The sequence below is a fragment of the Jaculus jaculus genome, chromosome 3 (assembly GCF_020740685.1).
Source record: "Jaculus jaculus isolate mJacJac1 chromosome 3, mJacJac1.mat.Y.cur, whole genome shotgun sequence".
In the NCBI taxonomy this organism is placed as follows: domain Eukaryota; kingdom Metazoa; phylum Chordata; class Mammalia; order Rodentia; family Dipodidae; genus Jaculus; species Jaculus jaculus.
The window spans coordinates 160,347,523-160,469,418 of record NC_059104.1 but is presented as its reverse complement, the minus strand read 5'-3'; the positions used below and the strand labels follow the sequence as shown (position 1 = coordinate 160,469,418).

Sequence of the window (121,896 nt, the reverse complement as noted above, 5' to 3'; positions counted from 1 at the left end):
AGAAAAAAAGAAAGCCTTTTCCCCCATATATTATTCGCTGGTGGCCAGTATCTATTTAATTGAGCATAAGGCAAAGTACTGCAATATAGAATCTGAGTTACCAGACAATCAGTGCCAATTCTCAGCCAATGCTTGGATCATCTCCACATTGTGTTTGCAATTTTTATATACACTTTGTTTGGCAGAGACTGGTATCTCAAGCAGGGAGAAACTTTGACTTTTTAGGCCATTCTCCCCACATGGATGGAACTTAATCTTTGGCTCTATAGACTCAATTCAGTGGGCTTCTTTTGACCTCTACAGAATGTCTTGATGTAACCTATCAATTGCAAGCCCCCTTCCTAAGTCCCACAAAAATCCTGCCAATGTTACTGAGCTAATTAAGCTTCAGTTTGTTCTTAATTTCAAAGAAGGGTTCACAGAGAAAGGCAGCTGTGACTCACATCAGTAATCCCAACACTCAGGAGACTGAGGCAGGAATCTTGCCATGAGTTCAAGGCCATCCTGGACTACACAGTAATTTCTAGGGCAGCATGAACCACAAATTTTAAGACCCTGTCTCAGAAAAAGAGAGAGCACAATGATAACATTTCATAGGACTTAGGAGGAAATGAAGTGCCATCTCCCTTGTCTAACATTACTACATTAATTAGTGGTCTGAAGGGATAATTTCCTAAATCAGTAAAAAGACATTACCAGTGAGTACAGGGAACGCAGCTTTCTTTCAAACGGAGAGTCATGCCATAGGAACAAAACCCAGAAAGAAGAAAACATATCCTTCCTTCAGCCCCAAATGAGTATCCATGTGGAATACCTTTTTTCTCAAAAAGATGAGATACAAATCACACCTATAAGAGCCATGGTTGAGGAAATAAAGTACACAGCTACAATTAAAGTAATAATTCTCAACAACCAAAATGGCAAAATCCTAAGAGCTCCTCCTGAGGCTAATGGGGAAGTGATCCCTAAATATTTATGACCATGAAATGCAGAATGCTTAGGATGATGAAACAGAAGTTGTTTCTATCTTTAAGGCCACTGGTATATATGAAAAAAAAGTTTTTCTGATTATAATGACATCTCATTCTACAGCTTCATTTATATTTTTAAGGATGTTTTAGTTAAATCAGACAGCCTGTTTAATATCATTTGCAACTGACTTTTTTTTTTTTTCAGGAGTCTAACTGAAAGTCAACACTAAGTATGGTGGAAGTATGGAAAATCTCAAAAGGGTAGATGATGCAAATCATGACCTAACACTAGGAGTAGCCAGGATCATTCCAAGGAATATATTCATGAACAGAAGAAAGACAGAGAATCTAGTCTGCTGAATCTTTTTCCCTCTATCAAGTCTAATTATTTTAATAATTCTATAATTGCTAAACCATCTCTCCAGCCCTGCTTTTAATAATTCCAATCCAAACATTCTGTTTTGGTTAGTGATTTCTATTTTCTTAACAAACTCTATATCAGAATCTAATATACTATCAAAGTCAATCTATCTGAGTTTCATTTTTATTGTCTTACTACTTACTCAGGGAGAGATACTAATATAAAAGTGATTAAAATACAGGGGAAAAGAAAAGCCAGAAAAAGCCAACAATTAAAATAATGCACAGACAAAACAACTAAAATTAAATACTGACATAATTCAATAGATCTAATTAAAAAAAAGGAACAAAAAGCTTTGCATAGGCCAAGGAAAGCACAGGGTTCTCTGAGGAAGCAGTCTATTCAAGTCATATCAAGACCAGCAAATAATGATTTTGCTGATCTTCCCCAGCCTGACTCCATAACTTAAATGTGTTTTCATTAAAAACTACAAAAAAAAAAAAAAAAGAATTGCCATATATTTAGTAATTTTGTCTTGCTCTACCGCAGGCTGACCTGGAATTCACTATGTAATCTTGCGCTGGCCTTGAACTCACAACAATCCTCCTAAGTAGCTAGCTCCCAAAGCTTATGCCACCACGTCCAGCAATAATTTTAGTTTTTAAAGGTTTGGGGTGATCAAACCAATCTTTTCTTTTTCTTTCTTTCTTTCTTTTCCTTTTGCTGGTATGTGTAGAGAGGGCACACATGCCACAACATGTGGGTCAGATGACAACTTTCAGGATGGTAGGTCTTGCCTTCTATCTCATCTGAGGCAGGCTCTCTCATTGTTCACTATTCCTTTTGCAAGTTCTGGAAAGTTTCCTGGGTCATCGTCCCTCTTGCCATAAACATGGGGATTACAGAAGTCCACCAGCACAGCTTCCAGCTCTTACATGGGGCCTTGGAATCTGAACTCAGATACCCAGACCTGAGTAGCAAGCAACTCTTTGTGCACTGAGCTAACTCCTAAGCTTTTAATCATTTTATTAAAAAGAGAAAAAAATCCTATAACAAATAAAAAACATAAATTCTGGTACTCTTACTTGTCAAGATGAGCCAAACTGAATTACAATAAAACAACTTTTGTATCCATCATTGAATTAGAATCTATTTTAAAAGGCTGATCTGAGCAAATATTGCCCTGACAATTAGAATTATTAAGCAAAGAAATGTCATGTTCTGGATTAAAAGGACTTCATTTAGTTAGCATCCTTTTCCAAGTTATCATTCAATTTTTAATTCCCATCCCCCTGGCACCAAATCATTTTATTCAGCTAACATTTATTGCACCTACAATATTGTCAGGGAATTGTTCTCAAACTTGAGAAGTGTTACTGGACAAATGTCCATAAGGCCGAATCTGAAATTCACAGAACTCTGGGAAAGAATAAAGCAAGCCCCACATTCTTACATGTCTGTGCTGATGGGCTAAGAGTTGGTGACGGTGAGATACGCAAATGCCAATGTCCTCCGAGTACCAGGAAGACAAGGACCTAGAGCAGAGCTCCCTAACTAATCTCCTTGTGAGTTTGGCCAAAGGTACAGAGAGGTACTAAGTCCTAGGGAATAAAAATTCCATCATAGAAGCCGGGCGTGGTGGCGCACGCCTTTAATCCCAGCACTCGGGAGGCAGAGGTAGGAGGATCGCCAAGAGTTCGAGGCCACCCTGAGACTCCATAGTGAATTCCAGGTCAGCCTGAGCTAAAGTGTGACCCTACCTCGAAAAACCAAAAAAAAAAAAAAAAAAAAAAAAAAAAAAATTCCATCATAGGAATGTGGCCCCAGAATCTGCTATTTTGGAATTAAATTAGCCTAACCTAACAAAGCCCTTGAAGTTCACAAAGAAACTTTATTTTTAACATGCTGCTGTGAGACCAAGTTGAGTCATCATATGCTGGGGAGATTAGAATTTTGCCAAAAAGAAGAGTCTAAATTTCAGGACATTATCTCACAGTATAAAAAGATAAGTTATTCTGCCACCTTGATCAATTTATTTTGTGAGAGATATCTTTAGTCACTGGCTAAGTGGGAATGATGGGGAAGGAAAGGTAATTATAAATAATTTTGCTTTTTGTGAAAGTGAATATTTTATAGAGACAAAGTTCAAAAGAAAGATAATTCTTCTAGGAACACTTTGTGTTTCTCACAGAACCAAGAAAAACAAGTGTAACCAATCACTTGCAGTATTAGTCACTACAAAGAGCATGCACAATCCCATGTGCAGGAGGCTGGTCAATCTGGGACCTGCTAGAGAACTGGTGGATGTGCTCTATCGGCATCCTGCTGTACATAACTCCTTTCTTTACAATTGAACAGCTTCCCAACAACTACATGTCAGAACTGAGATTGTCACCATCAAACACTGCAGCAAGATTCCATATCATATTCTCCTTCAGTGAGTCATCCCTCAGTTACATATGCAGTAAGCCACAGAAACACCTGACAGCATACAGGCTAAATTATCATCCTGATTTGCATTTATAGGAGTGAACAAATTGGAAGGTATCAAAATATGGCACTGAAGAAATAGGAACACATTCAGCAACACATCTTCCAGTTTGGGCCCTGTTTTAAAATTGGCTAAGTAAAGGCATATATACCTCCATTTGAATTGGAGATTTGCAGTAACACATGCATACCAGGATGGAAGGGAAAGAGAAAAGGAAGGCGGGAAAGGAGAGCTATAAAGGGAAATGGGGAAAAAGAAAAGATAAACAGAAAAAAAAAAGTCCAGTTATGAGTCCGGGAGGAACACTAATGTATGGACTTGATAAATGATGTTCATCCTGCTCCCACAAGTAGAACGTTGCTAAAGTTATTGAAGATACAAAAGTGCTTTGTGAGACTTTTCATGTTGCTATTCTCACTTATCATACTAAAAATATCTACAAAATCCTAAGCCTCTGTGTGTCCAAAGATAGTACCAGAAAGCAAAAGGTGTAACCTATTATCAAGGACTGTGCTCTGCTTGGAACCCTGCTCTGCAGTCCAGTAATCCACAGTATTTTGGTCATATCTGGGTGGCTTTCTCAGGCCACTTGAAATGTTTTAGAACTAATCTTTTATATTAGAATACCATCACCCATTTGTATTTTCCCCCATTTTTTCAAATTTACACTTACTTGAAGGGCATGAAAGATGGAATACTAGAAAAAAATTAAAGAAGAGATTTCAATGGGGAACATGAAAGAACAAGTATTCTCGTGTCCAACATACCCATCCTAGAGAAGGTAGTAATGAGACTTTGCAAAAGAGGGCTGACTCATGGGACATACCCTTGTTCTTATTTCTACATAACATGTTGAAGGGCATCACTGTACTAAAGTGTTTGGTCTGTGAAATAGCAGAATCATTAGCACCGAAAGGAGTCATGGAGCTTGTATGTATTATTAAAACAATAATTGTTACTGTTGGTCATGAGTAAAGTTTTCATTTCATTTTTACATCCCAAAGGTTTTGAAAGTGCCTGTGGATGAAAGAAATAACACTTTTCAAAATCTCCATGGGGTCATCAATAAGTACCACAGGGATAGTGCTTGACTTTTCCAGTTTTGGTTTACCTGGCAGAAAAGAAAACCAGGGGCACCAGATTACCACTGAAGCCCTACAGAACAGCCCCCATGCATACCCACTGGCACACAGGAGGGATGCCTGTAGCACATTCCCCTGGACCATGTTCAGTAATGCACGTTTACTTGCTTTTTTAAAAAGTAAAAGCAACATGCTCTGCAGGTCATGGAGCGCTTAGTGCAACTTTCTCCTTGCTCCAACTCCACACTGCAAAAGGGTGAAACCGGTATGTGTTCTGCCAATGCCGGCCAGTGGTTGAGGCCCTTGGCCTGCATGCTTTGTAAGCTCAGGAGCCCACAGGAGTCAGAAGGTCGGAGAGCAGGAGCCACAGTCATCGCCAGATTTCCCTAGCAACTCATGGCCCATCTGGGCAGCTACTGGATTCCCTTTGCTTCTCCGTGCCTCAGCCTTTAGTTGAAATTACAACAAGTCAAATAGCTGATGCTTTTCCCTTCTCCCGGTAAGGGTGAGGATACATTGTTCACCAGTGTGTTCTGTCTGGCTTCACTGATGAGGCGGCATGCTAAGTCAAGGAAGAGTTTCTCCACATTATCAGATTCCTTGGCTGAGGTCTCCAGATAATACATGTCCTGAGCTTCTGAGAATTCTTCAGCTCTCTGCTGGGAGACCTCTCTCCTTTCAGCCAAGTCAATCTTGTTGCCTGTCACGGGATTAAAAAAAAAAAAAAAAAAAAAATCAAAGAAAAGAATTGTCACTTGCCTTGGTACAAGCTGAGAAACACAAAAATTGAATTCCAGGTCTGAGGTGGATGAGTACATTAACAGATGGATGAGGAGAGCAAAGCCAATGTGACTGTGGTTATGAGAATGTTTATTTTAAAATACCAGTGCCATTTGTCATGGAAAAGAACTGGAAAACAACCCAAGTGCCCACCAGTACAGGAAGGGCTGCATACAATACATTCACACAATGATGTATTTGCCCCTGTAACAAAAGCAATGGGGAATGTTTCTATAGACTGCCATGAAGTGAGAGCACTAAAATACAAGGCTAAGCAGAAAACCACAGCAGAAGCACAATTTATAATCATCGAAGAAAAGGGGGAAATATGAAATACATTCCATACTTTATTTGCTTTTTTTTTTAAGGCAAGGTCTCACTCTAGCCCAGGCTGACCTGGTTCTCACTGTAGAGCTCCCGATGCTGGCCTCAAATTTACAGCAACCTTCTTACCTCAGCCTTTGGAGTGCTGGGATTATAGGCATGAGCCACCATGCCTAGCTATGTGTTTTTTTATTTTTTATCTTTTGGTTTTTCGAGGTAGGGTCACACTCTAGCCCAGGCTGACCTGGAATTCACTATGTAGTCTCAGAGTGGCCTCGAACTCATGGCAACCCTCCTACCTCTGACTCACATGTGCTGGGATTAAAGGTGTGCACCATCACGCCCAGCAATGTGCTTATTTTTATGGAAACAGTAACCTAAAATCATAAGTTAAAAAACCATGGTTACCCAGAGAGGAGCAGAGTGGTGAGGACAGGGAACAGACCTCTGTGAACATATTCCACTTTACAGATTTGACTTTAGAAACTTATGTTTTACATAAATAATTACAATTATATAATTGATACAGAAATCAAATTTTGTTTTGTTTTGCTTTAATTTGTTCTTTTTTCAAAGTAAGGTCTTATTCTAGCCCAGGCTGACCTGGCACTCACTCTGTAGTCCCAGGCTGGCCTTGAACTCACAGTGATCCTCCTACCTCTGACTCCTAAGTGCTGGGCTAGAGAGATGGCTCAGTGGTTAAAGGTACTTTAACCTACAAAGCCAGATTCAATTCCCCAGTACCCACATAAAGTGGTCCACATGCCAATTTTGTATGCAGAGGCAGGATGCCCCGACATACCTCTTCTCCCCCTCAATTAAATAAATAAATATATATATCTTAAGGGGGAGCTAGGGAGATGGCTCAGTGGATAAAGCACTTGCCACTTGAGATGTAGCACCCAAGTTCAATTCCCAGGCCCTACATTAAAAAAAAAAAGCCCATGCTAGAGATCACAGGCCCTAAGAGGGAACATAGTACTGATCTTTTGCTTGGGCATGGTGTCAAACTGCCTTCTGAAAAATTGTGTTTATACCCATAGGTCAGTGCTACTCTCAGTACTGGTCAGAGAAGCTTTAAAACAAGCTATTTTATTTATGTATTTGTGCACACACATGTGAACATGTGTGTGGCACACCAGGATCTCTTGCTGCTACAAACACACACCAGACACTTGCGTTACTTTTCGCATCCAGTTTACATGGGCACCTTTGAAACTGAATCTAGACCAGCAGGCTTTACAAGCAAGTGCCATTAACCACTGAGCCACCTTCCCAGCTGCAGAGAAGTTTCTTTTTGCACTGGGTGGCAGCTAATGCAGAGACTCATAACTGGTCAAAGTTCGGAAAATAATGACTGTTGAATACTCAGCTATAAAAATAGGACATTTATATCACCCCCCCCACACACACACACATACCCAACCAAGCCTCGGAGAACATCTTGGAAGAAGGGTAAGAGCTGGAAGATGGGGAAGAATGTTATGGAACACTGTCTTCTAGACATAACATGACCTTTATACTCATGAACTTACAGCAATGGCTACCTGCACAAGGACAGGCCCATCCACATTCCATCACAGAGGGCAGAAGGGCTCATAAGCCTCCACCCTCTCCCACATAACGAACTGTTAGGAGTTAACGGTTGCTGGGGAAAGAGAAGTCATTAGCTTCAGTGGTTCAGCCAGTGGTGTGTTGCCCATGTGACAATAAACAGTCCTCCACACATGTTCATGCAAACAACCCTAACTAAATTCAACAGAACACACACACACAGTGGGAAGAACATGGGGTTCCATGGGATAAAAGAGAACAATAGGGGTGGATGTGATCAAAGTACATTATTTTCATATATGAAATTGTCAATCAAAAGAGGGAAAAGAATTGAAGGGCAAAGTCCTAAGCTGTTTTGGGAATCACTTTGTTGATGGTAGTGCAAGTGTGATAAGGAGACTGCTTACGTGTATTAAGGGATGAGCCAAATCAGTAATTATGCTGGTATCATGTAGAATTGGGATTAAGGGTATGTAAAAGATGAAAAACAGATATAAGATTAATGAAGTTAAACACAATTTATGCAGCCTTAAATTATAAGTGCAAGAATTGGTATGAATAATTCACACTGTATTTTATCTTTAAAATTTTTTTCTACCCTTTCTCCAGAAAGCCTGACAAAAGTGGTACGTCAACTATGTTACCTGGCTATACAACTTAAGTGGCCCACCTGATGACTCTGGCCTGAGAATTTTACATATGAGTTATAAAGACCTAATGGAATTCCATAACTTTGGGTTTCCCTGACTGCTAATTTTTCACTTGTAAAGGTCCTGAAAGTTATCATGTTAAACTCCTCCTATGGGATGTTGAAGCTTCTAAGCCAGGGAAGATCTGCACTTGCCTAAAGTGAACTGTGTTTCCTGACACTTGCTTGAGTTGTTCTGGCTAAGTTAGGGTCCTGGGAAGCTACATGGACTACCTGGAGGACTGTGATCCCTGATGTTGACTTTCCATTGAGTCATATTTGCTGCCTGTAACTTTCTAAGTAAATGTGAGGTCAAGTGTGGCTTATGATAGTCTATGAGTCAGAACACTTTGTAGAGCCTAATAAACATCCTTCCTATGGGTACCACACAATTCATCATATGCATGCATACACACGAATTCTCAAGACCAAAAAGCCTGAAATCAATGAGCAACTCACAGGTAAGAAGGATCCCAGCATTAAGGTTGAGGCTTCTAGATATACATTGCCCACTAAAAAGAAACAGTAGGGCTGGAGAGATGGCTTAGCGGTTAAGCGCTTGCCTGTGAAGTCTAAGGACCCCAGTTCAAGGCTCAATTCCCCAGGACCCACGTTAGCCAGATGCACAAGGGGGTGCACACACGTCTGGAATTCGTTTGCAGTGGCTGGAAGCCCTGGCGCGCCCATTCTCTCTCTCTATCTGCCTCTTTCTCTCTCTGTCACTCTCAAGTAAATAAATAAAAATGAACATCAACAACAAAAAAGAAACAGTACCTCATAAAGAAATGGTGAATTGGATCAGATGTCATGGTGGCGCCTACCTTTAAATCCCAGCACTTGGGAGGCAGAGGTAGGAGGATCGCAATGAGTTTGAGGCCACCCTGAGACTACATAGTGAACTCCAGGTCAGCCTGAGCTAGAGACTACCTTGAAAAAACAAAAAAGAAATGGTGAATTGTAGATCTGGATCATGAAATGTGGAGTACTTGCCATGTCAGAAATCAAAATTCTTAAAGATTACTGAGGCAATGTTATTTTTTATAACTATTTAAAATTTTTATTTATTTACTTGAGAGAGAGAATGAGTCTACCAGAACCTCTAGTGGCTGCAAATGAACTCCAGACACATGTGCCACCTTGTGCATCTGGGTTACATGGGTCCTGAGGAACTGAACCTGGGTCCTTTGGCTTTGTAGGCAAGCATCTTAACCACTGAACCATCTCTCTAGTCCATGAGGTTATGTTATGAAGAAGTTTCCAATATCAAAGATGGAAAATTGAAGCATGAATCTCCATATTTGCATAGAATTAGAATATATTTAATGCACATTTAAGTCCATATTATATTAAAAATATGAATAAGGGCTGGAAGGATGGCTTAGCAGTTAAGGTGTTTGCCTGCAAAACCTGATGACCTGAGTTCTATTCCCCAGTACCCATATAAAGTCAAATGCACAAAGTTCATTTGCAGTGGTTGGAGGCCCTAGTATGCCTGTTCTCTCTGTGTGTCTCTTTTGTATCTCTCTCTGCTTGCAAATAAATAAAACAAAATATTTTTAAAAATTATATCAATATATATTGATATATTTTTTATAAAATTTAATATATATATATATTTATTTATTTATTTATGAATTTAAGCAACTATTCTTGAAAGATCATAAGAAAGCAACTCATTACCTTGGATGCTACTGAATTAGAAAAAAGAATAAAGCAAAGCCAGGTGTGGTGACGCACAAAGTAATCCCAGCACTAAGGAGGCAGAGGTAGGAGGATTACTGTAAATTGAAGCCAGTCTGGGACTACATACTGAATTCCAGGTCAGCCTGGGCTAGAGTGAGACCTTACCTTACCTCAAAAAAGCAAACAACAACAAAAAAAGCCGGGCGTGGTGGTGCTTACCTTTAATCCCAGCACTGGGGAGGTAGAGGTAGGAGGATTGCCATGAGTTCAAGGTCACCCCAAGACTACATAGTGAATTCCAGGTCAACCTGAGCTAGAGTGAGACCCTACCTCAAAAGTACAAAAAAAAAAAAAAATTCTTCTTGCTTATCTAATGAAAATTATACCTGAAATACCATATAAAGTATACTTTTGTTTTTAAAAAAAATCTCATGAAGCCTCTAGATTTATCACAAAATGTGACTCTGTGCAGAAGGCCTTGTCAAATGACATCCCACAGGGATAAAATATAGTTTATACTTGTAAACTTTATTTTTTTATACTTGTAACCTTTACAGGACAGAAAAGTACTTTAAGAATAAAATATAAGATATAAAAAAAATGGCCACATGAGGTAACACATGCCTGTAATCCCAGCATTTGACAGGATGAAATATCTCTGGGCTATATGGTGAGACCCCGACTAAAATAAAACACCCCCACCCCAAATAAAGAACATGGAACAGGAATCTATATACAGATAACCTACATAAATAAAAGGAAAATTATAAGACCTAACAAGTATAACATATAGACCTTATTTGAACCAGGTTTTGAACAAACTTAAAAATTTAATAGTAAATCATAAAAATTGGAACATTGCTTAAATTTTTATATATTCTTTAAAAATATTTTTACTTATTTGCAAGCAGCGAGCAGTAGAGAAAAGACAAACAGAAAATGAGCACACCAGTACTTCCAGTCACTGCATACAAACTCCAGATGAATGGACTACTTTGTGCATCTGGCGTATGTGGGTACTGGGAAACTGAACCTGGGTTGCTGGGCTTTGCAGGCAAGCACCTTAACCACAGAGTCATCTCTCCAGCCCCCATTATTTGAGGGTACAAAATAATTTTTGTTTTTGTTTTTCAAGGTAGGGTCTCACTCTAGTCCAGGCTGACCTAGAATTCACTGTGTAGTCTCAAGGTGGCCTTGAGCTCATGGCAATCTTCCTACCTCTGTCTCCCGAGTGCTGGGGTTAAAGGCATGTACCACAATGCCCGGCTCAAAATAATTTTTAATGCTTCAAAATAATTTGGATATGGAGGGTAGGAAGGACAGGAACAGATAAAATAAGACTGGCCATGAGTTAATTATTAACTGTTGAAACCTGCATATGGGGACTCTCTATACTGGTTGTTTTTTTTTTTTCCTACTTTGCTTGTATTTGAATTTTTCCATACTAAAAAGTTTTCTTTATAAAACCAATCTCTTTTAAAAAATATTTTAGTTTTAGCTGGGTGTGGTGGCACATGCCTTTAATCCCAGCACTTGGGAGGCAGAGGTAGGAGGATCACCATGAGTTCAAGGCCACCTGAGACTATATAGTGAATTCCAGGTAAGCCTCAGCTAGAGTGAGACCCTACCTCAAAAAACAAAGGAAATTATTTTTTTTTATTTATTTGCGAGAGACAGAAAATGGGCATGACAGGGCCTCCAGCCACTGAAATGAACTCGCCCCGCACATCTGGCTTAGTGGGTCCTTTGGCTTTGCAAGCAAATGCCTTAACCACTAAGCCATCACTCCAGCCCAAACCAATCTCTTTAAAAAAAGAGAAAAAAAGGGGGGGGGGGGTGGCGGCTCACACTTTTAATCCCAGAATTTGGGAGGCAGAGGTAGAAGGATTGCCATGAGGTCAAAGGCACCCTTAGACTACATGGTGATCCAGGTCAGCCTGGGTTAGTGTGAGACCCTACCTCAAAAAACTAAAAAACAAAAATCTCACCTTCTACTTGCTATTTAACTTCCTTACATAAGACCCCCAGCATTACTGCCTTGACTCAAGTTCTCAAGGACTTCCTTGGAACACAAAAAAGCCTAAATCCAGAGCTAGGGGCTTTCAAATGCTTCCCAGCCAAGGTGCCCCGCTGCACACAAGGGTGTTCAGGACTGAGCTACAGCACTCGCTCTAAAGAGACAGACACTTAACTGGAAGTCTGAAAGAAAAGTCCAGCAATACACTACAAAGCAGTATATTATAGGTGGGTCACCACAGCACGTAAGGACATCTGATCTCAAGAAAAATTTCCTCTCTCTCAGCAATGGTTTTCTCGTCTGTTAATTAGGAATTATGACATGTAAAGCTCCTGGCTATGATTTCTGGAAAATGCAAAGCAGTTATAATGCTTATTCTAAAATGTCTACTCAGCTTACTCTTGGCCATAATTTGTAACTTAGCAATGCTCCTGAGGTTATGTACCCATATTTCTAAGATGTGAGTCTTATTAGAATATACAGCAAATTCGTTCCTAGGAAGAAAATATTTAACAGCCAGAAAGTTAATACCACTCTTCCATCACAACTAGAGGACTCTGTAATGACCTGGTTCATTTTACTATAATTTCAGTTTTAATGGATACAGTTGTCACCACACAAACAGAGTTGAGGGTTCTTTGCTGCACCCCCTCCCCAACACATATACTATACAGTGATTCCATCCTCCTGCAAGACAAAGCCGACTGCAGTGTTTCCCATGGTGGGTTCTTTCTGAAACACAATGTCTTAAGTCAGCATAAATGGAAGAAGAGCAAAATTAGTCAGTTTGTCTTCTATACAAAATAAACAACTGCTTCAATAATTAATTCTCTCTCTCTCCTTTTTTCTCTAGGTAAGGTCTCACTCTGGCCTAGGCTGACCTGGAATTCACTATGTAGTGTCAGAGTGGCCTCGAACTCATGGTGATCTTCCTACTTCTGCCTTTTCATTTGTGTTTGAAGCAGGCTTCTTATGGTAGCCCAGGCTAGCCTTTATCTCATGGTGATTCATCTACCTCAGCTTCTCAAGTGCTGAGATTAATGAAATGTGCCAGGCTAGAAAGATGGCTCAGCAGTTAGAGGTACTTGCTTGCAAAGTCTGATGGCCCTCTTCAAGTCTTCACAGAAAGCCAGGTGAACCTGGGCCTATAAGCTATTCAAACACTCCTTTAAACACTGAGCAACCTCCCCAGCTCAGCCTTGTACTTTTTGTTTGTTTGAGAGCACCAGACAAAGAGAGAAAGAGGCAGGGAGAGAAAGAGAAAGAATGGGTGCGCCAGGGCCTCCAGCCACTGCAAACGAACTCCAGACGCATGTGTCCTCTTGTGCATCTGTCAGCCCTGTATTTTTAATGTTTATCTATCCAAATAACTTTCTTGACCATCTAACTTCTCCCTGCAGCCTACATTCACAGAAAAAAATAAAAAATCAATCAGCCAGGCATGGTGGTGCACGCCTTTAGTCCCAGCACTGGGGAGGCAGAGAGGATAGAGGATCGCTGTGAGTTCGAGGCCACCCTGAGACTACATAGTGAATTCCAGATCAGCCTGAGCTAGAATGAGACCCTACCTTGAAAAACCGAAAAAAAAAAAAAAAAAAGTCAATCAGTAGGTATTTCCTGCTATTTGTTCTAAATCATCGCATAGAAGGTGGAGAGATGGTTCAGTGGTTAAAGGTGCTTGGGTGCAAAGCCTGCCAATCTGGGATTAATTCCCCAGGACCCATGTGACCCAGAAGCACAAGGCAACACATGCATCTAGAGCTCATGTGCAGTCACTAGAGGCCCTGGCACACTCATTATCTATCTGTCCGTCTGTCTCTCAAAGAAATGAATAGATATATTTTTAAAAACCTCTTTAAAAATCATGACCCTAGGATAGAACTTCTTTCATCTTCTCTCAATTGCACAACTGAATGTTGACTGCATGATTTACCTTGCTATAGATTATATTAATTTTTCTAGACTCTATTCTTAGAAGGTACTAAGGCCCAGGCATTATGTGATCATAAACTTTCAAATGAATTTTCCTGCTCATTCACCCTTACTTACCCACTAACACAGTGATGACCTTATTGCTGGCATATTGTTCTATCTCCCGCAGCCACTCAGGAAGGCAGCGAAAGGACTCCTCACAGGTGATGTCATAGGTAAGGATCAAGGCATTGGCACTCCGGTAATAACTCTGGGTGATGGACCGAAATCTCTCTTGACCTGCAGTGTCCCAAATCTGTAGCTATAAAGGTATAAGAGAAGGATCGGCATGAGAATACAGAAACTAAAAGATTATCACTCTGCATTAGCTTGGAAATAGGAATATCTTCACCTGAACAATTTCATGGTTATTTTATGCCTGGAAAACATTTCTTTCTTTTTATTGGTAGATGTTTCTAGTTAGAGAAAAGAGCTTATTTTGTTTCTGTCTTTTTCTGTTTTGTTTGTTTGTTTTTTTTAGAGGTAAGATCCCACTCTAGCCCAGGTTGACTTTGAACTAACTCTGTAATCCCAAACTGACCTCAAACTCGCAGTGATCCTTCTACCTCTGCCTCCCAAGTGCTGGAATTAAAGGCATGTGGCAACACACCTGGCTGTTTCTTTCTTTTTTTTTTTTTTTTCCAAAAAAAATGGCTATTTAAGAGTTCCTTCTTCATTTTAGTGCACATACATTATAGTATAAACTCTCTTTTCGACCCACTTTATCTACATAGACTGCAATCCTCACAATAATACTATGAGGTAGGGACTATTGTGATACACACCTCCTACGCAAGGAAACGAAAGCACAGAGAGATTAACCTGCTCCACATCTCATTGGTAGTTCAGCACTCACTCTTCCAAGCTCTCAGCCATGGGCCATGTCACACAAGCTGCTATTGAGAGAAACAGGGAAACCAACCAACCTCCCTATATATTCCATTTGAATATTCTAATGAACATATTAAGCCAATATCATCATTGATGGAAACAGAGATGATAACATGGTAAAGTAAAAAAAAAAAAATCCCTTCACCAGTTTAAGCTCTGTGACCTTGGACTACACACTTAATCTCTTTGGACTTTAGTTTCTTTATAAAAAGGGCTTAAGGGCTGGAGAGATCCCTCAGCAGTTAAGACTTGCCTACAAAGCCTAAAGACCTGGGTTTGATTTTCCAGTACTCATGTAAGCCAGATGCACAAAGTAGTGCATGTGTTTGGAGTTTGTTTTCAGTGGCAAGAGGCTCTGACACATCTATTCTCTCCCCACCATTTCTCCCTCCCTCCCCCTTGCAAATAAATAAAAATAAAAATTTGAAAAAAAGGGATTAATACAACCTGCCTAAAGTTCACATTTTCTTTTTTTTTCTTTTTGCTTTTTTGAGGTAAGGTCTCACTCTAATCCAGGCTGACCTGGAACTAACTATGTAGTCTTAGGGTGGCCTTGAACTCATGGTGGTCCTCCTACCTCTCTGCCTCCCAAGTGCTGGGATTAAAGGCGTGCGCCACCACACCTGGCTAACTTCACATTTTCTAAGTGTGTCTGTCTGTCTGTCTGTCTGTCTGTCTGTCTGTCTTACCACTATAAACACACATGTACCACTTTTTGCATCTGGTTTTACATTGGTGCTAGGGAATCAAACCCAAGCCAGCAGCCTTTAACCAAATCTCTAGCCCCTAGTTCACATCTTCTGAAATAATTTATGAGTTCTAAAACTTAGCAAGCTGATGGTTGTAATAAGTAAAAAGGGAGCTGGGCATGGTGATACATGCCTATAATCTGAGCACTTAATAAACAGAGGTAGGAGGATCGCTGTGAGTTCAAGGCCAGTCTGGGATTACAGAATGAGTTCCACATCAGCCTGGGCTAAAGTGAGAACCTACCTTGGAAAAAAAAAAAATGAAGAAGGGCTGAAGGGATGGCTTAGCGGTTAAGGCATTTGCCTGCAAAGCCAAAGGACCCAGGTTTGATTCCCCAGGATTCACGTTAGCCAGATGCACAAGGGAATGCACGTATCTGGAGTTTGTGTGCAGTAGCTGAAGGCCCTGACATGCCATTCATTCTCTCTCTGCCTCTTTCTCTGTCAAATAAATAAAAATTTTTTTTTAAGAAATGAAGGGCCAGACGTGGTAGCGCATGCCTTTAATCCCAACACTCGGGAGGCAGAGGTAGGAGGATTGCCATGGGTTCAAGGCCACCCTGAGATGACATAGTGAATTCCAGATCAGCCCTACCTCAAAAACAACAACAACAAAAAAAAAGCAGCAGCAGCAAGAGAAACACTTCCACATCCCTCTCAACTTCTCTACACATGGCAGACAACAAATGAAAGACCTTTTCTCAGAGATAAAACTGAGTTATAGAGCAGAGCACGAGGTCTTGAGAAATATCCACACCAACAGTAGTTCCCCTCCTAAGTGTATAAATTCTTTAGGTCACAGATACATTAATTAGCCTCTTCAGCCAGAGCACCACTTCCTCAAAATAGGCCTTCTGGAGTCTTTCCCTACTGAGGTCTGTCCTGTAACATATCATGTCATTCTCCATAGCGCCTAACATTTAAATCATCTACTTGTAGTAATTTACTTAATATCTGACTCTCCCAATTGGTCTAAAGCTTCGTGACAGACAAAGCCACAATCTTGTCATACTGACCAAATGCAATACTTGGAATAAAGTGTAGGTGTTCAAATTTGGCTGATGGTCTCAGCTCCTAATGCCTCCATAGCAAGGTAAGCAAGTTGAATAGCTTTCTCCTGACCAGCTACCTACAAAGCTGAGAATCAAGTCATTTATACACAATTAAGAAACTGGCCTGGGGAGATGGCTCAGTAGTTAAGGCGTTTCCCTGCAAAGCCTGAGGATCTAGGCTTGATTCCCCAGTACCCACGTAAGCCATATGCACAAGGTGACACATACATCTGGAGTTCATTTACAATGGCAAGAGGCCCTGGTGTGCCCATTCATTCTCATTCTCTCGCCTTGCAAATAAATAAACAAAAAAAAAAATTAATAGAACTCATTCCAGACCACCATGTTGCCTGTGTCAATGCAGACTAATTTCAATATGCATCTAAATTCACAGAGAATGAGCCAGTTGGGGTCACCCTCTGCTCATATCGATTAAGCTAGAGGATGAACAGTGACCAGTAGCTCCTGCTACGAGGCAGCACACAGAGGCTCTCCTTTGATTCGAAGCTGCAGCCGCTCTTTGATGATATACACTAACGTCTGTGTGCACCCAATGCAAACATACAGATGACTGGAACAAAAAGCTATTTCTTTTCTCTGCTCAAAACTAGAACATCAGTTCCCTCTGCCAGGATGTGTCTTAGAATAACAGACTATTGTTTTAAAGCTCCACTGAGCCTGTAAAACACTTATGATTGGATTTAGATAACACCAATCATCAGGAAATACTGATTGTCTCATGACTAGAACATCTTGGGAACTGCTTTGAACATTAAAATATTTTCTAGAATAGCGATTGTGTGGCCTTGTCAAGATCTATGCTATTTTCTCATTTGGAACTGCCTGTTTATCACCTGAGAGTTGACTAGTAAGGACGTTCACTGTCTATCACTCAGCTTAGGTTCTTCACCACTCTCTGCTACCCACTTGTCTTTTTTCAGCTTTATAGGACACTAGTATATGCTGAGCATCATACTAGGCACAGGAAGGTACAACATGAGTAAACACAAGCATCGATCTGAAAGACCTCTAGAAAGAAACCAAATCTACAGCTGATTACTACAGTCTAGTGTGAGGTATTCTATCAAAGAGGTCCCAGAAGGACGGAGTATATCCTAATGGCAACATATTATTAGCATATATGCTATGGGTGGGGCTACTCCATTTGCTTAACGCCACCTTATTTGCACCCCTGTTTCTTCCCAGTTGTCTCATAATCACAATGATGTACTGTCATTGGTTTGTCAGACTGTCCTCCTACTTTGGCTGAGTTCTTTCAGGGCCACGATTGTCTGTCTGACCCATACCTTCAGTGCCTTCCTAACACAGTATGTGGTGGGCACACTGGTAATTAACTAAACATGTAGGTTTGGGAAATCACAAAAGAGGGCTAATTATCTTTAAGAGGTTAGTGGTGTGTAAAAGATTTCATAGATAAAATGGCATTAGAGCTACACAAAGTGTGGCTGAAGGGGAAAAAGATGCTTTACCTACCACAGTGCTCACACAGAGCACCTCGTTTGGTCTGAAATGTTAGTGTCTACCATATGGTCACCATGGACCAAGAACAAGGGTAAACAAATAGTTCTGTGTGTAAAGAACAGGCTTGGGCCTAGGGAGATGGCTCAGCGGTTATTAAAGGTGCTTTCTTGCAAAGAGTGCTGTCCCAGGTTCAATTCCCAGCCAGCCCCATAAATCTGGATGGGCATTTGTTTGCAGTGGCAAGAGACCCTGGTGCACACACACATACAAATAATAAATAAATGAATAAATAAATAAATAACATTTTTAAAAAGAATAGGCTTGTTTTCCTTTTCTGATTCTCTAGGCTTAGATATTACATTCATTATCCTTTGTGAAAATGATGATCTCATGTTTTGAAGAATCACACAAAAAAATTAATTATCCTTAAAAGACAGGCAAACAGTCAGATGAAGTTATACTTGTTTTTATGAATATTCCATTTAAGTATACATATGCTGATAAATAAATATAGTAATATTTCACTATAATTAATCTAATCTGAACTATTTTAGACTGAGCTTGGCGTGATACTTCTTAGTCATTTATGACAGATTGAAAAATCAATGGATAAGATAGTGTTTTTTATTTTTAATTGTGCTACAATACACATAGCAAAAATTATCACCTTAACCAGTTCTAAATGTACAGGCCCATGGTTACATATTTTAATTATACTCTCTACCCAGGGTCACCTTCATGTCTCAGATCCTTTTAAGAGATAGGTCTCCAATAATCTGACAGCCTTAGTAGGTAGCTACAAGAATCTGCCTGGCTTTCCTGACTTTCTTGGAGGCCATTCTAGAGACAACAGTACTTGTGTGGGGGTGGGGAGCTTGGAAAATATCAGGAAAGAGACTTTGGTTCTGGTACTACACTTGTGTTGCACAAATTCATCCTAAACTCTCTTTTCCCCTGGACTCACAGGGCTCTGAGAAAGCCTGAAAAGTACTAATAGAAAAGACACTTTTATCAAAAAGAGAGATTTGGATTGGAAGATGGCTTAGTGCTTAAGGCACTTGCCCACGAAGCCTAAGGACCCAGGTTCCATTCCCCAGTACCAATGTAAGTCAGATGTACAAGGTGATGCATGCATTCTTTTGCAGTGGCTGGAGGCCCTAGTGTGCCCTTTCTTTCTCTGTCTCTCTCTCTCTAAATAAATAAATAAAGATTTCCTAGCACTCGGGAGGCAGAGGTAAGAGGATCACTATGATTTTGAGGTCAGCCTGGGACTATATAGAGTGTTCCAGGTGAGCCTGAGCTAGAGTGAGACCCTACATCAAAAAAAATTATTTTTTAGAACAGATAGATAAAACAGTTGCAAACAGACTGATTAAGCAGATATCCTGCCTGTTACAAAATCAACCAGTTAAGCAAGAAGTATACACTTGTGAAATAGTGGCACACAACCAAAGTAGGCAACCAACTGCTCACAGATTGGACATAAGACCCACTCAGTGGGGGAAAACTCAGATCTGGATCTGGGAACCAAGCCAGATTCCCTACAGGAAACTGATAGGTTGCAGAGAGGACGTCCACTGCTCTGTAACTAAGAAGAGTGGACATACACATCACTATAGCTTTCCAATGACTAAGCTTCTCCCCTTTTGTTCAAACTGCTCTCACTTTTGGCTGGAGAATCGGTTCTATGTCACAGATGGAGGAGAAAATGGGGGAGAAGAAGAATACGTCAAGAAGAGAGAGAAAAAACTAAAAAAAGAAAAGAAAGCCAACTGTCTACCAGGAGATAGGTCATCTCCACCTTATCTGCCAGGGCCCAGAAATCATTACAGGGTAAGTCATTATAGGAGAATTGGTGACACAAATACTGTTCTCACAGCAAGTCTGAAAACCAGTTCCAGGGAAATGGTGACAGACACTCAAGTGATTACAACACAACCGTGGTTACTCAAACCTCAGAACAGCAGAGATCCAAAGTCTATAGAAAAAGCAACACTACCTCAGATCTCTATCTTGTCCACCAAGGCTCAGGAAGTATCACAGAACAGGGGGTGGAAAGATCGTAAGAGCCTCAGGGTAGGTGGGAACAGCCTGAGACACCATGTTTCTCCCTCCCTGCAGAGACTGGCTGAGGCCTCTTAGTCCCCACAATGAATACCAATAACCCCATCAAACACCCTAAGCAGAATTGGGGTCGGGGAGAGGGGATCTATATGTGCAGCCTTTTTTCTTAAAAAAAAAAAAAAAATCAACAAATTAAAAAAAAAAGGTGAGTAAGATAGAAACCCTGCTCTTGGGGAGACTGTGGTCTTGTGGTAGAGCAAATGCCAAAAAAGGTTAATTTTAGTCATATAATCAGCACTTAAAAATTAGGTCATGGTTTTCAAAAAGTAGAATAAATGGAATTCCTAAGCCTTGATATTCAGGAAAGAAAAACAAGCCTGTTCTTTTACTACATGACCATTTCTTACTTATCCTTGTTTATGTCCATGCTTGGCATATCGGAGATACTAACATGAATACACATGTGCTTATGTAAACAGGAGCCCAGATATCTGGAAACAAACCTACATCCCCTGGAACAAAAGAAAGCTACAGGAGGTTCTTCCTGCCAAAGTCTCTTGAGCCCACTCCAGTTTCCTTCCCGTCTCCATACCTGAGCTCCTTCTCCTATTCAAGCATACTATTGACTGCCCTTCTGGCTGGCCTTTATTCCCTGTTTTTATCTCCCAGTGTCCCCCAGCCCACCAGTGACTATTGTACTTGGTGTAGGTGTCTCTGTGGTCAGGCAGGGCAGAGACACCTGGCAGAGTCACTCCTGAGTGCAGACAGGAGCCTCGTGCAACGTTTCTTTGTGATGGTGAGCATCTATGGGCTCAAGAACACCACTGAACTTCCCTGACCTGCCCAAGACACTCAAGGAAGGCACTCAGGGGTGCTTGGGTGAAGGATACCAATCACGTGGACCGAACGTGGGATGCTAAGGCTTGCATTTAGCTAACATTCTGGTGCCAGTTTCCACCATGCTGCTGATAGCCAGATTTCTCCTGCTTTGCATGGGACTTGGCTCTGAAAGACTGGCATGGAGTTTCAATAACTGCATGACAGGTAGCACTCAGTCCAAAGATCAGTATCTTTACCCCCTTCCATGGAGTTCAGTCTCACTTCACATTTCTTTCCTTGCTGCAAGGTGACTGACTCCCTTCTTATCCCTAGCTGGACAGACTCCAAAGAGGTTCAAATCCTGTATTTCTAAACTTTCTGACGGCATAGTCATGATTATGTAGGTTAAGTAACCTCTCTAAAGCCTTTAACATAAGGACAATACCATCTACCTCACACTAGGGATTAAGGTAACTATGGCAACATGTGTGCTAGCTCCTAGCGGAGGCACTGACTCACGGGAGATACTCAGTACACACACAGCCCCCCTTTTCCTGTTACTTAGCGTAACATACTTCATCCAGATACTAAGTCATCTGGAAGTCCCGAGTGGGGGACAGAGTAGAGCTCATAGGTCTTCTGTTGGACGTCACATTTGCTATCTCCCTGTTACTATGGACAAGGATATGGCATAAAACAGGATAATTTTAACACACATTCGAGTGACTGAATAACCTGACATGAAATGCAGGAGTCAGGAGGCTTTCCTATGGGACTGCAAACTTGGGAAACCCAAAAAGAAACGCCTACCCTGGTTTTACATTACCTCTAACAAGCCAAAAAGCAGCTCTTCTTTCTCTATGTTCCTATCTATAAACACATCACCCCAAATCCCTTCCTGGTCCCACAAATGACTGGAAATAATGTTGGGGGAGAGTGTATTGCTTCTGATGTGGGTTTTAATGAGGAGATTTAATAAATGTTACGAAAACACAACTGCATTGCTTCCTCTAAACTCTCAGAAAGCATGCCAAAACCCTACAAGACATTCATTTAGTTCTTACCTTTACTTTTTCTCCATTAATCTCCACTGTCTTAATCATAAAATCAACTCCAATTGTGGCTCCTTGACCTGGGGGGAAAAGACCCTAAAAAAAAAAGAATGGCAAATAACATTTAAGCACATCTTTAAGTGAATTCTCCTCATCTCCCAACCCCATCCACTGCTCACCCTGTGACCAAGTTGACTGGTAGAATAGAGAGCTCTGGTTTGTGTCATGGGAGCCCTGTTTAATTTAACTTTGTTTTGAAGGGAAGGGAGAGGAGGGAGAAATACTAACAGAAGCAGATACAGAAAGACTATAGGAAAGCAAGCAGCTGACAAAGTGAAGGGAGAGAGATTATGAAAGGGCAGCAAGGTATGCTGACTTCACAGACAGAAAAATCAGACCCAAGAGTAAGCTGGAGGGCTGGAGAGATGGCACAGTGGTTAAGGCACTTGCCTGCGAAGCCTAAGGACTCATGTTCAACTTTCCAGGTCCCATGTGAGCCAGATTCGCAGTGACACAGGCATGTAAGGTCATACGTACGCACAAAGGAGCACACGCATCTGGGTCGGCTGCAGTGGCTGGAGCCCCTGGCACACCAATTCTATCTCTCTCTCTTTTACTCTCACATAAAAAGAAAAGAGTAAGCTGAGCAACCAAGAGCCACAGTAGTAAGATGAGGGGTGTTAGGATGGGGAAAGGATGGATGTTTTCCAGTGTGAAATCAAGGAAGCCTAATGTGGTTCTGTTCTGACCATGGACAGGTAATATGAAGAACCAAAGTAAAGTGATGTAACCCCAGAACTCAAGAGCCTGAGGTAACAGGATCACAAGTCCGGCATCAGTTTGGGCTATGAGATCTTGTCTCAAAAGTAAAACAAAATGGATGACAGGTGTAGCGGCAAGAGAAGAGAATCCATGGAGCTCACTGGTCAAAGTCTAGCCTAACTGGTGAGCTCCAGGCAATGATACCCTGCCTTAGAAAGAGTTGTACCAACCTGGAGAAAAGGCTTAGCAGTTAAGGTGCTTGTCTGCAAAGCCAAAGAACCCAGGTACGATTCCCCACAACCTATGTAAGCCACATGCACAAGATGGCACATGCATCTGGAGTTCGTTTGAGGTGGCTGGAGGCTCTGACATTCTCTCTGTTTCTATTTCTACCTGCCCCCCCTCCCTCTCTCTCTACCTTTCTGTCAAATAAACAAATAAATATAAATAATATAAATATAAATAAAAGAAGTGGCCAGGCTTAGTGGCATATGCCTTTAATCCCAGCACTCAGGAAGCAGAGGTAGGAGGATGGCTATGAGTTCAAGGCTAACCTGAGACTACGTAGTGAATTCCAGGTCAGCCTGGGCTAGAGTGAGACCCTACCTCAAAAAAAAAAAAAGGAAGTGTATCTGAGGGTGACACCCAAGGCTGTCGTCTGGCCTACACACACAGGCACATACATGCGTGTATGCACACACACACACACACACACACATACACATCTACGCATCCACATATACCATACACAGGCATAAAAATAAATAAATAAAACAAAATAGGAACTCAGTATAAAAATGTGATACTTCTGAACTTCACTCTGCCCTGAGGGTCTCAGTGAATCTTTCAGAGCACTGTCCCATACACACATAGCCACAAGAGCTCAGGGCAACGACAGGGAAAGCATCTGTTGCAATCAGGTTTACATTGCTGGTCGAAATTACCCAACCAAGAGCAGCTTGTGGGAAAAAAAGAGGTTTTTTTTTGGCTTACAGGCTCAAGGCGGAAGCTCCATGATGGCAGGGAAAACAATGGCATGAGCAGAGGGTGGACACCAGTCCCTGGCCAACATAAGGTGGACCACAGCAACAGGAGAGTGTGCCAAACACTGGCAAGGGAAAGGTGGCTGTAACACCCATAAGCCTGCCCCCAATAATACACTGCCATCAGCTGGGGAAACTAGCATTCAAAATGCCTACGTTTATGGGGGACACCTGAATCAAACCACCACATTCCTCCCCTGGCCCCCCAAAACTGACCAGCCATGATGTAAAATGCAATGCATTCAATATTACTTTACAAGACCCCACAGTTTTTATCAATCCTAATGATGTTTAAACATCCCCCATAACCCAAGGTCTTTTAACTGAGCCATAATACCAAAAAAAAAAACAAAAAAAAAAAACCCAAAACCCATAATGACACAGAATTAATATTCACACTGCAAAAGATGACATTTGGAGCCAGGCACGGTGGTGCATGCCTTTAATCTCAGCACTTGGGAAGCAGTGATAGGAGAATTGCCATGAATTTGAGGCCACCCTGAGACTACATAGTTAATTCCAGGTCAGCCTGGGCCAGAGTGAGACCCTACCTCGAAAAACAAATAAAACAAAACAAAAATAGCTCCAAGTCCAACAACTATAGCCAGTAACAAACCTCCAAGTCCAATAATTCTAACCAGCAACATGTCTCTGGAATTCCAATTCTGTCTCTCCAGCTAGGCTACTCGAAGTCCTGGGAAACTTCAATGGGGCTGGCAGCTTTCCTTAGCAGCCATCTCACTTGCATCTTCAGTGGGTCTCCACTGCAAGCCATGGTTCCTACTCACGGCTCCATGGGGTCTCCAAACAAGCAATCCTGCTTCACACTGCCCATGGCCATTTCCAAAACACAAGACTCAATGACCTTCTCTGTTCTGCATTTCTTATACTCTGTAATACCAGGGGTGCCAATTTTTAATCCAGGGGGGAATAAAACAGACTTTAAAGAACAGATACTCTTTGAGCACTCAAGCCCCTTCAAAAGAGTCTACCTTTTTCCTCTTGCCCCAATGCAGGTCAGCTGGCCCAATCTCAATGGTTGTAATGTCTCAATTGCAGCTGAACAGGCAGCAGTTTCAGCCTAAAGATTTCTTTCTGTGCCATATCCCTCTGCTTACACCAGTCCATTTCTACACAAAGCAACCCTGCACACATTCTTAGGACACAGGCATAGCAGCAAGCCTCTCACACAAACTGCTTCTACCCTGGTCCAGGCAAAGCTCTTTCTCACCCTCACAAGCCAAATCTCAAAGACTATAGTCCTTACTGCATTCAGGTCTTTCAACTCTGACCAGAATAGTCCATCAAGCTGTACTTACAGCACTACAAGGCATCTCTTAGGCCAAGGTTTCAAATCATTCCACATTCCTCTTGAAATTCATCTCCAAAAGGCCAAAGCTACACAGTCAGGTGTCTAGCAGCAACACCACTCCTAATATCAACAATAGTGTTGCAGCCGGGTTTGCATTGCTGGCAGAAATTACCTGACCAAGAGCAGCTTTTGGTGGAAAAGGTTTTATTTTGGCTTACAGGCTCGAGGGGAAGCTCCATGATGGCAGGGGAAAACAATGGCATGAGTAGAGGGTGGACATCACCTCCTGGCCAACATTGGGTGAACAACAGCAACAGGAGAGTGTGCCAAACACTGGTAAGGGGAAGCTGGCTATAACACCTGTAAGTCCGTCCCCAACAATACACTACCTCCAGGAAGCTTTAATTTCCAATTGCTATCAGCTAGGAATTCAGAACACCTGTTTATGGGGGACACCTGAATGAAACCGCCACAGCATCTAACACCATTAAGTCAACGGTAGGACAGTGGACTAGAGTCAGCAGGCTTAAGACACCTACGTGATCTCAGAAAAATGACACCCTTTCTTTTTTAATTTATTTATTTATTTATTTATTTTTGGTTTTTCTAGGTAGGGTCTCACTCTAGCCCAGGCTATCCTGGAAATCACTATGTAGTCTCAGACTGGCCTTTAAATCACAGTGATCCTCCTTCCTCTGCCTCCTGAGTGCTGGGATTAAAGGCGTGTGCCACCATATTCGGCTAACAACTTCCCTTCTTTAGACCCAAGTTCTATGAGTTTGAGGTTGATGTAAACATTCAAAAGGAAAGAAAAGCCTTTTTTTTTTATCTTAAATTGGAAACATAGCAGTTTTAAGGAAAAAAGGCATTCACAGACTTGCATGAACAATGTAGTTTACTTTTTCAAAGTATTTCCTGTAAGCTTAGGGAAGAGGTTGGAGGTAGCAAGGAATTCTACTAAGAAGCAAGTCATTACCTACTCTCTCTTCACTCAATTCCAGAAATAAAGTAAAGTGGATTGTATTAGCTCTTGCAATGAAGACTGAGGCACTTTAAAGTAAATCCATTCCCTAATTTCAGAGTTCCTTAATGCAAGTTTGAACTCAGAAGGCTGAGCTTCAAACCAACAGAAAATGCTTCCTTGCATGTCTGCAAAGAAAATGTAAATATAAACATTCATAACTTTACTTACAAATATTGAATCAATTTTCTTCTATTTTGGCTTGAGTCTGGGTTAGGGCTGCCAAGCCTCAAGTTTATAGCTTCAGCTGTGATGCAACCTAATAAATGCCAAAAAAATAAACCAAATCCTTCCCAATGGTTGCTCCTCCATTGTGTTCCCAAACCCTTCATGTCTCAAAAGCAGCTGAATCAAATTCATTTTAATGGCTTACTAAATAACAAAAACATACATAATCTTGTCTATGAAAAGTGAACTTGAGGGGGAGTTAAGAGGTTGAGGAAGGCAAAAGGTAGACAGAAAAGAAATATAAGAAAAAATATGTTTGCTGGTAAAAATCACTGCTCAAAAGTAGATTCATTTTCACCTTTAACAATAAAGTTTGTATTTTTAAAGACTAGTCTGAGAGGTTGGACCCTGCAGGAGATAGAAACTATAAGGCTGAGAGAACCAGGAAATCTGGTTCTGACCTTGTCCTGTTGTGAGGTCATAAGCATTTGTCAGTCAGTCCCTGTGGTCTGAATTTTCTCTCGGTAAAATGATAGGACTGAAGTGAATAATCTGTAGGTGACCTTTCAGTAATGAGATGTGGTTAAGCAAACTTTGATAAACTAAAAGCCACTATATCTACACAGGCTCATAAGTTTGTCCGTCTCACTAAAGCAGAGATGACTAATGTTAGGTGAATACAAAACCCTGGGGAGTTCCAGTACCTCTCCGTGATGGCTGACATTTTACCTTTTTTATTTTGTTTTGTTTTGTTGTTGTTGTTGTTTTGAGATAGGGTCTCACTTTAGCTCAGGCTGACCTGGAATTCACTATGTCGTCTCAGGGTGGCTTCAAACTCACTGCGATCCTTCCTCTGCCTCCCGAGTGCTGGGGTTAAAGGCGTGCTCCACCACGCCCAGCTCTGACACTTTACTTTTCATTTCATCAGACCAAAGCTTATTAAAAAGCATGGGTTCTCTTCTGTGGTTTCTTAACATGGGAAAAGGCCCTGACATTTCCAGTGGCTCTGGGCTCTAAAATTATTGGCGTTACCCAATCTGCCTCTCCAGTTTCCCTCAGATGTACAGACTGGTGGAGCCAAAGGGTCCTTGGAGCTCACCAGGCCCTTCTTGTGCAGGCAGAATATCTGACAGGGGCAGGTGACACGGCCAGGCTCGCAGGGCAAGCCAGCAGCAGGACCAGGACTGAGACCTGTGTCTGGGCTCTTGAGGCGGTGTTCTTCCCGTGGCATCTGGGTACACCTCAGAGGACCACGCCGCAACTTTCCCAAGGCATATGTTACAAAAACACAAGCTGTATGCATGACAGTCCAGAAAAGGGCACTGTTCATACTTTTCAGGGGAAAAGACAAAAGAAAGTAAACTTCGGGATGAATTATCAGTAATTTCTGTACAAAACAGATACGTAATCTTGGCCAGAGACTCTCAAGAGACCTGGAAGGGAAGTCGTACTTAGGCCACATACGGGTTCAGACGGGAAGGGACATTCAGCTCCACACGCCATCTTCGCTTTCTGCAGCTCCTCCTATTCACAGATTCGGAAAAGTCAGTATGCTTGGTTCTAGACAATTCACTCAATTTTCTAGGAGGATGAGAAGAGGTACGGGCAGGTAGTTTGAGGTCTGAGTTGTATTAGAGTGTGTGTGGCTGTTTTTTGTTTGTTTGTTGGTTGGTTGGTTGGTTGGTTGGTTTTTCGAGGGAGAGTCTCACTCTAGCCCAGGCTGACCTGGAACTCACTATGGAGTCTCAGGGTGGCCTCGAACTCACAGCGATCCTCCTATCTCTGCCTCCCGAGTGCTGGAATTAAAGGTGTGCACCACCATGCCCGGCTTGTTTGTTTCTTTAAGGTAGTGTCTCACTCTAGCCCAGGCTGGCCTCAAACTCACAGTGATCCTCCTACCTCTGCAGGTACCACGCCCGGACTTATAATTAGTATTTTTGTTTATTTGGTTGAGCTTTTTTCTGGTGGGGAGAGGGGGAATGTCGAGGTAGGGACTCACATTAGGCCAGAATGACCTATAATTCACTACATAGCTCAGGGTGATCTTGAACTTACCCCAATTCTCCTACCACTCCTCCCAAGTGCTGGGATTAAAGATGTGTGCTACCATGCCCAGCCTGTATTAATGTTTTAAAATATTTTTATTTATTTATTTGAGAGCGAGAAAGAGACAGAGACAGAGACAGAATGGGTGTGCCAGGGCCTCTAGCCACTGCAAACGAATTCCAGATGCATGTGCCACCTTGTGCGTCTGGCTTACAAGGGGACCTGGGGAATTGAACCAAGGTCCTTTGGCTTTGCAGGCAAGTGGCTTAACCACTAAGCCATCTCTCCAGCCCCTGTATTAGTGTTTTTAAAACATGAATATTTAAAATACTTAATTTAATTAATTTATTTATTTGACAGAGAGAGAGGGAGAGAGAACAGGCATGCCAGGGCCTTCAGACACTGCAAACAAACTCCAGATGCATAAGCCCCCCTGTGCAACTGGCTAACGTGGGTCCTGGGGAGTTGAACCTGGGTCCCTTGGCTTTGCAGCCAAATGCCTTAACCGCTAAGCCATCCCTCCATCCCTTAAAGCATGAGTATTTAATGCCCTGGTTTGTTTCCACTGATGTGCACCTGACTGTGAATTTAGCTATTTTTTGTTACTGAATAACCTATTTTTGATACTGCACACAGAAAGCAAAACCACCTGCCCCTCTCATAAGAGGTGTGGGGGATGCTCTCAGAACTGTGCTCCCTCAGGCAATGTAGAAAAACTCCAGGCTATAAACCTCGCATTGCTTCCAAAGCCTTTAAAAGTTGCAGCCAAGAGGCTGGCAAATTGGCCCAGTCACCTGTGAAGCTGATGGGTACCCTGAGGCAAACTGGGCAAATGAACCCAACTCCTGGGCGCCGCACTTCTCTTACCTGAGTGAATCGTCGGACTAGGCACGTCTTCCCCACGCCGGCGTTGCCAATTAAAACTATTTTGAAGAGGAAATCATAATCTTCCATACTCATTTACACGGCTGCAAGCAAACACAGGCAACAGTGAGAGAGTCCGTCAGGCTTTTCCTCAGAGCTCAAGCCACAGCTGCCCCTTCTCCACGGGAACAATGGGTCTGACTCACTTGAAGAGCAATTTAATGCCTCCCTCTGGTGACCCTGACAGCGAGAGGAACACAGGTGCCTGGTCACAGATGGACTTTATTCCTCAATGCCACAGAAAGTAAATGACACAGGTATCTTTTTACCCGGTGACCTTTATTCCTCCAAGTTGTCAGGCCACAGATTGTCAAGTGAAAGTAAGATCTATCTTCTTAGTGTATGGAAACGAGATTACCAGCCCAGCAAGGAGTACAGACAAGCAGAAACAAAGAATAGCCATCCAGAATTGGTTTATGGGCTGTGTGTGACTCTCAGCAGTGATAGTCACTAGGCAACAATGAAGGGGAGAAAATTACAAAGGGTCCTTCAGTGTCCAGCAAGTTTTGGGGTCTTGAAGATCATAGAAGTGGGAGTTACAGTCATCTTGCCCTTCTCCTACCACCCCATTCCTATATCCCTTCCTGCCAGCCATGCTGATGCTAAGTGACTTCCCAAAGTGCCTGTATGCTGGTCACAATGGGCTTTGGGTATGTCATTTCCTTGGCCCGGGAAGCTAGACTTGTCACCTTTTCTTCAAAGCCCAACTCTCTCAAAACCCAGTGCAAGCCTCTTTTGTCTCTCCTCAAATATGTCCTAGAACTTTACTTGCAATCAACAGTTACTCTTGAGGGAAGGAACAATGATTTTTAACTCCATTTTCCTAGCTTTGAGTTCCTTCTGTAGAAGGAAAGAATTATTTGATGGCCATATTGCATAGGGTAGGCTGTGGTTTGTCTAACTGTGCGGAAAGATTACTAGTGTTAAACCCAGCCGAAATAGCTCAGCTGGGAGAGCGTTAGACTGAAGAAGGCTAGCGTTGTCTACTTTCAAGGACTGTTTTGAAGATTTATAAAAACAAACACAACACACACACACTCCCAAAGAGCCTTGGTACCCACAAAGTCCCATCCTATGAATGCAATAGTTCCCACGGAGTACCTTTTATAATCTACAGACAATACTTGCCCCTAAGAATAACATGAAAAAAAGTTAGATAACAACAAAAACGTTCAACAACAATCCAAGCACTTGGGAGGCTAAGGGTGGAGGATCTTCAGGCCACAGTGGGCTGCACAGAATTCATCTTAAAAAAAAAAAAAAAAAAGTCAAAAAACAATTCCATGTAACAAACAGCTGAGCGCACTGTGTCCTAGGCAGGGCAGGGCCAGCCCAGTATAAGAAAAGAACAGTGAGCCTTAGGGAGAAGGGTGCTTGGGAGAGTCAGGGAAGCCTGAGGGTTACACTGACCACCAGGCCAGAGTCAGTGGTGGTGAAGAGCCCGGTGCCCTGTCAAGCAGCTAGGCGTGGTACGGCAATTAGTATGTGGAGGTCAACAGTTCTTGAGAGAGGCCTGACAACCACACCAACATGCAGGCAGCTGTCCAAGGGCTCTGCCTCAGGTCACCGGAACAGTGAAGGAAAAACAGTTCCCTATACAAGAATTTGTCCCATAAACAGTAGTCACACTGGCTATATGTCTTACATTGTACTTGTATTTTTATTGTATGTTTCCATTTGTTTTCAATAGTCTGTGAAGCTGGTATCTATTAATACTGTATATAATTTCAACAAATTGAGGCTTATGGGAAACCAAAGGTAGCCCAAAATCATAAAGTGAACAGCCAGACTTCAAATTCAAAAGTCATTTGAATTATCAAAAGAATTCTAACTTTGGAACCAGAGCAACCAAAGTTCACATCCTGGCTGTGGATTTTGTTAGGTATGTGCCTTTGGGAAAATGGTAATTTTTTCAGAAGTTCAACTTCCCCACTAACAAAATGGGACTAATAATCACAGAATTGTGATGCTTAAAGCAATCAGCAGAAGTCTCAAGAATTGCACTTGGGAGGCTGCAGAGATGGCTTAGTGGTTAAGGCACTTGGCTGAAAAGCCAAAGGACCCAGGTTTAATTCCCCAGTACCCACCTTAGCCAGATATACAAGGGGGCACACACATCTGGAGTTCATTTGCAGTGACTAGAGGCCCTGGTATGTACATTCTCTCTGTGTCTATCTCCTTTCTATCTTCTTTCCTTTTCTGCTTGGAAATAAATAAATAAATAAAATTTTTAAAACTTTAAATAAGAATAGCACCTGGCCCGTGTTATCCACACTCCTTAAGATCATTCACAGCTTTCTGCCTTTACTGCCCAGCTCATCTCTCACCACTCACTTACAACCCACACACAGCTCAATGGTTACACACCACAGGCTTGCTCTTCTCTTCAGACTTCTCCACTCCCCCCACCCCCAAGCCCAGCTAACTTTCACTTCTCCTTCAGATCACAGCTGGAGCATCGTATCTTTTTTCTTTTCTTTTTGGTATGCTTCTCTGACTTGAGAGGGGATCTCCCTGTTCTATGCTCTCACAATACCTTCTTCTACATAATTACCCACCATTCTTTACTGGAACTATTTATATCTATAGTACACCACCATCCCTCAGCACCTCGATGCTGCTTAAACAAACTCAAAACCGACTGCAGCATGAGGCTAAAGAAGTGTAATCTGCAACCCTTCCCATCGTGGGTTATTATCATCTCAATATGTTTAATCTCACAACACTCCTGTGGGGTTAGATACTGTTGGCATTTAATATGGGGGAAGAGAGAGAAAGAGAGAGAGAGGGAAGCTGGGTGTGGTGGTACATGCCTTTAATTCCAGCACTTGGGAGGCAGAGGTAGGAGGATCGCTGAGAGTTCGAGGCTACCCTGAGCCTATATAGCAAGTTCCAGGTGAGCCTGGACTAGCATGAGACCCTATCTCGAAAAACCAAGAAGAAATAAATTTAAAAAAAAAACAAACAAGGGGGCTGGAGAGATGTCTTGGTGGTTAAGCGCTTGCCTGCAAAGCCAAAGGACCCAGGTAAGCCAGATATACAAGGTGATGAGTGCATTTGGAGTCTGTCTGCAGGGCTAGAGGCACGGTGTGCCCATTCTCTCTACCTGCTTCTTTCTGTCTCTTTCTCTCTCAAATAAATAAATAAAATATTTTAAAAATATATAAAAATTAAAAAAAAAAAAAACAAGGCATTAAGGCCAGGTGTAGTGGTACATGCCTTTAATCCCAGCACTTGGGAGGCAGAGGTAGGAGGATCACCGTGAGTTTGAGGCTTGCCTGGAATTATGTAGTGAATTCCAGATTAGCATGGGCTAGAGTGAAACCCTACCTCAAGAAAAACAAAAACAAACAAACAAGAAAAAAAAAAAGAAGGGACTGGAGAGATGGCTCCGTGGTAAAAGGCACTTGCTTGCAAAACCTGATGGCCTGAGTTTGATTTCCAGGTAAAGCCAGATGCATAAAGTAGCACATGCATCTAGAGTTCCTATGCAGTGGCAAAGGGGCCCTACTGTTCCCATTATCATTCATAGTCTCATTCTCTCACTAAGGGTCAAACTCAGCCTGCCTCAGGTGCCTGTGTCCTTGAAATACTAACACCTTGTTCACAAGAATTCAAGAAAGATGTTAAGAATTGAATGGTGGAGGGTAGGCACTCAGTGCATGTGATTTCCTTTTTCTATTTTCCTCTGGCTTCAAATTCAAAACTCAAAAAAAAAAAAAAAAACTGTCTACTACATTACCTATAGAATTTAAGTTAAAAAAAAAAAAAAGACGAACTCGATAAATCTCACGGACATGGAATTTCAACTACTTCATGTCAAAAATGAAGGCCACCATGTCTGTAATCCCAATACTCAGGAGGCAGAAGCAGGAGGATTGCTGCAAATTTGAGGCCAGCCTGGTCTACCTAGTGAATTACAGACCAACTAGAGCTATACAGTGAGACTCTGCCTCCAAAAAGCTAAAACAAAAGCTAAACAGAAAGTAAACTGTAAAGAAAACTCAGGGTGTGCACAGGACAGCAAGAAGACCCAAAGCTGGAAGGACCAGACTCACAACACATTTTTATAAGAAACCAGGCCGGCATAGTGGCGCACGCCTTTAATGCGAGCACTCGGGAGGCAGAGGCAGAGCATTGCTGTGAGCACAAGGCCACCCTGAGACTACATAGTGAATTCCAGGTCAGCCCAGGATAGTGTGAAACTACCTCAAAACAACAACATGGTAAGACCCTATTGCTGAAGACTCCATACGCAGCTGACACGTAAAATGGAACAGCATGGCTGGAAGCCAGGAGAGAGTCAGTCCCCAGACAGTCAGTGTGTCTAATGCCAGAAGGTGCTACATGGGCGACTGGGGGAAATGACCAATATCTGTCCAAGCAACTCATGGTCTAACCTAATTAGCAACAAATAACCCGGTGTGATGCCCACACAAGTGCAATAGTGGCACACAGCCATGGTGGGGAACCAACTGCTCTTGATTTGGCTAACGGATCCCCTCAGTGGTACGAGACCCATAGCTGGAGCTGGGAAACAAGTCAGAACCATACCCAAACACAAGCCCACTCTCCAATATCAAGCTACCATCAATCATGGGCTACAAGAGGGCCTACACCTATCAAACTGTCTATCAAAAAAGTAAGTGTTATCTCAATTTTCCAGGTGCTAACTTACTCTCCGTTGGAGAATCTGCTTCTCTTTTTCAGATAGATACAGATCCTAAGGAGAGAGCCACCCCATCATACCTCAAAAGGGGCCCGACTGAAACTAAGGAAAATTGGCGAAACAAGCAAGGGTGCTGTTTTCCTGATGAACCAGATACCAGCACAAAGGGGAAGGAGACCAACGCAGAGAAAAATCAACTTCTACCAAATCAGAGAGCCAGAGCCCCAGAGGCCCCAACATCTCAGCACTGAAGCAGACCAAAAATGAACCCAACATGGCTCAGGGAAATTTTGCGGAAGAGGGGACGGAAAGAATGTCAGAGTCACATGTTGGGTCATAATATGCAGAGACATTTACAATACCAATAACTGTGGGCTAACTCCACAATGCATGACCCATTTACATCAACAAGGAGGGTCCATTGGGAGGGGGTAGATCATGGATGAGCCTAAACAATGGTACCAAACTGCCTGTATTTGCTGAAAAGAAAACTAATAAATTAAATTAAAAAAAAAACAACAACAACAAGACAACAGTGCTGAGCTGCATTCTTTTCCTATTCTTAGATTGTTTGACACACATTTATTTCTAATCTTTGTCAGATATAAAAACAAAAACAAACAAACAAAAAATCCCAAGGAGAATGTCCAAAAACAGAAATGGAAGAAAAAAAAACCCCTGAGAAAGAGGTATGAAAAAGGGGGGCCCATCACAGTCAACACTGACATGGTTACCCACTGGAGACCACAGAATAAAAGTTAGGACTGTCTATAAGAAACTTACTTTATGCTTTGTTAAATGTCTTTATTTTATGTATTTGTTTTGGTGCTAGAGATTAAACGAAGGGTCTCATGCTGACCTGGATCTAACACTTTAGTCCCAGGTTGGCCACAAACTCACAGCAATCCTCCTACCTCTGTCTCTCAAGTATTGGGATTAAAAGCGTGCACCACCATACCGGGCCAGCTCTCCATTTCTCATAGAAATGTATCACTGAATGAAAAGCTCCTAAGATTTTCTGGAACCTATCATGCTTTGAGGAAGCCCTTCTGTTTGGGCCATACTGTGAACAACCCAGGTATTACCAATCACTGTGTGATGAGATTGAATGCAAGAAAAGGAAACCTATTCAGAAAACTGACTTCTTACACACAGACATGGAGAGACAGCAAAGCCCTACATTGTCTGCAGAACAAACATGTTGCAACTGACCAAGCACTGTTTTATGAATTTTCTATTCTGTTACTATCAATAACAATAGCTGACAATTATTCATGCATACCAGGTATTCTACATGCATTTACTCATTTAATCCTCACACCAACCCTATGATATTACCATCTCTAATGTTCTGAAGAAGAAAATAAAACACATGGAGATGATGTCATATAGCTAGCCTTTCAAACTTAGATCTATCTAACTTCGAAACATGACTCATAAAAAAATACTTTAGTTAAAAAAAATTTTTTTAATTTTTTTCTCTGCCAGGCGTGGTGGTGCACACCCTTAATCCCAGCACTCAAGAGGCAGAGGTAGGAGGATCACCATGAATTTGAGGCCACTCTGGGACTACATAGTGAATTCCAGGTCAGCCTGAGCCTGAGCTAAAGTGAAATCCCCACAAAAAAAAAAAAACTTTATTTATTTATTATTAGTATTGTTTTGGTTTATTTACTTGTAAGGAGAGAGAGAATGGGTGCACCAGGGCCTCTAGCTGCTGCAAACAAACTCCTAACACATGCACCACTTTGCGCATCTGGCTTTACATGGGCACTGGGGAATCAAACCTGTGCTGTTAGGCTCTGCAGTCAAGTGCCTTAACCGCTGAGTCATCTCTCCTGCCCAAAACATGACTCTTGAAGCAGAATGCTGCTGCCTTCTGTCTTCAGACTGATAGCGTCAAGGCTAGAGGCTCAGATGAACAGGACCTCAATGCTCTACCTTTGGTGGTCTGTGCGTATGGCTCAGCGGGTAGACTGCCCAGCATGCACACAGTCCTGGGTTGGATTCCCAGTACCACATAAAGCAGGCTTGGTTTACACATCCACAATCCCAACCCTCAGGAAGTAGAGGCAGAGGATCTGGAAGTTCAGGCTCATCCTTGGCTACATAGGGAATTTTACACCAGCTTGAGCTATTTGTGACCTTCTCTCTCTCAAAATAAATGAATAGATAAATAATATTTTTTTAAAAGATCCCCCTTTGAACTGTGGCGTTCTAGAAACCCTTAGTTCTTAAAGCGCTGATGGGACCACACTGATCCCACATTGTACACTGCTGCTTCTCTTTGTACCGCACAACCCAGGCCTCTTTTGCAGTTAGGCTCTGACTTTCTTCAGCTGATACCAATCTGACAATCTGTTAATTGTTCATCCATATAACTAAGTACCAAACACAGAAGAATAAACAGGAACACTGGGAAACAAAGAAGTGAATCCCAAATACCATAATCACCATAATAGTTCTAAATAAACTGATGTACATATGAGGCTTAAAATGGAAAGATAATTGAAGAAAAGGAGAAAAGGGATCTTTGTAAGATACAGGGATACTTTTTTTTTTGAGGTAGGGTCTCGCTCTAGCACAGACTGACTTGGAATTCACTATGTAGAAATGAATTATTATTATTTTGTTGTTGTTTTGTTTTTTGAAGCAGGGTCTCACTCTGGTCCAGGATGACCTGGAATTAACTATATAGTCTCAGGGTGGCCTTGAACTCATGGGAATCCCCCTACCTTGGCCTCCAGAGTGCTGGGATTAAAGGCACCACCACGCCTGGCTAAATTATTTTTAATATTCTTTCTTTATGTTTTAGAGAAAATGAGATAGAGAGAAAGAGAAAAAGATGATAGGTGAGCCAGGGCTTCCAGCCACTGCAAATGAACTCCAGATGCATGCACCACCATGTGTCTCTGGCTTACCTGGGTTCTGGGGAATCAAATCTGGGTCCTTAGGCTTCATAGGCAAATGCCTTAACCATTAAGCCATCTCTCTCTCTATTTTACTTTTCTTTATTTATTTGAGAGAGAGAGAAATAGGCAGGGGGAAAGAGAGAGTGGGCATGCCAGGTCCTCCAGCCACTGCAAACGGAACTCCAAATGTGTGTGCCACCTTGTACATCTGGCTTACGTAGGTCCTACAGAATTGAACCTGGGTCCCTTGGCTTTGTAGGCAAGTGCTTTAACCACTAAGCCATTTCTTTTCTTTTTTTGTTTCTTTCAAGGTAGGATTTCACTCTAGCCCAGGCTGACCTGGAATTCACTATGGAGTCTCAGGGTGGCCTCGAACTCACAACAATCCTCTTACCTCTGCCTCCGGAGTGCTGGGATTAAAGGCATGTGTCATCATGCTCCACCCTATTAAACCATCTCTCATAATGAAGAAAGCTTTCTTTAATGATAGATTTACTCAACATGACTTCAGTTGAGAATTATTTTCTCATCTAACCCTTTTACCATCTTTTGCTACCATGAATGCTCCTGAAACATTAATCAACACTATTTTACACATTTAAATCAGGACTGCCCAGGCAGGGTTACTAGATATGAAAAAAAAAAAATAGAGATGGAAGAGGTAGGATATCACTAAAATCTCAATTTCAGATAGCAACAAATATAAGTTTTAATATTTTCACCTTGTATGAGACATGTGAATATGTGTGTGTGTGGTGGGGGGGCTAGAACTTGGTCCTGGACATCGAGGTAAGTGCTCTATCAGCTACATCTCCAGTCTGTCCATATGAATAATTTTCAGAATTATAGTGTAGCCCAAATATTACATGGAACATTCTTACACTAAAAAAAAAATCTGTTGTGTATCTCAAACTCAAAATTTATGGAGCACTCTCTACTACAGAACCCAGGGAAAGTTTGAATGGTTAAGTCATACTAAGAGGATGTAAGCAAAATGACTTCCCCACTCAGAAGCTGTGAAGGAAGGTGGGTAGGGCATGGCAAACAAGGTACCTCTGACAAATTCAGAGGAGTCACACAGGAATAACAAGGCTATAATCAAAATTCCAGGAAGGTATTACTAGATGGTAGTTCTTTAGAATCAGACTCTGCAGACAACGTTCCTCCTCCTGGGTAATCCCAGATACTGTGGATCTCTGTGAAACCACATCCTACACAGGTGTTCCTGGCTGAGGGGTCATGCTCTACACACCCATCGCTCTTCCATCCCAAAGCACAAGGGCTACACTTCAACAACACACTCATCTCTGCTCACCCCACCACTGTGTTCAATCAGCATACATTGAATTGAAAGCTTTTGATCCATCCTTCACTTTAACAAGGTTCTGTCCCAGGAAGCAAGCTCATTATTGCTTAATTACTAGGAGGCAATTACTAACCATTACTATAATCAACTGCTGCAAGCTCCCTTGCTTTACATCAGCTGCTAATTTCATGTTATTGTAAGTTAATTACACTCCTTGGCCACAGATGTCAAATACCCACCTGTACTGCGGCAGCCCCTCCTACATCAGGACATTTTTATATGGCCCTTTATAGTTTATGAAATACTTTCACACACAAAAGCCAGTCTGCCCCCCCAACAACTTCATATCTAGTGCTTATGGCTCATACAGGTGAGGTAATTGGGGGGTTAGGTAATGAAGTGACTCATCCTAAATCACACACTGGTGAGTCACAAGTAACTATCTTGGTGACCTAGAACTTACTTTTTATTTATTTTTATTTTTAACTTTTATTTTTTTGCCAGACGTGCCATGTTTTCCCAAGTTTCTTGGGATTTGGGTCATGATTTGAAAACTATGTCAGGCGTGGAGCCAACTGTTTTATCTTTTCAATAATCCACTAGGTAGGTATTATTATTCCCAATATAAGGAAATTAGGACTCAACAAGGCTAGTTTGTTTAAAATCATACAGAATTAAAAAGTGCCTGGTAAAATGTTCTTTTTAAAAAGGGCTGGATAGGCTGGAGGGCTTAGAGGTTCAGGCACTTGCCTGAAACGCCAAAGGACCAGGTTTGATTCCCCAGGACCCACATAAGACAGATGCACAGGTTGCACATGCATCCAGAGTTCATTTGCAGTGGCTGGAGGTCCTGGTGTGCCCATTATTTCTCTATTTGCCTCTATCTCTCTAGAATAAATAAATAAATATTTTTTTAAAACTAGGTATGAATAGATAGTTCATAAGAAAGGAAATAAAAGTAATATATATTTTCAAAAACAGTCTCATTCATAAGAGCAAATTCAAATTATAATAAATATATAATTATAATTAAAACTATAATGATTTGATGATGAGAGGCTATTTTAATATTTTATTTTATTTATTAATTAAGGAGAATGTGCACGCTAGGGCCTCTAGCCACTGAAATGAACTCCAGATGCATGTGCCCCTTGTGCATCTGGCTTATATGGATATGGATCCTTAAGCTCCTTAGGCAAATGCCTTAACCATTAGACCATCTATCCAGGGAGAGACAGAGAGAGAATGGGCATGCCAGGGCCTCCAGCCACTGCAAACGAATACCAGACACATATGCCACCTTGTGCATCTGGCTTACATGGGTACTGGGGAATTGAACCTGGGTCCTTAGGCTTCATAAGCAAGTGTTCTCTCTCCAGCTCAAGAGAGAGGCCTTTCTATTCTTTTTTTGGTGGTAGGGTCTTACTCTAGCCCAGGCTAACCTGGAATTCACTATGTAGTCTCAGGGTGGCCTTGAACTCATGGCGATCCTCCTACCTCTGCCTCCCTAGTGCTGAGAGTTAAAGGCGTGCACCACCACACCTGGTGAGAGGCCATTTTTTGACTGCAAGTGGTAGAGATCCTTCTGTGTTCCATAGAGTAGAGAGAAACAGGGCACTTTTATACTACAGGTAGAAGGTTAAGCAATGCCTTCATGGAGAACAAACACTGTTGACTTAAAACTGAAAAAAAAATCTTCGATTAAAAATCCTCTACCCCAGCACTTTCACTTCTAGGAATGTATCAAACCTTTATACTTACGCCCGTGTACACTGGCGCATTAGGACGTCCACTGCAGCAGCGCTTAGGTAGGCACACTAACGTCCATCTGCATGAAGTTGGTATATGGAGAATGACACAGTAATGGCCCACACGGCCTACCTGCAGGACGGATTAAGTGTAAGAAGTAGGGTCTCCACCTCCAATGGCGTGTATTGTATGAACAAGGAGTGGTGGAGGCACATCGCACTACATCTATATATGGGCAAAATGTTTCTGGAATGATGATATAAAAATTGGCATTGGAAGTTGGCCTGAAGAGGCTGTGAGATTTAGCTCTTTCTAGGAAAGAATATGCCTGCTAGCTCACATTCTTCTCCTCTCCCATTCAGGCTCTAGTAGTACAGGAAAAGCAGGACAGGTTTCCTAATATAATGAGAAAAGGACATTTTAAAAAATCGGTTTGAGGGGGCTGAGGAGACGGCTTAGCCATTAAGGTGCTTGCCTGCAAAACCTAAGGATCCAGCTTTGACTCTTCAGAACCCACGTAGGCCAGATCCACATGGTAGGTAGCACATGCATCTGGAATTCAATTGCAGGGGCTAGAGGCCTTGGTGTGCCCATTCTTACCCCCCCACACACACACATAAATACATATTAAAATAAAAAAGAAACACAGTTGTTTAAAAAGAATGTGTTTGAGGGCTGGAGATGTAGTTCAATTGGCAGGGTGCTTGGCTGGCATGCACCAAGCCTTGGGTTTGAGCTCCAGCACTGTGCAGTGTGGCTGAGATGCCACACAGTAATCACAGCACACGGGAGGTAGAAGCAAGAGGATCAGAAACTCAAGGCCATCCTGTGCTTCACAGGGAGCTGGAGGCCTGCCTGTCTGGAATACAGGAGACGCTGTCTCAGATCAAATCAGATCTGTCTGGTGTGCTGTTCTACCTGTATCTTTCTTAGTGTGTCAAGCTGTGTCCCTTCATGTGACTCTGGAGTGGCCTTTTCTCATTCACTGTGGGCACTGCTGCTTTCTCGGTTCAACAGTGCCAGAGCACAGCCTTCTCTAGAAGGGAGACTCACTCTTCCAGAGCAGCAGCATCCCTCAAAATCAGCTCAACACCAGTGGGTCAAATAATATTTGTGACACTAATAAAAGCAAAGCCCTCACTCATTTGTATAGCTTAGAACGGAATCTCACTGCCCTCTGACACAGCACCTTCATCAACAGTCATCTCTCTCCACTTTACAGAGGTGGTATTTGAAATCCAGGAAGTGGCTTGCCTCAGGCCCACAGGTCCCCTGACTAAATCAGAGCTGCCACCAGGACAAATAAGGTCTGCAAATACAACTCCCTACAGGGTAAGGCTGGAGGCAAAAGTCAGAGGATTGGTTGGCATGGGTCTGGGCCATGGATTGAGTGTGGAATGAGGAGGGGGGAGCTCAACCGCTGCCCTTAAAGTATTTTTCAAGACATGAAAAGTAGGGCCAGGGACGGCGTTCAGTTGGTGGAGTGCCGGCCTACACATATGAAACCCTGGATTTGATCCCAGCACATAGACAGGGGGCAGTGACACACACTGGTAATTTCAGCACTGAGAAGGTGGAGACAGGAAAATTAGAAGTTCAAAGGTGGTGGTGCATACCTTTAATCCCAGCACTCAGAAGGCTGAGGGAGGGGGATCACTGAGTTTGAGGACAGCCTGAGAGTACAGAGTGAGATCCAGGTCAGCCTGGTATAGAGCAAGACCCTACCTCAAAAAAACAAAAATAAAAAAGGAGGAGGAGGTTCGATTTCCCAGTACCCATGTAGAGCCAGATGCATAAGGTGGTGCTGGTGTCTGGAGTTCAACTGCAGTGACTAGAGGCCCTGGCACACCAATTATCTCTCTATCCGCTTCTTTCTCTCAAATAAATAAATAATATTTTATTTGTTTATAAATAAATTTTATTTGTTTATAAATATTATTTATTTATAAGTAATAAAATAAATTAATTGATATTTATTTTATTATTTATAAGAGAGAGAGAGAGAGAGAGAGAGAGACAAATAGACAGACAGAGAAAATGAGAATGGGTACACAGGGACTCTAGCCACTGCAAAAAAAAACTCCAGACACATGCATACCATGTACATCTGGCTTACATGAGTTCTGGGGAGTTAAACCTGGGTCCTTAGGCTTCACAGAAAAAAAGAAAAGAAAAGAAAAGAAGAAGAGAAGAGAGGGGAGGGGAGGGGAGGGGAGGGGAGGGGAGGGGAGGGGAGGGGAGGGGAGGGGAGGGGAGGGGAGGGGAGGGGAGGGGAGGAGAGGGGCGAGAAGAGAAGAGAAGAGAAGAGAAGAGAAGAGAAGAGAGAAGAGAAGAGAAGAGAAGAGAAGAGAAGAGAAGAGAAGAGAAGAGAAGAGAAGAGAAGAGAAGAGAAGAGAAGAGAAGAAAAAAGAAAAGGGATCCTGGTGTGGTAGCTCATGTCTTTAAATACCAGCATTCAGGAGGCTAATGTAAGAGGATCACCATGAGTTTGAGGCTAGCCTGGGCTACAAAGTAAGTTCCAGGTTATCCTGGGTTAGAGTGAGACCCTGCCTCAAAAAACCAAAAATATATGCCGGGCATGGCGGCACACATCTTTAATCCCAGCACTTGGGAGGCAGAGGTAGGAGGATTGCCATGAGTTGAGGCTAGCCTGAGACTACATGGTTAATTCCAGGTCAGCCTGGACCAGAGTGACACCCTACCTCAAAAAACAAAACACAACCAAAAACTTGGAAAGAAGCAGAGGTAGGAGGATCAGTGTGAGCTCAAAGCCAACCTGAGACTACATAGTGAATTCCAGGTTGGCCTGGGCTAGAGTGAGACCCTACCAGGAAAAAAAAAAAAAAGCTCCAAAACTCAAAAGCAAAGCAAAACAAAGGTCCTTCCAAAGCCAACTTGCTATTTCTGTCATTTGCAAAAGCAACCTCCCCCCCAACCCCCGTGTTGTCATCCTCCTTCCACAGTAAACACCACTGCAAAGAACTCCAGGTTTTGCCTCCTGACAGTATTCTCTACTTCAGGGCCTATGTCTAACCGTTCCTCTACAGAAGCCTTCTTGGGCCTGTCTGGCTGGACAGGAAGAGTTTAGTTACAGGCCTCTTCAAGCCTCCTCCCTTCCAGCGAAGCACACAATGCAGCCTAGCTGAGTAGCCAGAGGTCAAGGGCCACCAACCAGAAAGGGCTCAAGCATTTTCCTGAAAGTCCTCCAGTCCTCCAGCCCAGAGGGAGAGCTAACATGGTCTCCTCCCATGCTGGAAGACTGTTATGTCAGGTTAAACCCTTCCCTTAGCTGCTCAAACAGATTCCCTTCTCATTACAAACCAGAATCGAAGGAATTTAAGTGTCTATAAGCTCTGGAAACAAGATGGATTATGATAAAATACAGGAATTCTCAGTTTGTCTCTCAAGAATGACTTTTTTTAAGAGACCAAATACTTTATACATACTGTCTTATTCCCAAAACAGTCTTGCTGGGCAGGATTTCTTTTTAAAAAATATGTATTTATTTACTTGCAAGCAGAGAGAGAAGACACAGAAAGAATGGGCACACCAGAGCCTCAGCCACTGCAAATGGACTCCAGATGCATGTGCCACTTTGTGTATCTGGCTTTATGTAGGTACTGGGGAAATGAACTCATGTCATTAGGCTCTGAAAGCAAGAGCCTTAAGTGCTCAGCCATCTCTCCAGCCCAGGCAAGATTTTTTAAGTACCATCACTAGGCAGAATGCTTTTATATCTATAATAAATAAAGAACATACAATATATGCACAAAATAGCGAGTTTTATTTAATTTGAGAGAGAGAATGGGCACACCAGAGCCTTCAGCTGCTGCAAATGAACTCCAGACACATGGGCTCTCTTGTGTGCATTGTGACATTGTGCTTTGGGTCACTGTGCTTACATGCGACCTGGAGATTCAAACATGAGTTCTTAGACTTCACCTTAACTGTTAGGTCCATCTCTCCCATCTCTCCAACTCTTTCTTTTTTATTTGAAAGACAGAAAGAGGCAGAGAGTGAGAGACAGAGAACACAAAACAAAGTTTTATTTAACTATATAAAGAAGAAAGAGTATATGGTGGCACACAACTTTAATCACAGAATTTAGGAGGCTGAGGTAAGAGGATCACTGTGAGTTTAAGGCCAGCCTGAGACTACATAGTGAATACCAGGACAGCCTGGGCTACAGAGCAAGACCCTACCTCACAGAACCATAAAGAAGAAATTATGTCATTTGCAGGAGAATGAATAGAACTAGAGATCATCATACTGAACAAAATAAGCCAGACTCAGACAAGTAATCATGTTTTCTCACATATGCAAAACCTACATCAGGACTGAATAGATTGCTCAGCAGTTATGAGTACTTGTTTACAAGGCCTGATGGCCTGGGTTCAATTCCCCAGTACTCATATAAAGTCAGATGCCAAGTGTGGCCCATGTATCTGGAGTTTGGGTGCAGTGCTAGGAGGCCCTGGAGTGGCCATTTCTCTCATTCATTCATATTCTCTCTCTCTCCTCTGCTTGCAAATAAATAACAAAAATATTTTAACAAAACAGGGCTAGAGAGATGGCTCAGGGACTGAAGAGATGGTTCAGTGGTTAAGGTACTTGCCTGCAAAGTCCAGGGACCCAGGTTTGATTCCTCAGTACCCACGTAAAGCCAGATGCACACAGTGGCATTTGGAGTTCATTTGCAGTAGCTTTTGGCACACGCCTTGAATCCCAGCATTTGGAAAGCAGAGAAAGGAGGATCGCTGTGAGTTTGAGGCCAGCCTGAGACTACATAGAATTCCAGGGCAGCCTCGGCTAGAGTGAGACCCTACCTCAAAAACAAAAACATACATCACACCCACACACACACCATGAAAGAAGAAGAAGAGGGGTGATTTGGGAAGAAAAAAGAGCAGTGCGGAGGGGAGAAGGAGAAGGAAAAAGTAGGAGGTAAATATTATCAAAGTGTATGAAAGTTTCATCATGAAGTCCAACATTTCATACAATGAATATATAGCAATAATTTTTAAAAGAAATTTTTAATCTATAGAGCACGTTTAGGTGGCTAAGTACTTTCCTATGTACTAACTTATATGTATGCTGGCAAATTCCTATAAGAGAGGGCGCAAATTCTCCCCAACACACAAACAGAATGCCTAAACCTTTGGTCACCAAGGCTGTAAACTTTCAGCCAGAAATGTATATTGAACGTCCCCTCTGCTTAACCTTTGTCCTTCCCGCACCACTGTGGGGCTCAGATCCTCCCCAGCTCTCGCCTAGCAAGATTTCAAGATTTCTAGATTTCAAGTCAGGTTTCTGATGCCAATCTATTAAGTACCCCCTCCCAACACACATACCAAATGCCTACTAACTCTCAGCCTTAAGGATAAAGTTTAAACTACTTAGGTGAGTGTACTAAAGGTCTTATAATCTGACCCAAATTCATCTTTCCAATCCCCACTGAACTCAAGGCTCCATCACATAGATTTTTCCCTTTTCTCAATTTTGTTTTTTTCTCTGAGGTAGGGTTTCACTCTATCCCAGGCTGACCTGGGATTCACTCTGTAGTCTCAGGGTGGCCTTGAACTCACGGTGATCCTCCTACCACTGCCTCCCAAGTGCTGGGATTAAAGGTGTGCGCCACCATGCCCTGCCCTTTTCTCAAAATATTTTATGTCCTTTTAGACATTCACTCTTGTATATGTTCTTTTCCTCCTTAGCATGTTGTTTCTTTTGCTAAAGCATTCCTTCTCACCTTCCAAGAAGTTCAGATGCCCCTCTCCCAAGTCCCATGCATAGAATGTCTTCTTTCTCCATACTCCTCTAAGCTCTCTGTAAATAATGCTTCAACACCCATAATACTATATCCATATTTCCATATATAATAATCCATCTTCCTTAAACCTGTTCCTCAAACTAGAATTGGAAAAGCATTTACCAAAGAAATGGGTGAGAATGGGAGAAATTTTTAAAAACTTTTTATTGTTTATTTTATTTTATTTTATTTTTGAGGTAGGGTCTTGCTCTAGCCCAGGCTAACCTGGAATTTACTGTGTAGTCTCATGCTGGCTTTGAACTCATGTAATCCTACCTCTGCCTTCCAATTGCTGGGATTAAAGGTGTGCACCACCATACATGGCCTATAATGTATTTTGATAAGAACTCTCTCTCCTTCTTTTGTTCCTCCTCCCCCTTCCTCTGAGCCCCTTCTCCTTTCCAACCAGTCCCTCCTCGACTTTGATGGCTTTTTTCCCTCCTCTACCATACATGACGGAATGTTGATGGGCCTAATATTGTGCAGGTAACGACGGCTGCTGTGAGTTGCTGTCATGAATGTAATAACCATATCATGTCTGGAAGACAGTGTTCCACAACATTCCTCTCCACCCTCTCTCTGGCTGCTACACTCTTCCCACCCACTCTTCTACAATGTTCCCTGAGCCGTGGAGGGGTTGCATAGATGGCTCACTAAAAGGACTCCATAGTCCCTGATTCTCCATGCTTTGACAAGTTTTGAGTCTCAGAAGGGGGAAATTAAAGCTAAAATCAGCAGTGTCTTTCAAAGAGTTCTAAATTTCAGGAAGCCAAAGTCAAGCAAGCCGGGCATGGTGGCACATACTTTTAATCCCAGCACTTGGGAGGCAGAAGTAAGAGTATTGCAGTGAGTTCAAGGACACCCTGAGATTCCATCATAAATTTCAGGTCATCCTGGGCTACAGTGAAACCCTACCTCAGGAAAAAAAAAAAAAAAAAAGGTTGGACAGAAGGTGTGGATGGATAAAAATCACCAGCTGGTGGAATCTGAGGGAAATCCTAAATAAAAAAATTTCGAGCTGAGAGTGGTGGCATATGCCTTTAATCCCAACACTTGGGAGGCAGAGATGTAGGAGTCCTGTGAGTTGGAGGCCACCCTGAGACTACATAGTGAAAGCGTGAGACCCTACCTTGAAAAGCCAAAAAAAAGAAAAAAAAAAAATTCAAAGCCAGGCACGGTGGTGCATACCTTTAATCCCAGCACTCATTCGGAAGCAGAAATAGGAGCAGGAGCAGCACCATGAGTTCAAGTCCACCCTGAGACTACAAGGAAATTCCAGGTCAGCCTGGACTAGTGAGACCCTACTGTGAAATCAAAAAATAAAAAAAAATTTAAAAAAATTCTAGGATTTTTATCTCAGAACAACATGTCCAGGGAACAAAAGCAGATTTTGAAATCTTTTTTAAAAGATAAATGGAAAAATAAATAGCAACTTGTACTTAACCCAGAGGAGGCAGGAATGACAAATACACATCGACAAATGAGGCTAAAGAACTCAGCTTCCCTCAGCACCAGGTTTCCAGTATTCCTCCAAAACTTAACCAGATCCATGCTCCAACCCGGCAATGTTGCCTCTAGGAATTTACCCAAGCAATGATTCCAAGATGTGCATAAATATTTGCTGACAAGAAAGTGCATTCCAGTATTACTCAGTATCTCCTCCCTCAAGATGGAAGGAAGAGTAAAACTTTACCCAACAACAGAAAAGTGGTTACATTTTCATGGAGCCATATGATGTAACATTAGGAAATTGGGAAAATGGGAAAAAATACACATTTTAAAGCCTTACTTCTCAGTAGATGGATTAGAGATGACTTGTTTTCTTGATTACACATTTATCTTTCCTAAATTGTCTTCAACAACATATCTTACTCAATAAACAGGTCTTATTTAGAAGCAATGCACATTATTAAACTATCTCAGGAGCTCTATAATGGTAAATATATATATATATGGCAGATATACAAGTACAATGCTAGTGACTGTCCATGTTCAATGACTCATCTAGAAAGCAAGAACTAATCAGCAGCTATGGCAGAATTAAAATGTTTTGGGCTAGAGAGATAGCTTAGCAGTTAAGGTGCTTGCCTGCGAAGCCAAAGACTCAGGTTTGATTCCCCAGTACCCATGTAAACCAGATGCACAAGGTAGCACATGCATCTGGAGTTTACTTACAGTGGGTAAAAGACCTGGCACATCCATTCTCTCTCAAATAAATAAATAAAAATAAAATATTTAGCCAGGAGTGGTGGCACATGTCTTTAATCCCAGCACTTGGGAGGCAAAGGTAGGAGGATCACCATGAGTTCAAGGCCAGCCTGAGACTACATAGTGAGTTCCAGGTCAGCCTGGGCTAGAACAAGACCCTACCTCAAAAAAAAAAAAAAAAAAAAAGAACTAAAAAATAAAAATAAAACATTTTAAAAAAAAGTTTCTCTGGGCACACCTTTAATCCCAGCACTTGAGAGGCAGAGGTAGAAGGATTGCCAGCTTGAGACCACATAATGAATTCCAAGTCAACCTGGGCTAGGGCAAGACCCTACCTCGAAAAAAAAAAGTTTCATTCAGTGAATTCTCTACTGGGAATTCACATTAAGGAAAAAAAAAAAACTTAAGAAATGCAAAGTGCTAAGTGAACAAAAATGGTCATTACATCTTGTGGTGGTTTGATTCAAGTGTCCTCCATAACCTTATGAGTTCGGAATGCTAGGTCCCCAGCTGGTAGCAATTTGGGAATTGGAGCCTCCTGGAGGCGGTACATTGTTGAGGGGCAGGCTTATGGGTGTTATAGCAAGTGTTTGGCACAGTCTCCTGTTGCTGTTGTCCATGTGATATTGGCCAGGAGGTGATGTCCACCCTCTGCTCATGCCATCATTTTCCCTGCCATCATGGAGCTTCCCTTCAAGTCTGTTAGCCAAAATAAACCCTTTCCTCCCATAAATTGCTTTTTTTGGGTTCTCTGTGCAGCAACTCAAAGTTAACTGCAACACATCTTATCTGACACAGAATAGGAAACAATCCCAGTGTCTGAAAAGAGGCAGTTCAGCACCCATGCACACCACAGAACACAGGGCAGCCATCAGAAACGCCAGTTATGAAAACTATGTGGAAACAAGAAATTGTCAATGAGAGCCAAAAAAGCAAGCAAATACACAAAGCTACACTTGTCAGGACCATAGAAACCAACAATCAGCATGTATGTGAACAAGGTGACCTCAAAACTAAAAACAGGGCTGGAGAGATGGCTTATTGGTTAAGGCACTTGCCTGCAAAGCCTAAGGAGCTACGTTCCACTCTCCAGATCCCACTTAAGCCATATGTACAAAGGTGAGGCAAGCACAAGGTCACACATGCCCACTAGGTGGCTCAAACATCTGGAGTTCAATTACATTGGCTGAGGCCCTTGTGCACCAATTCTCTCTCACACTCTATCTAAAATAGTAATAATAAACTAAAAACATATGCCATTAGGACTATGGGCTGCCAGGGAGTATTTATGTTTTATGCCTCACCTTTTCTTTATAAACACATATCACATACACACTTTTTTATTCTTATGAAGCAGGAAAAAAATTACCAACAGGAATACAATTTCCAACAGCATATGGGTGTGTCCTCCATTTCCTTTCTCTGTGCTGGATGGCTTGGGATTTTTAAAATATACATATTTAGGGCTGGAGGGATGGCTTAGCCATTAAGGCACTTGCTTGCAAAGCCTAAGGACCTAGGTTCAATTCCCCAGTACCCACATACACCAGGTGCACAAAGTGGCACATGCATTTGGAGATCATTTGCAGTGGGTGAGGCCCTGGTATGTCCAGTCTCTCTCTCTCTCAAATACATAAAAGAATACCATAAGTCTTTTTTTAAAAAATTAAAAAATAAGAATATATACTTATTTATTTGACAAAGAAAGAGAATGAATATGGGCACAACAGAGCCTCCTGTCACTGCAAACCAACTCCATTCACATGTGCCATTTTGCACATCTGGCTTTACCTGGTATGAGGGTTAAGTTCTGTTGTCGACTTGATCTGATTAGGAATCCACACACATTTCTGTTGGGCAGCTCTTTGGGGTTGCTTCTAGAAAGGATTGACTGAAGGAGGAGGTCCTTCCACCAGAGTGAGCCCTTCCCCCACAGTAGGTTGCCTCCTGCGGTGGGCTTTATGTAAGGAATCCCTGAGAGGAAACCCCTTCCTCTCACATATTTCTTTTAAGCAAAGAATAAATACTATCCCACTGACAAAATACATGGAATGATCAAAATTCCTAATATTAAAGCCAGACATGGTGGAGCATGTCTTTAATCCCAGCACCCAGGAGGCAGAGGTAGGAGGATCACAGTGGGTTCGAGGCCACCCTGAGACTACATAATTAATTCCAGGTCAGCCTGAGCCAGAGTAAGACCCTACCTTGAAAATTAAAAATTAATTCCTAATATTTTGGATGACCCCTAAGGTCTATGTCAGGGCATAAGCCAAGAGCTTGGAAAGCGCTGTGTTCTTAAAGCTGAAACAGGGCTGGAGAGATGGTTTAGCAGTTAAGGCACTTGCCTGCACAGCCAAAGGACCCAGGTTTGATTCCCCAGGACCCACATAAGCCAGATACATAAGGTGGCACATGCATCTGGAGTTCATTTGTAGTGGCTAGAGGCCCTAGAGTGCATATCTGCCTCTCTTTCTCTCTCTTAAAGCTGAAGTAGCCAGGCGTGGTGGTGCACGCCTTCAATCCCAGCACTCGGGAGGCAGAGGTAGGAAGATTGCCATGAATTCAAGGCCACCCTGAGATATATAGTGAATTCTAGGTCAGTCTGGGGTAGAACAAGACCTGTGGTGGTTTGATTCAGGTGTCCCCCATAAGCTTAGGTGTTCTGAATGCTAGGTTGCCAGCCGATGGTGATTTGAGAATTAATGCCTCCTACAGGCAGTGTATTGTTGGGAGCCTGCTTATAGGTATGTTGCAGTCAGGTTTGATTGCTGGTAGAAATCATCCAACTAAGAGCAGCTTGTGGGAAAAAGAGGTTTATTTTGGCTTATAGGCTTGAGGGGAAGCTCCACGATGGCAGGGAAAATGATGGCATGAGCTGGGGTTGGACATCACCCCCTGGCCAACATCAGGTGGACAATAGCAACAGGAGAGTATGCCAAACACTGGCAAGGGGAAACTGGCTGTAACACCCATAAGCCCACCCCTAACAACACACTGCCTCTAGGAGGCATTAATTCCCAGATCTCCATCAGCTGGGAATCTAGCATTCAGAACAGCTAAGTTTGTGGGGGATGCCTGAATCAAACCACCACATGGTGTTATAGCCAGCTTCCCCTTGCCAGTGTTTAGTACACTCTCCTGTTGCTGTTGCCCATCTGATGTTGGACAAGAGGTGATGTCCACCCTCTGCTCAAGCCATCATTCTCCCCTGCCATCATGGAGCTTCCCCTCAAGTCTATAAACCAAAATAAACCCTTTTTTCCCCACAAGTAGGAGGATGGCCATAAGTTCAAGGCCACCCTGAGACTACATAGTGAATTCCCAGGTCAGCCTGAACTAGAGTGAAACCCTACCTCAAAAAAAAAAAAAAAAAGCCGGGCGTGGTGGTGCACACCTTTAATCCCAGCACTTGGGAGGAAGAGGTAGGAGGATCACTGTGAGTTCGAGGCCAACCTGAGACTACATAGTGAATTCCAGGTCAGCCTGGGCCAGAGTGAGACCCTACCTCAAACCACACCCCCCAAAAAATGCTGAAGTAGTTAGAAAGGAAAAGGACTTTTACTTGACTTTGAAAACAGAAAGATACAGTGATTTGCAAAGTTTTCAGATCAGAAAAAATTTGAAGGGAACAAAGAAATTGATCACCAATCCAACATGTCTAACTTCTTCCACATGGCTCAGGCCTTTGTTCTGCTATTCCCTGCTCTGACCTTCAGTGAGGCCAAATCTGCAGGCAGCAGCTCCCCCCCTCCCCCGCCTTTCCGCTTCCGGCTCACACGCAGTCCTCTGAGAGAGCGCCACAGCGCACACATGGGCCTAATTTGCAACTTCCATCACTGCTGCTATGAGGAGCACAGGGACACACATGTGCACCCACATACGTGCATACACACACATGCAACGTAATGCATGGGCTCTGCTGCCATGAAACAAGCAAGGCTTGGACCGAAGGGAGGGGACAGTGAGCAGAGCCTGCACAGAGGGGCACCGTGTTGGCCGGAGTGTAAACCTTTTGTGCTTTCAAACAATAAGTCTCCTCAACACGAACCCACCATTCACTCACTGCATGCCTGTCTGCCAGGGTGCTGCCCTCTGCTCCTATAGTCAGGGAAAGCTGTGGTGCGGGACTGGCTGAGGCATGCCTGTCTGTCACCAACAGAGCTCACGTCCCTTGGAGTCGAGGAGAAACAGAACTTGGCATGTGTTACTTTGATGCTTTTAGAAAAGAAAACCTGCGCTTGTAAAGATACAATGTGCAACCTTTCCAACAGACTAATCTGATCATGTCAGATCCCTGGCAAGTCATTTATAGAAGGAAATGCAGGGCCCTACTTATGAGGATGGACTTTTATTTTTTTAAGTATCTTATTTTTACTTATTTATTCGAGAGACAAAGAAGCAAAGAGAGAGAGAGAGAGAGAGAGAGAGAGAGAGAGAGAGAGGGAGAGAGAGAGAGAGATAGAGGGAGAATGGGTGCTCCAGGGCCTCCAGCCACTGCAAACAAACTCCAGATGCATGAGCCACCTTGTGTATCTAGTTTACAGAGGTCCTGGGGAATTGAACCTGAGCCCTTTGGCTTTGCAGACAAGTGCCTTAACTGCTAAGCCATCTCTCCAGTCCCTCTGGGCTCTTAGCTTTAAAGTGCTTGAGTCAAAGTCCTTCCCTGTTCTTTATGAGGTGGGTAACCTTGGGCAAGTCTCCTATCTTCTGGGTCCCTATGTTTCTTTATTTGAAAATAGAAATTATGACAATATCTACTTCCTACAGTTAATTACAGTTTAGAGAAATTAATACGATAAAGCACGAGAGAGAGAGAGAGAGAGCGAGCGAGCAAGCTGGATTTGAGAAGTACTGAATAAATGTTAGGTGTTGTGCTGTTAGCATTATGCTGGGGAAAGCTCAAGTTCCCCAGCAGGGCAGAGGAAGGCCCCCATGACCCAGCTCCTGCGCAGTCTTCTGGTTTTGCTTCTTATGACCTTAATGTGACCATGACTGCATTTACAAGCTGTAACAAGCTCCCAGAATGTAAGCTGAGATGGGTTCATCCCACACCACATTTTAAGCACAGGATCCTTCTCTTCTTACGGGCTGGTCCCTGAAAGCCTCACCCCATGGGGTTAGTCACTCCCGCCTTTGCACCTCCTCTGCTTCATTATCACACCCTATGGTTATGGGTCCTATGTCCTCTATCGGGAAAAACAGAGGCTCCTGTGGGCTTCTATTTGTATCTTCATAACCTGGCACTTCAGTTGACTCTCAGCAAATGTTTATTAAGTAAACAAGAAAAGCTGCCAGAGAAAGTACATACCAGGATAAGGAAACCAAACCCCCAAACACCTGATCCAAAGGAGAGTTAATTGGCAAAGATCCTATAACCAAAGAGAAAAAAACTTGTAATTTCCCAGGAGAAAGTCAACCCTTATTATAATGCAGCATCTTTGCATTGGGGGAGAGAGAACAGAGGTAAAAACGATTCTAAGCCAGCTATTGTTTATTCTTTTTAAAAATATTTTATTTGGGCTGGGGAGATGGCTTAGCAGTTAAGCGCTTGCCTGTGAAGCCTAAGGACCCCGGTTCGATGTTCGATTCCCCAGGACCCACGTTAGCCAGATGCACAAGGGGGCGCACACGTCTGGAGTTCATTAGCAGTGGCTGGAAGCCATGGCGCACCCATTCTGTGTGTGTGTGTGTGTGTGTGTGTGTGTGTGTCTGTCTGTCTGTCTGTCTGTCTGTCTGTCTGTCTGTCTTTCTCTCTCTGTCATACTCAAATAAATAAATAAAAATGGAAAAAAAATTTTTTTAATTTATTTTTATTTGAGAGAAAGAGAAAAAGAGAGGCAGAGTGAGTATGGGTGCACCAGGACTTCCTGCCACTGCAAATGAAGTCTAGATGTATGCACCACTTAGTGCATCTGGCTTTAAGTGAGTACTGGGGAATTGAAGCCAGGCCATCAGGCTTTGTAAGAAGTGGCTTTCACCGCTGAACCATCTCTCCAACCCTGTTGTTTATTCTTAAATAATGCTTTAACAAACCTGAGAAGTACTTGACCAAAGCATGGATTATATAAAAGACTGCAGAGACTCAAACTGGAAGGAAGAAAGAATTCATCTTTGTTGGATGTCTGTAACGAGCCAGATACTTTAAAAATGTAGTTTCTATTTGTTTTAAAGTATATGCTAGGTACAGACTAGTCAGCTTATGTGCCTTATCAAATTAGACAGGTAATCCTCACTAACTCGATAACTGAAGCATTGGTTGCTGTTTTGCAGAAGACAAGAACATATTCATTGATCCCACACAACTGTACTATGTGCAATCACACACCCAGAAGCAGGGATATATGAGGAATAGCAGACATGGCTGCTATTCCCCAGCAGCACAGAGCTGGACAAGGAATACACGGGAAAATGCACATAGTATAAATGAGCAAGAAAATGTCAGATGGTAACAGGTGCTAAGTAGAAAATCGAAAGAGGACAAAGGGACTGTTTCAGTTGTCAGAGAAGGTCTTCCTGAAGTGGCTATATTTAGGAAGTGTCTTGAATAAAAAAGATGATGCAGGGCTGGAGAGAAGGCTTAGCAGTTAAGGTGTTTGCCTGCAAAGCCAAAGGATCCTAGTTCAATTCTCCAGGACCCACATAAGCCAGATGCGCAAGGGGCCCAAGCACCCATTCTCTCCCTCTCACTTTCTCTCTTTCAAATAAATAAATTAATTAAATATATTTTTAAAAAATGAAAAAAAAAGGTGATGTATACAAAGACATTCAAACCACCACAGTGCAAAAAGGGTCTGGGAAAGGGGGGACAGAGAGTGATAGCAGGATATTATTTCCAGTACGTATTATATCTGTGTATGAAGACTGTCAACAAGAGGTATACAAAGCAGTATATTCAGCATAAAGGAAGGTGAAAATTAAAATGTGTGATCATTTTGTTTTTCTCCTTTGCCAGGCTACCTTAGTAGTAGTGAACGTGCAAAGAAGTGGTCTTCTGTTGCCTTTATTTTTGTTTCCTTGGTTTTCAGGGTAGAGGGGGGTCCCTGTAGCCCAGGCTGACCTAAAATTCACTACGTTAGTCTCAAGGTGGCCTCAAACTCACCGCAACCCTCCTACTTCTGCCTCCTGAGTCTAGGATTAAAGGTGTGAGCCACCAAGCTCGGGCTGTTACCTCTTCCATGCCTGACCTGAGTGCCACATGGCAGCAGGGTTGCCCCACAAGCTTCATCTGCTCTGGCTCTTTCCTTCAGACAACAGAGATGCCATCTCCTCCACAAAGCCCTCCCTGGCTGCTCCTCCTCTACCTTTTAAGACTATGCTACAAGAATCACATACATTTACCTATTTATTTATTTTGTTGTTGTTTTTGTGTTTTCGAGGTAGGGTCTCACTGTAGCCCAGGCTGACCTGGAATTCACTATGTAGTCTCAGGGTGGCCTCGAATTCATGGTGATTCACCTGCCTCTGCCGCCTGAGTGCTGGGACTAAAGGCAAGCACCACCACTCCCAATTCTTCTTTTTTTTTTTTTTTTAAATATGGAACACTTCACGAATTTGCATGTCATCTTTATGCAGGGACCATGCTAATCTTCTCTATATCGTTCTGATTTTTTTTTTTTTTTTTTTTTTTTTTTTTTTTTTTTGGTTTTTCGAGGTAGGGTCTCACTCTGGTCCAGGCTGACCTGGAATTAACTCTGTCATCTCAGGGTGGCCTTGAACTCATGGCAATCCTCCTACCTCTGCCTCCCAAGTGCTGGGATTAAAGGCGTGCGCCACCACGCCCGGCTTCGTTCTGATTTTAGTATATGTGCTGCTGAAGCGAAGCACTACATTTAATTCTTAATGATATTGTCTTAAAACACCTTTGGGCTGGGAAGATGACTCAGTAGTTAAAGATGCTTGCATACAAAGGCTACTGACCCAGGTTCAATTCCCTAGTACCCACGTAAAGTCAGATGCACAAAGTGGTATATGCATCTGGAGTTTGTTTGCAATGGCAAGAGGCCTGGGGGCAGCCATACTCTCTGTTTCTGCCTCTCTGATCACAAATAAATTAAAAATATTTTTTAAAAAACACTAAAACACTTCTGATTCAAATAGCATAGTGGGAAGAACAGTAATTTGTGTGTGTGTGTGTGTGTGTGTGTGTGTGTGCGTGTGCACATGCATGCACATGTGTGCACATTTACTGCTCTGCATATGTATGGAAGTCAGAGGACAACCTTAGGTGCCAGTCCTTGTGACCCACCTTGTTTGAGAGAAGAGTCTCTTGCTGTTCACCTCTGCATATGTATACCAGGCTAGCTGGCCCGCAAGCTTCCTGTGATTCTCCTGTCTCGATCTCCCATCTTGCTATAGGCACATGCACCTGTGTCTATCATGTCTGGCTTGACATGCGTTCTGACGATCTGAACCCAGAACCTCACGTTCAAGCAGCAAGCACATAATTTATACCCACCAACTCATCTCCCCAGCCTGAGTACTTTTCAATAGAGACTCCAAGACAACTGCTGGTCATTGCTACTTTGAGGGGTAGCCTAGCTGCAGAAAGATTCGGGTAGATTCGAGTTGAAAGGATGAGACTGTTTTCCCTCTTACAAATGGAATGATCCTGAGGAAGTCAGTCTCTGACCCTTGCATCCTCCATCTGGAAAATGGGAGCAATATGACCTACCTGCTGCAAGATCTAAGTGACATGCTTTCATAAAACACATGCCATGTTACTCCTTAAATATTCATTATCTCCTAAGGAGTGTGAATGTCAGTGTCTCCAGCAAGAATATTCTGAGGCTATCCTAGTGAATTTCAGGCCAGCCTGAGCTAGAGTGAGACCCTACCTCGGAAAACCGAATGGGCGCACCAGGGCCTCCAGCTACTGCAAACCAACTCCAGATGCATGTGCTCCCTTGTACATCTGGCTTACATGGGTCCTGGAGAATCAAACCGGGATCACTTGGTTTTGCAGGCAAACACTTTAACTACTAAGCCATCTCTCCAGCCCCAGTAAATAATATTTAAAAAAAATAAAAGGCAAAGAACACATTTCCAGGTGAGTCTGATGACAACCTGGTTTGGGAACCACTGCTTTCACCCAGTGAATTTATTCCTGGAGTGACATGAACAAAAAGCATGAGATGAACCACATATGTTAAATGCTATGAAGTTGATGATGTTAAAGGAATCTTATATCAGTATCTCCATAAAATGCTATCTCCCAATTAATCATCATAAGCCTACATTTCCAATGAGGTTTAAGGCAAAAGGTGAGAGAAATGTTTAATAATGAAAGGAGAAGGGTGCACAAGCCCAAAGCCTGAGAGTTGTACTTGACTCCTCTCTGCTCCCTAATTCCCAAAACCTGCTGAATATTACCAAGCAGGTCTTCCCCGACCCTCCTGCCACAGTCCTGGGACAGACTTCATCCTACCTCAACTGTGCTATTGCTGAGAACTGTGGTTGATCATTCTGCCTCTTCTAGCTCACATTCATTTTCCACAGCTCTGTACCCAAAAATCTTCTGCTAACAACAACAACAACAAAAAAACCTAAATGATCTCCCGTGGTTTTCAAAGTCAAGAGCTCTTCAATCTGTTTTCAACACCCTCTCAACTTCTCCAGGCTCACATCTAATTCACACTAGATGCCAGCAGCACCAAGGAATTGTGTTATTCTTCACTCTTGCGCTTTGCTTCTTTTCAGTGCCTTTAGTCCCTGCGCTCCGCCTTGCTCAGGCACCACCCCCTCCCTTCCAGAAATTGCCACCTCCCATTTCCCATACATACCTTAGCATCTCCTATCTGATTCTCCCATAATATCTATCTATCTATCTATCTATCTATCTATCTATCTATCTATCTATCTTCCTTCCTTCCTTCCTTCCTTCCTTCCTTCCTTCCTTCCTTCCTTCCTTCCTACCTACCTACCTTCCTTCCTTCCTTCCTACCTACCTATCTACCTACCTATCTATCTATCGGTCTGTCTATCTTTTGGACTTTCTGTTTCATATAAGTGAGAGTTCTGCAGCAACATTCCATCATGGATGGGGAAGTGGCTCAGGAGGCTTCCCTCTCCCTGAGGACCTAGTGGTAGTTAATAGTTGCTGGGGGCAGGAGAGATATTTCCTCAGGGATATGCTGTTTCCCACACTCTGGTAAATAATCCCCACCCATGTTCACATAAGCAACCCTAATTAAATTCAGCAGGATAAACACACACACACACACACACACACACACACAAAGATATGGAAAATGAGGGCTTTTTAGGGAATGGACTGGATTATTTATTTCCTTAGTTATTGTAAATCCAGTATTTACTTCTACCTCATCTGTCTGACGCTCTGTTTCATCGATGAAGTACAACAGACCTTGAGTATGTCCGAGGTGCCGGCTCAGCATCTTCTACTGTTTTCCAGTTCTGCCTTTCAGACCCAGTCCCCTACACCGATCCTACACCCTTGCTGGTGCCCGTCCAAATGGCTGAGCAAGGAAGGTGCCGAGCTCAAACTATCTTGTGCTCCCCTGCCCCCGCAAGCATCCATAGCCCAGTACTCTAAGCCCACTCGCTAAGGAACCTGAAGGACTCAGGAACCAGATGGACGCCATGACAGGCTTCAGAGTCCTCAGTAGGCCTAAGTTTCTGTTTCCCGGCAAGATCTAAGTTTTTAATATTCTGGTAAGGATGGGCTTAACAGTTACTGAAAACTGATCATGCCATACATTCCTGAAGTCATAAAGTTCAATTCCCCTAGCTCCAGCCCGCTGACCTTGCTGTAAGAGTAGGCTTAACAGTTAAACCGGTTATGCCATACATTATGCCATACAGTCCTGAAGTCATGAGACACTCCTGTAGTCATGGATGAGCTTAATTCCTCTAGCTCCAGCCTGCCAACTTTGCCCGCCAAAATCCTAAGCCAACCAGAAGAGTATACTGTTTAAATCAACCAATCATGTACCCATCCCCTTCTTCTATGTTCAAATCCATGTACCCATCCCCTTTTTCTATGTTCAAATCCCTATAAAAACCCTACCCTCCCACTACTCGGGGCTCTTGTACAGATCCACTGCATTGGTGAAGTCAAGAGACCCAGCTTAAGCCTGAATTAAAGCTCCTTGTCCTTGCGTACGTGTTTGGTTCTCCTTGGTGGTCACTGGGGGTGCTGAGAGCTGGGCGTAACAGAACCCATGTGGCAATGTAAACATTTCTTGAGCACCAGGCACAGTGGAAAGTAATAGGACCTGCATGGGAAGAATACATAAAGGCAGGGAAGGGGTGACAGACTAGGCAACAAAGGCAGTACAGAAAAGGGTGTGCATCTCAGGGCAGCCAGAAAAGCCTTGAGGATGTGGCATCTGAACTGGACCATAAAGGATGGATTCAAGCCATGGAGCTGAGCTCCAGCATCTCAAATGAAAAGTGAAGCCAATTCAGGAAATGCTACCTAGTACTCTCCCCTCTGGGAAAGTTCCAAAGGAGGGAGCCACTATGTAACCGTTTAATCCAGCATCTCAAGTCTACTTCACTATTTCTTTCCTCCTGAAGGATATTTTACAGCATATCCTTTGGGAAGCACAGCTGAACAAACAACATGCTAAGTGTTTTCCTCCCAGTGCTGCACATGGGCATCTTTAGCAGGACCTCGCATAGATAATACCTTCACATCAGATTTTTCAAGAACGCCACCAGCAATTTCTAAGATCTCTTGACACTGTGTGCAAAGGGAAAAAAAACCACAGGAACACTACAGAAGTAAGGGTCTGTCAAAACAGAACACATTCTCTCCTTCTCCAGTATGAAGCTGAGCGTATGAACCTTTCTGTGGGGACAGAAACAACACGTGTATGCCCCAGTTCACTGCATGCCCCCCCCCCCCGCACCAATCAGGAGAGTTACACCCATGCAGCCACCCTGTCTCCCTTGCCCTCTCCAACCTGCTGACTGTGTTAAGAACACCACACTTCACTCAAAACAGAAAGAACAGCTTTCCTAACACACCGGCACGGCATATTTTGCTCTGTAATATTTACCATGCAGTGGTGCTTTTAAACGATAACAAGGAAAGGGGCCATTGTCCGCTTGTCTGTCCCACCCTGAAAACACAATGCTGAGTTATCCAGCCTGTGAGTTAACACATGTACACTGGGAGCAAGGCGTTGTAATCACAATGCAGAGAAAAACCACATGGAATTCAGCTCCAAGTCCTGCTCCACAGGCCAAAGGGGCAGACAGACAGGTAAATAAGCACACCGCAGTGCAGCAAGCAAAACGCAAGAAAACAATTCTGTAATAGGAAGTGAAGAGAAAATGCCAGGCAGGCACAAAGCAAGGACTCCTTAACTTTTGCCTAGTGTTAAAAGTCAGAAGAGAGGCTCATTAAATAATAATGTTACTCAGAGTTCCTTAAAGGATTAACAAGCCTCCCAGATAAATAAATGAAACAGGGCCATAGTGTTAAGTAATGTAAGATAGGTTAAGGCAACATTGGAAAAAAAAAAAAAAAGCAGCTAACTTCTAGAGAAGGTGTCACTTAAAAATGAATCTAATTTCACATTGTTGCAATCAGGTTGGCATTGCTGGTAGAAATCACCCAATGAAGAGCAGCTTGTGGGATAAAGAGGTTTATTTTGGCTTATAGGCTCAAGGGGAAGCTCCATGATGGCATGAGCATAGGATGGACATCACCCCCTGGCCAACACAAAGTGGACTAATGGCAACAGGAGAGTGTGCCAAACACTAGCAAGGGGGGAGCTGGCTATAACACCCATAATCCTGCCCCCAAACAATACACTGCCTTCAGGAGGTGTTAATTCCCAAATCTCCATCAGCTGGGAACCTAGCACTCAGAACACTTAAGTTTATGGGGGACACCTGAATCAAACCACCACACACATATTCCTAAAACTACAAAAAAAAATAATAATAATAATTCAATGTAGTGTTTCTTTTTTCCCCTATTAACAAAACCTTAAAGTATATAAACAGATGAAAATTTTAGAAGCTTGGGGAGCAGAGGAACAAGCAGTAATAACAGGAAATCTGAATGGCAGGATCTGAGACCCATTGCATAGGAGGGAATGTATGCCCGGTACCAAAAACCTAGACCAAAACCTATGGCTAGGAAGGTCATGGACCCCAGAGGCGTAAGCCACTATTAATAGTTATACCTATCAAATTGCCCTCTAATATTACATTGTGTTTATGCCCATAGATTAATAATGCTCCTCTCACCTTTGGTCACAAACTTCTTTTTGCAGATGACAATGACTACTGGAGAGACTTAAAACTTGTCATAGTGCTGAGAATAAGTGATGGTTGAGCTAAATACTCAGTACTACATAAGACTTCTTTATTGTGCCCACCGCCCCAAAGCTCAGGGAACATTACAGAAGGAGAGGAAAGAATGAAAGAGCCAGAGGACAGGAAAGAATACTTTGAGACACTATCTTCTTGCTTTGTGCCCATTATTTCATGACTGTCACAGCAGCTTTCGTTACCTCCACAAGGCCTCTAGAATACTGAATTCATCAACATTTTGAAATGGATAATGGTGGGGGGAGGAGTAAGGTTGGGGAGATGGCTCAGTGGTTAAAGGCACTTGCTTGCAAAGCCTTCCAGCCTCTCTCTCTATCTGCCTCTTTCTGTCTGTCGCTCTCAAATTAAAAAAATTTTTGTAAAAAAAGATTTCTATTACATTGTCAATTTCAAGCAAGTGCCTTCAACCACTGAACCTACTCCCCAGGTCCCTACGTTGCCAATTTCTAAGAGCTCATTTGTTCTTACAGTGCTTCCTTTTATAAGATTGTATTCTTAGGTTTAAAAAAAAAAATTATTTACTTATTTGCAAGTAGTGAGAGACAGAGATAAGAGAGACAGGACCTCCAGCCACTGCAAACGTATTCCAGATGCATGCGTCACTTGGTGCATCTGGCTTTACATGGGTACTGGGGAATCAAACCCAGGTTGTTAGGCTTTGCAAATAACCGCTTTAACTGCTGAGCCATGTCTTCAGCCCTGGGTTTTATTTTTATTTATTTATTTGAGACAGAGAGAAAGGCAGAGAGAGTGAGAGAAAGAGAATACAGGTGGGTCAGGGCCTCTAGTCACTGCAAACAGCCTCTAGACACATGCACCACCATATGCATCTGGCTTACATGAATCAAACCTGGGTCCTTCGGCTTTGCAGACAAGCACCTTAACCATTAAGCTATCTCTCCAGTCTTAGAAATCTTTTTAAACTCAGTAAAATAATAGAAAGGTGCTAAGTGTGGTGGCCCATGCCTTTAATCCCAGCACTCGGGAGGCACAGGTAGGAGGATCATTGTGAGTAACTTCGAGGCCACCCTGAGATTACACAGTGAATTCCAGGTCAGCCTGAGCTAGAATGAGACCCTACCTCGGGGAAGAGAAAAAAAAAGAATACAAAGGTAAGCATGGGTAAATTCCTAACACAAAATCAAAAGACAAGTTTTGTAGAAGACAGAAGAGAGGTTGAAAATATTCCAAAAGGGGCTGGAGACATGGCTTAGCGGTTAAGCACTTGCCTGTGAAGCTTAAGGACCCGGTTCAAGGCTCAATTCCCCAGGACCCAAGTAAGCCAGGTGTACAAGGTGGCACATGCATCTGGAGCTCGTTTGCTGTGGCTGGAGGCCCTGGCGCATCCATTTTCTCTCTGTCTCTCTGCATCTTTCTCTCTCTGTCTCTCTCAAATAAATAAATAAAAATAAACAAAAAATTAAATATATATATATACACACACACACACACACACACACACACACCAAGGGACAGGCTAGAGAGATGGCTTAGCAGTTAAGGTACTTACCTGCGAAGTCTAAGAACCCATGTTCAACTCTCCAGGTCTCATGTAAGCCAGATGTACAACATGTTGTAAGTGCACAAGGTTGTATACACACACAAGGTGGTGCACGCATCTGGAGTTTGAGTACAATGGCTGGAGACCTTGGTGTGCCAATTCTCTCTGTGGTGGTTTGATTCAAGTGACAACCATAAACTTAGGTGCTCTGAATGCTAGGTTCCCAAATGATGGAGATTAGAGAATTAATGCCTCCTGGAGGGAGTGTATTGTTGGAGGCTGGCTTATGGGAATCATAGCCAGTTTCCCATGCCAGTGTTTGGCACACTCTCCTGTTGCTATTGTCCAGCTGCCATCATGGAGACTCCCCTCAAGTCTATGTGCCAAAATAAACACCCTTTTCCCAAAAGCTGCACTTAGTCCGGTGATCTCTTTTTTAAAAAAATAGTTTATGTTACTTATTTATTTGAGAGAGAGAATGAGGCAGAGGAAGAGTGAGAGAGAAAGAATGGGCACTCCAGGGCCTCCAGCCACTGCAAACCAGCTCCAGATGCATGAGCCACCTTGTGCATCTGGCTTACATGGGTCATGGGGAATCAAACCAATGGCTTTGTAGGCAAGCACCTTAACCACTAAGCCATCTCTCCAGCCTGTTGGTCAGGTGATTTCTGCCGCAATGCAAACCTGACTGCAACAGTAAACAGTAATGTTGGTACCTAAGAGTAGGGTGTCTGCGAGACATCTGACTGTGTGGCTTTTGGCCTTTTGGGGCTGATTTTCAAGAGGAATGTGGAAGGATTTGAAACCTTGGTCTAAGAGACACCTTGCAGTGCTGAATGCAGTAAGAACTATGGACTGTGAGGTTGGACTTATGAGGGTTAGAAAGAGCTTTACCTGGACTGGGCTACAAGCAGTTTGTGTGAAAGGCTTGCTGTTATGTCATGTCCTGAGAAGTTGTGCAGGGTTGCTTTGCATAAAAAGGGACTGGTAGGAGCAGACGGATATGGCACAGAATGAAATCTTGGGCTGAAGCTTCTGCCTGTTCAGCTGCAATTATATGAGAGATGATAACCTTTGGGATTGCCCAGCTGACCTGCACTGGGGCAATAGGAAAAATGTACACTATTTTGAAGGGGCCTGAGTGCTCAAGGAGTGTCCTGTTCTTCAAAGTCTGCTTTATTTCCCCCCTGGATTAACAAATTGGCACCCTACCTGGTATTGTGGGGTATAAGAAATGCAGGATTGCAGTGGAGACCCAGAAGAGACGCCAGGACCATAAGATGACTGGTAAGGAAAGCTGCCAACCCCATTGAAGTTTTCCAGGACTGTGAGTAGCCTAAATGGAGGGGCGGAATTGGAACTCCAGAGCCTTGTTACTGGTTAGAATTATTGGACTTGGAGACTTGTCACTGGCTATAGTTGTTGGACTTGGAGCTACAGAGTTTAATGTTTGCCCTGTTTAAATAATGTATTGCTTGAGTATTCTTTGCTATGCCCAATGCCATCTTTTGCAGTCTGAATGTTATTTCTATGCCATTATGACTTTTTTGAGGATTTTTTTTTTGGTATTATGGCTGAGTTAAAATATCTTGGATTATGGGGATGTTTAAAAATCTTTAGGATTGATAAAAACTATGAGACTTTTAAAGATGGAATGAATGCATTGCATTTTACATCATGTATGGTTATTAGTTTATGGGGGCCAGGGGTGGATTGTGGTGGTGTGATTCAGGTGTACCCCATAAACTTAGGTGTTCTGAATGCTACAGTCCCAACTGGTGGAGATTTTGGAATTAATGCCTCTTAAAGGCAGTGTATTGTTGGGGTTGTGCTTATGGGTATTATAGCCAATTTCCCCATGCCAGTGTTTGGCACCCTCTTCTGTTGCTATTGTCCACCTAATGGTGGCCAAGGGATGATGTCCACCCTCTGCTCATGCCATCATTTTTCCCTGCCATCATGGAGTGTCCCCTCATGTCTGTAAGCCAAAATAAACCCCTTTTCACCCCAGCAAGGCAACCCTGACTGCAATACTCTCTATCTCTCACTCACACAGGTAAAAATAAATAAATAGTTGGGTGTGGTGGCACACACCTTTAATCCCAGCACTCAGGAGGCAGAGGTAGGAGGACTGCCAAGAGTTCTAGGCCACCCTGAGATTACAGAGTGAATTCCAGGTCAGCCTGAGTTAGAGTGAGATCCTACCTCAAAAATAAATACATAAATAAAAATATTCCAAGAGGGCTAGGCATGGTGGCATACAGCTTTAATTCCAGCACTTGGGAGGCAGAGGTAGGAGGATCGCTGTGAGTTTGAGGACACCCTGAGACTACATAGTGAATTCCAGGTCAGCTTGGGTACAGTAAGACCCTACCTCAAAAAAAACCAAATTTCTCAAGCGGGCTAAAGAGATGGCTTAACAATTAAGGCACATGCCTCATCCCACATAAGTAAGACGTACAAGGTGACACATGCACAAGGTTGCCCATGCACACAAGGTGGTGCACGCATCTGGAGTTCATTTACAATGCCTAGAGGCCCTGGCACACCAATTTTTTTTTCTCTCTCTCTGTCTCATGCATGCGTGCATGTTCTCTCATTAAAAACAGGCCAATCTGCATTCTATATGCAATCCAATAGGAAAGAGAGAAATCACCAGTGAAGATACTCAACAGTGGATACTGCAAGCCTTATATTTGGCCAGCCAGACCAAATGAGCCAATGAGTGCAATAGTGGCACATTTGCAAGCAAGTGCCTTTAATCACTAAGCTATATCTCTAGCACTACATGTATTTTTAAATTCCATATGATAGCATTTCATCTCTATACATTTCAGAACTCATTTCTATGTCAACTCTGTCCTATATATTACAATACTATTCTCACACCTAAAATTGTTAGCAGTTTCTTGTTACTCACCTAATACTCAGTCTAATAAAAAGTCTCCAAGATCTAAAATATGCCTGCTTATGATTAGAATATTTTAACAGTTACTTTCTCCTTACTGTGTACAAATACCTGACCAGAAGCCACATAGGGAAGCCAAAATAAAGCTTACAGTACCAGAGGGTAGAGCTCATCATAGTTGGGGAAGCATGGGAGGCCACAGCAGAAATCTGGTGTCACACTGGCAGTCATGAAGCATAGAGAAAACAGTAAATGAGGCCAGGGCACAAAACCTTAAGAGCCACCCCCAGGGATCCATTTCCTCCAGTAAGGCTCCATCACCTAAAGTATCTACAACCTTCCCAAATAGTACCACTTTGCAGGGACCAAGTAGTCAAAACCATGAGCCTAATTTGGGGAAGGGGAGCATTTCACATTGAAACCACAATTATGAGCTGAACTGTGTTCTCCCCAAAAATTCATATGGAAACCCTAACCAACCAACACCTCAGAGTGTCACTATAAGTGAAGATGGAAACTTTAAAGAAATAATAAGTTAGGGTCTTCACTCCTGCCATGGGCAGGAGCTCTCTGGGTTCTCTTCTCTTAAGAGCTTGAAGTTCTATCTAATAAAATCTTTCTAAACCTTGAAAAAAGAGACAATAAGATAAGGCTACTCTCATGGCACTAATCTTGACTGGTATTCTCCAAGAAAAGGAGCTAAGACATAGAAATCACAGACACATACAGAAGAAAAACCATGTGAGAAGCCAGCCAACTGCAAGCCAAAAAGACGGGCTTCAGAGGAGACTAACCCTGTTAGCACCCTGTCCTCGGACTTCCTGCTTCCAGAATTGTGACAGAAGCTTGTACTTAAGCCACTCAGCCTGCGGTATTTTGTTAGGAAGCTCCTAGTAAACTAATGCACAGACCATTCAAATTAAAACAAGGTCCACATATCACAGTCGGTCATGATTTTATTGTAAAGACTGGGCCTTGCTATGTTCCCCTTGAATTCCTAGTCTAAAGAAATCATTCTGGCCTGATGTGGTAGCACATACCTTTAATCCCAGCCCTTGGAAGGCAGAGGTAGGACTGCCATGAGTTCAAGGCTACCCTGCGATTACACAGTGAATTCCAAGTCAGCCTGGGCTAGAGTGAAACCCTACCCACACCCCCCACAAAAAAATAAAAGAAAAAGAAATCATTCTGGGGCTGGAGAGATCATTTAGCAGTTAAGGCGCTTGCCTGTGAAGCCTAAGGACCCAGGTTTGATTTCCCCAGTACCCATGTAAGCCGGATGCACAAGGTGGCACAGGTGTCTGGAGTTCATTTGCAGTGGTTAGAGGCCCTGGTATGCCTGTTCTCTCTCTATCTATCTGCCTCTTCCCCCACCCCCAGTAAATAAATAAAAATATTTTAAAATGTTGAAAAAAAATTATTCTCCCTCAGCCTCCTAAGTAACTGGAACTATAGGTTCTACTACTGGCTTGGCTCTGCTTATAATTCTTAAGTCACTCTTATTTTTCATGCTATTAATTTGTTTTAATAGCCAAGACAGTTGTCCAACAGAATGTTCTACACACTGAATTTCTCTGTTTCCTTAGGATCCATTGAACCTGTCATGACTTCTAGTAAATCAAAGCCATCCCTACATGCTTTTAGATTTAGGCATAACTTATTAGGTAAGAATAAATGCATAGAAAGCACTTGGGAGGCAGAGGTAGGAGGATTTCCATGAGTTCGAGGCCACCCTGAGACTCCATAGTGAATTCCAGGTCAGTCTGGGCTAGAGTGAGACCCCACCTCAAAAAATAAAAAAAGAATAAATGCATAGGTAAACTTGGTCCACATTGTTTTCTGACTCACTACAGGACTCTCTATTCACCTCCTCTTTTATATCTGTTTGGGATAGTCAATGCCATCTAGTTCATCTGCAAAAGAGTTTGGCTTTGGCCTACTTCCAGAGAGCTGGAGCTTGGCCAGAGACAGATGGAGCAAAGCAGTCCACTCTGACCACATCCCAGCCAGACCTCCAGTGCCTGTCCACACTGTTACCCTACCAGACCCCCCTGCAGAAGGCAGTCTTGCATTTCCTAGGTCTTGCTCACAATCCTGCCAGTTTACTTCTGCACTAGCGCCTTCTGTGACCCTGAAGGAGACCAAAGCCAGACTACAACCTAGAGCTAGTCTTGTGCTTATTTCTGTGTGTGTGTGTGTGTGTATGTGTATGTTTGTGTTGGACTGAACATCTATTTAAGTCATACAAACAGAGGTGGTTAAACCACAAAGAAAAGCAAGGGAATGAGCAATACAGAAGTCAGTACTCTCTCTGGTGAGAAGGGCACACAGCTATCTCAGTGAAGTTCAGTTTAATTAATTCAATGATGCAACATAACTAATCTTTTCCCTTAAATTTTAAAGCACTTCTTAGTAAGTATTGTTTTGCATTGGGGGGGGGGTGTAGGTGCGCGCGCACATGTGTGCACGCACATGTAGTTTCCTATGGCTAGGAAACAAGGTTTGCAGGCAACAGGAAGACAGATGGCTCATGCCTCCAATCCTAGGACTCTGGAGGCTAAGAAGTGGAATTGCTGTGAGTTCAAGGCCAGTCTGGGCTATATAGTGACTTCCAGTTAGCTTGGCTAGAGTGAGACCCTGCCCCCAAAAAAACCTCAAAGAAAAAAAAAAATGAACAAACAAAAACAGACAACATGGGCTAGGTGTGGTGGCTCACTCCTTTAATCCCAGCACTTGGTAAGCAGAGGTAGGAGAATCACCATGAGTTCAAGGCCATGCTGAGACAACATAGTGAATTCCAGGTCAGCCTGAGCTAGAGTGAGACCCTACTTTGGAAAACCAAAACAGAAAGAAAGAAAGAAAGAAAGAAAGAAAGAAAGGAGGGAGGGAGGGAGGGAGGGAGGGAGGGAGGGAGGGAGGGAGGGAGGGAGGGGGAAAGAAAGAGGGAAGGAAAGAAAGAGGGAAGGAAAGAAAGAGGGAAGGAAAGAAAGAAAGAGAGAGAGAGAGAGAGAAAGGAAGGAAGGAAGGAAGGAAGGAAGGAAGGAAGGAAGGAAGGAAGGAAGGAAGGAAGAAAGAGGGAAGGAAAGAAAGGAAGAAAGAAAGAAACAAACCAGATAACAACAAAGACTACGAATGGAGTTTACTTAAAGGCAAATGGGCAATTTAGGGGTGCTCTCTTAGGAATGTCATCAAGGGACATTTATTCCCTAAGATCAATTAAGATGGCTTTCTCACAATCTATCCATTGAGAATGACAAGGAGAAATAATCCTTGCTCTCTACTAAGTTACCTAGCCATGAAATATCTGACACTTTAAGCCTCTCACTGGGAAACCTAATAATACGGCTTGATGTATTTCTCTAGCAAGAAGAGTTCCAACTTGCCCGAGGGAATATGTTTGCCTCAGATTCATAAATGACATAAAGCTGGGAGGGACACAGAACAAATGTTTTAGATGACAGAATTGGGATATGTCTTGGTGAGCTGCAGTGACAGGTCACATCTAGCCCAGTACACAATCACATCTACCATTTGTTGAAAACACAGGATATGCCAAGAGCTTTACATAATTTGTCTCATTTAATCCTCAAACCACACTGCAGAGTCAAAGCCCTGGAATATAATGAGTCCAAGGTCATAACGCAAGTTAATAGCAGAATCATGATTACAACCTAGGTTTGCAGACTCCAGTTTCAATCTCCAGTGAGATTCCTTCAGCACCCAGAAACTGAGGTTTAAAACGGAGCCCTCTTTGATACGGCTTATCACCCTCAGAAAACTGGCCCTAACCCTAACTCCTTTGACTATACCTTTGTATATATCAGAACCCGTAAAAAATGACCAGATCAGGCTGCAGCCATTAATGCAGCACTTGGGGACCTATGGCACCTCTGGGGGGGGGGGCTCCATCTGCCCTTAAATGTAAGGTGTAACAATCTTCATGCCATGGTCCATCCCAGCTCCGCTACCTATGCCTTCTCGTGTGTATTCAAAACTTAGCAAAACTCAAGCTTTGCTGTTGTATGTGGGAGGTCCCTCATCACCAAGATTGCTAAGCAAAGCCCCTCAGCTAGGCTGTTTCCCACCTTTGAATTTTTTCTCTTCTCTCCAGACCCCTGTGCCTGAATGGGCATGTGCAGCTGAGAGACCAGCACAAGCTGCTCCAGTGAAATCGTCTCCAACGGAGCCATCTCGAAAGACAGCCAGAGAATTTTAATGGAAACCAGAAAACCCCTGGCTGCTAAGATGGACTGCGGTCCAGGCCCGCCAGCCCCTCCCTCTGCAGCTAAGAATCCCTGAGCCAGCTTCCTCCCAAAGTGCAGGGAAGAAAATCCATTCTGCACTCAGTAACGCCTTTCACAGCAGCCACGTTTTCGGGTTATTTAGGTTAGAATAGGCACATGCTAGCCACAACAGGACCCCAAGAAGCACAGGGTGTGGCTGCAGTGGATCTGCGCCAGCAGATTATGAAACAGTCATTAAAAAAAAATAATAATAACAATACCTCTTTCCTTCTGCCACAGCCGTCTGCCCACAGCTGCATACAAGGCTAGTAGGGAATCTTAACAAGCTTAAAGGGACCAGATTTCAAATACTCGAGAGCCAAAGGAGAAGGAGTAGGCATTTGTTCTGGAGTACATACTAGTGGGGAGGAGGCACTGATCTCATTCACATTTACTAGGAGGGGGCAGTGCAATACTGCACCAAGTGGAAACCAAGACTCAAAGTTCACTATGAGGGAGGCTCATCAAAAATGCAAACCCAGCCGGGCATGGGGGCGCACGCCTTTAATCCCAGCACTCGGGAGGCAGAGATAGGAGGATCGCCATGAGTTCGAGGCCACCCTGGGACTCCAGAGAGAATCCCAGGTCAGCCTGGGCTACAGTGAGACCCTAACTTGAAAAACAAAAACAAAAATGCAAACTCAGGGGCTGGGGAGATGGTTCAGCAGTTAAAGGTGCTTGCTTGCAAATCCTGATGGCCTGGGTTGTTCGATTCCCCAGTACCCGCATAAATTCAGGTGCACAAAGTGACACATACGTCTAGCGTTCATTTGCAGTGGCAGGAGGCCCTAGAGTGCCCATTCTCCCTTCTTTCTCTCTCTCTCTCTCTCCCCTCTACTCTTCTTGCAAATAAATAAAAATACCAAACAATGCAAACTCAAGCCAGCCATGGTGGCTCACAACTGTAACTTCAGCATTTGGGAAGCTGAGGCAAGAAGATTTATTACGAGTTCAAGGACAGCCTGAGCTCCTGATTTGAAAACAAAAAGCAAGCAAGCAAGCAAACAAACAAAAAAGCCTAATATGTGTGAAGCCCTAGGTTTAATCCCCAGCACAGAAACAAACGAACAACAAAAATAATTCAAACTCAATATTGAGTCATCTTGTCCAATAAAAGAATGATCATTGATGGGCTGAAGAGATGGCTTAGCAGTTAAGTGCTTGCCTGTGAAGCCTAAGGACCCTGATTCGAGGCTCGATTCCTCAGGACCCACGTTAGCCAGATGCACAAGGGGTCGCAAGCATCTGGAGTTCGTTTGCAGTGGCTGGAAGCCCTGGCACGCCCATTCTCTTTCTCTCTCTCCCCCCCTCTTTTTCTCTCTGTCTGTCCCTCTCAAATAAATAAACAAAGAAAAAAATTTTTTAAAAAAAGAATGATCATTGAACACTTGTTTTAAGTCTGATACTAAGCTAAGTCTTTTGTACTCTGCTGTCATTTACTGCTCGTAGCAATCAGATAAGATATGGGACACAGTTGTCCCCATTTGCTGAGCAAACTAAGGCTTTGATGTTAAGTGACTTGGTTAAGGCAAGGATTTGAGCATGGGACTATCTAATACCAGAGCTTTTTTTTTTTAAATTAATTATTTATTTATTTGAGAGCGACAGACACAGAGAGAAAGACAGGTAGAGGGAGAGAGAGAGAGAATGGGCGCGCCAGGGCTTCCAGCCTCTGCAAATGAACTCCAGACGTGTGCGCCCCCTTGTGCATCTGGCTAACGTGAGACCTGGGGAACCGAGCCTCGAACCGGGGTCCTTAGGCTTCACAGGCAAGCGCTTAACCGCTAAGCCATCTCTCCAGCCCCAGAGCTTTTATTTAAACCACTCTACCTGCCTACAGAAGAGAGTAATTTAGTCCATCATGCCAAGTAAGCAAGTCCCACAGATTTCTGCTTGCCTCCTTTAACAGGAGAAATCCCGGTTCCAGGCTTACCTTCTAGTCATCTTGGCACCCTTCCATCACTGGCTCTGAGAAGGCTGATTGCTATACACCTACCTTCCCACACACGTGGGCTCTACATCCCCTCATGTGTGGAGGAGCCTGCCACCATGAGCAAGAGATCCCCATGTGTAAGGCAGATAGTCCCTTCCTGCAGACTGCTCTACGGATACACACAACCTCAGAGCAACCCTCACCCAACAGCACATAGGCTCATTTTGTATTCTTAACAGGAGATCACGTGTTTCCACCTACAGCAACTGTGATTTCCCAAGGGAGAAGATTGTCTAGACAGAGCATCCCAATCCATCTTGACAAGAAAGGAACCGCATGATGTCAGGTTTGCTCATTTAGGCTTTGGGGTCTGTGTCTGGCATCTCAGTGAAGGTTCTGGCCTTGGCTCTTCTCAACCACCCCACTGGGCATCACCCAGCACAACAGCTGATACGCTGGGGTAGAACTGTCTTCCCAGGCGGGTAAGCATTACCTAAGAGGCATCACACAAACAGTGCCATGAAGCAGACAGAAACTTGACAGAACTCTTCCATGAATGCTCAGAAAGAGGCACCAGGCTCTGAGGTGGATGAAGCACACTGAACGTACTGTGAGGTGGACAGGATTGCTATTAGGCAAATTTAGCACCTGAGGCCAGAGAGGTAAAGTAATGGAAAGTCACACAGGATAAGGGCAAAGCTCAAGTTCAAATTTATTATTTATCTTTTTAATATTTTTAAATTTTATTTATTTGACAGAGAGAGAGAGAGAGAAGGAGAGAGAAAGAGGCAGATAGAGAACGGGCACATCAGGGCCTCCAGCCACTGCAAAACAACTCCAGATGCATGCACCCTCTTGTGCATCTGGCTTACATGGGTCCTGGGGATTGAACCTGGGTCCTTTGGCTTCACAGGCAAGTGCCTTAACTGCTAAGCCATCCCTCCAGCCCTACATTTATTTTTTATCTATTTATTTGCAAGCAGAGAAAGAAGAGAGACAGACACAGAGAGAATGGGCATGCCAGGGCCTCCAGCCACTGCAAATGAACTCCAGACACATGTGCCCCTTGTGCATTTGGCTTACATGGGTCCTGGGGAATTGAACCTGGGACCTTTGGTTTCACAGGCAAGTGCCTTAACCTCTAAGCCATCTTGCCAGCTCTCAAATCTATTTTTTGTTTGCTTGTTTGTTTACTTTGTTGGGTTTTTTCATTTGTTTATTCAGTTTTGGTTTTTTGAGATAGTCTCATGTAGCTCAGGCTGGCTTCCAACTTGCTATGGAGCTGAAGCTGGCACCAAATCCCTGATCCTTCTTCCTCCAACTGCCAGGGGCTGGGACTACAGGCGTGTACCACCACACTTGTGCTCTTCTTTTTCTTTTTTTAAGGTAGAGTCTCACTTTAGCCCAGGCTGACCTGGAATTCAGTCTCAGGGTGGCCTTGAACTCAGGTGGTCCTCCTACCTCTGCCTCCCAAGTGCTGGGATTAAAGGTGTGCACCACCACACCCAGCTTTCATGGTCTTCCAACTTCCTTGAGACAGGATCTCTTGCCACTGCAAAGGATAACAGTCTAGCTGTCCAAAGAGCTTTGGATTCTCCTGACTCCACCTCTCACTGTCATAGGCACATCAGGATCACAGATACACAGACACACGTGCCACTTTGCATCTGGCTTTACATGAATGCTAGGGAATCAATGCTTGCCTAGCATACGTGAGGTCAGGTCCAGGTTTGATCCCTAGCACTGAAGAATGAATGAAAGAAGAAAGAAAGAGAGAGAGGGGAGAAGGGAGGGAGGATTAATAACATACATGTTAAAAACAAAAACAAAATGAAAGAGAGTTTGGGAAGAAGTACCCTGTTGGGGTGAATAATGCTGTGCCCAAAAGCCATTGTTATTACAAAAATTTCAGTGCCAGAAGTGGGATACTTTCCAGTAAGTTGTTGGCCTGAGAGTCCCTGATGCCACCAAAATACTACAAGCTATTGCCAAGGCTCTTGGTTGCCCACCAGAACCCAAAGGTAAGACCCTATTGCTGAAGACTTCATACACTTGGGCTGCAGGTCACTGAGAAATCAAGCTGGAGCTGGACTGGAAGCCTCCTCACTGTTAGTTAGCTGTCAGAATGCTAAAAAGAGCTACACAGCATGCAGCCTTTTAAAGGAAAGAACTCATTAACAGTCTTAGCCAGCAGTGGACCCTGCAAGCCAGGCCAAAGGTGCCAGCTGGTACAATGGTGGTATGTCTTTTAAGGAGGAAACCACTTGCTCTCTGATTGGACTATACACCCACTCAACAGGAGGGAATTCTGACTGGTACCAACGTGATGAAAAGAAGTGTCAGTTGAGTGTTTAGTACGAAGTGAGACATCTCTATCCCACCCTTCAAGGCTCAAGGACCACTTCAGAAGAGGTTGTAGAAAGAACATAAGAGCTAAAGGAAGAGGAGGAGTGCTTACAATACTATCTTCCAGACACAAAGTGGCCTTGATATTCATGACCTCACAGTGGTTGACATGAACCTATACAACACCTGCACAATTGGAGGAAACACAAAACAATGACATCAGCCGGGCATGGTGGCCTTTAATCCCAGCACTTGAGAGACAGAGGGAGGAGGATCGCTGTGAGTTTGAGGCCACCCTGAGACTACATAGTGAATTCCAGGTCAGCCAGGGCTAGACCAAGACCCTACCTCAAGAAACTAAAAAAAAAAAAAAAAAAATGACATCAAAATAGAAGAGAGACTAATTGGAAAGAAGAAGGGATTCGGTGGAGGGGCATTTGGAAGGAGAAGGTGGAGAAATAGGGATAGTGGGAAGATATAATGCTATGAAAGTTTTCTATAAGAAGTGTAAAAAAAAGGAAGCCATACCTGATTCAGGACATTGGACCAAAGCCTGGTTGCTGAAACATCCTAGTAAAAACACCTATAGCTCACATTTATTGCTACAGACCCACAACTACATGATAGATATGTTCTGTCTTCACTTTTTCATTAAGTCCTTAACACTACCAGAAAGGACCCACTACTATTATCCCTGTTTTTAAAAATAAAGAAACTGGAACTGGGCATGGTGGCACATGCCTTTAATCCCAGCACTTGGGAGGCAGAGGTAGGAGGATAGCCTGAGACTACACAGTGAATTCCAGGTCAGCCTGAGCTAGAGTGAAACCCTACCTCAAAAAATAAATAAATAAAAATAAAGAAATTGCAGCTGGAGAGATAGTTTAGTGGTTAAGGTGCTTGCCTGCAAAGCCAAAGGACCCAGGGCCAATTCTTCAGGACCCATGTAAGCCAGATGCACAAGGTGGCACATGCATCTGGAGTTTGTTTGCAGAGGCTAGAGGCTCTGAAGCACCATTCTCTCTCACTGTCTCCCTCTCTCTCTCTCTCTCATAAATAAATAAATAATTTTTTTCTGGGCATAGTGACATATGCCTTTAAGCACAGCACTCAGGAAGCAGAGGTAGGAGGATCACTGTGAGCTGGAGGCTAGCCTGGAACTATAGAATGAGTTCCAGGTCAGCCTGGACTAGATTGAGAACCTACCTTGAAAAACCAAAAAAAAATAATAATAATAATAAAAAGGCTGGAGAGATGGCTTAGCAGTTAAGGCACTTGCCTACAAAGCCAAAAGACCCAGGTTCAATTCCCCAAGACCCATGTAAGCCAGATGCACAAAGTGGCGCATGCATCTGAAGTTCATTTGCAATGGCTAGAAGTTCGGCGTACCCATTCTCTCTATCTGAGCCTCTCTCTCTCTCTCTCTCTCTCTCTCTCTCTCTCTTTCTCTCATAAATAAATAAATATTTAGCCCGGCATGGTAGAGCATGCCTTTAATCCCAGCACTTGGGAGGCAGAGATAGGAGGACTGCCATGAGTTCAAGGCCACCCAGAGACTACATAGTAAATTCCAGGTCAGCCTGCACTAGAGCAAAACCCTACCTCAAAAAAAAAGAAACCAAAAAAAATTAAATGAAACTGACTTATAGACGTTAAGAAATAAGTCATGGAGATGGAGAGATGGCTTAGCAGTTAAGCGCTTGCCTGTGAAGCCTAAGGACTCCGGTTCAAGGCTTGATTCCCCAGGACCCCTGTTAGCCAGATGCACAAGGGAGCACATGTGTCTGGAGTTTGTTTGCAGTGGCTGGAAGCCCTGGCATGCCCATTCTCTCTCTCTCTCCCCCTCTTTCTCAGTCTGAAGCTCTCAAAGAAATAAAAATAAACAACAACAACAAAAAAGAAATAACTCATATAACTTATAATTGCTCAAATTAGGAAAAATGGATTTTGAAACTTCAGCAGGGTGTGGTGGCACATGCCTTTAATCCCAGCACTCAGGAAAGCAGAGATAAGAAGATTGATGTGAGTTGGAGCCCAGCCTGGGACTAAAGAATGAGTTGCAGATCAACCTTGCTAGAGTGAGACCCTGCCTCAAAAGAAATACAAGTGGCTGGAGAGATGATTCAGTAGTTAAGGTGTTTGCCTGCAAAGCCTAAAGACCCAGATTCGATTCCCTAGGGCCCATGTAAGCCAGATGCACAAGGTGGCGCTTGTGTCTGGAGTTTGTTTGCAGTGCTAGAGACACTATTGTGCCCATTCTTTCTCTCTCTCTCTCTCTGTCTCTCATATAAATAATAAATAAATAAATATAAACCACCAGAACTGGAGAGACGGCTCAGCAGTCAAGTGTGCTCCCTGCACAAGCATGAGGGCCTGAGACCAGCAGAGTTTGAACCACCAGGTCCCACCAGTCTAGCAGGAAAGCAGAGACCTGATAATTATCAGAGGCCCATGAGCTCCAGAGTGAGTAAAGAGACTCCAGCTCAAAACAAGACCAGGTGAAAGAGCCATGGAGCAGGCAGGCACCTCCTCCCCAAGTCCCAAGGCAAGCATATGGAGTGCCACACCACACCCACACCCACATACCACATGACACACACAAAAGCAAAAATAAAGAAAAAGAAAGACAAGCAATTATGGCAAAATGTTAATAATTATTAAAATCTAAGTGAGATTGTTCTACTAATCTGTGTTTTTTTAATATTTTATTTGTATTTATTTACTGTAGTGGTTTGATTCGGGTGTTCCCCATTCTGAATGCTAGGTTCCCAGCTGATAGAGATTGGGGAATTAATGCATTCTGGAGGCGGTGTTGTTGGAGGTGAGCTTATGGGTGTTACAGCCAGTTTCCCCATGCCAGTGTCTGGCACACTCTCCTGTTGCTATTGTCCACCTTATTGGGCCAGTGGGTGATGTCCACTCTCTGCTCTTGACATCATTTCTCCCTGCCATTGTGGAGCATCCTCTCGAGCCTGTAAGCCAAAATAAACCTCTTTTTCCCACAAGCTGCTCTTGGTTGGGTGATATCTACCAGCAATGCAAACATGACTGCAACATTTATTTATTTGACAGAGAAAGAGGGGAAGAGAGAGAATGGGTGTGCGACTGTAAATGAACTCCAGATGCATGTGCCCCCTTGTTCATCTGGCTAATGTGGGTCCTGGGGAATTGAACCTGGGTTCTTTGGCTTTACAGGCAAACACCTTAACTGCTAAGCCATCCCTCCAGCCTTAATCTTTGTATTTTTAAAAAATATTTATTTATTTACTTGCAAGCAGAAAGAGAGAGAAAAGAGAGAGAGAGAGACTGGGCACACCAGGGCCTCCAGCCTCTGCAAATGAACTCTAAACGCATGCACCACTTTGTATATCTGGCTTTGCAAAGGGTACTGGGGAATAGAACCCTAGTCATCAGGCTTTGCAGGCAAGCACCTTAACTGCTAAGACATATTTCCAGCCCCGAATCTCTTTGTCTTTTTTTTTTTTTTTTTTTCAAAATAAAAAGTTAGGGCTGGAGAGATGGCTTAGTGGTTAAGCGCTTGCCTGTGAAGCCTAAGGACCCCGGTTCGAGGCTCGGTTCCCCAGGTCCCACGTTAGCCAGATGCACAAGGGGGCGCATGCGTCTGGAGTTCGTTTGCAGAGGCTGGAAGCCCTGGTGCACCCATTCTCTCTCCCTCTATCTGTCTTTCTCTCTGTGTCTGTCGCTCTCAAATAAATAAATAAAAATTTTTTAAAAATAAAAAAAAATAAAAAGTTAAATGGAAGAAAACATACACCTATCTCCAGAACATGGGGATTAATCTACCTGAGAACACAGGAAGCCTCCAGGTAGGGAACAGACCCTTTCCACCATGCCTGACTTTTCTTGCTGGAAGCAATTATGTCTGCTAATGAAGGGAAAAGGGGGTAGTTACAAACGGCAGTGAGCCAAGGGGACACCATGATACAGTTACAAGAAAGAGTCATTAATAATTAAGGTATGTTTAAATGTAGGTATCAATAGCAAGTAATCACTAAAAGAGGTTTTCTTTCTGATACAATCAGGAAAAAGTATGTAGGATTGGATGAGATGTGGAAAGCAAAGAGCTTTGGCAAGAAACAAGAGCCAGTCTTCAAACTACTTTGTCTTAGAAAACAAGTATTCACATATTTATATTTATATATATATTTGTATTTATAAACAAATACATACATATTTGTTTGCTTGTTTTTTATATTTTATTTATTTGAGAGAGGAAAAGAGGCAGAGTGTGTGTGTGTGTGTGTGTGAGAGAGAGAGAGAGAGAGAGAGAGAGAGAGAGAGAGAGAGAATGGGTGTGCCAGGGCTTCCAGCCACTACAAATAAACTCCAGATGCTTGCACCACCTTGTGCATCTGGCTTACGTGGGTCCTGGGGAATTAAACCCAGGTCCTTTGGCTTTTCAGGCAAGCACCTTAACCACTAAGCCATCTCTCCAGCCCTTTTTGTTGTTGTTGTTGTCTTTCAAGGCAGGGTCTCACTCTAGCTCAGGCTGACCTGGAATTCACTATGTAGTCTCAGGGTGACCTCAAACTCACAGTGATCCTCTTGCCTCTGCCTCCTAAGTGCTGGGATTCAAGGTATACACCACCATGCCCAGCGTATTTCTATATTTTAAAGGATTTTTTTTCTCTTAGATTACAATTATTCTACCAGAAAATCCCTAGAGTTTTACCAATAGAACATAAATCTGTTTTTTAATAGCCTAATGAAAGCATCCTCTATTTACTTTGAATTGTCCTCCAAGTGATAAAAAGATTATTGAGCTGGAGAGATGGCCTAGCAGTTAAGGCACATGCCTGTGAAGCCTAAGGACCCAGGTTTGATTCGCCAGGTCCCACATAAGCCACACATGGTGGCACATGGTTCTAGAGTTCATCTGCAATGGCTAGGGGCCCTGATAGGCTCATTTTCACTATCTCTCTCTCTCCCTCTCTCCTTCCCTCCCTCTCTCTGGCTCTAATAAATAAAAGTAAATCTTTAAAAAAAGATTATTAATGCTATATATCTGCTTCTATAAACAAACCCAGGGGTCTAAATTCAAAGGGTATATCTTATAAACTCAAATCCAAGGACTTTGCCTTTATTATGCTATAGAGAAACTCTGCTTACAATGAATGGCAAACAAAGCCTACACTATTTCTCCCATAAAAATAAAGGACCTGGGCTGGAGAGATGGCTTAGCGGTTAAGCGCTTGCCTGTGAAGCCTAAGGACCCCGGTTCGAGGCTCGGTTCCCCAGGTCCCACATTAGCCAGATGCACAGGGGGGCACACGCGTCTGGAGTTCGTTTGCAGAGGCTGGAAGCCCTGGCGCGCCCATTCTCTCTCTCCCTCTATCTGTCTTTCTCTCTGTGTCTGTTGCTCTCAAATAAATAAATAAATAATTTTAATAAAAAATAAAAAAATAAAAAAAAAAAGGACCAAGGGGGCCAGGTGTGGTGGCATATGCCTTTAATCCTAGCGCTCAGGAGGCAGTGGAAAGAGGATTGCCATGAGTTTGAGGCCATCCTGACACCACATCACCACATAGTGAATTTCAGGTCAGCCTAGGCTACAGTGAGACTCAACCTCGAAAAACCAAAAATAAAAATAAAGGGCCAGCATGGTGGCACACACCTTTGATCCCAGCACTCAGGAGGCTAAGGTATGAGGCTATCTGTGAGTTCAAGGCTAGTCTGGGATTACAGAGTAAGTTCCAGGTCAACTTTGGCTAGAGTGAAATCCTACCTTGAAAAAAAAAAAAAAAAACAGTGATGGGGAGATGGCTCAGTGGATAAAGGAGCTTGCTTGCAAAACCTGCCAGCCCTGTGGCCAGGATTCAATTCCACAGTACCCACATAAAGTCAAGTGCACAAAGTGATGGATGAAAGAGGCCCTGGTGTGCCCATTCACCCTCATCCTCTCTCCCTCTCTCTTTCTCATTTTATTTCTCTCTATTTGCTTACAAGTAAATTTAAAGACTTTTAAAAAAAAAGCCATGTATTGCATTCAGGTTCACATTGCTGGTAGAAATCACCCGACCAAGAACAGCTTGTGGGGAAAAGAGGTTTATTTGGCTTACAGGCTGGAGGGGAAACTCCATAATGGCAGGAGAAAATGATGGCATGATCAGAGGGTGGACATCACCCCCTGGCCAACATAAGGTGGACAATAGTAACAGGAGAGTGTGCCAAATACTGGCATGGGGAAACCGGCTATAACACCCATAAACCCGCCCCCAACAATACACGGCCTCCAGGAGACATTAATTCCCAGTTGCCATCAGCTGGGGAGACTAGCATTCAGACCATATAAGTTTATGGGGGACACCTGAATCAAACCACCACACAAGCATGATGATACACACCTTTAATTCCAGCACTCCAGAGGCAGAGGTAGGAAGATTGCTATGAGCTCAAGGCCAGCCTGGAACTACAGAGTGAGTTCCAGGTCAGCCTGGGCTAAAATAAGACCCTACCCCCCCCCCAAGAAAATTAAAAAACAGTAATCTAGGTAGGGTTTTTTGTTTTTTTAAAAAAATTATTAATTTAAGGCCGGACACGGTGGTGCACGCCTTTAATCCCAGCACTTGAGGCACAGGCAGGATGATTGCCATGAATTCAAGGCCAACCTGAGACGACATAGTGAATTCCGGGTCAGCCTGGGCTAGAGTGAGACCCTACCTCAAGAAAAATATATTAATTTATTTATTTGCTTGCATGGGGGTGGGGGCATGGCAGGGCCTCTTGTCAATGGAAACAAAATGCCAGAGGCTTTCTATTCAGCTTTAGTGGTGTTTACCAGCCCCTGCTTTTAAAGGCCCTTGAATTGAACGGCTGGAGAGATGACTCAGCAGTTAAGGTGCTTGCCTGCAAAGCCAAAGAACCCAGGTTTGACTCCCCAAGACCCATAAGCCAGATGCACAAGGGGGCACACACATCTGGAGTTCATTCGCAGTGGCTAAAGGCCCTGACATGCCCATTCTCTCTCTCCATCTGCCTATTTCTGCATCTCTCTCTCAAATGAATAAATAATAAAAGAAAAAAAGCCCTTGAATTTAAGCAATTAGATAATTGTCAGGTAGGAAAAGCATTCAACTTACATAATAAAAGGAAGAAGGCCATGTACATTTAATGAACTGCTTGTTCTCATCTGTCAGAACTAAAAATTAATGCAGCAGCAAGGGTATTTGTTCTAAGTGTTATTTAACTTAAAGCCAAATTTATGCCTGATTTTTCTTATAGTTACCATTTCTCTAGCCCACAAACTCCAGGATGCCTCAGAATATGGCTTGAAATCATAACTTTAAAATGGCTCTGCAAAAGGTAAAAGTCACCACATGCTGAGAAAACCTCCCAGCTGCCCACACAAACTTCCTCAGATTCAGAGGCACCAGTCAGGCTATCACGCCTTCAGGCAACCTTTGATGCTCAGTATAGTTCTACTGTGCATGTTAACTTCTGTAAGTGTTCAAGGGAACTCTGGCATGGTGGCACCTGCCTGACATCCTAGCACTTAAGCGGCTGAGGCAGTCAGACTAAATTCAAGGCCAGCGTAGGATATGTAGACACACTGTATTAAAACAGACAGAGAGAGAGATGAGGGAGGGGAAGAGAAGAGAAATAAAAGAAAGAAGGGGCTAGAAATATGGCTCAGTATTTAAAGGCACTTTCTTATAAAGCCTGACAGCCTGGGTTCGATTACCCAGTTTCCACGGAAAGCCAGATGCATGTATCTAGAGTTCGTTTGCAGTGGCAGGAGACCCTGAAGCACCTATATACACACATTCATATTCTCTCTCTCTCTCTCTCTCTCTCTCTCTCTCTGTGTGTGTGTGTGTGTGTGTGTGTGTGTGTGTGTCTTTCTGTCTCTATGACTGATCATGCATGATTTCATATCTCAATGCCACTGTCATATAAACTGAGGCTACAGAGTAATTACCAAATAGACCATCTTTCTCTGGTGACTGGATTTTTTTTTGCATTTCTATACCTTTCACTTCATTAACAATGCATACATATATGGGATGTGTACCAGGTATTAATCGCCAAAGGATGGGGTAGGAAACAAGCTATTGCAAGGGAAGCTGGATACCTGTCCCTTTGGGCTATGGACTGGTTTCTAAAACCTAAGTGGATGAATTCGTTCATCCTCTCAGTAAAGCATCCACCTACTGAGGGAGGAGGGCCCATACTTTACACTGCCACACTTGCCATCTTACCGTCCAACACCAATGACAAAAGTGATTGACAGCTGGGACTTTGTTGCCTTAATTTTGCATCCTCTATCCTAAACAAAGGGCCTGAAGTGTGGTAGATACACAATGACTTCTCACCTCATTGAGTTACTGCCCCCTGGCCCAAAGCTATACATTTGCAAGGTGCTAGGGTATAAGACCCTTTATGACAGGTCACTTCTGTAGCAGACAGCTTCAGATTAGCTGAGATGAACTTCCAGACCAGGCATAGTTATGGAGGAAGGGATTTATTGAAACTTACATATCCAGGGGAAGTTCCTTAATGGCAGAAGAAGCTGGCCCTGCTTTCACAGATCCAAGCAGATAGCCAAAAGCCACACCACATGGCACAGTTCAGGAACTCCAGGTGGAACTAGGCACTTTGCATATCTTTAGATTGGAATTTCAAACCCACCACCACACCTTAAAGATCCACCTGGTGGACATCTCCTCTAGCCAGGTGGCTGCAGATCCAAACTACAAACTAATAAAACACTGAATATATCAGGGGCCATCTATTCAAACTACCACATCAACCTAGCTATGTTAGTAACTAGCCGTGTGACCTTATGGGGACAAGGGAAGCAGGGACTTGTTTTCTGTATTGTCTGTGGTCTCTGCATTGGTATAATGAGGGGAATCTAATAGATCAGGGGGTTAGCAAAATATGGCTAATGGGCTAAACTAAGTCTAACATCTCACTTAAAATGATTTTCTACATCTGTAGATGATTATAAAGACAAAGAATCATGGGTACTAGACACTTTGGGTGAGCCTCCCCCCCCCCCCCCCCCCGCCAAGCCTAATATATTTACTTTCTGGCCTGTTGCAGAAAAAAGCTTGCTGACCCTCTGGATTCAATCATCTCTAAGATCCTTTAAGACCCTGACATTTTAGCACTCTAATTCTACTGGGTTTCCTTGAATCACAATCTCGCTCTGACACTCCACTCAGAGTGTTCCCAAGTTGGAAACAAGACAGGAGGCACAGCGGGAGCTCAACTGCTTTGTGTTTAATTGACTCTAGTGGCTACGCAGCAGCAATCCTAAGAACTAAATCCCCCACCATGATGGTAAGCTGGGTCAATGTGTATCAAATGATGGCCTGATAGGGCCTCCATGGACGTCACAATGAGACACAACATTCCTGGCTTCTTGGATGACAAGAATACCTATAAGGGTCCAGAGCTCAGATAACCAGGATCAAGACTCACCTTGCTCCATCAAATAAAAAATACATGAAGCCGGCCCCTGAACAACTCCCTTGGGCAAATTATAAAGCTATCTAGTAGAAGCTATCAGGAAATAGACTATCTGAACAGATAACCTTAATAAGCCATGGACCCCAGTGAATAAACGCTATCTACAATAACACACAAAGAATAATTTAGCTCACAACATTCTCTTTCTCTCCCCCCACCCCCAGTTGATGTTAAAATATGTAATACCAAACAAGGAATTCAACCATTTATGTCAGGGCAGCAAGCCAAGGAAAGTCTAAAATATATGATCCTATTAACACTAATGGTAGTGTGTGGAAGGTAAAAGAGAAAATAAAGCTCCCTGCCCCGACTCATAGGACACATGCTTTTCCAAAATAAACAGCCAGCAATTATTCCTCTAACGTTCTTCCTCTGTATGCTGATAAATCATTGCAGGGCATAAAAATGTTGCTGTTTTCAAAGCATGGTTTTCTTTCCTCTTTCTTTGCTTTTCCTCTTTCTGTATACTTACAGGCAATTCTAAAGAGGGCTGGAGTGCTGTTCCCTCTCCCTTCAATCAAGTTTCTCTTCCTACAAGTCCAATATCCTACAACCATCTACACTACTGTCAGATTTTTTACTTGCAAACTACAAGGTTGATCTAAAAAGAGTCCACTCTTTGTCCTTCCGCTAAAGAAGCTCCTGGGCCTGGGAAGATGGCTCAGTGGACCATGCATTTGCTGTGCAGGCATGACTATCTGAGTTCAGAGACCCATAAAGTAAGCATTTTGTCCCCTCAAAGCACTAACCAGGACCAACCCTGCTTTGAGTCCAAAGTCAGGTAGGATCACACATGGGCAGGGTGGTATGACTGTAGACTAAGTAAACATTTCCTAATAGCCAGAACACACAGACGGACATTGGCCCTCTCTGCGGGCGTTTCCGTGAACCTCAAGCAAATCTCTTTTATTCCCAGTCTTGTGTTCTCTGTGGGCTTTCTATAATGGGCCCAAACTTCACTGGCATCATGGCTGGAGAGATGAGGACCCCACGCCGGCTGAGCTCCACCTCCCTGGGAGGAAAGGTCCTGCCGTGTCCAATCTCCGAGCCCAAGCCCAACCGCCTCACCTACATATGCTCCACAGACCCTCTGTAGATCCCCTGTGGCTGGACCCAGCAAACCCGAGTCCCACACACCACCCTTCTTGCCTACTCCTGACTTCTGCCTTCTAGAATATGTGACCTACAGAACCCCACCACGCCCAGAAAAATAATCACATCACTAAAAATAATCCTTTCTGGGAGGCAGAGGTAGGAGGATCCTTGTGATTTTGAAGCCAGCCTGAGACTACATAGTGAATTCTAGGCCAGCCTGGGCTAGAGTAAGACCCTATCTTAAAAAAAAAAAATAAAACTGGAGTGTGTGGGCACATGCCTTTAATTGCAGCACTCGGGAAGCAGAGGTAGGAGGATCGCTGTGAGTTCAAGGCCAGCCTGAAACTACATAGTGAATTCCAGGTCAGCCTGGGCTAGAGCATGACCTCACAAAAAAACAATCTTTAAATGGTAGGTAACTAATGTAAAAAAAAAAAAAAAAAGTAGACCACCTCCACAGAATATGGTAAATCTAATTATCTCCTTGCTTTGCCTCTATAAATACTCATGAATGCTGGCATAGTGGTGCACACCTTTAATCCCAGCACTAGGGAGGCTGAAACAGGAGGATTGCTGTAAGCTCAAGGCTATCCTGAGACTAGTTCCAGGTCAGCCTGGGCTAGAGTGAAACCCCACCTCTAAAAACCAAAAAAAAAAAAAAAAACCTCATTAATGTTTGCATACAAAAAAGAAACCCAAGCCGGATATGGGGACACATACCTTTAGTGCCAGCACTCAAGAGGTTAAGGAAAGGAGGATCCCTGAGAGTCTGAGGACAGCTTGGGACTACAGAGTGAGTTCTGGGTCAGTCTGTACTAGAGTGAGACCCTGCTTTGAAAAAATAATAACATCAATAATAATAATGATGGGAACCCATATAGGCTTTTTTTTTTTTTTTTGGAGTTGGGGGACACGCACATGCCACAGCACAGGCGTAGAAATCAGGGGACGACTTTGGTGTTAGTCCTCCCTTCCACCTTGTTTGAGGCAGGTCTCTCATTCACTGCTGCACTCACCAGGCCAGATAGGCAGTAAGCTGTTAGGGGATGCTCCTGTCTCCACCTCCCTTCTTGCTGTAGGTGTGCTGAGATGACAGATGCCTACGCTACAACATCCAGCTTTACATGGGCTCTGGGGCTCTGAGCCCAGCACAGCAAGCACTTTACCCACTGAGCCATCTTCCAGCCCCCCTCAGTGCCTCTTGAACATGAGGTTCAATGGAAACTTTGAGGTGATTCAAACAGGCTACTTGGTGCTTATTATCAGGTAGCTATGGAAACAATTCCATGTTATCATTCAAGAGACCAACGCATCCTGTCTTAGTGGGGCACAATCACTTGAATAATCACAGCCCAATCACTCTGAAGCAAAATGGGCTCTTCCCTTGCTTTGCAGGTAAACTGCAGACTGATAGCAGAAGCTATTAACTCATTTGTTTACATGATGGTCATCCTGGCTACCCAGGATCCTACTGCACTCTTGCTTGAGCCCTCAGTGCCCAGCAGGCTTCCTGACACACAGCTGATGCTCCACGGTATTAGGAGGGACGGAGGGAACACACGAACGCTTTTGTTTAGATGCTGCTTGTCCTCTTATAAGTGCAAGTGTTGGTTTCTCAGTTCCCAGGCTGGTGGTGAGGGGAGATGATGTGTATCTTTATGATGTGGGGCCTCATGCTGTCCATAGAAGGAAATGTGAGCCTCCGAAAGTGAGTTCCCATGAGATCAAGTTGCTATAAAAGCTTGATCCCGACCTCTGAGCCTCTCTCACTTCTGCACACCATGTGTTCTCTTCCTCCCAGCCTCTTAACCACTGTCATCAGCCTCGGGGTCCTCACCAGAGCTAGCGACATGCTGTTTGGATTTTCAGCCTCCAAAACAGTGAGCTATGTATATCTCGTTTTCTTCGTAAGTAACCTGGCTCATGCAGTTTTGTTGGTGTAATGAAAAACAAACTAACAAGAGGAGAAACAGTAAGAGTTGAGGAAGTTGAATCTGTCTTATTCATGACCTGCAAATGTCTTGTCAATCAATAGATGGACTGAAGAAACAAAATGAGCAAGGGTACCAAAGTATAAACATTTAGAGCTTGCTTGTGGAATAATTAAGATCATCTTTTATCAGTTCTAAGAACATATTGTGTCATATATATACATACATACATATACACACACACACACACACACACACACACACACACACACACATATATACATACATATACATACCCCCATACATGCATACATATATACATTTTTTTTTTTCAAGATAGGGCTACACTCCAGCACAGGCTGACCTGGAATTCACTTTCTAGTCTCAGGGTGGCCTCGAACTCACAGCGATCCTCCTACCTTTGCCTCCCAAATTCTGAGATTAAAGGTGTGCACCACCACGCCCGGCTTATTTTTTATACTTTATCTACTTGTTTATTTATTTACTTATTTATTGAAGACACACAGACAGAAAGACAGAGAAAGACAGAAAGATGCAGATAGAGAATGGGTATGCCAGGGCCTCTAGCCACTGCAAACAAACTCCGGATGATTGCACCACCTTGTGCATCTAGCTTTACGTGGGTACTGGGGAACTGAACCTGCTTCATTAGGCTTAGCAGGTAAGAGCCTTAACTGCTAAGCCATTTTTCCAGCCCTCGCCTTATATTTTTGACAGCTTTGAAATTAGGATCATTCTTCAATTTCTGGCACTTTTACATTATGTCATAATGTATTCTAAACCTAATTTTTAATTTCTTTCTCAGTGGCAAAATAGTAGCACATATTATAAATAATGGTGTCCATAGATTTAATGAAATACAGTTATTTGCTGACTATAGTAAGAAAGGTTGGAAAGACAACTATAAATTTGCACTGATTTTTCCAAAAACTGAAAAATAAAGGAAGAGGCACTTAGGAGGCAGAGATAGGAGGAGGATTGCCATGAGTTTAAGGCCACCCTGAGACTACATAGTGAATTCCAGGTCAGCCTGAGCTAGAGCAATAACCTACCTCAATAAAATAAAAATAAAAATAAAAAGTCAGGCATGGTGGCACACACTGTTAATCCCAGCACTAGGAAGGCAGAGGTAGGAGGATCGCCATGAGTTCGAGGCCACCCTGAGACTACATAATGAATTCCAGGTGAGCCTGGGCTATAGTGAGACCCTACCTCAAAAAAAAAAAAAAAAAAAACAGGGCGAGGGCTATGGAACTAAATAGAGAGTTCTCAAAAGAATAAATACAAATGGCATATAAACATCTAAAAAATGATCTATATCTCTAGCCATCACAGACTAAAACTATTTTGAGATACCATCTCACTTCTGTCAGAATGGCTACCATCATGTAAACAAATGACAATAAATGCTGGCAAGAATGCGGAAAAAGAGGAACCCCTCTACACTGCTGGTGGGAATGCAATCTCATCCAGCCATTGTGGAAATCGGTGTGGAGGTTCCTGAGACAGATAAAAATAGATTTGCCATATGACCCAGCTATACCACTTCTAGGCATATATCCTAAGGACTCGTCTTAGAAATACTTGCTCACAAATAAAAAAAAAAAAACCTAATATGGTATGTAATTTTTTTTTTAATTTTTATTTATTTATTTGAGAGTGACAGACACAGAGAGAAAGACAGATAGAGGGAGAGAGAGAGAATGGGTGTGCCAGGGCTTCCAGCCTCTGCAAACGAACTCCAGACGCGTGCGCCCCCTTGTGCATCTGGCTAACGTGGGACCTGGGGAACCGAGCCTCAAACTGGGGTCCTTAGGCTTCACAGGCAAGCGCTTAACCGCTAAGCCATCTCTCCAGCCCTGGTATGTAATTGAATGTGAGTGTCTCGCCCTCCTCTTCTCGTAAATTGAGAGCATGCATTCTGACTTACAGTTTTGTTGAAGGTATGTGTGATGGTTTGATTCAGGTGTCACCCATAAACTTAGGTGTTTTGAATGCTAGGTTCCCAGATGATGGAGATTTGGGAATTAGCGTTTCCTGGAGGCAGTGTATTGTTGGGGGTGGGACTTATGGGTATTATGGCCAGTTTTCCCATGCCAGTGTTTGGCACACTCTCCTGTTCCTATAGTCTACCTTATATGGGCCAGGGGGTGATGTCTACCCTCTGCTCATACCATTGTGTTCCCCTGCCGTCGTGGAGTTTCACCTTGAGCCTGTTAGCCAAAATAAATCTTTTTCCCATAAAAAAATAAAAAATAAATAAAAATAAAGAAATACTTGCTCAACCATGTTTATTGTCACTCTATTCACAATAACCAGGAAGTAGAACCAGCCTAGATGTCCCTCAACTGATGAGTAGATAATGAAGATGTGGCACATTTATACAAAGGAATTCTACTCAGCATTAAAAAAAAATGAAATTGCCGGGTGTGGTGGCACACACCTTTAATCCCAGCACTCGGGAGGCAGAGGTAGGAGGATTGTCGTGAGTTTGAGGCCACTCTTGAGACTCCATAGTGAATTCCACGTCAACCTAGGCTAGAGTGAGATCCTACCTCGAAAAAACAAAAATTAAAAGAAAGAAAGAAAGAAAGATGAAATTGCTAGGAATGGTGGCACATGTCTTTAATCCCAGCACTTGGGAGGCAAAAGTAGGAAGATTGCTTTGAGTTAAAGGCCACTCTGAAACTACATAGTGATTTCCAGGTCAGCCTGAGTTAGAGTGAAACCCTACCTAAAAAAAAAAAAGAAAGAAAGAAAAAGAAATTTATAGGAAAATGGGACGGATCTGGCAAGGGTTATACTTAGTGAGGTAGCCCAAGCCCAGAAAGCCAAATGTCACATATTCTGTTTCATATGTGGTTCCTAGCTACAAATGATTGGACTTCTATGTGAGTAGTAATAAAATTAAGTAGCAGACAGCAAGCTAGACAGGACATATAAAGGGAATAGAAAGGGAAAGGGTACATAAGAGGAAGGTATTGTATATATGTAAGTAGAAGAACAGATTAATGGGAATGAAAAAAACCTAAGTGAGGTCAGGAGAAGTGATTGAGTAAAGGAAAGATGGGGGGAGGGCTAATCAAATCTAAGAAGGTATGAATAAGTCATATGGAAACTTACTTTTTGGACAATGGAATACACAGGAGCCATAGATTGTTACTAGAAAAATTTCAGTGCCATGGATGGGATACCTTCCAGTGAGTTGTTGGCCAGGGAGGTCCCTGATGCCCAAAACATTATGGGCTATTGCCTAGGCCCTTGGTTTCCCCCCAGGAATAGATGGAAAGACCCTATTGCTGAAGACTCCACATGCTTGGGCTGCAAGATCTCTGAGAAATCCTGCTGGAGCTGAGCTGAAAACCTCCTCCATGTAGATCAGCCGACAGAAAGCTGGAAAAAAACTACACTGCATGCAGTTCAATAGGAGAAAGAGAAATCACCAGTGGACATACTCTACAGTGGACACTACAAGCCTTAAATTTGGCCAGGCAGGCCAAATGAGCCATTGGGTGCAATAGTGCCATGTCTGTCATGGGGAAAATCAACCACTCTCTAATTGGACTAGAGGCCCACTCCTTGGGAATATGCCTCTGATACTGAAAAGCCATGAAGGGGGAAGTCATGAGTCCTGCTGTTGTCTGGCTAAATGTACATAATATGCTCATCAAACTGCCCAATAAGCACTTCTCTTAATGTTTATACCCATGTATTAATGCTACTCTCACTTTTGGTTAGAGAAGCTTCTCTTTTCAGATGGTGGTGACCTTGGGAGGACTCATCATGATGCTGGAAAGAAGTGACAGGAGTGTTCAGCACTGAAATATTTCTATCACACCTTCCAAGGCTCAGGGTCCATTGCAGAAGAGGTTGCAGAAAGAATGTAAGAGCCAAAGGCAGGGTAGGACTCCTTACAATGTGCTTCTCCAGACACAAAATGGCTGGGATATCCATGACCTCACAATGCCTGACAGTACCTACACAAGACCATCATAATAGAAGGAAAAGATGGTGATATCAAAAATAAACAAGAGAGCTGGAGAGATGGCTTAGCAGTTAAGGTGCTTGCCTGCAAAGCCAAAGGACCCAGGTTTGACTCACCAGGACCCACATAAACCAGATGTGCAAGGGGGCACATACATCTGGAGTTTGTTTGCAGTGGCTGGAGGCCCTGGAGTGCCCATTCTCATTCTCTCTCTCTCTCTCTCTCTCTCTCTCTCTCTCTCCTTATTTCTGTCTCTCTCTCAAATAAATAAATAGAACTAAAATATTTTTAAAAAATAAAAAAAGAGAGACGGATTTAAGGGGGTATGATGGAGAGTGGAGTTGCAAAGAGAAAGTGGGGAGAGGATGGACTTGCCATGGTTTATTGTCTATAATTACGAAAGCTGTCAATAAAAAACTCTAAAAGAGAAACACTATCTCAAGAAAGTGGGAAGAGGGCTGGAAAGATGGCTCAGTGATTAAGGGACTTGCCAGAAAAGCCAAAGGATCCATGTTTGATTCCCCAGTACCCACATAAAGCCAGATGCACAAGGTGGCAAATGAATGTAGAGTTCATTTGCAGTGGATAGAGGCCCTGGTGTACTCATTCTTTCTATCCACCTCCCTCAAGGCCACCCTGAGACTACACAGTGAATTCCAGATCAGCCTGGGCCAGAGTAAGAACCTACCTTGAAAAACTAAAAAAAAAATAAAGAAAGAAAGAAAGAAGATAAGCCACTTCCACCGTGGCTCATGGAAACCTTCCCCAGGAGATCTTTTATCTTCCTTCCTCAGAAATGGGAACCACAGGTTGACCTGCTTTATGAATAGGAAATAAACTTCTTTTGTATTAAGCCACTGAAATCTGGGGGCTGTTGTGCAGCTATCTGCTCACACCACTAGTTTCAGCTGATTCCTCTGAAGGTCTCATAAAATATGTCAGTGTCCTTCCCAAGGATTCCCCAGTGCTTAACAGAGAGGTGGATTTCTTTCATGTGAAATTTAAAAGAGTTCCAAGGAATAACCAGGAAGAACAAACAGTGAACATCTGCAGTGCCAAGGAGATGGAAGTATGCAGGAGCCCCAGATGCCCAGGAAACATTTCAAAATCTTCTCAGAACAAGGTAACAACTCCAGCCAACCGAAGACAGTACACAAAAGACCCTTTTCCATGTCCAGGGGGTGACTAGCTTTAAACAACAATACACAAAAGATCCTCTTCCATTTCCAGGGGGTTGTTAGCTTTAAACAATAATACACAAAAGACACTCTTCCATTTCCAGGGGGTTGCTAGCTTTAAACACACAGTCACTTACAGTAAGCTGCTCTCTTCCCCAGTCCCTCATTCCCAGAAACAGCCCAGCCTCACAGTTCACCTAAGATGCTCTCAGGAGTTCTCAATCACCCTGAATTCTAGCAAGCAAGTCAGCTTCACTTATCATAAATAGCCTCTTCTGCTGTCTGGGAACTTATTGGGAAATGAATCACATGCCATTCCAAGAATTTGTATCATTACTCTGAAGTAAATAGTTCTGGGTATGAGTGTACAAGCTCAACCAGAATCTTCCATGATGAGTACTAAAGAATCACCAAAGCTCTGGTAGCATTTATAAGACAATAAATGAGAAGATTAAAATAAGCTGGAGAATGATGCTATAAAAACCATTTATCAGGAACCAGGGTCAGTCAGAGTGTGATGCAGGTTCCAGAGTAGTTTCTCCAGGAGCCCGTTTTGGGCTGCTACAAACAGCACAGTAACACACTGTAATACATTCAGTGGGCTGGTCATTAAGCCACTGGACACTACACCCCAAGTAATCTGCCTTTCAGAATAACAGAATGAGACTGGGATTCTCGTCAGCCCTTCATCCACAATTAGGAAAACAGGCTCACACAGGCCTGTGCTTACAGCTCAAAGATTTGTGACCTGAGCCAAGTCTTAGCTCCAGCCTCCTGAACCCTCTATTCACACTTCTTTAGCCCAAATTACAGAATGCCAGGGCAGAGAAAAACCTACAAGACTCTTCCCCACTCTCACAATTCATCACCCTATGTGGGTGTCTGCTTTACAGTGTTTCATGTGGCCACATGTGGGAACTTTCTAGAAGGATAAAAGGACTGTGATAGATGCATGGCTTGCTTCCAAAACCATTGGGAAAACATTCTCTAACAGACACCATGCCCACCAAGGATCATGAGAGGAAAGAGACAAAGTGCTGAGACCTTCATGTGATGCTGTCAGGACAGAATCTCTCAGTTCAAGGTCTCTGAGAACCAAAAGCCAAGGCCTCCAAGGGCCCCAAAGAAAAAAAATCTGAAGAAATTATTCTTTGTTGAATCATTAAACCTAGCTGGCCACGAAGAGCATTCTCTCAGATGATTTTTATGAGCAAGTTCTAATAGACTAATTGGTAAGATCAAATACTCATACACTAACTGGGAAAGGAAAAAAAAACAAAGGAGATTAAATTTCTATCAAGAGTGACTTATCTCTAGAGCTGATGTCCTACCACTTCAGAAGAGTGACACAGGAAGCCGGAGGAGCTTTCCTTCCACGTGTTAGAAAACCCGAACAACGAGCCTCTGTGACTTCGCTGGTCTCCTGGGTGCCACAGACGTAGGGTGCACGTGCTTTGGCACAGTTCCTCCAGAAAGACAAAGTGGAGGATCCTAAAGAAGCATGGGGTAGAGAAAGGCCAAAGATCTCGACTGATAAACCTGCCCTCGACTACTGCTCAGTCTCTTCTTGGCTGGACCTTAGTCAAATCACAACCCTTGTGAGCCCTGGTTTTGTATATGTAAAGGGAGGATAACACTGCCTTCCAGGATTGTTGGGAGAAAAAAAATAAAATCATGAATATGAAGAGCATATACCAGTGTATGACGCAGTAGCCACTCAGGAAACACTACATCCCAACATTTCCCTCTAACCTCCACTTCACTTTCTCAGTACTAGAATTCCAATATCAGCAAATCTAATTCTTAGTAACTCACTAGTTGCTAGTAAATATGGGAGAATTCAGGCCTTTCACCCATTGTCTTGGTCATTTTACTTGCTTCTTTGTAATATAACCACCTGTGACTTCAGTCATGAACATCTCAAGTAACTCTGGGGCCCTTGGCCCCACTTACTAATCTACTTCATGCTTCCTAGTTACCTTAAAAATAATTAAACTAGAGCTGGGCATGATGGTACACATCTTTAATCTCAGCACTTTGGAGGCAGAGGTAGAAGAATCGCTGTGAGTTCAAGGCCACCCTGAAACTACGTAGTGAATTCCAGGTCAGCCTGAGCTAGAGAGAGACCCTACCTAAAAAAAAAAAAAAAAAAAAAAGAAAGAAAGAAAGAAAAAAAATAATTTAACTGGAGATGGAGAGATGGTTTAGCAGTTAAGGTACTTGCCTGTGAAGCCTAAGGACCCAGGTTCAATCCCCAGAATCCACGTAAACACATGGTACTGCATGAATCTGGAGTTCATTTGCAGTGACTAGAGGCCCTGGTGCAACCATTCTGTCTCCCTCTCTCTCTAGTAAATAAATAAACAAAATATTTTTTGATGTGTGTGTGTGTGTGTGTATGCTTTTAAAAAAGAGAAAAGCTTTATTGATAACTGCATTTAATTAATTTGACTAAATGTACAACAAAGTAAAATGGAGTTATAAATAACAAGGCTTCACTGAACTTAATAAATACATATTATACTGATGTGGGAACAACAGGAAGGAGGAGGTTCCATGGTAGTCTGCATCACCTTTGGGGTTATTTCTCCTAACAGCCTTTTATACAAGACAAGGTCTTACTCTGTATACTTTCTCTATACTCCCATGTTCTCTGTATATACCCCAACCAGCACTATGACCAAACTCTACAGTGAGTATATTTTTCAGTGGCCTAAAATCTCCTTATAGGCCAGTGTCTGCCCATTATGAATTCCACCAGCAAAATAGCTAGTATTACAGTAGATATTAAATTAGTGTTGGATTAATGAATGAATAAAAGAATGAACAGAGGGCCGGGCATGGTAGCGCACGCCTTTAATCCCAGTACTCGGGAGGCAGAGGTAGGAGGATCGCCATGAGTTCAAGGCCACCCTGAGACTACATAGTGAATTCCAGGTCAGCTTGGGCCAGAGTGAGACCCTACCTCGAAAAATAAAAAATAAAAAATAAAATGAACAGAGGGGACACAGACATTTAAACCACAGTACTACTATGTGGTGCAAAGTGATTAGTGAAACAAGGAGAGACAACAAATAATTTAATCCAATCTAGTCTTCATTTCTTAGAGGAGGAACAGACGCAGTGAGAAGATAACAAGTAGTGGCAGTCGCCTGCCATTCTGACGTGGAGTTCAAAGGCAAAGGTCACTTCACACTCACTTCCACAAGGAGGCAGCATAGTTTCGAGGACACCTGGGCTCCAGGTATTGCCATATTTCTGCTATCCATAAGTCATGTGACTTTGGGCAAGTTACCTGAGTCATAATTTCTGCATGTGTTAACTGGGCTATTAATAACTCCAAAGTTGTTTGGGGCATTGAATCTGCCAACATATATAAAGTGCCAGGCATATCACCCTGCTCTGTGTGATAAATAAACAAATAAATGTTTACTGAATGAATCATGAATGAGTCCCTGTCCAGTACACCACAACATTGTGAACATATTTGAGACTTTGCCTACCTGGAAGGTGACTTAACTACCCATAATTATAAGATCCTGTATTGGGAGATCTGATCATTGGTAGGTTGAGAGCTTAAAGCTGCTCTTATAATTCTGATCGAACAAACTAGAACTTTGAATAAACTATAAATGTGAGAAATAAAAAGGTTCAGCCTGAGCTGGGTGTGGTGGCACACACCTTTAATCCCAACACTCAGGAGACAGAGGTAGGGGATCACCACGAATTTGAGGTCACCATGAGACTACATAGTGAATTCTAGGTCAGCCTGAGGTAGAGTGAGACCCTACCTCAAAAACAAACCAAAAAAAAGTTCAATTGGGTATGGTGGCACATGCCTTTAATCCCAGCACTCAGGAGGCTGAGATAGTAGGATTGCCATGAGCTAAAGGCCACACTGAGACTCCATAGTGAATTCCAGGTTATCCTGGAAGAGAGTAAGACCCAACCTCAAAAAAAAAAAAAGGCTAGAGAGATGGCTTAGTGGTTAAGCACTTGCCTGTGAAGCTTAAGGACCCTGGTTCGAGGCTAGATTCCCCAGGACCCACGTTAGCCAGATGCACAAGGGGGCACACACATCTGGGGTTTGTTTGAAGTGGCTGGAGGCCCCGACACACCCATTCTCTGTCTCTCTCTCTCTCTCTCTCTGTATCTGTCACTCTCAAATAAATAATAAAAAATGAACAAAAATGCAATAAATTAAATAAAAACACAGTGGAAATGGTCACCAATAGGTTATGTAAGTAGAAAAGAGACTATTTGTGTCCCCTCCCTGTCCCAATGTTTGGAAGTTAAGATAGTAGGAATGCCATAAGTTCAGGACCAGCCTGAACTATATAATGAGTTCCAGACTGGCCTGAGCTACATAGCAAGACTTTTGTCTCAAAAAAAGAAAATTTTATTGTTTATAAATTACCCAATTTGGAGAACTTTGTTATAATATCATTAATGCACTAAAGCAAAGGTATCTGTCTGCTTTTTTAACTTTTTGGTAAAATGCACAGAATATAAAATTTATTACCTTAATTTGGGTTTTTCTGGGGCGTGTGTGTGTGTTTGCATGCGTGTGTGTATGTGTATGTTCACACATGCCATGACAAACGTTTAGCAGCAGAGGACAACTGCTAAGGGTCAGTCTTTGCCTTCTGGCAGCATGCTGGGATTACAGAAGCCCACCTTGGCTTTCATCTTTTATGTGGTGTCTGGGGATCCAAACTCAAGTACTCATGCTTGCATGGAAAGTGCTTTAAACACTGAACTATATCCTCAGCCCCACCCCACCTCCGGTTTTTTTTGGGGGGGAGGGCAAGGTCTCACTCTAGCCCAGGCTGACCTAGAACTCACTCCTGTAGGCCAGTCTGGCCTTGAACTCACAGTGATCATCTCAGCCTCCTAAGTGCTGAGATTAAAGTCATGAGCATCCTGGCACCCAGCCCCCATATTAACAATCTATGAATCAATCATTTGACCAGCAAGAAGAGGATCTAATACCAGAAATCAAGGCTGTCTTAGCTAAATGATTTTAGACAACGTCATTTAAGCTCTCAGACATAATGTTCTCTGTCGCAAGTAAATGATATAACTTACTGTAAAGCCTTCAATACAGGGCTTGCTAACATCATAAAATTTTTTAAATGAGTGCAATATTGGGTTACCCAGTAAAAGTGACTTATTGTACATATGACCATCTCACTTCCTGGCCGTTACTATAAAAGCAAAAAGTGTACAAACTTCTAAGACTAAAAAATTTACGGCAAATAGCACTCAAAATAGACATAATGAATGCAGATTGGCGTCGCTAGCCCTGGAACGCTGAGCTATGCAACTGAAGATAAATGAGCAGGATACTGTATAACTTCCAAGAGACAAGCTTAAATATTATACTAAAGGTTGTGTCAGCAAAGTAGCCAGTACAAATTCTCATAAGTTTTTTTTGTTTGTTTGTTTGCTTGCGTGCTTTGGTTTTTCAAGGTGGAGGTCTCACTTTAGCTCAGGCTGACCTGGAATTCACTATGTGGTCTCAGGGTAGCCTCGAACTCATGGCGATCCTCCTATCTCTGCCTCCTGAGCGCTGGGATTAAAGGTGTGTGCCACCATGCCTGGCTCCTCTCACAAGTAGTTTTGATAAAGATTATTTGAGGGGTTTTGTTTGGTTGGTTTTTATTTCTTTTGGTGCTTAAACTAACTCTAATTTGAATTTAATCATTCACATAGTGAGGTTTCAACACAAAGATGAAAAATGTTTCTTTTAATCTCTTTCAAAAGAAGTTTAGTTCCCTTCCTATTCACATTTCCACCAAAACATGAATCCCTTTGAGGTTACTACCTGAATTTTCCAGGCTAGAAGCATTCTTTCCAAAGTTAACTCTTAGAAAGCAAAATTCTTAACAGGGAACGCTTATTTAGCTTTTTCTTTTTTTAAGTCAGCTTTTTCTGTCTGCCAAAACAATTAAAAGTTGGCATTATCTAGTTAAAATAGCTCCCCAGACAAAATGAGAAACTTGTGTGAAGGTGGGGAAGAAGAGAGGAAGGAAAAATGGAAAAACTGAGCCAAATAAGACCCAAGTGGAAAGTGACCCTTTCCCCTAGCTTTCCTATAGCAATCATGAATGCATGAGAACATAACACTGTACTATGACTTCCTTTTACACGGATAGCCAAATGTGAGTTGATGTGTAAACTTTGGTAAGATGGCAATCCCATGAATTTATAAATAATGGAAAAAATGCTTTGCCAGACAAGTCCCAATTTGGATCCAGAACAATACTGCCATCAAACACCACATGTGAATTTTAACTGGACTCGAGATAATAGGTAAGAGCTATCACTAGCTGTACCCATCACAAAATGCCCACCTGAAAAGCCGGGCATGGCAACACACACCTTTAATCCCAGCACTCGGGAGGCAGAGGTAGGAGGATCACTGTGAGTTCGAGGCCACCCTGAGACTACATAGTGAATTCCAGGTCAGCCTGGACTAGAGCAAGACCCTACCTCAAAATAAAATAAAATAATCTAAAATAAATAAAATGCCCAATTGTACTTCCAGGCCTACTAGGCAGCAAGCACCACACTGAGACCTGAGCAGTGTCTCACCCTCCTGGCCATCGCACACCATAAGGACTGGCTTTTCCTTCCCTCCGTTTTTATCCTTAATTTAAGGCCTACCAAAAAGATGCAAAACAGTTATGAAGAAGTTACATAAAACCTTCACAGAAATAACCAAATGTTAATATTTTACCACATTTTCATTATTATCCTTTCTTCTGCAGATATTACTTTATTCCTAAATACCTCCTAAAATGCAAGGCTAGTCTCTCATATTTTATAGCATTATTATCAAAATCAGAAAGTTAATATTGATCCTAAAATAGTCTCCAACTGCAACCCCTATTCAATTTTTACAATAGGTGAAATATCATTCAGTATAGGCCAAGAAAAATAAAATTTCCCTGGTCCAAGAACTAATCTAGGACACATGTAACAATAAATTTCTGTTGTCTTAAGTCTCCTTTAGCCTAGAAGCATTCCTGTCGTCGTCATTCAATTTAACCTTGACTCTTTTGAAAAATGCAAAAATAAAATTGTTGTAGGCTATTTCTCAATTTGGGTGTATAAAATATTTCCTTGTGGCTAGACTCATGTTATGAAACTTTTGTTTGTTTTATTTTCTTGGTAGGGTCTCACTAGAGCCCAGGTTGACCTGGAACTCACTCTGTAGTTCCAGACTGGCCTCAAAATCGTAACAATCCTCCTACCTCTGCATTCTCTTGGAAAGGCAAGTGCTAAGATTAAAGGTGCACCATCATGCCCCCTTCCTCCAGCTCTTTTACTTTAAATAAAGCTAAGGCAACCATGATGAGGTAGCCCACATATAAAGAGATCTGAGTAAAAAGCACAGCTACTTTTGTCTACCTGCTTTTAAAAAAATATTTTTTTTTATTTGCAAGGAAAGAGAGAATGAGCATGCCAGGCCCCCTTGACACTGAAAACTCCAGGCACATGTGCCCCTTTATGCATCTGGTTTTACCTGAGGAACTGAACTCAGGCCATCAGGCTTTGCAAGCAAGCACCTTTAATTACTGAGCCATCTCCAGCCTTATTGTTTTTAAGATACTGAAATCTTTGAAGAGTCCAAATTTGTTATATTATAGATTGGAATTGGAATTTTCTGATTATTTTCATATTATGGACTCAGATTAAATATGTGGCAGTAGCACACCACATATTTAATCCCAGTTCTCAGGAGGCAGAGGTAGGAGGAGCACCATGAGTTCAAGGCCATCCTGAGAGTACATAGTGAATTCCAGTTCAGCCTGAGCTAGAGTGAGACCTTACCTCGAAAAAAAAAAAAAAAAAAAAAATGTGTGGTAACAATTCCCCATTGGTGTTATTTCAACCCTCCCCTTCTATCATCTTAGGGATCTGTAGCATTAATTTGCATTATTGCTGGTAGTATGAGGTTACAAGGGTCTTCCTCCTTCATTTAATTCTTCCTTGAAATGCCATCACAGATCAATCCTGATTCAGTCAAGCTATCACAACTACTTAGAGGTAAGCTGTCTTGATTTCATCAAGCTTTAAGTAGTTTAGGAAGAAAAAAAAAGTATAGGTGTGGGTGTGGTACAGAAGGAAAAAGCAAATGCTTCTGGCTGCATGGAGTATTCAAAATTTTCAAATTAGGATTGGGATGATAGCTCAGTGGCTAAAGGCACTTGGTTCCTTCCAAAGCATGTGATTCCCATTACCCATGTAAAAAGCCCGGTGCATGGCTGGAGAGATGGTTTAGCCATTAAGGCATTTGTCTATAAAGCCAAAAGACCCAGGTTCAATTCTCTAGGACCCACATAAGTCAGATGCATAAGGTAGCACATGCGTCTGGAGTTTGTTTGCTGTGGCTAGAGGCTCTGGCATGCCTATTCCCTTTTCTCTCTTTCTCAAATAAATAAATATATTTTTTTAAAGCCATATGCATAAAGTGGCACATGTGTCTTGAATTTGTTTGTAATGACAAGAGGCCCTGGTGAGCTCGTTTTCTCCCTCCCTCCCTCTCTCTCTCTCTCTCTCTCTTTCTCTCTCTCTTTCTCCCTCTGCAAATAAGTTTTTAAAATAAGTTGGGGAGAAAAAAAATCAAATACAATATATGAAGTACCTGGCCCCCAGTTAATCTTATCAGAACGTGCTTCAGATAACTTAGCAGACAGACAGAAAACTCTGTCTATGTCTGAGGGTAATGAAAACAAATGCCACCAGCCAGTCCTGCCTTCGTGAAGCTTATTCTTTCAGTCAGAAACCAAGGCAAAAACAGAAAGTAGCTGGGGAAGCAGAATTGTTTTGGCTCCAAAAAATCCTACAAAGTATCTATATCTGCTTTTTAAAAAATGCATTTGAAGTCGGGCATGGTGGTGCACACCTTTAATCTCAGCACTTGGGAAGCAGAGGTAGGAGGATCACTGTGAGTTTGAGGCCACCTTGAGACTCCATAGTGAATCCCAGGTCATCCTGGGCCAGAGTGACACCCTACCTCAAAAAAAAAAAAAAAAAATGTGTGTACATACACACACACACACATACATATATATATATATATATATACATGTATATATATATATATATATATATATACATGTATATATATATATATATATATATATATATATATATATATATATAAAATTTATTTGAGACAGAGATAGAAAGAGGCAGGCAAAGACCTCTAACCACTGCAAATGAAGTCCGGACGCATGTGCCACCTTATACATCTTGCTTACGTGGATACGAGGGAATCAAACCTAGATCGTTAGGCTTCGCAGGCAAGCTCCTTAACTGCTAAGCCATCTCTCCAGCCCAAGAAAATCTTTTTTTAAAAGAAACCCTGTCTCACCAGGCATGATGGCATGCGCCTTTAATACCAGCACTTGGAAGGCAGAGATAGAAGGATCACTGAGTTCAAGGTCACCCTGATACTACACAGTGAGAGAAACCCTGTCTTTAATAAGGTGAAGCACACACACTCACAGTCATACACACAGTCTCTGTGGTGGTTTGACTCATGTGTTCCCCATAAACTTAAGTGCTCTGAATGCTTGACCCTCAGCTGATGGCAATTTGGAAATTGGAACCTAAGCCAAAACAATAAATAAATAATAATAATTGAAACTTTGTTGGAGGTGTGTTGCTAGGGGCGGGCTTATGAGTGTTGTAGCCAGCTTCCCCTTGCCAGTGTTTGGCACTGTGGGTGTTATAGCCAGCTTCCCCTTGCCAATGTTTGACACACTCTCCTGCTGCTGTTGTCCACCTGATATTGGTGAGGAGGTGATGTCCTGCCTCTGCTCATACCGTGTTTTTTCCTGCCACCATGCAGCGTCCTCTAGAGTCTGTAAATCAAAATTCACCCTTTCAGGGCTGGAGAGATGGCTTAGCGGTTAAGCGCTTGCCTGTGAAGCCTATGGACCCCGGTTCAAGGCTCGGTTCCCCAGGTCCCATGTTAGCCAGATGCACAAGGGGGCGCACGCATCTGGAGTTCGTTTGCAGAGGCTGGAAGCCCTGGCGCGCCCATTCTCTCTCTCTCTCTCCCTCTATCTGTCTTTCTCTCTGTGTCTGTTGCTCTCAAATATATAAATAAAATATTTTTAAAAAAGATGGCTTTGGAAAAGTTGATGTGACATAAGCATATAAAGACAAGTGCTGGTGTCTCTGACTAAGCTAGTTCATACTCTTCTGTGAGTCCAAAGGCATTAAGAGGCTGAAAGGGTTAATTTTTTTTTAAGATTTTTTTTTAAATTTTTTATTACTAACTGCTAAGCCATCTCTCCAGCCCTCCAAAGCCATCTTTTACACATCTATTTCAGTTGAGTCTTTTAGTAACCTCCATTTTACAGATAAAGAAACCGAGGCTTGAAAAAATAAGTTGACCATATAGCAAACCACTCAGATCATTTGCTCTACCCAGTGGGAAGGAAATAATTTAGTAGTAGCTAACGATTCCCACAATTTGTTCTCAAGAGTCCCTGTGAGTGCAATGTGAATAGGTGACAGGCATTCATTCTTGCTTTTCTTTTTTCTTTTTCTTTTTTTTCAAAGTAGGATCTTTTTTTATTTTGGTTTATTTTTATTTATTTATTTGAAAATGACAGACAGACAAAGAGGCAGATAGAGAGAATTGGCACACCAGGGTCTCCAGCCTCTGGAAATGAACTCCAGATGCGTGCACCTCCTTGTGCATCTGGCTAACGTGGGTCCTGGGGAATCAAGCCTTGAAATGGGGTCCTTAGGCTTCACAGGCAAGTGCCTTACCGCTAAACCATCTCCCCAGCCCTCAAAGTAGGATCTTATTCTAGCCCAGGCTGGCCTTGAACTCACAGCAATTCTCCCACTTCTGCCTCCTAAATGCTGGGATTAATGGCATGCACCACCACTTACATTTAGTTCTTTCTTGCTTTTCAACAGAAAATGCCGCCAAGCGTGGTGGCGCACACCTTTAATCCTGCACTCGGGAGGCAGAAGTAGGAGGATTACTGTGAGTTTGAGGCCACCCTGAGACTACATAGTGAATTCCAGGTCAGCCTGGGCTTCACTGTGAGTCCAAGACCACCCTCAGAATACATAGTAAATTCCAGGTCAGCCTGGGCTAGAGACTCTAACTCGTAAAGCCAAAAAAAAAAAAAAAAAAAACCCACACAGAGAGAAAATGCCAAAATTCTGCCCTAGGAATGATTGCTTCTCCTGCAATTCAGTTTTTTTAAATTTTAAATATTTATTTATTTACAAGGGGAGAGAGAGAATTAACAGGGAGAGAATGGATGTGCCAGGGCCTCCAGCCACTATAAACTAACTCCAGATGCATGCACCACTTTATGCATCTGGCTTTATGTGGGTACTGGTGAATAAAACCCAGGTCATTAAGCATTGCAGGCAAGGGCCTTAACCATTGAGCCATCTCTCCAGCCCCTCAAACATTTTTTAATTTTTTATGAGAGAGAGAGAAAATTGGTACACTAGAGACTCCAGCCACTGAAACCAAACTCCAGATGCATGTGCCACCTTGTGTGCATGTGCAACCGGTGTGCCTGCATCACCTTGTGTGTCTGGCTTACACGGGATCTGGAGAGTCGAACATGGGTCCTTAGGCTTTGCAGGCAAGCACCTTAAGTGCTAAGCCCTCTCTCCAGCCCCCAATTTTTTTTAATGAAACTTAAGTCCTCCCCATTTCCAATGTGGCTGTGTGACTGAAATGTACAAGGAAGTAAGAACAAGTTATTTCCTTCTCAAATTAGGTAATGTCCATATTTTAGTGAGTTAATTCTAACTCAAAACTAAAATTTTTCTTCAAAATTTTCTGGGGAAATCTCTTGGCTGTTTCATTGTGTGGGTTTATTTTTTAAACAATATGTTATGTTACAAGGAAAGACAGTACATTTTATTCATATCTTCTAGGAGTTTCCAAGTTATTTATATATCAACTTTTATCACAACCTCATAAAAACCATCAGGAGGGCTGGGAAGATTGGCTCAGTGGGTAAAAGTGCTTGCAGAAAGCATGAGGGCCTCAGACTACCTAAATTCAATTTTCCAGAACTCACATAAAGAGCTGATTGTGACCATGACCATTTGTCACCCCAGTCCTGTGGACAGTAGAGACCTAAGAATCCCTGGGACTCACAAAAACTGAAGCTCTGAGTGCACATATAGAATCCATCTCAAGGAATACGCAGACAAGCAGTAAACTAAGGACACCTGACATTCATTCACCTTTGCCCCCCACACACATAGACACACACATATGTGCATGTACCCCCCACACACACACCAAAAAAAAAAAAAAAACCCAGCTCTGATCACATTTTTTCCCCTGTTCTGTCTCCCCTTCACAATTGCCTTCCCTTGACAGGAAGGATTTGGCCTTTAGAATGCTAGGGACTTGGCAAAGGCATGAAGGAGTAGCACTCTAAAATATTTCTGAGAAGAATTTAAATCAAGGAGCAATAAAGTGAGATTGGTGCCTTTTGAATCAGCATTTAAATACTTACAAAGATGTTCTAGGCTGGAGAGATAGTTTATGCTGGAGATATGGCTTAGTGGTTAAGCGCCTGCCTGTGAAACCTAAGGACCCCGGTTCGAGGCTCGGTTCCCCAGGTCCCACGTTAGCCAGATGCACAAGGGGGCACACGCGTCTGGAGTTTGTTTGCAGAGGCTGGAAGCCCTGGCGCGCCCATTCTCTCTCTCTCCCTCTGTCTTTCTGTCTGTGTCTGTCGCTCTCAAATAAATAAAAGTTAAAAAATATATTTAAGGGCTGGAGAGATGGCTTAGCGGTTAAGCGCTTGCCTGTGAAGCCTAAGGACCCCGGTTCGAGGCTCGGTTCCCCAGGTCCCACGTTAGCCAGATGCACAAGGGGGCGCATGCATCTGGAGTTCGTTTGCAGAGGCTGGAAGCCCTGGCGCACCCATTCTCTCTCTCCCTCTGCCTTTCTCTCTGTGTCTGTCGCTCTCAAATAAATAAATAAAATATATATATATATATATATATATATATATATATATACATATATATATATATTTAAAAAAAGATGTTCTACAGGGCTAGAGAGATAGCTTAGTGGTTAAGCGCTTGCCTGTGAAGCCCAAGGACCCTGGTTCAAGGCTCGATTCCCCAGGACCCACGTTAGCCAAATGAACAAGGGGGTGCAGGCATCTGGAGTTCATCTGCAGTGGCTGGAGGCCCTGGCACACCCATTCTCTCTCTCCCCCTGCTTCTTTCTCTGCCTGTCTGTCACTCTCAAATAAATCAAAACAACAACAACAACACCAAAAAAGATGTTCTACAGAAATATTTCTACAAGTTCCTAACAAAAGGATATGCACCCACCAGGCATGGTGGCATATGCCTTTAATCCCAGCATTGGGGAGGCAGAGGTAGGAGGATCATCATGAGTTAGAGGCCACCCTGAGACTATGTTGTGAGTTCCAGGTCAGCGTGAGCTACAGTGAGACCCTACCTCAAAAAAAAAAAAAAAAAAAAAAAAAAAAGATATGCACTCAAGGGTTTGTGGTAAGTTTCCAACAGCCACTAGAAGACATAACTTAAAGAAGCATATGAATATATAGAGGAAACCCCTTAAAATGTATTAAGAAAAATGTCCAAAACACAAGAATATTATTTTTGTTTGTTTTTCGAGGTAGGGTCCACTCTATCCCAGGCTGACCTGGAATTTACTATGTAGTCTCAGGGTGGCCTCGAACTCACAGTGCTTCTTCTACCTCTACCTCCAGAGCACTGGGATTAAAGAGGTATGCCACCACACACGGCTAGTATAAATTATGATATGTATGGTGGAAATGAGTGAACAATACACATTAAATTTTGATGGTTGATCATCTTTGTGGGGTGAAATTTATGATTTTCCTCATGTAGTATACTTCTCTCTCTCTTTCTGCCTGCACATATATAAATCAAAATCAAAATCAAAATGAGAATGGTTTTTGAGAAACTAACCTGAATTAAGGAAGTTGAGTACAAAAAGAAAGCAGAACTGAAATATTTCTGAATTTCCCTAAAAGTCATCGGCAAAACATCTCAAAGGATGCAGGTCTGAGAAACTGATTTGTTAAAAGCATTTACAAGCTGGGCATGGTGACTCACACCTTTAATCCCAGCACTAGGGAGGTAGAAGTAGGAGGATCTCCTTGAGTTCAAGGCCACCCTCAGAATACATAGTGAACATAATGAATTCCAGGTCAGCCTGGACTAGAATGAGAACCTGTCTTGAAAAACCAACCAAACAAACAAGCAAACAAATTACCCTTGTGCAATTTATTGAACTTTCCTACCTTTTTTTTTTTTTTTTTTTTTTTTTGAGGTAGAGTTTCACTCTACTCCAGGCTGACCTGGAATTCACTACCGTAGTCTCAGGGTAGCCTTGAACTCACAGTGATGTTCCTACCTCTGCCTCCTGAGTGCTTGTATTAAAGGTGTACACCACCATGCCCGGCTTGAGCTTTCCTACTTTTAAAAGGGTGTGTAGAAACTGAGGTTGGTCCACTCAGTCAACAAACATTCAGGCCTGTGTGTGTGTAAGGCCTGGGAACAAATACCCTAAAGCTGTTTCTTGCCTTCATGTCTAGGGTCAGGGGTTGTGAACCAGTCTTCGGTCATTACAACAACCAAGAATGAATACCTCCCATGGGGCTGTGCTCTCCTAACACTATGCCACACTTCTCCATGTCTCATTATCTGTTCATGTTTGTCTTCCTTCCTCCAGTGAATTCCTCCAAAGCAAACACTATCTCATTCAACGTTATATTCCTAGCATGGTACATGTATAGCTGGGCATCAGAGTATCTTAACAGATTAAATGTTTTATAGATAAGGAAACTAAAGATCAGAAATGAATGACATATCAACCTCATACATTAAAAAATAAGTAGTACCCAGTCTTAGAAGATTTCCTCCAGAGCACTGTCTCTTGTTCTATCATGCCACATGGACAGGAAGGGTGAAACGAAGATGTCAGATGGCTTCCAAAAACCTTAAAAAAGTCCACATGACCAAAAGTCTCCCTTTCTTAAGCAAGCAAACACAAAATCAGGTCCCCATTCGGTTTTCCCTTTCTCTGCAAAAGTCATCTGGATTGATGAAAACTCAGGTCATATTTCACTCCCTTTTCTATCTCCACATTAATCAACCCATCTTACCAATTATACATTCCAAACTTAGTGTCCTTCCAAGCCCTTCTTCCCTACTCTAGAGGCCAGCACTGTCATCCATAACCAGCCAACAAGCAATGACCTGCTACTTAGTCTCCAATCACTAGGGCTAAGCCTGTCCTTCACTTAGCAGCCAGGTGAAGTTTTTACTATCACTCCATCTATGTCATTCATCTATCTACTTAAAGCCTGTTCTTGATTCCCACTGTCATTATGACAAAGACCTGTAGCTCAAAACTTTGCCCAAGGTCCAGCCTCTGCCTACCTCACTAGCCTCAGACCTCTTCACTCTGGTTCCCTATCCCCTTGCTCACCATTCTACTCTTTGTACTTTGAACATGAAGTACTTTCTCCCAGGAACCCTCTTTGTTCCATTCTAATCATCTCCCACTTTCATCCTAAATTACCTCCAGTTCACTCTTCAAGTCTCCTGAGTTGTCACTTCCTCCAGGAACCCTTCCCTGATTACTTCAGGAAAGGGAAGAGCACCACAGTAGGTACTTTTCTCTCATCTCACAGTACATGCTCCTTGGTAAGAAGCCTGGGAATTGCTGATGCAGGAATACTTTTTTTTTGGGGGGGGGGGTTTCAAGGTAGGGTCTCTCTGGAGCCCAGGCCGACCTGGAATTCACTATGTAGCCCAGGCTGGCCTCGAGTTCATGGTGATCCTCCTACCTCTGCCTTCAGAGTGCTGGGATTAAAGGCGTACCTCTATAGTACTGGGATTAAAGGTATGCACCACCACACCTAGCAAAGGGAAACATTTCTGTTCATTGATGTGTCCACAGTGCTTATGACACCTCACCTGGTCAATTAATGTCCACTGCCAGAATGACAAGTTGGGGCCAATCATGGAGGGCTATAACAGCAGGCCAAGTAAAACAAGAGGCAAAGACCATTGTCCTGTTGGAGATGTGCAAACTGAGGCAAAAGGAAATGCCTAGCTATAGTAGGGACAGCAGTGAAAGAGCCAAATCTAGCCTTCAGTTCAGCTCATTTCTCCTCCCTGTGTCACCAAAAGCCCTCACTATATAAGAGAGTATTTCAGGAGAAAATTAGTAAAAAGAAAGTGTAGTGAGAGGTCTCAGCCTCTCCCAGTATGCCTGTCACATTAGCTGCCTTCAAATGGACAGAGGACTTTTCATGCCTGAGAAAACAATATGGCATACAGCTGCCACCACACCCTTCTCCCTACAACAGCAGCATAAAACAACAAAGTTCTTTACTCTACAAAGGAAACAACTTCGACAGCACAGATGGGCAGTTTGGCCCCCTAGATTGATAACAGCAGCATGCAAAGAGGAAGGCAGTTTTCCACCATTCCCTTGAAGTAGGAATGAGACACAGAAAGTATTAGCTGAAACAGAAGACTACTTATTCTTTGGGAATTATGAGAACATTTCGTGTAAAACATTTAAAATCCTTGTTAATCCACTGACACTTCTTCACAGGTGCCAACAAAAGGGAAAGTGGCATGAGCCCAACGCAGCTTTTCATTGTCCACATGCTGCCGGGGCCAGGTTATGTCTGTCACAGAAACCACAAACCCAGCCCTGGAGCAAGCTCATTGGCGTTCCTCCTGCCAGCACAGACTCCAAGGAAAAGAAAACCCAAAGCCTCTCAAGGATGGTTCTGAATCAAGATGGGCACATGCCTGTGTCCTCTGCTCCAGGGTTCCCTCGTGAAGGGAGGGGAACTGGAGAACGTGCAAAGGTTGGAAAGAGACTTAGAGTAAGAGATGTGATATACTCGCCATACAGCAGAGACTCTGAAAGAGAGAAAATGTTTACTAGGAATAGAGAAGGAAAGAAACAAAATATCAAGAGATGTGGGGTGGGGTGGGGTAGGAAGAGAAAAGGGACAGAGGAGAAGGGCAGGGCGTCTAGAAGAGCAGAGTAGCAGCAGAGAAGGAGAGACAGACTGTTGATCTTTTCCCAAATCCAAAAGCTTCTCATTGCATCCCAGTAAATCACTCTATTACAAAGCCCATAGGATGGACTGTCCTTTGCATTAAGTAACAAGCAGCATTTAAAAAAAGTATCACCCGGCTACAATTCTGGAGACATAAGCATCTAAAATAAAAAATGAACTAAATTGGTTCAGAGCAACTGAAGATAGCCAGTAATGACCCCCCCCCCCAAGCCTGACTCAGCTATGAAAAGCTTTAGCATTAAGTTAAGCAAATACTCTGGCATTTCTCCTTCTTTTGACATTCCTAGAGGGGGTGTGGCTGACCCTACTTCCATTCATTTCCAAGGTTGCAGATCTTCCAGTTATGACTGGCCCCATCTGCTCTGGAGCCAGCCAACTGTTTGTCTCAACGAAATATATTTATTATTGCACTGATCAACCCATAAGGAAAGCCAGCATCATACTGGTCAAAATGTTTTCTGCCTTACTAAATGTGTCAGTTCGTTTAAAAAAAAAAAAAAAAAAAAACTACTATACTCTTTGGTTTTCTCTGCCCAGGCTCTCTTTTCCTTGGACATTTTTCAGCCAATAAAGATGGACAGCACTTCTAACTTTCCCTCTCCCTAAAGTGTTAAAATGAACCAGAGTTCCCTTAATCGATCTCGTCTGCAAACCGTTATTTGTGAGTGGTGACTGAGCCTCGGGAAAACGGCAGCTCATTACAGTACCATTGTCAGTGGCAAGAGCCTATTGCGATGTAATTTAAAACACTCACACAAGCACAAATCTGTCCGCTCCACTTCCAAACAATCCTGAGTCCTGCAGTCGGGAGAACGGAAAACGCTTAAGGAAAAAAAATAAAATAAAAATGCTGCGTCCAGCAGCCTCAGAGAACCTTCCCCAGACACGTGAAATGTTTCTGACTGGCACGGAGTGCACCATTAAAGGACACTGTCACCTCAAATCAGCAGAAAAAAAGGAGACATGCGACGCAGACATACATGCATGGAATAAAGCCTTACGAAACTTAAGCGTCTCTGGAGAAGCAAGCTCGTCTTAAAAATAGTGTGTGCTTGTCCAAGCGACACAAATGTTCTAAAGAAGTGCGACCGCATTAACGCGCTGTGCCCACGTCTCCCCACGCATCACCCTTGCCCACTCAACCCCAGCGCCGGGGCCCTAAGTGACAGGACTGCAGTCCGCCGCCTTTGCCCTCCTCGGATTTTCCAAGAGCCCTTCCCAACATCCTTCCCAGCCCAGGCCCCTCTCCCAGCCTCAAAAAGGTTGAAGGGAGTTAAGACCAGGCAATCGGTAGGCACTGGTCCTCTGGCGGAGGGGAAGGTTACTGGAGTTGTTCTTTGCAGTGACCCAAACTGCACAGAGCTTTTCCCTTTCTTACTGCCCGTGAGACCCTCCCCAATGCACGCCCGCCGCCACTCCGTCTTCTCAAAAGAAAGCCTTGGGAATAAGCAGGAGGAATAACTTGAGAGAATCATTTGAAGAAATCACTTCAACTCACCTGGTTTGGGATTTTTCTCCCCACCCCAGGCATAAACAGAAATGATGTGCGGATGAGTCTACGCACGCCAAGGGGAGGTTGCTGGCTGCGGTGTCCTAAGTCCAAGGGCTGGAGTCAAAGTCCCTACCCTGGTGCTGCTGCTACTCGGTGCTCAGCTGGAACGAGCGGCAATCGCAAAGCCCAGCAGCAGCAGCAGCAGCAGCAGCAGCAGCAGCAGCAAGCAGCAGCAACGGGGAGGGGGTGGAGAGACCGTAGCACAATGAATGCAGTGGGGTTTTTGCAATGACATCATCCCTCTGTCCGAGCGGCCCCAATAGCCATGCTCGGGAGCTGCACATTCTGGGAATTGTAGTTCACCTTCAGTCTGGGAGGGATGCCGATGCGGCTGGCGGAACTACAATTCCCAAGATGCACCGCGGTTGGACGCGACCGGGAGCGGAGGAGACCACCGACGGCCATGTTAGGTGGTTCCGGAGCTGCGGCCCCGAGCGGGCTGAAGATCTCAGTGCGTGCGGAGCTTGAGTGGTGGCGCGGTGGGGGACGGTGAGGCAGAGGACCTGGTGGGCGTCGGGGGGCCTCGCGCACGGTCCTGAGGGTGGAGGGAGGCCGCGCGGGGCCCAGGGCGGGCTGGAGGCGGCATCTAGCCAGAGTGAGCCCCGGGGCCCGGCGGCCCTGCTGGGCTTGCGCTGGCCCCACGCCGCTTGCTGGGTTTCCTAATCGAGGGGTGAGGGCGGCGGCTGACTTCGGGGCGCCGAGCATCCCTCGGGCTGCCAGAGGAAGCGCGGAGGCGGTAGGTGTCTTCGTTGAGTGCGGGGGACTCCCGGGCGGCCTTAGCCTGAGAACCCCGCTTACCTCCACCCAGGCTCGACTCAGACCTGCCAGGTTCATGTTTTGTCCTCCTGCCATTTATCCTCCAACCTTCACGCCCTGCCCCGTAGGTGCCGGACCCCTGCTGCATTGTTTTACTACAGGAATGGTTGGAAGGTAGCCGAGCGGGAACGGGACGCTGCTCTGACTCCGTAGATCACACCAGGGGTAAACGTTTCCCCCAGTGAAGAAGGGGAGAGGCAGAAAGGACGTATGAATTATGATTAGGCGTATTGGTATATGCAGCTCTGCGGTCTGATCCGTAACACTGAATCAATCTAGAGTATATGCTGAAAGACTGCGAAGACTCGAAGCTCATCAGTGTGGAGAACCAGGTTATTTTTTCTTAAGGTTTATTAACCTGCATTGTACAAAATAGTGCATTTCATTGTGAAATGCTCATACGTGTAAGTTAACATATTATACGCACCTCCTCACCTATTATTACCCTCGCCAACTAATTTTTAGTATAAATGTCTGATTTGGAGTACTCCATAGGTATGATTACCTTAACGACATTCAAGTCACTTTGTCCAGCATCTCAAGTTAACTTTTTTTTTCCAGTTGCATTACTAAAACGGTGCTCTGTGTGTGTATGTGTGTGTGTGTGTTCTTTTACAGATTCTTCATTGTGGAAAGATGAGAAATTTCCTTTCCTCCTGATGGTGTATGAAGGGTTAAAATACTGATCTGTGTGCTTTGTGCTGTTTATTCTCTGTGCATTTGCAGTTTATTCAGAAAAAAAAACCTATAGATGTAGCTCAGTGGTAGAGCACATCCAGCCTAGGTCATCCAAGGTCCTGTGTTCAGTTCCCCAGCACTGATGGGGTTTGTTTGGGTCAGTTGACTTACGCACTACACCTCTCTGACAGGAGTTAATAAAATTACAGCTGATAAGGTAATCCTATCAAAGAAAAGTAGACAAAATGATTTTTCAAAGACTCACATGTTGTGCATCTGGAAACAAGCCACATGTGTGGTTTTCATCCTGAGGTGATGTGCATGTTGGTGTCATCCATGAATTCAACAGTTTTAAAAGCTCACAAATATTCCTACGTAAGCACGTGCAAATAATGATGGTAAGTATTAGAAAAGGAATAAAATGTTTACCATTTTCTTCTGATCTTTAACTTTAGAAATGCTTTAAGCCAATGGATCCAGCTCATTTTATAAGACATTCATATAAGCAGTAACCTTTTACAGTTTTAAGTTAATGTAAAAAACAAGTTTATGGAGAGAAAAGACAGGTGATATAGAAATCGTGTGTGAAAAGACCTGCGCAATGCAGTGATTTCTATAATTTGTCATGTGCTTGAGTAGGTGGAAGTGTTCTAGCCCTATGTATAATGGATATCTAACCCTGAAAGCATGAAACTCCATGATTAGCACAAAATTTTATGATGCCATGATTTAACTTGACTATTAGAGGAAAAAAAAAAAATCCTACACCTTTAGAAATTTTATGTAAAGGCAGGGCAAGACCCTACCTCAAAAAGGGGGGGTAGAGAGATTGCTGGTGTTTAAGGTGCTTGCCTGCAAAGTCTAAGGACTCATGTTTGACACTCTGGATCCCATATAAAGCAGACACACATGCACAGAAGGGGGCACGCGCCTGAGGTTGGGTTGCAGTGGCTAGAGGCCCTGGCACACCAATTCTCTCATACACATTTAAAAAAAAAAAGCTTATTTGATTGCCAAGTGGTCTCTTCACAGAGAACCAGGGTCATTGAAACACACATGGTCACAGTGGTCTGTAATTAAAACACATCTTGCCTCAGCACTTGGGAAGCTAAGGTAAGAGGATCACTAAGGCCAGCCAGAGACTACATAGTGAATTCCAGGTTAGCGTGGGCTAGAACAAGATCCTACCTTGGGAGGGGGTGGACACGGGGTTGGAAATCTTGCTGGATGGACATGGTGTAAACCTGTAATCACAGCATTTAAAAGGCTGAGGCAGGAGAATTGAGGCCAAAACCAATCTGGGGTACTTAGTTGAAGACCAGCCTGTACATACTCAGCAAATCACATGTTTTGAACTTTTTATAATTTAAAGTATATAATGTTTTGAAAACTGTGTGTGTTCACAGTGTAATTTTGGTTTTTGGAAGCAGGATCTCTAGTCTAGGGTTGCCTTCAACTCAGGGCAATCCTACCTCAGTTTCCCAAGTGGTGAGATTAAAGGAGTGTACCACCACCCCAGCCTCAGAGTATAATCTTTAAGATTTGGTGTTTGTATTGATGGTTTACAAGTCAAGGTCTTTAATCTCCCACCTCCAGTGTTTCAAGGAAGATGAAGTAATTTATTCAAAAACATTTCTTTGGAAAGAGGAAATATTAGTGAAAGTGATTTCCATATAAGGAAGTCTAGACCAGTATCTCTAAATTAGTGTGGTGATTATTTCTGTTCTGACTCAAGCACTTGTGTTGGTAAACAGAATTTCATTTTGCCCATTGGAAAGCTTAAGTGCTTGAGGGGGGTGGGGGAGTAGTGGATTCAGGCCTGTTGTGTATGAATGCTATTTACTATGTGAGTGACTACACCACAGCAGAAACAATTGAACCCAGTAGACCGCCCAGACCCTTGTAGTGGGCCTAAGCTCAGTCCATGGGCCTCATTGCCATTCTAAATTCCAAAGAATTCTGAATTGCACCTGGTCCCAAGAATTTAGGATAAAGGGCTGTTGACCTGTGATTATTTGCGACAAGGTTTCACACTGTCCCAAGCTGGCATAGAATTTGCTGTGTAGCCTAGGCTGGCCTCAAACTCTTAGTGAGCCACCTGCCTGAGTCTCTCAAGAGCTGGAGCTACAGGAGTGTACCGTCGTGGGTGGTTTATAGAATAACTACTTAATACCACATACTTTTTAAAAAGAAATTTGTAGTAAATGCATTTCACATAATCCAACTTTTATTTTTCCAGTGTTTTGAGTTAATATTTCACTATGTTGCGCCAGCTGGTCCAAATTTTGCAGTCTTGCCTCAGCCTTCTGAGTGCTGGGATGATGATCAGTAGACCCAATTTGTTTTGAAAATATGAGATGGGTATGGTGGTACATACCTTTCATCCTATCACCTGAGATGCTGTGGTAGCCTTGGCTAGGTAAGACCTTCCAAAACAAAATCATTATGTGAGCCAGTCATGGTGACGTACACCTTTAATCCCAGCACTTAGGGAGGCAGAGGTAGGAGGATCACTATGAGTTCGAGGACACCCTGAAACTACATAGTGAATACCAGGTCAACCTGAGCCTTGAAAAACAAAAAAATCATGAGGCCAAGTGTGATACATACTTTTAATTCCAGCCCTCTGGGAGACAGGAGGATTGCCATGAGTTCAAGGCCACCCTGACACTATATAGTGAAGTCTAGGTTAGCCTGAGCTAGAGCAAGAACCCACCTTGGAAAAAAACATTAAAGATAAAGTCAATGCCTATCACATGACCTGGAGACCTTATTCTTAAAACAGATTTTCAAGATTTTTGTTCTGTTTTTTTTTTAATGACAGTTCTAGGGTTTTTTTGTTGTTTTTTTTTTTTTTTAATTTATTTATTTGAGAGCTACAGACACAGAGAAAGACAGATAGAGGGAGAGAGAGAATGGGCGCGCCAGGGCTTCCAGCCTCTGCAAACGAACTCCAGACGCATGCGCCCCCTTGTGCATCTGGCTAACGTGGGACCTGGGGAACCGAGCCTCAAACCGGGGTCCTTAGGCTTCACAGGCAAGCGCTTAGCCGCTAAGCCATCTCTCCAGCCCTTGTTCTGTTTTTTAATGAAGGCTGGGGCTGTACAGTGATAGAACACTTGTCTTTAATATATGAGGCCTTGAGTTTGGTCTTCATCACTAAATTTTTACATATAGATAGGTATATATGAATGAGGTGGGTCAAGTAGGCCACATCTGGTCTATTTACCTTTACCTAGTAAGGTTTTCTAAAAGGATATTAGAGGGCTGTTTCTACACGTGCTAACACTAAGGTTTATGACTTTAAGTAGGTTCTGTAGTCAAATTCAGTCTTTTCTCTTTGCCTTCTTTCATTTACCCACATTTTTGTGTTAATAAGTGCAGTGGTGGTTGAGAATATAATTCAGTTGGTAAAGTGTTTCCCTAGCTCTGGGTTCCATTCCCTTCACTGCATAAACTGGTCACATCTGATCCTAGCAACTCAGTAGATGAAGGCAGGAGAATCAGAAGTTTAAGGTCATCTTTTACTACATAATGAACTCGAAGCCAGCCTGAGATATATATAACTCTGTTTCCAATAAGCTGTAAGGTCCTTTAAGAGCAAGAGTTTATAATAGTTTTCACATTTCAATGTTTGTTCCTTCAGCAGATATTCACTGGGTGTCCACTAGGTGTCAGGGAATATACTAGGCAGATAAAATAAATGGATGGATCCATGAGAGTTTGCCAGTCTTGTAAGGAGAGTTAGGGAAGAAAAAGGTTTTTTCTTCGAAGTAAGGTCTTGCTCTAGCCCTGGCTGACCTGGAATCCTCCTACCTCTGAAACACTTTTTGATTTTTTGAGGTAGGGTTTCACATTCTACCCAGTCTGACCTGGAATTCCTTTGTAGTCTCAGGCTGGCCTTGAATTCACAGTGATCCTCCTGTCTCTGCCTCCCAAGTGCTGGGATTAAAGGCTCATGCCACAATAATTTCTGTAACTAGGCATGGTGACACATGCCTTTAATCCCAGCACTTGGGCAGCAGAGGTGAGAGGATTGCCATGAATTCAAAGTCAGCCTGGGCTAGAGTGAGACTCTACCTTGGGGGAAAAAAATCTAAAATAAAAATAATTTTTGTGGTTAAAATTTTTATTTTTCAGGGCTGGACAGATGGTTTAGTGATTAAGGTGCTTGCCTGCAAAGCCTAAGGACCCATGTTAGACTCTCCAGTTGCCATGTGAACCAGGCGCACGAGGTGATGCAAGCACACAAAGCTGCACATGTGCACAAGGTGGTGCACTCATCTGAAGTTGGATTGCAGTGGCTGGAGCTCCTGACGTGCCCATTCTGTCTCCCTCTCTCTCACTTGCTCTCTTAAAAAATTTGCCAAAAGTTACTTTTTAAGCCAGGTGTGCTGGCTCATGCCTTTAATTCCAGCACTCTTGGGAGGCAGAGATAGGAGGATCGCAGCGAGTTCAAGGCCACCTGAGACTGCCTAGTAAAATCCAGGTCATCCTGGCTTAGACCCTACCTCGAAAACTATAATTTTTTCAGCTGGGCATGGTAGTACATGCCTTTAATCCTAGCACTCAGGAGGCCAAGGTAGAAAAATTGATATAAGTTCCAGGTCAGTATGGGCTAGAGCCAGGCCCTATGTTGGAAAAACAAAGTTATTTTTCAAAAATTCATGTTTGGAGCTGGTGTGGAATGTTTGGCCAGGCATGGTGGTACACATCTTTAATCTCAGCATTTGAGAGGCAGAGGTAGGATGATTGCCATGAGTTCCAGGTCAGCCTGGGCTACAGTGAGAACCTACCTCAAAACAAAAGTCATGTTTGCATGTTCCATGTACATTATTTTGTGGGGGGCGGTTCAAGGTAGGGTCTCACTCTAGCCCAGGCTGATCTGGAATTCACTATGTAGTATGAGGGTGGCCTCAAACTCGAGTTGGTCCTCCTACCTCTGTCTCTTCAAGCATTAGGATTAAAGGTGTGTGCCACCACACATGGCTCCAGCTTTTTTTTTTTTTTTTTTAAGGTACGTTCTCACTCTAGCCCAGGCTGACCTGGAATTTACTATGGAATCTCAGGGTGGCCTCAAACTCACAGTGATCCTCCTACCTCTGCCTCCCAGGGCTGGGATTAAAGGTGTGCGCCACCACGCCTGGCTCCAGCTTTTTATTTTTAAAAGTGTGTCTTTGGAAATTAAAACAGTGACTTCTGTGGCAATATATACAGAGGAAAGGAGAATAATAGCATTACTAGTAATCAGCAACTTGTAATTTAGGCTGTTGAAAACAAGACTCATAAGAGGCAAAGGATGTGTGTGTGTTGGGTTAGACAGCAAATGGGAGTCAGAAGCCCAGGAGGGTGTTAGGGTCTGACCACAGGATAGTGTGTATGGACATTTAGACATGGATAGTGCTTTGAGTAACAGAAATCTCTGGATTTACAAATGAGGTAAGTCCTAAAGAGTGGCCTTCATGTGAAAATTCATCATCTAATTTGCAGGTATAGACATGAGTTCTGCTACCAACTCTACCTAAGCTTGTCCTTTTGTTTCTTCAGGGTTAATCTAGCCCAGGCTAACATGGAACTCACAGCAATCCTACCTCACCCTTTCAAGTGCTTGGACTAAAGATCACCATGTGATCTCTTTGTGTGTGTGTGTGTTTGGAGCTGGGGGGGTGGGGGTTGTTTTTGAGGCAGGAACTCATTCTAGCCCAGGTGAACCTCAAACTCACTCTAGTTCAGACTAGCCTCAAATTCATGGTAATCCTCTTATCTTAGCCTCCCATGCTAAGATTCTAAGAATATATATATACATTCTTATTTATTTGCAAGCAGAGAAGAAAGACTGGGCAGGCACACCAGGGCCTCCAGCTACTGCAGACAAACTTCAGTTGCATGGCCTCTAGCTTTACGTGGGTACTAGGGAATTAAATCAGTCATTAGGCTTTGCAGGCAAATGCCTTAGCCACTGAGCCATCTCTCCAGCCCAGATTTTATATACATTAGGCCAGGGGTGGTGGCACACACCTTTAACCCCAGTATATAGGGATGCAGAGTTAAGAGGATCACTGAGTCCAAAGCCAGCCTGATACTGCAGAGTGAGTTACAGGTCAACCTGGGCTAGAGACCTCCTGAACCCTGGATTGTAAGCATTTGCCACTATGCCCGGCTTTTTGGGGTTTAGTTGGTGTGTATGCACTCATACCAGTCTCAACTTCAAAATGCCAGATTTTTTTTTTTTTTGACACCCATCCAAACCCCTTTTGTAGATTTATTTCAGACAAATAAAGAGGAGAGAATGGGCACACCAGAGCTTCTATTTCCCAAACACTTGTGCACCTAGCTACATGGGAACTGGAACTCAAACCGATGCCAACCTGCTTTGCAAGCAAGTGCCTTTTAACTGCTGTGACATCTCTGCAGTTCCCACTTTTTTTTTTTTTTTTTTTTTTTTGAGGCAAGATCCTATTAAACTGGCCACAAGTCCCAAGTTTTACTAGGTTGATCTTGAAATCTTTCTCTTCACAGACTACCAAATGCTGCATTACAGGTCTGTGTCACTAAACTCACCTAAAATTATTCAAAATATTTGTTTCTCATGTCATTCTCCCCCATGAGGGTAAAGACTGCATGGTGCCTCTCCGAGGTGTTTGATGGCAGTTGGATGGAGTTTTCCTCATGCCTTATGGTGGTAGTATTCAGCATACAGAGTAATGGGAATCGTTAAGATAGTGTACATGTGCCATTGCGCTTGTTCTCTCTTATCCTCCTTTATAGTCTGCTCCTAACCCTGTATCACCCTTTGGCTCATTCTCTTCCTCACATAAATAGCCTTCCCTTCCCATATCACATGTATTCCAATACCTGGTCTTTCCAAACCCCCCCCCCCCCCTTTAAAATCTCTTTCTCTTATCAGGTTTGGTGGCGCACACCTTAATCCCAGCACACAGGAGGCAGAGGTAGGAGGACTGCCATAAACCTAAGACTACATAGTGAATTCCAGGTCAGCCTAGGATAGAGTGAGACCCTACTTTGAAAAACAAAAACAAAAAAATCTCCCCTTTCAAGATTACTTAAACATTTCCTCTCCCCCCCCCCCATAGATCTCACTCTAGCCCAGCCCAGGCTGACCTGGAATTCACTATATAGTCTCATGATGGCTTCAAACTCGGTGCAATCCTCCCACCTCTGCCTCTCATGTGCCAGGATTAAAGGCGTGTGCCACCACACCAGGCTAACATTTCCTCTTTTTTTTTTTTTTTTTTTTTTTTTTTTTTTTTTTTTTTTTTTAATGGAGATAGGGTCTCCTGTAGCCCGGGCTGGCCTCACATTCATTGTGAAGCTGAAGATGACCTTAAACTCCTGATCCTTCTGCCTCCTGAGTATTGGGAGTACATTGTGCCCCACAGTATTTCTTAATGCTTTCAGTGTATAAAGTTCTAGTGATTGCATAAGAAGTATTGAACTTTCCCAAAATGTTACCTTCCTGTACACAGAAGTAAATGGCCAACTTCTCCTTTCTCTAACCACACCCACATTCACGGGCCCCAGGTTGAAAACTCAGCACTAGAAACATGTCTTCATGACCCAAAAGGCCATCCATCTATCTGTCCAGTACAGGGGGTATTGCCAGGCTCTTTAGGCCTTTCATGGCCTTGAAACATGCCATGCCTCTGTTCACTACTGAGCACCTTCACTTTTGTTAGTATAAAGTGCATCTACTTGGCTTTTAGATTCATGAATGTGCTAGAACCAAAAGGTTAACATTACATATTTTACAAGTTTTAAAATATATGTTATGTAAGTTTTACAGATTAAAAATGAAGGTTAACCTCACATAAGCAGCATATTTTTGGCTTTCCAGATTGAATACTCACATTTCCTGTTCTGAAATTCACTTGGAACCTTACTAGTCCAGTACCTCATCTGTGAAATTTTGTTTGGGTAGAGAATGATGGCAAAAACTTGTCATGTGGGCCAGTCATGGTGAAACATGCTTTTAATCCCAGCATTTGGGAGACAGAGGTAGGGTTGTGAGTTTGAGGCCACCCTAAAATGACATAGTGAATTCCAGGTCAGCCTGAGCTAGAGCGAGGCCCTACTTTGAAACAAACAAAATTTGAGCCGGCCATGGTGGCACATGCCTTTAATCCCAGCACTCGGGAGGCAGAGGTTAGGAGGATCGCCAATAGTTTGGGGCCAGCCTGAGACTACATAATAAGTTCCAGGTCAGCCTGGGCCAGAGTAAGACCCTACCTCGAAAAAACAAAACAAACAAACATATATATGTGTGTGTGTATATATATGGTATATATATGTGTATATATATATATATGGTGTGTGTGTATGTATGTATGTGTATATATATATATATATATATATATATATATATGGTGTATATATAGAGAAGAAATATAAGGCAAATACTCAAAACTGGTTAGTGTGCTCTCACAATGCCATGTACACTACAGTTTTATTACCTATTTGGCCTCCTCATGCCACAGAATCTCCAAGGCCTAGTATGATCAACCAGAGCAACTATCTGAATGTTTACCTAAGACCCTGAAGCGTTTTTCCCTTTTGTACATTACAAGACTGCATCTCTTTTGCACACCAGGGCTTTCAGCCAATCAAGTGAACTCCAGATGCATGCATCACCTTGTGTGCATCTGGCTTACATGGGCCCTGGGGAGTTAAGCCTGAGTCCTTTGGCTTTGCAGGCAAGCACCTTAACTGCTAAGCTATCTCTCCAGCCCAAGACTATCTTGAATGGGCTTGTGGTGGAAGAAACTTGAGGGTTGACTATCAAAGTAGGAAACAGTTTTTTTTATTTAAAGAAATTTACTATTACTTTGGACTTTTGAGGTGGGGTCTTGCTCTAACCCAGGCTGACTTGGAAGTCACTGTATAGTCTGCAATCCTCTTACCTCTGCTCCCAGGCAGGCACCTTAACTGCTGAGTCATCTCTCCAGTCTGAAACAGTTTTCTGATCAAACGGATTAATATTTTGATCTCTTGATGTGTGCCCCGAGCCTTTCAATTTTCACATAAAATTATGGCCAAGAGTAGAATCTCTTGTCCAGTCTCTCTCCAAACCACAGTATAGCTAGCATCTGAGTGCTGGCCGAGTAAAGGCGCTCTCTCCAGGGCCTTTTATTCATGATTCTTGTTTAATCTTTGCAGAAGTTACCTTCTCCCTGCTAGGACAATACACCTGACCAGAAGAAGGTTATGAAAGAGAGGGTTTATTTGGGCTTACAGCTTTGAAGGAAAGTTTCATCATAAAGGGAAAATTATGGCAGGACCTGACCGCCACGCACCACATTTCCATAGCAGCAGTGAGCACCCCGCAGTAAACAGGGCAGGGTTTTTAGAGACTCCACCTCCCGAAGCTGGGGATTAAATAGGGCTTGATCACAAGTACATGAGGATATTGGTAACATTTTACATTCAACCCCTGGTTCCCATAGACCTCTGAGCCTCTCATGTAAAGTATGTTCATTACAATTTTAAAAGTCCCTATAGTAAAGCCAGGTGTGGTGCATGCCTTTAATCCAGCACTTGGGAGGCAGAAGTAGGTGGATCCCTGTGAGTTCGAGGTCAACCTGGGCCAGGGATAGACCATACCTCAAAAAACCAAAACTGAAACTCTCCATAGTTTTTACCAGCTCCAATGCTGTTTAAAAGTCCAAAGATTAATCAGAGACTAGATAGCCTCTTAATTTTGAGCCTTCTAAAATCAAAACAAGTTACCTCCTTCCAACAAGTAATGGTGCA

The 121,896-nt window shown here is 43.0% G+C and overlaps 1 protein-coding gene, 1 long non-coding RNA gene and 1 pseudogene across 3 annotated transcripts; 1 reads left to right on the top strand and 2 right to left on the bottom strand.

The window, feature by feature from the left end:
* Positions 1-3,147: 3,147 nt before the first annotated feature.
* On the bottom strand, positions 3,148-110,861 carry Rab30 (RAB30, member RAS oncogene family). 2 transcript variants are annotated; one of them, XM_045146515.1, is made up of 6 exons: positions 110,581-110,861; positions 39,956-40,075; positions 29,251-29,351; positions 22,044-22,127; positions 14,001-14,184; positions 3,148-5,605 (listed from the first exon to the last, which is right to left on the bottom strand). In XM_045146515.1, exons 3-6 carry the CDS (start codon positions 29,341-29,343, stop codon positions 5,355-5,357), a joined length of 612 nt encoding a protein of 203 aa, XP_045002450.1. In that variant the 5' UTR covers positions 29,344-29,351; positions 39,956-40,075; positions 110,581-110,861; the 3' UTR covers positions 3,148-5,354. The 2 variants fall into 2 exon arrangements, with proteins under 2 accessions (XP_045002450.1, XP_004658359.1); XM_004658302.2 differs by lacking the exon at positions 39,956-40,075.
* On the bottom strand, positions 55,491-55,578 carry LOC123459714 (annotated as a pseudogene).
* Positions 110,862-111,020: 159 nt separating the features above from the next.
* Positions 111,021-116,628, top strand: LOC123459519. Its single transcript, XR_006636313.1, has 4 exons — positions 111,021-111,123; positions 111,519-111,782; positions 112,069-112,526; positions 116,269-116,628. It is a non-coding gene; the product is annotated as an uncharacterized LOC123459519 (long non-coding RNA).
* Positions 116,629-121,896: the final 5,268 nt, after the last annotated feature.

Bases quoted from the DNA above. Each gene is read 5' to 3' on its own strand.
- Rab30 (XM_045146515.1), bottom strand. From the start codon at position 29,343: ATGAGTATGGAAGATTATGATTTCCTCTTCAAAATAGTTTTAATTGGC. The intron at 22,128-29,250 runs GTAAGAGAAGTG...TTTTTTTTTTAG, and splicing joins TAGTCCGACGATTCACTCAG to GGTCTTTTCCCCCCAGGTCA. The intron at 14,185-22,043 runs GTAAGAACTAAA...ATACCTTTATAG, and splicing joins TTAATGGAGAAAAAGTAAAG to CTACAGATTTGGGACACTGC.